General features: G+C 37.8%; 8 protein-coding genes and 1 pseudogene across 11 annotated transcripts; 6 read left to right on the top strand and 3 right to left on the bottom strand.

Annotated features, from left to right (window-relative positions):
- Positions 1-14,295: 14,295 nt before the first annotated feature.
- LOC306851888 (nebulin-related-anchoring protein-like) lies at positions 14,296-31,134 on the bottom strand. The gene is made up of 42 exons (XM_079388377.1): positions 30,919-31,134; positions 30,616-30,710; positions 30,359-30,446; positions 29,022-29,126; positions 28,822-28,926; positions 28,597-28,701; positions 27,783-27,890; positions 27,603-27,707; positions 27,412-27,519; positions 27,222-27,329; positions 27,030-27,137; positions 25,825-25,929; positions 25,604-25,711; positions 25,182-25,295; positions 24,903-25,001; positions 24,700-24,804; positions 24,483-24,590; positions 24,282-24,389; positions 23,962-24,159; positions 23,758-23,862; positions 23,484-23,582; positions 23,299-23,403; positions 23,084-23,191; positions 22,662-22,973; positions 22,441-22,545; positions 21,549-21,647; positions 21,306-21,410; positions 21,086-21,193; positions 20,892-21,005; positions 20,590-20,787; positions 20,381-20,485; positions 19,713-19,811; positions 19,520-19,624; positions 19,239-19,346; positions 18,754-19,065; positions 18,540-18,644; positions 17,982-18,080; positions 17,797-17,901; positions 17,109-17,216; positions 16,691-17,002; positions 16,292-16,444; positions 14,296-15,266 (listed from the first exon to the last, which is right to left on the bottom strand). The coding sequence occupies exons 1-42, from the start codon at positions 30,988-30,990 to the stop codon at positions 14,919-14,921; spliced, it is 5,469 nt and encodes a 1,822-aa protein (XP_079244503.1). The 5' UTR covers positions 30,991-31,134; the 3' UTR covers positions 14,296-14,918.
- A 1,351-nt stretch (positions 31,135-32,485) lies between these two features.
- On the top strand, positions 32,486-40,060 carry LOC306851887 (caspase-7-like). Of its 3 annotated transcripts, none has more exons than XM_079388376.1 (7): positions 32,486-32,624; positions 33,701-33,841; positions 35,212-35,360; positions 35,664-35,792; positions 36,408-36,583; positions 36,787-36,925; positions 38,351-40,059. In XM_079388376.1, the coding sequence occupies exons 2-7, from the start codon at positions 33,720-33,722 to the stop codon at positions 38,575-38,577; spliced, it is 942 nt and encodes a 313-aa protein (XP_079244502.1). In that variant the 5' UTR covers positions 32,486-32,624; positions 33,701-33,719; the 3' UTR covers positions 38,578-40,059. The 3 variants fall into 3 exon arrangements, with proteins under 3 accessions (XP_079244502.1, XP_079244501.1, XP_079244500.1); XM_079388375.1 differs by having other exon boundaries at positions 32,503-32,624; positions 33,719-33,841; positions 38,351-40,060; XM_079388374.1 differs by having other exon boundaries at positions 32,511-32,624; positions 33,651-33,841; positions 38,351-40,060.
- Positions 40,061-40,302: 242 nt separating this feature from the next.
- On the bottom strand, positions 40,303-42,829 carry LOC306852727 (putative E3 ubiquitin-protein ligase TRIML1; annotated as a pseudogene). Its single transcript has 6 exons — positions 42,809-42,829; positions 42,616-42,711; positions 42,273-42,506; positions 41,526-41,545; positions 41,058-41,200; positions 40,303-40,881 (listed from the first exon to the last, which is right to left on the bottom strand). The product of its transcript is annotated as a putative E3 ubiquitin-protein ligase TRIML1 (transcript).
- Positions 42,830-45,836: 3,007 nt separating this feature from the next.
- Positions 45,837-48,781, top strand: LOC306852201 (pleckstrin homology domain-containing family S member 1-like). Its single transcript, XM_079388884.1, has 9 exons — positions 45,837-45,873; positions 46,332-46,381; positions 46,447-46,556; positions 46,642-46,757; positions 46,938-47,072; positions 47,281-47,356; positions 47,475-47,534; positions 47,995-48,088; positions 48,331-48,781. The coding sequence occupies exons 2-9, from the start codon at positions 46,375-46,377 to the stop codon at positions 48,333-48,335; spliced, it is 603 nt and encodes a 200-aa protein (XP_079245010.1). The 5' UTR covers positions 45,837-45,873; positions 46,332-46,374; the 3' UTR covers positions 48,336-48,781.
- An 864-nt stretch (positions 48,782-49,645) lies between these two features.
- LOC306852234 (pleckstrin homology domain-containing family S member 1-like) lies at positions 49,646-56,592 on the top strand. Its single transcript, XM_079388943.1, has 13 exons — positions 49,646-49,750; positions 50,073-50,118; positions 50,234-50,334; positions 50,438-50,541; positions 50,624-50,776; positions 53,555-53,627; positions 53,941-54,114; positions 54,215-54,303; positions 54,430-54,486; positions 55,162-55,233; positions 55,416-55,508; positions 55,632-55,764; positions 55,851-56,592. Exons 2-13 carry the CDS (start codon positions 50,094-50,096, stop codon positions 55,914-55,916), a joined length of 1,140 nt encoding a protein of 379 aa, XP_079245069.1. The 5' UTR covers positions 49,646-49,750; positions 50,073-50,093; the 3' UTR covers positions 55,917-56,592.
- A 13,757-nt stretch (positions 56,593-70,349) lies between these two features.
- On the top strand, positions 70,350-74,719 carry LOC306852636 (uncharacterized protein). Its single transcript, XM_079389633.1, has 12 exons — positions 70,350-70,456; positions 70,775-70,818; positions 70,924-71,024; positions 71,128-71,243; positions 71,321-71,473; positions 71,564-71,654; positions 71,912-72,076; positions 72,159-72,247; positions 72,359-72,415; positions 73,118-73,189; positions 73,697-73,802; positions 73,896-74,719. The coding sequence occupies exons 2-12, from the start codon at positions 70,797-70,799 to the stop codon at positions 74,001-74,003; spliced, it is 1,080 nt and encodes a 359-aa protein (XP_079245759.1). The 5' UTR covers positions 70,350-70,456; positions 70,775-70,796; the 3' UTR covers positions 74,004-74,719.
- Positions 74,720-84,645: 9,926 nt separating this feature from the next.
- Positions 84,646-92,635, top strand: LOC306852635 (pleckstrin homology domain-containing family S member 1-like). The gene is made up of 13 exons (XM_079389632.1): positions 84,646-84,873; positions 85,495-85,532; positions 87,073-87,170; positions 87,257-87,372; positions 87,449-87,601; positions 87,736-87,781; positions 87,992-88,075; positions 88,178-88,294; positions 89,933-90,006; positions 90,362-90,466; positions 91,112-91,201; positions 91,330-91,462; positions 91,555-92,635. The coding sequence occupies exons 2-13, from the start codon at positions 85,511-85,513 to the stop codon at positions 91,612-91,614; spliced, it is 1,098 nt and encodes a 365-aa protein (XP_079245758.1). The 5' UTR covers positions 84,646-84,873; positions 85,495-85,510; the 3' UTR covers positions 91,615-92,635.
- On the bottom strand, positions 92,564-100,916 carry LOC306852634 (DNA cross-link repair 1A protein-like). The gene is made up of 9 exons (XM_079389631.1): positions 100,178-100,916; positions 98,322-99,692; positions 97,975-98,108; positions 97,188-97,306; positions 96,927-97,070; positions 96,104-96,249; positions 95,514-95,668; positions 94,253-94,391; positions 92,564-93,103 (listed from the first exon to the last, which is right to left on the bottom strand). Exons 1-9 carry the CDS (start codon positions 100,566-100,568, stop codon positions 92,892-92,894), a joined length of 2,811 nt encoding a protein of 936 aa, XP_079245757.1. The 5' UTR covers positions 100,569-100,916; the 3' UTR covers positions 92,564-92,891.
- Positions 100,917-101,009: 93 nt separating this feature from the next.
- Positions 101,010-118,807, top strand: LOC306852132 (NHL repeat-containing protein 2-like). The gene is made up of 11 exons (XM_079388791.1): positions 101,010-101,199; positions 101,939-102,091; positions 105,656-106,111; positions 107,130-107,251; positions 107,382-107,511; positions 110,746-110,830; positions 111,317-111,548; positions 112,962-113,084; positions 114,198-114,407; positions 114,491-114,719; positions 116,612-118,807. The coding sequence occupies exons 1-11, from the start codon at positions 101,037-101,039 to the stop codon at positions 116,866-116,868; spliced, it is 2,160 nt and encodes a 719-aa protein (XP_079244917.1). The 5' UTR covers positions 101,010-101,036; the 3' UTR covers positions 116,869-118,807.
- Positions 118,808-124,584: the final 5,777 nt, after the last annotated feature.

Below are 124,584 nucleotides of genomic sequence, written 5' to 3'. Positions count from 1 at the left end.
GCTCACCAGATTTCTGGTTTTTAAATGCACAACTGAATGGAGTACACATCTGTAAGACATTACAGTCTGCGGATATAAACAATAGGAAATGTTATCTTTCTAGTGTCAGTCTTTTAGTGTGGGAGCTTAATACAATAAATAAAAAACCATTAGAGTTGCTTTCCATTCTCCAGGACCTTTGGGTCAGATCATCACACAGGATTGCTACTTATTCTGAACCTGTGAGGTCATCACACAGGACTTTGTTCATCATGCCAAGCTCCTTCCAAGCAGCACAGGAGACAGGCCTTGGGATATCATTAAAACCAAAGTCCTCGGTGGAAGCTGAGAGTTCCAGGAGCAGCCTTGGAAAGTTCCAACATTCCCTTCCCTTTTCTTCAATCACAATGTGATTAGTTGTCAAAGAGAAGTGCCAGGCTGTTGAAAGAACTCAAAATGGTGCACCAATAACATCATCCTCAGGTCGTATTTCATCAAAGAATTCTTAGCTGACTGAACGTGTCCAGAACCAACCAGCAACAGATACACTTTATCTTTGGGGTAGACTACCTTCATATTTTGGTCAAATGGAAAAACTGTTGACAGAAAACGTGTCAGGTTACGTATGTATCCATGGTTCCCTGAAGGGAACGAGACGCTGCGTCGAAACGCATATGGGAACGCCTTCAGCGTGACCAGGCTCTGAATATGATGTGTAATCAGTCAAACAAGGGCGAGGCGTCACGGGCGGGGTGACGTCACGACCAGGAAGCATATAAGCACGTGCGGCGGAGCTGGCTTCAGCTTCAAGTCATGAAGCAAGCGCTGGCAGGGATGCCGGAAGTGTGGCAACGCAACGCAGCGTCTCGTTCCCTTCAGGGAACCATGGTTACATACGTAACCTGAGACGTTCCCTTCCAGGAACTTCGAGCTGCGTCGAAACGCATATGGGAACGAGATACCAACGCCGCCAGACTGACAAGTCCCTGCCTGGTGTCAGGACGAAAGGACAGAGGAGCCGGGAGTGGCTCGGATGTCGAGGTCATAGAACCTAACGAAAGTCAGGGGCGTGGACCACCCAGCTGCGTTGCAGATGTCCTGCATGGAACACCTGCCCAGAAGGCCTTGGAGGCCGCCACACCTCGGGTTGAGTGCGCTCTGACTCCCACCGGCGGGGGGAGCTCAGAGGCCTCGTATGCCAAAGCCATGGCACCCACAATCCACCTACTAAGAGGAGGGCTTCGTAGCAGGAAGACCCCTCTTAGGCGGACCATAGCACACGGGCAGCTGGTCCGCTTTCTCCACAGGGAGGACCTGTGGATGTATGCGTCTCTACTCGGCCCGGCCAGAACGGTGCTACTAACAGTAGACTGACCTCGTCCCGGCGCACTCTCGCCAGAACTCCAGGGAGCAGAGTGATCGGGGGGGAAGGCGTACAGACAGAGCCTCGGCCACGTCTGTACCATAGCGTCCAGTCCCAGAGGAGCTGGAGGGGTCAGCGAGAACCAGAGAGGACATTGTGCTGACTCTTGAGTCGCAAAGAGGTCCACCTGGGCCTGGCCGAAAATACCCCAAATCTGCTTCACCACCTCGGGGTGAAGCCTCCATTCCCCGGGCCTCAGCCCCTGCCTCGACAGGATGTCTGCTCCCACATTGAGATGCCCAGGTATGTGCATAGCTCTCAGAGATAAGAGCTTGCCCTGGGACCACACAAGGATCTGGTGTGCCAGCTTGTACAAGGGGCGCGACCGCAGACCTCCTTGGTGGTTGATGTAAGAGACCACTGCCGTGCTGTCGGTGCGCACCAGCACGTGGTGATCTCTCAGGTCTGGGAGGAAGTGCTTGAGTGCACGGAACACCTCTAACATCTCTAGCCGATTGATATGCCACGTCAGGTGGCAACCTCTCCACAGACCGCGGGCAGGGTGGCCACTCATGACCGCACCCCAACCGGTGAGGGAAGCGTCCGTCGCTAGCGAGACGCGGTGACAAGGAGCTCCCAACACCGGGCCCTGGGAACCAAGGATTCCTCCACATGTCGAAGGCACGGACACAACGGCGTGACACTTTGACAGCGCGGAGTGAGTTTCCCCTCAGGGAGACCCCCTTGGTCTTGAGCCACCACTGTAGGGGTCTCATGTACAGCAGGCCAGAAGGTATCACGCTGGACGCAGCTGCCATGAGCCCCAGCAGTCTTTGAAACTGCTTGACAGTGAGTGACTGGCCTTCTCGCACTCTCCTGACTGTAGTAAGGATCGACTCGATCCGAGCAGGGGACAATCGTGCCTGCATCGTGGTCGAATCCCACACCACGCCTAGATAAGTGATTCTCAGAACCGGAGAAAGCACACTTTTCTTTGCGTTCAGTCTCAACCCCAGTTCTTTCATGTGGGCGAGAACGACATCTCGATGCCGAACCGCCAACCGCTCTGATTGAGCGAGGATCAACCAATCGTCAATATAATTGAGTATGCGGATGCCCTGAAGCCGCAACGGGGCCAGTGCCGCATCCACACACTTGGTGAAAGTGCGGGGTGAAAGTGCTAGGCCGAAGGGAAGAACCCGATATTGGTACGCTTTGCCCCCAAAGGCGAACCTCAGGAACTTCCTGTGAGAAGGAAGGATGGAAACATGGAAATATGCGTCTTTGAGATCTATCGTGACAAACCAGTCCTCGGACCTGATTTGAGTCACGACCTGCTTGATAGTAGGCATCCTGAACTTCAGCTTTCTGACTGAGCGGTTCAGTAGACGCAGATCCAGTATGGGCCTCAGCCCTCCATCCTTCTTCGGAACAATGAAGTACCGGCTGTAGAAACCGGACTGGGTCTCGTGAGGAGGAACCAACTCGATGGCTTCCTTCCTCAGCAGAGTACCAACTTCCTGTTCTAAAACCAGAGCCTGCCCGGGGCGGACCGCAGTCATAACAACCCCGCAGAACGGCGGGGGTGGCCCGCCGAACTGAATACGATAGCCTCTCGCTACGGTCTGCAGGACCCAAGGAGACACATTCGGCAGCCGCTGCCAGGCTGTCAAATACTCTACTAAGGGAGTCAGTCTCTCGAGACTGACCTCTGGTGCAGCCAGACCGCTGTCTCGAAGCGGCGCACCGGAAGGAGGCACGTAGCCTGGCTGCTGGGGCGAGTTTCTCAGCTCCGCGCTGCCGGGCGGACAAACCTGAGAAATATACTCGCTGGGACCGGCTGTGCCCTGGAACAGCGGCAGGGTCAGCAGACAAGTCCCTGGAGGGCACCGAGGGGAGACGGTCACCGTGTGCCCCGGTGTAAGCCGCTCCACCCCAGTAGGGGTCGTCCTCCGTAGTCCTGGGGCTCACCCGTCAGGACCTCTGAACGAACCAGACCCTGCAAGGCAGGACCCAAAGAGACACATTCGGCAGCTCGCTGCCCAATGATCTTCTAAGGGAATCAGTCTCTCGAGACTGACCTCTGGGTTCAGAGAAGCGGCCAGACCGCTGTCTCGATGCGGCGCACCGGAATGAGACGCGTAATCTGGCGGCTGAGGCGAGTTTCTCGGCTCCGCGCTGCCGGGCGGACAAACCTGAGAAATATACTCGCTGGGACCGGCTGTGCCCTTGAACAGAGGCAGGGTCAGCAGACAAGTCCCTGGAGGGCACCGAGGTGAAGTGGTCACCGAGTGCCGCGGTGCAAGCCACTCCACCCCAGTAGGGGTCGCCCTCCACGGTCCTGGGGCTCGCCGTCAGGACCTTTTGCGCGAGGAGCTGGTATGCAGAGGAGGCTGCGCCCGCCCAGCAGCCACCTGAGTTTAGAGAGCGCGCATACCCTCTGCCCACCAAAGATGTTGTAAGCAGAGCAGGAGCCTTCAAAGGCGATGCCGTAGAGGGAGACAGACAGCTGGCAAGCGTCTGTTCAACCTGCGGCATCGCCGCATACCCGCGCTCATTCAGTTACCGTGGGAACGAATGGCCGGGACGAAAAGATTTCACCCGCGATCTCGACACCTCGGTGAGGAGATCGGGGAAAACGGAAGGCTCCTGTGTAGAAGTTGCTCTCTGGGGCGAGAGAGGCGGCGAAACCTCGTCAACGCTCGTCACATCAACCTCCTCGGAGGACGCAGCGTCAAGCCCTCGTCTCGGGGGAAGAGACCGCTTCCGAACCGAGAGACGGGGCGCCAGATCAGGCGCGGGAGGAGATAGGGGCATGCCCGTCTGACTCTCGCCAGCCAGATCAGCCTTTTTCTCTTTTTGTTCTCTCTGCAAGCCCCGCGAGCGCAGCCGCCGCTCTGCCTTTTTTTTCTCTCTGATTTAAAGGCAGAAGCGGGACCGGCTTTATTCATTTTATGCTTGTGCAAACACTGCAGCTTACAAAGCTCATAGTTATATTATATTGGGGTGACAGAGGCGGCGAAACCTCGTGAACGCTCGTCACATCAACCTCCTCAGAGGAAGAGAGACGAAGCCCTCGTCTCGGGGGAAGAGACAGCTTCCACACCGAGAGACGGGGCGCCAGATCTGTCGGATACGGGAGGAGATAAGGACATACCCGTCTCACACTCGCCAGCCAGATCAGCCTGCGAGCCCCACGAGTGCAGCCGCCGCTCTGCCTCGGCAGCAGCGGAACCGGCACCGCGTGGGGAGCTCGCGAAGGCTCCCTTCTCGAAGAGAGCCCTCCGGGTGCGGAGACCGATTTTGCGTGCTCCGCACACAGGCAGACCACGCAAAAATCGTGTGTGTCCTCGCTCGTGATATAGCGAGGGCAAGGATGCACACACGACTCAAAACGTGGTCTGAAAGCTTCACCCCTGAGCTTGCCCTTGGCTTTGGCATGATACTGAATGCTTTCCACTTAAAACTAGGACAAACAACAGTAAATAAGACTGACACACACAGAGCGCTTCGCTGAATGACAAAAAGCTGAAGCCAGCTCCGCCGCACGTGCTTATATGCTTCCTGGTCGTGACGTCACCCCGCCCGTGACGCCTCGCCCTTGTTTGACTGATTACACATCATATTCAGAGCCTGGTCACGCTGAAGGCGTTCCCATATGCGTTTCGACGCAGCTCGAAGTTCCTGGAAGGGAACCTAAAGCTCCATTGATGTTCCTGATTTGTTGTGTCTCTACTGTGTTCTCTCAAGAGAAGGATAAATCTTGATGCTTGGATTATTAGAATTTTAGGAAGCTGGAGGAAAAATACAAGATGTCCCCATCCTGTTCTGCACCTGTGGAAGTGAGAGCTGTACGTCATGTTTTCCAGACAGAAATAAATTAATTTCTCTTTAGCCGACTTTAGATGCTACTTGCCAGGGAAACACACATGCACATAATCACTCACACAACTGTTCTGAAACATTTAGATGGTACAAACCAAATAAACGCCAGGCCATGTTTAAACTAGACAGTCACTTGCTTGAATCTGAAGGAAAAATAAATAAATAAAACACTGTTATGATGACCCAAACATATGTTAAATAAACTATATCACTATGTAAGCATTTCGGAATGCCAAAATGAAAGGTACACTGCAAAAAAAAATTTTCTTAGTTAGATTTTTTTGTCTTGTTTCCAGCCAAAATATCTAATCGTCTAAATTGTCTTGTTTTCAGAAAAAAAGTCAAAATTAAGTGAGTTTTTGCTTGAAACAAGCTAAATAATCTGCCAATGGGGTAAGAAAAATAATCTTATGTCAAACAGAAAACAAGATTATTGTTTTTACCCCATTGGCAGATTATTTTGCTTGTTTCAAGCAAAAACTCACTTAATTTTGACTTGTTTTTTCTGAAAACAAGACAATAAGTTTTACTTGTCTATGAAAATCCTTCTTGATTTAATAATTTTTAGATATTTTGGCTGGAAACAAGACAAAAAATGTAAGTAAGAAAAGCATTTTTTGCAGTGTAGCTACGGCTGTTACTTAAAGAGAAATCAATATGTTATGGGAGCTGAATGAAATCACATTTACTGGCACCAGCACTTCGAGTCTGATTCTGCTGGGCCCTGGAATCATCCAGAGCTGCCATTAACGTTGTTGCTGCCATAAAGTTTTCACTGCGTTCTTCCCTGCTTTCTCCCGGGCCAATGTCTCCCTGTTTGCACACGGGAAGATTTAGAGCTATTTGTTTTGTCCAACATTTTAAGATAAAAACAGCTATATCTCTATCAATCACCACTGCTGCTGTGGAAGAATCCAGATGAGTTTTTTTTTCCGGCTTTACTTTGGGGAGAAGAGAAATTTTCCATATGATATTTGAATAAAGAAAGAAGGGGGGAAAAGGAATGAGGGATACTGGAGTGTGAGAGAAAGGGACAAGGAATCGTTTTTAGCGAGTTCAGACGAAACCAGATGTTTTTTCTACCAGACAGAGCATCACCAGGATCACCACAGGTGTTTTCCATTTTGGCTTCCTTGAATATGGAGTCATCCTAGAGTTGACACTAGGATAACCTATCACAAACATACCGGGACATCCATCTGTCATTGCAAGCTCAGAAACCATAGGAGAAGTGAATATCGCTAACAATAGAGGAGCATTGAAACTAGGTATTATTTGCAATGGTTGTAAATACTCCAGAGCAGACCTTCTTTCCTTACTCTTTCCATCAGTTCTGTCCACACGGTTTGCTTTTGCCTTGTTTAAATATAGTCCATTGGCCATTCTCCGGAATATCCATCCAGTATAGAAGTAGCTGTGAACATCTGTGGTGAGGAAACCTGGGTCTCCACAACTGCTATTTTGAAAGCCATGATATGGAAACAGTGAGCAATAATGATTTTCCTCTAGAGCAATTGTATTGTGAAATATGAAGACAGCTGAAAAGGATTTGGGTCAATAAGAGTTCCCTTGATAACTCCGAATTAGTCTGTCAGTGTCTTGTGGAACTCTCTAGCCTCTCTATGGAAATCTTAGAGATAGTCTTTCTTGGTTTGGCAGTATGCTCGAATAGTAAGATCTAGCCATACACATATATAATTGTCAAAGTCCTCAGATAGCAAATTCAATTCTTCATTTTCCAGTTTTAAGATGGAAGATTGTAAGAGAACAGTGATCATTAACTAAAAATAATGAAAAAAACTCTTAAATAAAAACTCTTAAGATAAACTTTCCAGAGTGTGTAAACATATACATTTGTTCATAGCAAAGATATAAAAACAAATATCCCACATTAGAGGTGGTTGCGGATCTACGCCATCCATACAGCATAAAATATGAAAGATTTGGTTTATCAAACAATAATTAAAAAAAAAAAAAAAAATGCATAAAATCGATTCATAATATCTTTGTTCATTCAGATCATTCAGGCTTTGTTTGTTTTTCTATTTTTGACAAATGCGCCAGTTTTCGCTGAAGTCTTTCTCATTCATCAGCTCTGTGTCTGACAGATATTTGAAACATCAAACCCATTTTAAAAGGCCATTTAAGTGAGCACTTGATTCCATAGTCAGTTTATTACCAGGGCAAATGAAAATGACCTACATATGCTTCAGGACTTTAAAACTTGTATATCAAAGCATTTGATTTGGTTTGGCTCACGCTCACTCTATGAAGGGAATCACATCAGTCCAGAATCTGGGTTTGTAATTATTGTCGTACCATGCATGGCTAAGGTGCTGGCATACCAGCCCTGGCTGAGGAAAAACTCTCTCGGTATCATTAATGAATAAAACAGAGACCGCAGCTCAGAAGAATGAAGAATCGTTACAGCTAAACTGAGCTGAATTCACAGAAACACAAATCCCTTGACTGATAGAATGCATAGAAATCAAACACGCATTGCATGACATATGCCTACACATGCTAAACAGATACCTTTGTCATACTGCATACTTTTATGCTGCTCCAGAAGAACATTTGTAATTCAAATTACTAAATTATCATGTGAAGCATTGTAAGACAATCCATCAAGCGCGATCAGCAGTATTTGCAGAACCACTGCTTCGGGATATTTTTAAGTCTGTTCCATGACCCTCTGTCAGTCTTCTATATCTGCCTCAGTTAGACTACATGAAGTTGCCTGATCTATCCACAGTCTATCTGGAAATAATCAGACTGAGGAAAACAACACTCTCATATAGAACATCAAGCCATCCTTAAATGGCTACAGGCAAACAGGGAAAAACAGGAAATATCATGATTTGAGACTTCTCAGATCAGATTTCCTGTTTGAGTACTGCAACGTGGGCAGTCCTGCAGTAACATATAGCTGCCTCGTGGTGCCAATTTATGGTGTGCAGTCTTTGGGGAAAATATGAGGGGGCTGTCAAAACACTTGAAAGCTTGTAAAAGGTCAAATGCCATTAGTGCTTTCATCCAATAGGAAAAAACCTTCAGATTTAATCAAAGGGTTAAGGCTGTAAAAGTAGCGCGTTGTCTGTAATAATTTACATTATTGCAGTTTATGCATGCGGTATTTCTTCTAGCTTTATTGTTTTTTGCTCACTAGACCACACAAATAATCTGGTCCTACCATTTAAAATTCACTTTCTAAATATACGCGAGATAAACATATGTCTGTGTTTAAAGAAGAACTCATCAGAATAACCCCTTATTGAAAGCGAGGGTGAGCTGGCTAATTGGCATTTTGAAGTTGTGTGTAATAGTAGGGTGAGTTTGGGGCACTGACCACAGCTCTGTTTCAGAGGTACTAATCATAAACTAAGACTGAAGGGGAAAAGTAGAGCACTTTTATTAGCTGTAATAAAATATTTTTCAAACAAATAGCCAAGAGCCACTTTTTCAGCCAAAGGTGTATCAGTTTCATAAGCAAACACGTCGAAACCAATTTTGTCCTCAGAACATTTCGATTAACAGATACTGCAACTTTCATGATACTGCAAAATATGCGCTTAGCATAACATGGTTGATATGTCAAATGTCTATCAAACTGACACGTAAAATGAGCATTTAAACAAATACAAAGGGTTTTGTTCCATTTGAGATGTCTTGATAACATTATGTGCTTGATGTTAAATCATGTTGTCGCTAGCACAGTCCAAATATGAGCATGTTTTGGAGCCTCTTTAAAAAGCACTTGAATTTATCAAAGACACGTGGGGAACACTGTGAGGTATAAAAGATTATGAGATGAGTGAATTGATGCAGTGTGTTCTAAGGTCCTGCTTTTAGGTAATGTGAGTTCAGCTAAGGATGCCGTGTCAGGCTAATGAATATCATTCAGTCGTCTGACAGAGGCTACCGTCCAAGGTGATTCTGCCGAGGAAACATGCAAGGTAGCATGATGTTTCAAATATACTGCCAGTTTTGAAAGAATGCGCTGACACTGCAGTCCAAACCTAAAATCATTTTCCAGTACCATCTGTAGAGAGAGGCCTTCTTCTCTGTAAATGTTTTCCTTTTCATCTCCTCTGGCTCCAGAGCTTATCCCAGGGTTGCGAGTACTAGCACCCAAACAGTCATACATTGTGGTTTACATTCATTTATGCTGTTCTTTTGGCTACTTTCCTGTTCCAGTCTGAATAGACGGTATGTCAGTTTGTAATGTTTTATTTAACATGCATTTTAAACTGATACATTTGTTTTGTTCACCGCAATTACGGTAAATATGGAAACATAATTAATTCTATCTTGCACAGGGAAAATATTTTCCAGTTTAGATAAATTTGTCCAGGAAAATAGATGACTTCTACAGATGGAATTCTGAATTGCTCCTTAAATTTTGTGTTAGAACAAAAAGAAAGCGTTCATGACAGAAAAGATGTCTGAATATTTTGGAGATGTCTGAAACACTAAACATGAATGTATAGACTAGATAAGGTGCTCTGCATAACAAATCATCTGGTTAGATGAGTTCATATTCCATGTATGTATTTGTGAGCTAATCATTTTAATAAGGATACAAATTATGGCCATTTTTTTACCTCAAACTCTTCACTTCGTGAATTTACAGCAGAGGTCTGTTTTACTGCACTGTGAGGAGATCGTAAAATCTAGCCGTTTAACAAAGGTTATGTCAAAAGCTCTCTAGCAAAGTAATTTGGCAAATAATATGCTGGTTTTTAAATTGCCTGGTTAATTATTTGGTCATAAAACAAAGTATGTTCTCAATGAGATCAATTGGAAGCATGACTTTGATTACTCAAAATGTACAAAATACAATTCTTGGACACGTTTTTGTCAAAATAACCCATAAGCCAAGATCACATTAGCTAAAGCTTAGGTAAATTGCAGCCATGTCCTTTTAATATAAATAACCGTTATTACACGGCTCTCTGTAATACTTGTGTCCCGAATCTGGTCTATGAACTTCCGTTTACTCACCACCACAGGTCACTCCTCCATCGCATTGACCTTCACACCACACAGACTGTTACATTTTACCCTGGACTGCATTTCCCATCATTCATTGCACTAAGTACACACACAGCTGTCTCAATCACACACCTGAGAACCGTCTCACAATCACACACCCTTTATAAACCATGGACTTCTTTTCACAGATCACCGTGTATTGTTCTGCGTATAGCACTCACCTAGTGTTAGCTGCCTTACTGAGCCATTCTGTGGTTTCTGTTCAGTTCCTGTATTGTTCTGCATTTATTACTCTCCTAGTTTTAGCTGCGATATGGAACCTGTTTCTTGTTTTCTAGTCTGTGTTTCCTGGATTTACCCTTGTCTCGCCATTTGGGCTCTGTACCTTATCTGGACTATCGCTCATGTTCCTGGATTAGCCCTGTTGTCAAACCCTCTGGATTATGTTCGCCGATCAAAGACCCACGCTTGCCCTTTGGATTATTCTTGTATCTCGTCTGTGCCATACCTGTTTGCCGATGTTTTGAGTTGACCCTGCTTGTGTTTTTTGACCACGTCTTTGTTTAATAAAGCTTGCAAATGGATCCGCACGTCTCGTTCACTCCGTTACAACTTGATTCCGATTGGCCATTTACGCAATCCAGCTCTCTGATATTTCCTTTTAAACTGCAGCCCCATTTTGTGAAGTTTTGGGAAAATTGCACGTTGTAGTGGACTACTTTTTTCTTAGTAGAGGCTTTAATAAACAAATCAATATTTCATGTCAATGCATTAAACTTATTTGGTGTTTAGTCATGTAATAAGCAGGAAAATGTACAGTCAGCATGTCATTATCGCAAAATAAACCCCCTCAGTTCATTATCCCCTACTTAATTAATGTTTGCTGGTGAAGTTATACGTGACTTTATGTAGACCCTTGTACACAGCATTGAACACAGTATGGAAAAACTTACCAGTTTGGGATATCTGTTTTCCGCAGCATTCTCTGCCAAGCCTAATGCTTCTTATTACCTCATGAGAGAATGCAATTCACCAAACCAAGCTATAACTGGACCCCAGGGGGACTCGTAGATTTATTGAAGAAAGGCCTGGTTTTTGAGCCAAGAGAAATATCTCTGCAATTAGGTTCCATTTTTTGGGGATTTTGGGAAGTGACCCCAGTAGGCAATGTGGTGGGAATGAGTGGGATTACCTTGGATTGGTGCAACTTCAATGCACCTCCTGCTTTGCAAGAAGTATAGTCTCTTTAATAGAGCAGCATTAACCAAAGATGAAGTTTATCAGCAAGTTTGCAGTGAAAAATGGCCGATAACTGATAACACTCATGTGACTTGTTTGGTTTTATGGCTCCATGATGCCTGTTTCCCTCTTTGCAGGATTCCACAGTGGTTCTGTGAACCTGCATGTCACAAACAGGGAGATTGGGCATTGCGGTGAGGCAGGAGCGAAAACAGGCAGCCTTCAAATTAGCTTTAAATGTCATGTCATGGAACCATGATGAAAAAGTGAAGTATTTTACACGTTTTATTTATGCACATGATTAACGGCCATTACAAAGGTTGGTTTTCCAATGGAACCGTGTCCAGTAAAAACTCATAAGAAAACCTCACTCTGTTGGGAATCCCAGAGGCCTGTCATAGCAACCGTTCTCGTGCATCCTGTTCTCATTTTCACACTTAGGTCACCCTGCCCTGGCACCCAGAGGCAAATCCCTGGCTCTTCCGTGCTTTTATTTATTCTAACCCTCTTGCCAAAGACCACAGAAAAAAAAATAGAGAGAAAGAGTGATAGAAGAAACGGGAGATCTGTAATGTATTACACATGGCACAATAAAGAAGAGCCAAGCTTGTAAACAGACAAAAGGAAGCACTGGTGGATCAAGTATATAAGTTTAGTTACAACACTTTGTGGTCCTTGACATCTCCCATGACAGTAAATGAGTGGTTTTGACAATGCTTTTGCCATTTTACAGCACCAGAATTATTTAGCATAGAGAACCCATTGACTTCCGTAGTATTTTTTTTTTCCCATACTATGGAAGTCAATGGCTACCAGTGATTGTTTGGATACAAACATTCTTCAAAATATCTCCTTTTTTGTTCAACAGAAGAAACAAACTCATACAGGTTTGGAACAGTGTGGTGAGGTTTGGAACGACATGAGGGTGAGTAAACAGAACTAGTTCAATTCACTGAAATATTGTAGAATTTGACTGGATAAACAAAAGATGGGAAGCGTTTTTCCTCTGTTATTAATGTCTGTTTATTTTGTTAGCCTAACTATGCATGGCTAGCACCCCACAACCCTATCAGAACAGATCTGTGACCCATTTTTGGGTCGCGACCCATTAGTCTTGAAGCCCTTCTGTAAATATCACTGGTGTTGCATTACGGCAGCGAGCATGTGTTCATTTTTCCATCTACGGATCTAATTCTGACAGTTTGTGCTGCAGCACAGAAGACTCAGGAATTTCCTTATTTTCCATGTGGAAAGGCCGACTCATGAAAGCCAATACTCCAGTGGAATACAACTCATTAAGTCGGGCTTTCTTTATACAAGCCATGTGGCACTCTTTAAACAGACAAGGTTCACATCAAACTGGACAGAACTGACCGGCCACCATGTCACGTTTTATGTGTGTCTGCTAGTGCCACACTCACTGGCTTTAGCAAATGCACAGTGTCCAGTATTTTCTTTTCAAAATGAGCTTAAAGGTATACTCAAAATTTACAACATGTGTAAACTATACTCAAAGTTCAATGTTTCCTAAGATCTTTGGAACATTAATGTTCTTTGCAAAAGCAAACTAACAACAGAGCCAAGTGGTTGCACTGGTTATGTTATGAATTTAGCATTTGATCTCCATCACGAACAATCATAAAACTTCTGTTTAAACTTAATCAGATCAAGGTTTTCATTTCAGAGGAACACCAGATACATCAGTGCACATTTGCCTTTTTAAACTGTTCAAGGTAATGCCAACCTTTTTCAATCAGGTTTGCATTAGCAGAATTCAGTCCCGCTCTGTGTACTGGCTCATTCTAATCACACTTGGGCTTTTGTACAGTAGTAAGCAGCAAAAGCAAAACAAATTCACTTTGAAAGGCCCAGTGAGATCCATAAAGAAATTTGAGTGACAATGGGGCTTACGGGACTGAGGCTGGACATCAAATTGAACAAAGGACAAAAATTATGCCTGCACAAACATACAGACAATTTTATTGCCACTTTGACCACAACCCCACTGACTCATAGGCCATTTTTGTCTTTATAGGAAAAATGGTCACATTACTCAAAGTTTTGTCAGGCTCTACTCTTCCTCAGTAGTGAACTTTGACTGAAGGAATGGCTACTTTTACTGTCATTATACTTTTATGTGCATGCAAAATGTGCATTAATAGCAAAAAAGTATTATAATTAGTCATCCTGTGTGTTTATACTATCACCGCTCTTGAAGAATAACTGTTAGAAATGTAATCACTGTAATACAGCTTGAAGGTAAAATAAACATGCATCATGCATTAACCAGAAAACTCTTTTTATTCTATATGCTAATATGCAGTGGAAATAACGAGACCTATTTTTTTCTCTTGAAAAGGTTTTTCCACCTAGATTCCCGTAACCAATTCCAAAAGCCCAGAGCTCAGAACTTAGCAGTAAACTCGCATCAGCCTTCACAAGTGTCCCTATGGGCTGACCATCACCAGTTCCTTCACAACAGTTGTTCAGCACCTCTGCTTTAGGCATTATGGGTCAACACTTGCATTGGAAAATCAAGAAAATAAACATGATTTATTTCTTTAAACTGATTTTCATTATGTTCCAGCAATAGTGAGGCCCCACTGAGCAGTTCTTCCAAACTGCTGGAAGGAATACTGCTTTTTACATCTTTTACAGTCATCCATCCATCCATCCATCCATCTGTCTGTCTGTTTGTCTGTCTGTGTCTGTCTGTCTCTCTGTTTGTTTATTACCAAGTTTATTACAAGAAACTATTGACTTGACACAATAAAACTGTCTGTGACTGCCCTCTAGTGCTCAAGATCAGTGAGATGCGTTAGGGAAGATGTTTTATGAAGGACATAAAATAGCTTTTATTATAATATGTCATAATTCACACATTTACTTACAGTTCAGCTATTAAACTCTGCTAGCAGAGTTGCGGTTCTTTCTCACAAAGTGCAGCTTGATAGGCATACATTACATCCAGTAACTTCAATAAAACAATTTCAGAACCACCAGAGACAACTGTCAAATCCAACAAAAGGAAATGTTATAAATGTTATGAGACATTTTACAATTGATTCTTGCTTATCATATTTCCAGCAAATAAAAAGAAAAAATGTTCCATATCTACTGTAATAATAATAAAATAGCACGTCTTCAAAATCATGCTCATCCCTATTCTTTACATACTCTGTCCATACTTCTAGCTTTGTTTGATATCTTCTCATAACTATAACCACATTAATTCAACCATAATAAAATGAAAACCAAACATCCGTTACTGTCTGAACTTACTTTAACCATCTTCATGTTCACTTTTCACTTATAACCTTCTTCACATTCATTTTTCACATATGTCTTTCATGTAAATATCCTTCATTCATGGATCAATCAAAAACACAGTCAAAGAACACCAGGATCTACATGATCATTAAATAAAAAAAAAGAAAAGGAAGACAGAAATGGCAGATTACATTGTTCCTGACTTTGCAGCAGCTTGATCTGTGATGGCCCGGTTTTCACTCATCTGTCTTGCGGTGGATTCATCAGCATGAGACTGGCTCATAATGGATTGTTTCTTGGTGGACTGGTTGGTGATAGACTGACTTGTGGTTGAGTGGGAAGCAACAGACTGTGACGTGATGGATTTTGTGGTCTTGGCCTGCTTGAATGCGGTGTGAATTGTCTTCTTCCTCTTGACGTGGAGGATCTCCATAGCATCAGGATTGACTCCTGGCTGCTGGAACTCCTTTGTGGTCTCCGTCTGCTCGGTGGTGGATTGCTCTTGGTCCTGGAACTCCTGCTGTCTCTGGAGCATCTGAAACAGAATAAAAATATGAAATGCATTATGGGGAGAGAAACTATAGGCAATTTGGTAATGTGGTAACAATGTAAAAATGTCAAAAGTATGACAGTTGCTCTGTTCCAAAACCTAGGGTACTGCATACTGAGGCAGCATTTGAAGGCACACTCCTGACTTGAAGGCTATAGCCAACTTAATATGCCTTATACGATACCTTGTTTTAGCCAAATTCTGGAGCAACATGGCATTTTCTTAAAGGAAAAGGCAATCAAATAAAACACTGACAAGCTCAGTGAAAAAAAAAAAAAAAAATGAGGATGATTAATGAGGTAAGAGAAATTACATTTAAAATTAAACTTTTAAAGTTGGTGTGGAATGTTGTTCAACCTAAATAGTAATGTTAAAAAAGAAAGAAAAATTACAAACACATAACACAATTACTAAAAATATTCAACTCAAAATATATAAAACTATAGTTTTTACTATAAAATTATAGTATATAAATAATAGTAAAATAACACTGGTTATAGATCGTATTGTGATCAACTAATCCATGTATGTTTAATTTTTTAACCATTTTTACCTCTAAATTAAAATGTTATAATTAGACTTACACTCTGATGTACATCATAACATGGAAAAAAAGATCAGTCGGTAATCAGTTGGTACATTTCATTGCAAATTAAAATTTCATTCAATACTAAAAGTATCAATAAAAATGTGTTCAGTTTAATTAAATGTAATATACAGTATATCTAATATGTTATTTATTTTTATGATTATTATTAATAGAGTATTGTGCTGTTAGTTTAGCTACATACCAACACCAAACTCTACTGAAATCTGTTGTGAGTCACATCAACAGCGCTGTTTGTGTAACTTGTGGAGTTGCTGCCTAAGTAGAGCATTCCAACCCGCTCACTTATGTTCCATGATGGTTAGTTTGCTTTCGGTATGTTAACAAGGTTATGGAACAGAGCAAATAAGTCGTATTTACATATAGCTAATGTATAAGACTGTGATGCAGAGATGTGTCTCACCATTAGCTGCTGATACTTGGCAATAGCCTCGTCAGTGGTTACTCCTTCAGCAAGGCCCAGTTCTGCTGCACGGCGGGCCATTTCTGCCTTAAAAGAGCCTGGTGGGGTCCAGCCCACACCTTTAATCCAGTTCAAATCGGATTTGTAGTTCACCTGCAACCACAGAGGTCAAGACCATTAAACCATGCTACATGAGGAAAACAATAAGTAACAACAAGCAAACAATTCCTTTTTTGGGTGCATGTCACCAAGTGCCACCAAGTCACTGCAATATCATATTTTCACATGCAAATGGCAAAGTATTTGCCACTCATTTGCCATTCATCAGAGACATTAGCATACAACGCTATCATTACAGTTCATCATAAATCGTTGAATAGTCCCAAAAGCAGTTCTCACATCGCTCTGCAGCTGGTAGGCTTGTTTAGCATGTTTGACATTGAGCTGATTAGAATCACAGGTGTAGTCATGAAAACGTTGGCGATAGTTGAGGTTGCTGAGCTGAGCCTGGCTCTTCTTAGCATGTAGGAACTCAGGCTGGTCGCCATGGATCTTAAACTGAGAGCGTGTCTCCTGGGACTGCTTCTTGTACTCGTTGTTGCTCTGGAGCTTCCCTACAGCCAGTGAGTGTCTGATCTTGGGGTCATCCTCAACGCTAAGGAGGCCCACCTGCTGGCCTTTCCCTTTGACAAATTCCTCCTTGTAGCGGAACTGAGAAGAAACGGTACAACATATATTAAATTACAATTCTAAAGCTGGGTTTTATTTAAGAAAATAGTTCACAGTTTGCCAATTAAATATTTTGATTTTGACTTACATCACTAGCAATTTCTCTAGAGGCCTTGGCAGTCTGGAAGGGAATGGCGTCTAACCTGAGGTCGTAACCTGCAGACTTTACCTGCTCACCTGATTTTTTATACACTTTCTGCAAAATGAAAGTAAAAAAGGGACATAGACAATGTTTAAGGATGTACACTACCATTCAAAAGTTTGGAATCTTGAATGGTTTTTCTATGTTTTTGAAAGAAGTCTCTTAAAAATGTTATAAACCTATTTTCTATTTTAATATATTTATAAATGTAATTTATTGCCAAATCTTGGCAAATTCTCAGAAGCCATTTCTCCAGTCTTCAGTGCCACGTGATCCTTCAAAAAGCAGTCTAATATGCTGAGTTAGTCCTCAAATGCTCAAGAAACATTTATTATCATCAATGTTGAAAACAAGTTTTTACTTCATAATATTTTGTTTTGGATTTCTGAAGAATCATGTGACAGGAGTAATAGCTTCTGAAAATTCAGCTTTGCAATCACAAAAAAAAATCATATTTTAAAATATATTAAAATAGAAAACAGTTATTTTAAATTGTAAGAATATTTCACAATATTACTGTTTTTATTTATTTTTATCAAATAAATTTAGCCATTATAAGTAAAGGCTTTATAAGAGACTTCTTTCAGAAACATTAAATACATCTTGCAAGAGTACCAATCGACAGCTGGCTTACATCACTAATTTGCTGAGCGTTGATCTTTGCTCTGATGAAGTCAGGATGATCAGAATGTAATGTGTACTTGTGCATAGAGTCAGAGTCTCCAGATTTATACATTCTCTGAAACAGGATAAATCTTTTGTTATTCACTCACCCAAAACAGCCACCGGCAACACATAAGAATGCTGAATGGAGTTTACCTCACTACACTGCATGTAGCTGTTCTTTGCGTGGATAATATCAGGTGAATCAGCAATTTGAGTGAACTTCAGACTGTCAGGATGTTGACGATACTTCTTCTACAGAAGGTAACGGTGAAGAAAAGCATTCGTTATTAACCATGGTTTTATGTGGTATAATTTTATTACAGCATGCTAGAAAAATTACGACTATAAACATGAGTTTTACTAATTACTAATATGAGTGAAACATGGTATTCAAAAAGAAAAAAGTATGTTATCAATTGGTAATTACTTGGAGTGTAAAAAATAGGCATTCCATGCCAGAATGGATCCAGATCTAAAATAGCTAAATAGCAATTCTGCTTTTTGTTAACATTATCCAAAAGCTTGTGTGTTGTCTAGCCTAACTGATGTCAGCATAAAAGTGAAGTTGGTTGATTTTTGGTTATAGAGGCCTTTTTACATTTCAGAATAATGTGCATGGATGAATCATTCACAATAAGACCATGAGCTTGCATTAACAAGGTAAACAGACTCAATTTTGATTTCATGTTAAATTTACAGTAAGTGACTTACATCACTAATGAGCTCTCCAGCTTTCTTTGCAGACTCCAGCTGGGGCGCACCTATTGAGTCCCAGGCCACTCCCTTCATGAAGTTCAGATCTGATTTGTATACATTCTTTGAAAGATAAAGAAGACAAGATTATAGTGTTTGCCTTGTCACTCTTCTATGAAACCAAAACTCAAGATTAAGATCAACCTTGTTCATCTTTTATTATTTTTCTCACCTGGCTCTGCAGGTCATATGCCTTTTTGGCCCACTGCACCTTTATATCATCAGGTAGGACTGTGTAAGAGTGTATTTGAGTCTTGTAATCCTGGTCGCTGGCTAAAGCCTGGGCTTTCTTGGCATGAACCAGGTTCATCATGTCTAGAGGCAGCTGGTACTGGCCACTAACAGATGCAGCCTCTTTACGATAATGCTGGTCACTCTGCAGGCGTCCCATCTCTAAGCAGTGCATTAAATGCGAGTCTTCAAGAACACTGCGAGCTCCGATGTGCTTGCCTTTCTCCAACACATGGTTGTGCTTGTACTGGACCTACCAGGGCAAAGGAGGTGAACATGTGAACTGGATGTTAGTGCACATGCAGAAACTGTTGGTCACCACAAAGTTAGCAGCATGATTGCTTATGTATATTAATGCATGAGTTTATCACAGCAGTTTTTGACCATAGATGTTTATGTGTGTAAATTTAGAGAGGGTATTTTTACATCACTAGCAATGCTGGTGGAGGCTTTGGCAGCCTGGAAGGGGATATCCTTCATGGTGAGTTTATAACCCTGAGCTCTGAGCGTATGCCATGACTCCTTGTATTTAACCTGAAACAAAACAGAAAATGTTCAAACTTTTTTTCTCTAGCGTCTTGCATGCAGGTTCAGTTTAACAGATTCAGAATATCTGTGAAATGAGCTATCAAGTTTAAAATAGGGGATTTTTTTAGGATGTAGCAATATCTATAAACACTAAAATAGACTTGGAAGGCTCATCTTACATCACTGAAGTTAGCAGCGTTAATCTTGGCCTGGGTGATTTCAGGTCTCTCTGCAGTAATGGTGTAGTTGTGCCTGAAGTTCTCTCCCTTTTCTTTGTACAAGCGCTAAATAGCATCAGACCACAAGACATTATAATCCCTGTTTTGATGGAAATCACAAAACACAGAAACAATATTGGGAATGTTCTCCTACCTCATTAGTGATCTTGTTACTGGTTTTAGCATGCACCATATCTGGAGAATCCGTGACGGATGTGTGTTTGAATGAGTAGGGCTGCTGGCGATACTTTTTCTGTCAGGCAAAAGAAACATATAGTATAATAAATACATATATGAAGCAAATTTAAAATACACAATAACATTCAAAATTTTGGAGTCTGTAAGTCTTTTATGCTCACCAAGCCTGCATTTATTTTATCAAAAGTACTAAACCTGGAATATTGTGAAATACTATTGCAATTTAAAATAACTGTTTTCTATTTTAATATTTTGAAACGTAATTTATTCTTGTGATGGCAAAGCTGAAATTTCAGCAGCCATTACTCAGTGTCACATGATCCTTCAGAAATAATTTGCATATGCTGCTGGTGCTTAAGAAACATTTCTTATTATTATCAATGTTAAAGTAATTCAATAATCAAGTAGTTGTCCTATTTGATATTTTTGTGAAAGCCTTGATACATTTTCTTTCAGTATTCTCTGACTAATAGAAAGAACAGCATTTATTTGAAATAGAAATGTTTTGTAACAATGTAAAAGTCTTTACTCTCATTTATTTAACGAACTTAACGAACCCAAACTTTTGAACTGTAATTCAGATGAAAATGCTAGATCAATGTGTTAATATTTAGACATTCATACCTCGCTAATTAGATCCGTGGCCCGTTTGGATCCCTCAATCTGTAGGGCACCAGTGGCAATCCAGGCCGCACCACGAAGGTAGTTCAGATCAGAGCGGTAGATTTTCTGTTGCATAAATAAAATATGTTCAAGAGAATTCAACTTTCAAGAGGCATTCTGTGAACAATGAGTATTAGTAATATTAGTGCAAGTATTGAATAATCCATTACCTCACTCTGTAGTTCATATGCTCTCTTGGCAGCCTGCACTTTGAGGTCATCAGGTAGGGTTGTATACTTGTGCAATGTAAGCCTATAGTCTTGATCGCTGACCAGAGACTGAGCCTTCTTAGCATGGAGCACATCCAACATATCCATTGGTAGATGGAACTGAGAGTGCGCCTTAGAAGAGTCCTTTTTGTATTTGAGCTAAGGAAATAGAAAGCTGATCAATCACTTGAGCATGACCTCTCAAACTCATATTTGTGGTACTCCAAATGCTGTAGCATTACTCAGTCTTCTGAAATACTCACATTACTCTGTATATCTGTGGCATGAACAGAGTGAGCAATGTTTATGTCATCCTGTAGTCCCTTTAGCCCAATCATCTTTCCTTTTGTCTTCTCAAACTGTGCCTTGTATTTTTGCTGGAGGCAAACATTTATACAGATAAACAGACAGATAACCAAAATAAACTTAGTTCATCTATAGGGTAGAAAATACTCACATTACTAAGGATTTCTGTAGAAGATTTGGCTGCTTGGAATGGAATAGCATCCAAGCGCAACTTGTAGCCACCATCTCTGATCTTTCTCCAGGACTCTTTGTAATGTGTCTGTATAGAAAATAATTATACTTTTAGCAGTTTAATGTGGAAATTCAATTGTTTGTGCATGTGTTAAATAGTTTCTGAAACAGGAACAGCAGTGTTTGTAATGGATTCTCACCTCACTGATGTTCATGGCATTGATTTTAGCCTGCACATGCTCTGGAATATTTCCAGTCAGTGTGTACTTGTGCATTTCATTCTCCCCTTTCTCTCTGTATAATCTCTGTCAACATGAAGATACCTCACATGTTCACAGTCACACACATCTCTTTTACCAGTTGTTCCCAAATTCAATGCATAGATTCATAGAAATCTTTATTATATTATTAATAATTCATGCATGTATCAAATAAAGACGTACATCAAGAACCAGTTTGCTGCTGATTTTGGCCTGGACCATCTCTGGTGTATCCTCCACGCTGGTAAACTTCAGAGCACTTACATCCTGTCTGTATTTTTTCTGGAACAAACACAACACATGGCAAAGATTTATATCAGCTGTCAGTGCTGGGAGATGTAGTGTGTTTTGAATTTACAGAAGTATCTCTTGGGTGTATGGCCCCCAAGGTTTTTCATTTCAAGGATGATATGGTTCAATCATTTCACAATACCTTTAAACAGATGCGTAATTGGAAATGCTAACCTCAGGCATCTGCTTCTATATTTTAGCTGAGTTTAACATCTCTACTCAAAGTGAAGTGTATCTAATAATAGTCATGGCTTCTATTCTAAAAGCAGCACTCGATGTCATAAAGTGTCTCTGTTGTAATTCTTAAAAAATTTAAAACACTCTGTTTATCTCCAAGTTTGCATTTATACAAAAAAACTATTTAGTAAATTAGTATATTAAATAACAAAACTTATGCTTATATTCTTTTAGCCAGGAATGTCAGATTTCTGAAGGCATAATAACCTAAAAATTATTATTAGTTGAAAATGTAATTAAAAAAAATGTTTTCTGATGTTTGCTGAGACAAGGGTTCTTAAAAAACTATAAAAGGTACTGATGAATTGAGGAAATAGTTCTTTCCTATTCCTTCCCCTGCTTAATATAACCTACCACTTCAGCTATTTGCTATGCAAGCATTACATAACTGCTCTTCTAGTGGTTAAGTATGCATTTCATTTTTAGAGGGTCCTGCTGATGACCTAGAAATCTGGTGACTGCTCAAGTTAGTTGATTTTAGAACTTATTAGATGAAAAACTATGACATTAAGTGTGTATGGTTGGTCATGTTCAGGTCGATCTGTACCTCACTGGCTAAATCTGTAGCTTTTCTGGCCTGCTGTACATCAAGGGATCCAGTGGTTTCCCATCCCACCCCTTTCATCCAGTTCAGGTCAGAGCGATACTTTTTCTGTGAAGAAAACAACATTTTGATGCATAATTCCAAACAGTATGCATGTTGTATGCAGCATGCATTTGTGCCTGTTTTGGCTTTACAAGTCATTAAACTGAATGCTGGACTCTTACATCACTATGTAGACCATAGGCTTTCTTGGCCCATTCCACCTTCATATCAGTGGGCAAGATGGTGTACTCGTGTAAGAAGGTTTTGTAGTTTGTCTCAGTGGCCAGTTCCTGGGCTTTCTTGGCATGGGCGAGGTCCATCATATCGAGTGAGGCACTGTATTTGGTCTTGGTATCCTCATACTCTTTCTTGTAATTGAGGTCACTCTGAAGTTTGGTAGCCTTGGCTGAATGGGCCATCTGAGAATCATCTGACACAGTCTTCACGCCAATCATCTTCCCTTTTGTCATCTCATATTCTTGCTTGTACTTCACCTAAATATATGGAATATCAGGAAATTTACATTAGATTATTAGTCACAATACCTGAGCTTCCAGTGTCTATTTGTGATTCATGTGCATCAGTAGGGTGTTTGGTCACTCACATCACTGGCGAGATCTCTTGTTGTTTTGGCGGCAAGAATTGAAACTGAGTCCAAGCCTAGTTCAAAACCCTTCTCCCTCTGCTCATCCCAACTACTCTTATATGTTTTCTGAAAATCACCAGTTTAATGTGTTTAAAACCAGGCAGTGGGTTGTTAGTTCATGTGTAGATTATTGGTGCAACATAAGCAACAGGTTCCAGTGATTCAGTTCATACCTCACTAAGAAGCTCTGCATTAGCTTTGGCTTGCTTGAAGAGAGGCTCATCTTTGCTTATAGTGTACTGGTGCATTGTCTGTTCAGTGTCCGCTTTGTATGCCAGCTGAGTACAAGAAAAGACCAATTAATCCCAGAAATATCCACAGAGGAGAGAAATATATAATCGGATGGATCATGTCTTACCCCACTCTGCAGCTCCTGGCTCTTCTTAGCATGTACGATGGAAGGAGTGTCTGCCACTTGTGTGAATTTCACACTGTCCACCTTCTGGCGGTACTTTTTCTGTATAGAGGTGGAAAAATGCACAGTTAGAGTAAACGTGTGAAGTTCAGCATTGTCTTCCTGGTGAGGACCAAATAAATCTTGGTGGTAAAGCTAGTTAAGAAGCCTATGAAAATGCTGGTGACCAGATATGCGAGTCTAATCAGTAGGGAATCCAAATTTTGTGATGACCAACCTCACTGAATAGTTCTCCTGCTTTCTTGGCTTGTTCTACATCCAGACAGCCATCAGCCTCCCATCCGACTCCTTTCATCCAGGTCAGGTCTGATCGGTACTGGTTCTAAAACAGCCAAATCAATATCCATATAGAATGCATAAATTACAGTATGTGTATCATTTTACTCTGGCCTTGCAAATAGACATGGTTTATTCTTCTTACGTCACTCTGCTGTTGGTAGGCTTTCTTAGCTTGCTGCACTTTCATGTCATCAGGCAGGACGGTATAATCGTGTAACTTCTTCCTGTAGTCCAAATCACTGGCCAGGGCCTGAGCCTTCTTAGCATGATTCAGATTCACCATGTCTAGAGGCAGGTGGCACTTGGATTGAGTCTCCTTAGAATCCTTTTTATAAGCGACCTATAGCAAAGAAATTTGATTGGATTATTTGTTTAGGCTGAAGAATCTGAGATTGCACACTCATATTAATGGGAATATATACTTTTGTTTAATTTAACCTGACTTTGGGTACTCAGGCTTACCTCACTGCTAAGCTTGGCAACCTGAAGGGAGTGCATTGTTTTGGAGTCACTCACGTCCATTCCAATGGCTTTGTCTTTGTTCTTTGCATATGCTTCCTTATACTTGATCTGTACAGCCCAATAAATCAAATTAACCCAAGGAAACAAATTTTAATGACGTTTACATTTTTAATTTAAACATTTCAACATTTTGATTCTTACATCACTAGCCAGGTCTCGAGAGGCTTTGGCAGCTTTGAATGTCAGTGTGTCCAGGCCGATATCACATGCTTTGGATTTGTTCTTCTCCCAGGTCTCTTTGTATTTGATCTGTGAACGTGCGGGGAGACAACACTTAACAACACAATCAACACCTGTGAACTATATATAAGGATGACAAACAATGTGGCAACGCTCTGGAATGTGAGTATAGGCTTACATCACTTGAAAGCTCTGCATTGGCTTTGGCCTTTTTAAGTTCTGGTGTATCTTGAGATAATGTGTACTGCGTCTTTGTCTTCTCATAGTTGGCTTTATAGTTCAGCTTGAATGAGAGGTTATACAGTATTTGAGGCTTATAAAATTAAATTCAATGCATTAAATTCACTTAAACACTCATTGACAAGGACAAATTATGCTTACATTGCTGAGCTGATGGGCATTGATTCTGGCTTGCACAATTTCAGGAGTGTCTGTAACCTGGCTGAATTTCAGCTTGTCGATATGCTGTCTGTAGTTTTTCTGTGTAGGGGAAATAAAAGACATCCATTTAGATTAGCCTGCATGTTTGCAAGCGTTCATTTATAAGGCTGAGGCAGCACTTTACCATCTGTCAGAATGGCACAGTTATTGATAGACAAGTTCTAAGCAGAATAGCCATGAAATGTAAGTTTATGGCCACAACAAAAATGATAGACTTACATCTTTGAGTGGCTCCAGTTTCTTCTGTGACTGATAGGATGGAGTGATGGTGGCTGGATAGTTGTACTCACTCTGAACATGCTTCTCCTGCTCATATTCTGATTTGTAGGCAATCTGAAATCAAATGGTATTAGAGAATATGTTAACACCCTATATATATATATATATATATATATATATATATATATATATATATATATATATATATATATATATATATAAAATTGATTAATGTATCTAAAATATTTTAATATTTACTTATTTACTACAACAGTTTCTTATTTAAAAATTGGACAATGCTCTGTAGTTTACTTTTTTATAATTCTATTGCAGTATGAATTTATACAAATTTAATGCAATTAAAGATGAGCAACAAAACCACATATGAGAGATAATGTGTTCAGAAAATGGCTTTGTCTTACATCACTGGCAAGCTTTCTGACGTTCATGGCATGCATGGTATTCTTATCGATGCCACCGCCCTCATAGTGCCCCTTCATGTGATTGGTGTAATTCTCCTTGTATTTATTCTGCAATCAAAAATGAATGAGCTTGCATATGACTGCACACAAGTGCCGAGCACAGCAACACCTTAAATATAGAATATGCTTCTTTGCAGTCAGATCACTGATGAGGCACTCACATCACTGGTATACTTGGCGATCTTTGACACATTCTTGAACTGTGGCGTCTCGCAGTAGTTGATGCTGTGGCCTTTGGCTTTCTCATGATCCTTCTTGTATTCAACCTGTATAACGGGAAGATATCTGTGTCATGTAGGCAATGAAGTTGTGGAAGTCTCTATCACTTGTGGTGAACTTCATGCACTGCATACAGAAAACCACATGCCCTTTTGACATTTGCTTCTAAATCAGGGTAGGATGAGGATGTGGTATTGTTTATGACATCATTAGGTATACACTGTGGCATGTGAGAGGTGAAAATAGAATGATGATGTGGCCCCTGGGTTTGTCTGTTGTCTTTGTTTATGTCTGTGGGTGGCTGGGCTCATGGGATGTAGAGAATGCAGGTGAGGAGACATTATGTCTGGCTGAGCCGCTGACAGATGTGTTCACTGATCCTCTCTTTCTTTTTTTGCACGTGTGCATCCCAAAATGCACTCAGTAAGCCAAGTTACAAATCTTCAGCTAATTAATCAATGCTGTTTCTAAATATGTTTAACAGGCAAAAGTGAATATGCCATCCATCTATTCTTCTGCACCTGACGTAAATCTCTCACCTCACTCACAAGCTTGTTGATTTTGTGTGCACACTTCAGAGTCAAGTTGTCATCAGTGTTTAGAGTGTGGTATGCAGAGGATCCCTTCATCTTGTTCAAATCCTTTTTATCTAATAATTATAATTTATTTTAATAAATTCAGTTAGCAAATATGCTATTAATAGTTTTATTTTTAGTTGATGGTAATAAGTCTGACAATGTTATTTCGTATCACTGAGATGCTATTGTAGTTTTTGGTAATATTTTGAATTACATTTTATTTTTATAGTTTCTGCTTCCGTGTTAATTTTTATTAAAATTGTTGTAATTTATTTTAGTGTTTTTGCCATTTTTATCAGTTTTTGTGGTCTAAATAAATGTATTTTTTATTAATTTTATTTCAATTTTAGTTATTTTAGTACATCAGGTTAAACTAAATGAAAGTGGAAATGTTGCCTTGTTAACAGTTATTGTATTTCAAGTAACAAAAATGTTTTTTTAGTTTAAGTTTTAGTCAAGTATAATATCCCTGAACCCTGACTGGGACAGAACTGGTGTAATTCCTACTGTGAAAATTAAATATCTAAAATGACAGACGACTTCAGCAATGATAATGCACTGATACTCACATCACTGGCTATATCATGGGCTTTCTTGGCCATCTGGTATCCAGGGGTAATCATAGCAGGGAAGCTGCCCTTGCCCTTTTGCTGTTCATATTCCTCAGTATAGGCATGCTAAAGGAATTAGAGACATGTGAGGATGTAACCACATAGGATGTAAAGCAAAGGCATTGAATGTGAAAAAGAACAGTGTGTCACCTGACTGAAGTGTTCTGCATTCTCTTTGGCCAAAGCAAACTCTGCAGAACCGGCATCAGTGCTGGCCTTGCCCTTAATCTCCTGCTCGTATTTCTGTTGATATTTCACCTGCACAAAAACAACACTAGATTACAATTGGCATGCACATGCAGCTGACATTCACAAGTAATTTACACATTTGGACACTTACTTTGCTGGCCATCTCGCCTGCTTTTTTAGCCACCTGGTATCCGGGAGTGAAGTGGGCAGGAAAACTGCCTTTGCCCCTCTGCTGTTCATAGTCCTCAGTGTAGACATACTGTTTTAATAGAAGGAGATGCCAAATTAAGAAATATGGATATTATTCGGCCACAAACTATTTTCAAGATTCTATTCACTTACATCACTGACAATCTTCCCTTGGTTTTTAGCTAGAAGCACATCAGGAGTATCCGTCACAGCGGTGTATTTTGACACTCGTTCTTCGTGCCCTTTTTTATACTCAACCTGAATAAAAAAAGCAAGGAATAATCAACTTTTTGAGAAGGAAACTGGACTTTTTGCAACCTAAACTTTACTTACATTGCTAGCCAGTGTATTGGCTTTCTTTGCCATTTCATATCCTGGCGTGATCATAGCTGGGAAACTGCCCTTTCCTTTAGACTGCTCATATTCTTCTGTGTATTTCACCTTTGAATCAACATATAACATCACAGATAAGAAACAAATTTGTGCAATGACTAATAACATAAACAGGCATAAGAGGAAGGCCTCCAGATGACTCTGTGACCATACGTCCTGACAGCCCTATAGCTGGGAATTTGTAATTGCCTAAAATGTTCGGGAATTGGCTTTTGTGTGCAAGCAATTGGTTGCTTGCACACTACTGGTCAAACTACTTTTCAGTCATTACTTTCAGCAAGGATGAAAACAATAGGAAAACAAAGCCAAAACCCGGACATTTTAGGCAATTTAGGAATCCCAGGCAGGACATGTCTGGGGAAAAAGAGAAGGTATGGCTTCCGTATTTAGCTTCAGTGGCCAATGTATGAAAATTGTAAGAAAATTAACCGCAAAATCTTGAGGAAGTGTCACACAACAGGACAAAGCGATATTGATACGTTCAGCCTTTACACTAAAGCTTATTACTATAATGTTATGTTTTAAATTAATATAATAAAATATTACATTTACTATACTTCATATATATAACTATACTATAATATAAAATAATTACTTGTGATCAACAGTTATTAAAAATTTGACAGAAAAATTTGCTACTACCACAGTTTTCTATGAAAGATTACAATACCACAAGAAGTATAAAGATTCTTGGCTTTTTAAAACCATGTATGTCATTTCATTTTGAAAGGTCACTTTGGAAATGTATCCTTACATCACTGGCCAATGAGACTCCAGTCTTGGCATGTAACATCTCAGGTGTGTCGGCTACAGAGGTAAACTGCGTCACACGTGCTTCATGTCCTCGTTTATATTCCACCTGCAGACCAAATTACCACTCTTTGTAATACATCATCATAATTTATCCAATTATAGGTGCAGCAAAAAAGCAAGAGCCTCATTTTTCATTTGCCCATTGAGCCTGAATCTGATAACTCACGTCACTAATGGTCTTCTGTGCATGGGTCACACGTACAATTTCCTGGCTGGTAACGCTGCCCGAGTAAAATGACTGTTGGCCCACAAATTCAGTTTGGTAACCTTGCTGCTTTTAGAAAGATTAAAAAATGGTCACATGTTAAAAAACAGCCCACAGCTAAACGTAATGGATTTCTGGTACTATTTCCTTTGGCTACTCACCTGACTGGCAAGCTGGCTGGCCTTACGAGCTTGCTCGATTTCTTTTGATCTCATGTCATAGTGGAAAGTGGACATGAAACGCTCCCCTTCTTCTCTATATTTATTCTAAAAACCAGAGAGATATAAGGAGAGAAATGTTAGCGTGCTTCCTATCAGCAAAATAAATGTGGTAATGATTGATTCTGAAATCCCCTTTCTGTAATTGAATGATGGAATATCACATACTGTAAAAAGTCATATTCAGAGACATGCAACATCAGTGATGCTAGTGAGTGCTGTTTTTCCACACTGTCTTTATGTAATTTTTCAGGAAAGAAATTAAATTATACATGTGAAATATAAGTATGGTGGTCTGCATTCTGTCAGTCTGCATGAAGGCCGCTCTAGAGCCCACTGACAGACAAGAACAGCTGGGATCCCACAGAGACAGATTCAGAGAAGGAGAGAGAGGGAAAGGGAGCAAGAAAGGAAGAGAGGTGCGGGCCATGCTCATGTGGTATAAATTTAAACAGTAAGTACATAAAGAAGGCCAGAGAAGAGTATCATGTCACACCACAGAAATAACTGGAGAGATGCAGTTCTCATTCCAAACCTGTAGAGTCACCGGGGCCCTTGAGCTCTCCTAAAAACAGACCTTTAACCCAGCTCATATAATATAGGGGGTATTACCAGCAAAACAACCCATGTTCAATTCTTTCAATACTTTTGATTGTAAATCAGTTAGAAATATATACCAGACAGTAAATACAGTGAGCACCACTAGTTTAGTAGCAGGCTGCCTAAAAAGTGGTACTGCACAGTTTCCTTGATTCTGGAAGTTTTTTTAAAGAAAAAATTCTGTATAATTTATTTATAAAAACGTTATTTTCTGCATACTTGTGTTTCAAATCAGTTTATGAGCTCTAAATATTTAAACAAAACACTTTTTAAAGTCTCCATGAGTAAACTAACAAGATAAATTAAACTCAGATCTTACTATACTATGTATTCATCTATTTAAAGTGGTGTAATGTACAGTCAGCTGGCCATTATCACAAAAAAGAGTCAATTTGAAGGAGTTTATTTTCCAGTAATGATCAGCTGACTGTACATTACGCCTTACTTAATATTCATTATATTCTATATGAAAACACCTCAGATTAACAGCATTACCTCAGAACTGCACACGTGTAAATACTACATCAAATAATGTTACAGAAAACCAAAATATTTTGACTTGAATTTTCATTCAATTATTGTTTTTCATAGCCTCATCTACAAAAAAAGACGTACTTAGTTCATTTACTATAGTACTTTGTCAGATGTACAGTAAGTCTGAGACGTAAACAAAACCTCACCTCACTGACTGCTTCAGATTGCTTCTTGGCATTGATATTGGCTGGGGTCTCATAAACACTTGTGAAAGTGTTGTTCTTTGGATTATGCCTATTAGATATAAGAGAAATAATTCAATATTTAACACATTAAACTGCGCAGAAAGATCAATTATGTCTTAAGTCATGAAGCAATGGAAAATAATGCTGATTTATTAAAACACAGAGCCTTAATTGTCACTAAAAATGATATTCAAGCAAAAAATGACTCCAAAACTTACACTTGGCAGTAGGGCCTTTTCTGATGGCTGACAAAATTATTGGCAGTCAGAACCATCTTACAGACCTCACAGTGGAAACATGCTTTGTGCCAATTCTGAAAGAGAAAAGAGACAAATACGTGAAGAGTGAGAAAATGAAAATCTACATTTGAAAAATTAAATTGCTTCTTCTGAAATCTGTCTTTATTACATCATAGAAAACATGGTTAGACTAAACCGAAAAATACATTGACGCTTTATGATTATCTATGTACTGTCATGTTAATATGTAAGATCTTTGAGACATATGCCGTAAAGACTTACCTGACCAATAAGATTGATCTTCTCCGCTGGGTACACAACAAACCCACACCTGGCACACTTTTGAACATTCATAGTTTTATCAAATTAAGCCAGCAACTCAAGAGAAAAATAAAAAGAACTTGTACAAATAGTCAGAACTGGAAAGCAAGGCGTCCCAGATGGTCCCTTGTCCCCGCTTGTGTCTCAGTCTCTGTCCTATGTTAAACTTAGATCTGTTCTCTGACTCAGACCCTGTCTAGTACATGTCAGTGGGTGCAGAGTTCCACCTCTCTTTAGCTGTTGCCGGTCAGGTGACTGGTTGACCAGCTGTCAGTTACTTGAAAGGGGAGAGAGATGTCACTGAATTGTGATCACGGTGTTGTTCACTTTGAGTACATTAGTCAGAGCCTTCAGAAGTGCTCTAAATAGGTGAATGCAGTCACGACTGGATCATTGCATTCGTTCTGAAATGCCTTACTTTCTAGTCTATGCGCTGTCATGACTTTCCGTCATTTTCTCAATTAAGATTTTATTGTTCATGCTGTTATATACTACAAGATGTTTAGATATGATCCAGTCATTCTCAAAATATGGTGACAATCATGTCCACTTACATTCAGTCATTAAAATTATTTTAAATGTAACAGAAATCCTGCATAAAAGGCATCCTTCTATAATTTTATGAAATAATATTAAATGTTTGAGTATGTATCATTTTACCTATTTCTTCACAATTATAGTTTTACATTTCGTTTTTAGTTTTTCCTATGTTATGCATTACTGCAAAGAAAAAACCAGTAAATAATTTAAATAAGTATTAAAATAACAAAACCATAATAGTAATGTTTGTTCTTTTATCTCGTCATTGGTGTTATCAATTTTAAAAAAAAATAGTATTCTGAAAATACAAAAACGCTCAAGGTCAAAGGTCAGAGGAAGAAGAAGCTGTTCAAATGGGCACATGGTTATTATTTTTCCATCACATTGGAAAAAAATGACTTAATTTACTTTTCAATTTAATGGCAATAATGTATTGCTAATAATATTTGTTTTAAAATGCATTTTATTCATGTTTTATGGGAATTTGCTGTATTTGTGAAATAAAATAAAATATAAAATAAAACTGTGAAGTTGTCCTGTATGAATATCCTATATCCTATAATAGTCCTATAAAATAATGTCAAGATGTTAAATATTACCCCCTGCTTTTATGGTAAAAAAAAAAAAAAAAAGAAGAAGCCAGTAACGTTATATAATTGTAACACAATATAACAGTAAAAATGATAACATATGCAAACATTGTTGTATTAATCAACAATGTACATAAACACAAATGCACATAATAATAATAACCAAAAAGCCATTCTTCTTCTTCGTCTTAGTAGTAGTAGTAGTAGTAGTAATAGTAGTATGTGAAATCAAATAGCCTACATTTAAATAATACAGATGTATATATAAATAGTGTTATTTCTGACTAATATCACGTTTCATTCTATTCTATTCTATTCTATTCTATTCTATTCTATTCTATTCTATTCTATTCTAGTGTTTGATTAATAAACAGGAAGTTCGCGCAGTAGTTTTCAACACATTTAAATCGACTCTGTTTCTTTAAATACATGAGAGCTCCGGCTGGAGGAAATAGAAGATAAAGAGTTTCATTTTCTCCGTCTGGTAACCTTGGACTTGAAAGAACAGAACAAAACAGAGGCTTATCCCACAGAAATGTAAGTTTCGAGAGTAAACGTATAGTAATGTTGTGAAAACATCTAACATTGCTGAACTGAATCATCTTTGTTTGGCTACTGATTATAAATAACAAACCTTGCTCGAAGCGTTCACGAAATCAATATATTTAGCTACTACTGCAAACTCTAGGTTGGTAAACTAATTTTATCCTATTATTCAAATGTGCTAATTAAGAAAAACATTTAGTACCTTACGAAAATCAACCATGGTTTTATTATAGTAAAGGTGTAATAACCACGCTGCCATTTGTATTCAGTTTTACTACAAATAACATGGTTAAATTACGGTTAGTGTAGCAAAACCATGTTTAATTTGTGGTTACCATGATTTAACTACTGAAACCATGTTTTTGGTTTTATTTGTAGTAAAACCATGATTCATTTTTGAAAAGGGAACCCATTTACACTTCCTCCAAAAACACTTCAGCTGTATGTAAATACCTTAAAATATACTAGCATCTCATTAGCAATTGCTAATGTAATTGTGTATTTACACAACTGGGGTAAGCGGTCAATCTCTCTTTCCTGCTGTGCACTTCATGTCATAAACTGTAGCTTTTCTTCATTAGCTCTAACAGCTTTTCTATCTACATAAATACAGAAATTGTATTTCTCCCCAAGCCATAAGAAAACAAAGTAATTAAATAAACATCCAGCAACATTACAAAGTGAAAGTAAAAGTTAGTTTACAGAGGTACTTTATGCAGATATGAGTAATAACAGTCTGCTGTTTTAAAGGAAATATATGAAATTTACCTCGGAAATAATTACACAGTTATTTTCACTTCCGTAAAATCATAGTGTGGCCATATGGGTTTTCCTACAAACAGTTTAAGAACTTTACTTTCATTTGAATTCCTTATTTTGATGCCAGTAAGAGACATTACCACAGCTTGTGTTTTGGCAGAAACTACATGACAATAGTAAATGTCAGTAAGGAGAGGATGGGGTAACATGTCAAGATAATTATAAGTTAGAAAACAGATTTTATTTCACCCTGTCAAGAATGTCCAGTATGGTTGCTCGGCTTTGTTGGCCTTGCTGAACGGCAACAGCGTTAATTCTTGCTCCAGAATGGATAAAGAAACCCTCACCCCTGAGAGTGAAGAGACGATGGAGGACCAAGAGAACTATGGAGAAGGCGACACAGTAGATGCCAAACCTGACCGCAAAGGGAGATTTATGCTTTTTGGCAGGTGAGACTATTTCTAACTTAATGCATCTATTTATCTATCGGTCTATCCATTCATTCATGATATCAACCACAACTATTGACATAACCTGTTATTCAGTTGAGAATTTGTATTTTTTGTGACAGTAATTCAGTGAATTATTTAGTAGTTTAGTTAATTATTTATAATTTACAGTAGTAAAGTACAGCTTCAGATGTTAAATTCCATGTCATACACTAGGTGGCGCCACAGTCCTCTTTGTAAATGACAAGGCCAACAAACTGTAATGCTTGCATCATATGTAGGTTATTTGAATGTGTTTTGAGATGTCCAGAATAACTTTTCAGATCTTTTAAGTATGAATCCACCTGTATATTTAGAATTATACTAGTTTCTCTACAATAATAAAAAAAAAAACTTTTGTAAAGATATTGTACATTTGGTGATATTGCATTATTTGGCACTTTTAAGTGTACTTGCTCTGTAACAGGCCTAATATGTAAGTATGATAGTGTGTTTGTCAGTAGAGGTGTGCTCTTGTCCTGCGTGACCCTGGATGAGGGTTTTGAATAGGCCTTTGGAAAGCTCTGGGGGGTGGCGTGTGTGCTGACTCAGGTAGCGTGCGCCGCCCCAGCCCAGCGGAGCCACCACTCTGCTCTTTATAGAGTATAGCGCATGCCAGGACCCTAGCACACACAACACCACACCACAAGGAAAAAAAATTCACCCAAAAGAGCCTAAAATCTGGGAAAGATTCAGCAGATCTAGAGGGAAGAGCAACTCGTTTCAATGCAGAGTGGCGTGGCATTTAATGAAGAGCCCAGGTAGGAGAGCACTCTGATGGGATAGGAGGTAGTAGGGGGTATTTGGGGGGGTTGCTGCCCCACATCACATGGGACACCTGTGATTCGCTCCACTGTTCATGTGTGTGAGAGTGTATAGGCAGGAACCCATTGTTGTGGTTGGGTAACGTGATGACTAGGCTCTTCTGGAATACTGGTACATGTTGTACATCCATGTGGCCTACTAATCTGGACGGCTCCTTTGGAAATTTCACAATGGGGATATGAGACGTCTGTGAGAATTTTCCTTCAGGCTTGTGGAATATTATGTTTGGGACACCGTGAAGTTTTAGAGCAACTAATATTATGATTGATTAGGGGATTTAATTGTCTTCATGATGCCGGATATCCCAGTTAGCTGCCATTTTCGATTCTCTGACTGGCATGGGTTGTATTTTATTTGAGGTTTGATTGTTCTTGTACTTACAGATGAGTTTATTTATTATTTTGTCTCTTAGAACACACTATGTTCTTTGAAATATATATTAGGTGATGTACATGATGGATGAAGGACTCTAATAGATTGGTTGACTGTTTGTCTCTGTCTCTCAGTAAGAAGAAGGATGGCAAGTTGCAGGAAAAAGAGCAATCTTCTGAAAGCCATTACAGGATTGTTTCACCAGCATTCCAGTATAAGATGAGCCACCAGCGCGTTGGCAAGTGCATCATCATCAACAACAAGAACTTTGAAGAAAAGACAGGTGAGTCTTCCTCTCTTATGATCTTTATCCAGGATAAAACCAGATTTGCTCATCTATATAAAGATGTAAAAGTAAAAATCAACAACAAAACATATAAAAATGCATTAGTATTCCAAATTGAAGGATCAGAAAAGATATTTAGAACAAAATTAAACCTTTATATCTGTGGCTTACCATAGTTTCACTAATGTGACTGTTGTTAAAAGTTTTATGAAAAATAGAACTTGAATGTTGAGTCATTTAAAGTTACTAGGTTGATGCAATGTTAGACTAATGCTGCTTACTTTATGATCTGTGTTTAAGGGATGAATGTACGCAATGGCACAGATCGTGATGCTGGAGAGCTGTTCAAGTGCTTTAAAACCTTGGGCTTTGATGTTTTTGTCTACAACGACCAGACCTGCAGGAACATGGAGCGGCTACTTAAAGAAGGTGAGTGGCCAAAATATGTATCTGTACCCCAGATCATCAAAATGCCGCATCCGTTTGTAAATTAGGCTTACATAACTCTGCTGGGAAATTTATTGAAACATATGAAATGAAACCCTGAGTGTCATATATCAGTAAGTGCCAGAAAACAAATGTGTCACGGAACTTTTGTGGAATGTGGTTGGGCTGCCTGATTGCTGGAAGATTGCATCATAACATGTTGTTTTGAATGTCGTTCTGTTCTAAAAATGAGTTAACTCCCTAGATGTCCATTGACTATATAGGCATCTGCTTTTTAACGCAATATAACAACTTTGCAGTCTATTTAAGACTCGACTTTTTGCAGTGTAAAGCCTTTTTAATTAAGTTTTTTTTTTGGTCTGGGATATTAAGTAGTTCATCTTAGAACAAGATTTTTTGTTGATTTGTTTATTTTTTTTGTCAAATGTATATATTTTCAGTCTCTCTGCTGCCCTCTACTGTTAGTGGCCCAAATTACTTGTGTGATATTAAAAGTGTTTGCAAACCCAGTTTATCCACACTAAGATAACTAAAATTGGAAGTGTAAAAAAAGTTTTCTTTTCCGTCTCTCACATATTTTGTCTGTGCGTGTTTCAGTCTCAGAAGAGGACCACAGCGACAGCTCCTGCTTCGCCTGCATCTTGCTGAGCCACGGCGATGAGGGCATGATTTACGGCACGGACGGAGCAATGCCCATCAAGAGCATGACCTCGTTCTTCAAAGGAGATGTGTGCAAGAGCCTCGTGGGCAAGCCCAAGCTCTTTTTCATCCAGGTAAGAGGAGCAGGTCCACAGGAGGATTTTGGGAGGAGAGAGGAGGATGAGGAAGAAGTGATGGAGGAGAAAATGGAGCACCTACATACAACGGTGTCTATTGTTTTAATGCTATTTCAGTCGCACCATACCCGGAGTTACCCTACCTTTTTTGAAGTGTACTTTAAGTGGATATTGACATGGTTGTGCGTTTTTACTGGCAGGCTTGTCGGGGTTCAGAGTTTGATGATGGTGTACAAACAGACTCAGGGCCACCCAATGACACAATAGAGACAGATGCCAATTCAAGACACAAAATTCCGGTAGAGGCAGACTTCCTGTTTGCCTATTCAACTGTGCCAGGTATTTTCTAACTCTTAATTACAGAATGTGGAATGCAGGAAATTTAGTCTCAAAGAGTCCCACAGAAAACACATCTTTTCTTGTGTGTATTTTAGTAAACATACTCCATACATTCCTTTATAGTCCAATTCATGAGTACATGACTCAAGTTCTTTTTAACAAGTTTTTTTTTAAGTGAGTCAAAAATATAGCTTGACCAGTTTAGTCTCATTCATGAACAGATGACTTTTATGATTCATTCAAAGAATCACAATGTATATATTACTTAATACATTACAGTTCAAAAGTTTAGGGTTATTAAGCTTTTCTTTTTTAAAGAAATGAATATTTCTATTCAAAAAGAACAGTAAAGTATTGAAGCGTATTTTTGCCACAGACTTTCCTTTTTTTTCTCTTTCTTATCTCTGCGAGTTTATATCTTACAATTCGAAAAATTCTGAGATTACATTTCACAATTCCGTCTTTTCCTCTGAATTCTGAGTTTATATCTCACAGTTCTGTTTTTTTCCCCAGCATGGGATGAATCCTTCTACACACTGCACGATTTTAGCAATCCTATAAGAGCAAATCATACTGTGTGACATGGATCTAATAAACTTGGGTACTACATGTATGCAGACTGTATGATAATGACCCCTAGTGACTCGTAGGCTACGATGCAAGTCACTATTGAAGAATAAAACATGATTAGCATGATGAAGCAGTTTGCCAGTTGTATTGTTTATGTTTGCTGAAAAAAGAGGATCTGTGAAAGAGGAAGTTAAAAGAGATTGAGGTAAACAGTTTTAAGTTTTAGCACCATGTCACATTGATTAACATGACATTTTTAACATGTAGCATTTTTATTGGCTGGTCAGTAAACATAGGTCGTAGCATCAAACGCACTGCGATGATCATGCTGAATTTCTGACACTGTCAGAAAATGAGCGCAGGCTATCTTTGTAATATCGTGACAACGGCCATCTTCGAACCTCTCTCACTGTACAACATAGGACCACCGTTTCCGAAGAAATCGCCATGATTGTTTCACTATGCCAATCTTTCATCTGGGACGGCCGAAAATCGTGCCGTGTGTAGAAGGCTTAAAACAATAAAAAAAATAATTGCCGTTTTACCCCCCAGTTCAGACTTTTTTTGTGTAAATTTTGAATTTATATTGTTATATTGTTGCCCTATTGTTAATTTTTTTAATTAATATTTTTATAATGTACTCACTAGGGGAAAGAGAATGTATATCATATGCAAGCAAAATGAACATTAAAACTGAAATTCCCAGAAGAATCAGATTTGAATCGATTTAAATCAAATCAAGGGGTTGTGAATCAGAAAACCTGTTTAGATATGCAGCCCTGAGTTGAATATTGTGATATCATGTGACACACAGTTGTACAGTAATGAAACATCCTTACACATTTGTCCTCACAGGTTACTACTCGTGGAGGAATCCGGGCCGAGGCTCCTGGTTTGTCCAGGCCCTCTGTAACGTTCTTGATGAGTTTGGCAAACAACTTGAGATCATGCAGATCCTCACACGGGTCAACTACATGGTGGCCACCAACTTCGAGTCCTGGTCAGAGGACCCCCGTTTTAGCGAGAAGAAACAGATACCTTGTGTGGTGTCCATGTTGACTAAAGAGCTCTACTTCAACTGATCTCAGCAGACCATCTTCACATGCTGTGCTCCGCACGCACATTTTCTTGCCAAGGACTTTATAGTAGCACTTTTTTCACTTTTAATTTGTTATCTTTTAACAGTAAATATCAACCAAATTGTTAACCTTTTTGTCATTGATCCGCCATAAGGAGGGAAACCTCAGTCTAATACTTGAGCAGAATATTTTTACATAAATGTAAGCAGCATTTTTAAGCGGTGCACATTTCAGGATGGCAGGCAGGAAAGACTGGTGTACAAAGACTGACCTCTGACTGACTGAACGACTGACTTCACTCGACCAATGTCGACCACAACATTCAGGGATGATCCCAGCTGGAAGTTTGTGTGTGAAAGCAATTTTTTTTTACGATATGCTGGGCATATAGACACCGAAATGGTCTTCCTTTGTGCAACTTCCTGTTCAAATCCACTACTTTTTGAGTGAATGTTCTACTTCAACTTTCTCTGAGTATTCCAGGGAATAGTAATGTCACATATTATTTAATTTTTGTCCACTGGCAGTGTCAAATATCCATGTTGCTTTGCCAACTTTGAAAGTTTTCTGCCACTTTTACTTCACTAGATAAAACCCTTTATTTATCCTAATAAAAAATATTTGTAAAAAAAAACAAAGTGCATGGAAAAGACATCTAATACCACACAAAACCTTTGCTGTTGTTCTGTTTTTATAGTACTAGCAACTCAAGCATTAATTCTAAGCAAATAAATGCCTATTTGTAGCATTTTAGTTTGGTTTGGTTTGGTTATTCCAGAATGCTCTTCAGAGGAGGTCAAAGAAAGGGCATGAATGGAAATAGAGCGGCAAATAGTGAAGTAATGCTGACACCCACACGGTTTTAAAAGCTTTTCATTCATGCCTCAGTGGTTAGTTTGTATTCACTTAAAAACTGAAATCAGATCAGCATTCATTCTGTGTATTTTTGTCTGATGTTTTGTACCAAATCTGTCAATAATCTACAGAGGCAGCTATTGGTTTACTGGTGACCATTTTAACCATTTATCACCCATCTGACCAAATGTGCTGTTTCAAACTTGATGGAAGGTTCTGATGTTTTCAGAGCTTGTTGTCTTTGGTTTTGTCCAACAGTTTTTCATTTCCTTTTTGGTTATTTCTGTATTTATCATTCTCATTGTTAATCCAGATCACACACTGAATCTGCCAGCCTGTGCACCATCTGACCACCACAAATTTAAAGGCCCTCTTTTCTTTATGCATGAAGTGCTCCAACTATACTGTAGGAAGTGCTAGCTCCACTTGTTTTGAAATGGAAAAATATTTATATTTTAAATTTTATAATAATTTTTTTTAAATTTAAATGCTTTATGGTGATAATAGGAATGTTTACATTATGTCAACATTACATTGTATAAAGTGGGGTAGATTTTTGTTTAAATTAATTTAATTTAAATGAATGCCGTTGTAAGCCTTATTTTATTGTATTAAAAGACTTTGAAATCTGTCATTTTTTTATTAATATTTCAAAGTAGTTACACACTACTGTTCAGAAGTTTTAATGTTTTTGAAAACATAGAATTTTAAATAACTGTTTTATATTTAAAAATGTAATTCATCCCTGTGATGGCAAAACTTTAAGCAGCCATTATTCCAGTTATCAATGTCACATGATCCTACAGAAATCATTCTGATATGCTGATTTGATGCTCAAGAATTTCTTATTACCCCAACCCTCATTGGTTTCCATCACAAGATGTGGCCAGATTTTGAGGCATCGCAAATAAGCAGTGGTTTCCTGTTGGTCTCCTGGTTGTCGTGACCAGGACAGACAACCTGGTAAAGTGAGTCTGTGAATTTTCCTGCACAAAAACTGTACAGGGGTGTCATGGTGTCAGCCCCCAAGAAACAAACCAAACCTCCTTCTGAGCTGGAGAAGATGCCAATGCGCTGAAAAGTTCTCCCACCTACATGGGTGAGCTCATGGGGAATACCATTGTGCCAGGCTGTGTAGTTGCCATTGAAATATTCAATGCACCAGGACGTTGGGCCCCGGCCCAACCAGCAGTCCTCTTCTCGGCCCTTCCTAGGGATGTTGGGATATGTGAGTCCTAGTTCCCAGTATGTCTTACCAGTAACCTGCACCTCCCAGTAGTTGCGAACATCCGTGAAGCCCTTCCTGCTAATCACATTCAGGGTGGTGTCAAATCGAGAGGGGTTTTCAGAAACCTCCTGCCAGGTATCGGTGTAAGTGACTTGAGTCGCCCTCAGGGGAAATAATAAGCTTTGGGTGAGCAGAGTCATGATCCAGAACAACTTCTTGGGTGTCTGAGAAATGAAAAGTGCCAAAGGCATCGTAAAATTAGAAACTATATTTAGAAACAAATTCCTTATGAGAGATATGAGGAAAAGACAGCATGTGTTAGGAAATTTTTGAACGTGCTTAGGCTGTACATACTAAAAGCTCTAGAGTAATTTCCACGTAGAAATGTGTAGACCCTCACAGCTTTGGAAGAGTTTCTTGGTGACAGGAACCTGAGAGCATATGAACAGCAGCAGGTTGATGGTTAAGCCGAGCAGCTGTTCATTCTTAAAATCATCCTTCTGTATTAACTCTGGATCTGTCTTCTTCAGAGTCTCTATTATCCTATAAACAAGGAAAAATACAGTATGTGAAGAAAAATGCTAATGCTGCACAAGCAGGAAGGACTGTTGTGCGGAAGCTTCAGCTCGCATGCTTGATTAAATGCTTGGCGCAGTTCACTGAACTATTTTTCCCGTCTCTCCAAATGAAAACATGCATTGTCATAACACGTAAACAACTTAAATGAAAAAAAAAAAAAAAAAAAAACACAACACAGGGTAAAATGTTCCAGAAACTTTGGAGCTTTACATACTTCAAATTTCTGTTCGCACCATACATTTCCGTCATGGACCAGAAACCAAATTCCCAAAACTGCAACACTACTTACCTTTCCTCCATCTCCGACATCTGTGAGTAAAAGAAATGGAGAAATCATGGTTGAAAAAAGTGAGCTATTTGTAGAACATTTCCATACTGCAAATACAATTTCATAAAATTGTGCAGCTGTGTTAAATTTTCTATGCAAGGAATTTTAAAACTGAGGTATGCAAAGAAAATGGAAATAAATAATTTTACAAAATTACTTTTAAGGCTAATATAGTTAACATGCTTAAGGGAATAAATATATTTAACTTTTCTCTTCACTTTACATTTTTATAAAATTTATATTGTTATTCTGCTTTGTAACAGTATGAAAAAATATACAAAGTTTTGTTGGGGGGGGGGGGTCAGTTCATCCTTTGCGTCAATACAATGACAACACTAAAAGCTAATTATTTAACTATATATTCAATATCATACTTAATATTTAATTAAACCATATAAATGGGTTTTACATCCGAAAATTATTTACAGTACACTGCCATCCAAAAGTTTGGGGTCTCTCTGTGCTCACCAAGGCTGCATTGTAAGTGTTCACTGTCACTTTTGGTCAATTTAATGCATGATTGCTGAATAAAAGTATTCATTTATTTTTAAAAACAAAACAAAACAAGACAAAAAAGCTCTAAACTTTTGGTTTGGTGCTCTTGAAGACAAAATGGTTCAAACCTTCAAGCATTCTATTACTACCTCAGCTATACAGTATTAGCATCTGAAAACGACTACAGGACGCTGTTCTGGTCTAAAAATGCACCTTCTCTTGAACCTGATATTGATCTTTCTCCATCTGTGCAGACAGTTCAGTGAGCTGCTGATCGATTTCTTGTGTGAGGTGGTAGCACTTCTCAATACTGTCCTCAACAGTTCTCTCCATGGCTTCTGTCTCAATATCCAACTGGCTCAGTGTAATTCTCAGATCCTCATCCAAAACCCTCTTCATGTCATCATATTTTTTCTTAATCTTTTCTTTTTGAGCTGCAGCCTTGCTCTGTGGAATAATAAAGCACACTTAATCAGATACATCAGAGTCAACTGCCATATTTTAAGAATCGCATTTATTGTATTTTCAGACATTAATGCCAGTTTCACCAGCTTACATTGAAGTCAGTTTGTTTTGATGCCAGCTTCTTCATTCGGAAAGCCAGAATGTCTCTTTGTCTCTTCAGGTGCTCCTGATGTTTTGTTGGGGTGTCCTTGAGTGCGATATTTCAAAGGTCAAAATCAAGTCAAAAATACCTTTATCTGTCGCAAATGTCCATTATAACAAATAGAAATTCACTGAATCGTTACCTGAGTTTGTGTCTTCTTCATGGACTCAACTCTAGTACCAATTCTTCACTTAATTTGATTGGTTTGGTTTTCTTCTCTTGTTCTTCCAGTCTTATTCTCCACTAGCAAATGACTAGCCTAAGCCCAAACTTTGAGCTATATACTGTACGGTTAAGATGTCAAGGATGGAGGGGTGACAGTCCATCTGTTGTTCCTGTGCCCTGGGAAGTATTCGAGTTGTACAACTAGGGTTCTGTAAATCTGGCTGAAGGACTGAAGGTGCTGTACTGGGCCTGCTGTGGTCAGAGTACATTGTGCCCAAAAAAGAGAGAGGAAGCAGCACTTGAAGCCAAAGAAAGCCTCTATTTATATCACACTCTCACATGGAAGACTTTTAAAAGCTTTGTGTTGCAACACCTAATATTTAGATTTTTAAATCAAAGTGACCAGTTGAATGTTTGAGGAAACATTTGACAGGGTTTTCATATAGACCTGTTTGCATGTGCCGCAACTGGGATGAATTCCAAATAGTTCAGAAACACTTATGGAGCAGGTAGCACCAATTATAGGCTTTAGCCATGACCCTGTTAGCCCTTGTAATGACTGATACAAATTCTATGAATGGCGTGCGAGTGGGAATGCTTGGATTGAGGCCTGTGCCAAACCGCCTGCAGCTGCCGCCTGTCTTTCTATAGCCCTACCCAACTATCCCAACACATCACGGGCAATTTCCCATCACAATGCCACTGAGCAACAATTATTCAGCCTCGAGCCATTTGATGAGCAGGCGTGCGTAGGAACTCACGCAAGCCAGTGATGTCTCGTTGATTGATACAGTGCATTTTAGACATGGCTGAAATTGGGGCAGAGGTTTTCACACAAGCAGGTGGAAGGTTACCGCCTAGTTTCTTTGAAGCCGACTTGGGGAATGTAGCAGATTTGGTTTTCATTCTTGCATACATAATGCAAATGAAACTGACACTTCTGTTCATAGATGTGTGAAACTGTTTATAAACTGACATCTTGATTATAACATGCATGTCATGCTGTCATTAAGCTAAAACCTTACAATGACTTTACTATTTTTTTTACATGTGTGAACACTTGCAGAAAACTTGCAGAAAGTGAAGAACACACATGCGAAATGTGCAAATGCAAACACCTCTATGGTGTGTTTTGAACATTTTAGACAAGCATATTTGCTTTTTTTTCCATCTGCTATATGTCTCGCATTTTCAAAGGCAAAAACTTTTCTCACAATTCGCAGATTTCTGGTGTGCATGTGAATGCAAATTGAGGAAATATATATAAAAAAATATTTTCGATGGGATATTTCTCTCTCTCTCTCTCTCTCGCTCTCTTTTTTATGTTAAACCAAATCAGAATATGTCATTTTTTACTTTTTAGTTTTCTTCAATCCAAGTCCAAGGACTTGTACTTTTATATGGAGTAATTTGGAAAGTGTATATCTTCAATAAGACTTTATTTCAGTTCAATATTTATTAACATGTTTATTTCCCCAAAAAGTGAAATCCACCTCTATCCACCTTATTTTTCAATGCAGAAGTAAGCAGTTTTCTGTGAACGTGCAAGACTTCTGGTTCATTCATTAATAACCAGAAGAATAACAATGTGCAGTAAACTGTAAAACTGTTTGGGTCTCACTTTATATTAGGTGGCCTTAACTACTATGTACTTCCATTTAAATTAATCATTTGATACAATGCACTTATTGTGTACATACATGCTTTTACATTGTACTTATCTTTTCAAAAATACCATTATGTAGTTACATCTGTAATTCATTTCTGTAATTACATTTATAATTAAACTGTTGACCCATCCTTTACACCTTAACCCCCCCTTAAACCTACCCATACCACCAAACCTGTCCCTAACCTTACCCGTATCCCACCTCAATAGCAGCAAAAGTGTTTTGAAATACAATATGAACACAATAAGTACATTGTACTTATTTTTTGATGCAAGTACATGGTAGTTAAGGCCACCTAATATAAAGTGTGACCACTGTTTGTACTACAAACCAGCGTGTTCATAATTAAAATAATGCATTGCCATAACATGTGACCCTGGACCACAAAACCAGTCTCAAGTGTCAATTTTTTGAAATTGTGATTTATACATCACCTGAAAGCTGAATAAATAAGCTTTTCCGACAATATTTGGCCGAGATACAACTATTTGAAAATCTGGAATCCGAGGGTGCAAAAAAAATCTAAATATTGCAAAAATCGCCTTTAAAGTTGTCCAAATGAAGTCCTTAGCAATGCATATTACTAAACAAAACTGAAGTTTCAATAAATTTGTGGTAGGAAATTTACAAAATATCTTCATGGAACATGATCTTTACTTAATAGCCTAATGATTTTTGGCATAAAAGAAAAATCGATAATTTTGACCCATATAATGTATTTTTGGCTATTGCTACAAATATACCCGTGCTACTTAAGACTGGTTTTGTGGTCCAGAGTCACATATGGTAAGACACAGCAATTTGCAATATCAAGCAGCAAAACAAGCTGTTTTGTACAGCTAAAAATAGCTGGAAGCGTAAAAACACCAGAAGCCAGCATAAAATTTACAAATGGCCACGCCAACTCTTACGGGAAAAATAAGGTGGACAGCTCTATCAAAACATTGCACTGTTTGTTTGAGATTCCCGACCAGCTCCACACATCAGCTTTGGCTCAACCAATGGGGTGAATTCAGGGCGTGGCTTTCTGTTTTTATAACCAATGGCAGATGGGAGGAGTTCAGTTCAGTGGTGGCAGAAATGATTTTACGTTCAATGTCAGACTACTGTATAAGTCTGGAACTATGTGTAACAATGCATGTTGTATTACAGAGATAATATAGTCTCAAATTATTATTATTTGAATAGTGAGTACACAAAGTAGGTTTAAACTTAAGTACTTCTTGACAGGTTTTTCTTGCTCAAGTACATATGTCTCAAATCACCGCCTTCCTTGTGACATCACATCTAAGGTTTTTCACCTATGGTGTAAACTTCCTCATAAATTTTAACCACATTTTGTGTTCTTACAGACAGGGAGCATCTATATCAGGTACAGAAACCATATTTTTCAGTCAGAAAAATAATATTACAATTATACTTTTTTAATTAAAACAGCATACTTTATTTGTATAATTTTAAATGCTGTATCAGAAAGGTAAAATTAAAGAAATTGTGTGGCCAAATTTACATTATGTATGACAGCGTCAATGATAGCAAGTTACATCTTAAGTCACCATTTAGTATATATTTATTAATATACCATTTAAGCAAATATTTCAAACACAACTAGGTTAGTTGTCAATGTGAGGAACTGTTTTATTTTGCTTACAATACTATCTATTATTAAATGAACAGACAAGTATATTTCTGATGAATGCAAATTCTTTACTAATGTGATCATACTAATGTGCACCCAGTGTAATTGTACCATTTAAGAACACCTTGATTTTCAAGACGTTGGAACTTCATTCATTATGCTGAAGTAACCACAGCTTATTCTGTTCTCAGGCTCACACTGACAGCATCCCATTACTCACCACTACTGAAAAAAATGGCAGGTGTGTTCTTTTAAAGCTCTTTGATCTGTATTAATACAACTAACATGTTGCTTTGTTTTAAACAGATTTCATCTCTGCAGATAAAAATTATGTATTTTACATACATGGAGCCGAGGAACAAATGTGTTCTGGATACCTTTACAAATCTCCCCCGGGAAATCAGTTCAAGTCTCAGGTATGTGTCTCTGGAAGAGAAGAACACTTGGTGAGAATCACTTTGCTAATTTGTCTCATTCTGTATTTGTTTCCCTAATTTCCAGAAATCATGGAAAAGGAGGTTTTTTGTTCTTCTAAAGTACAGAGACAATATATGCCAACTTAAGTACTACAAAAATGAAGAGAAGAACAAACCACTGGGAGACATTGATTTGTCTAAGTATGTCCAATATTTGCACTCTGCACTGTTTATAAGTAATTGGACTTCCTGTCTGTCAACTGCCCAACAACCTCCTACAGTACCTTATCAACAGATTCAGCATCATAGTTTGTCTTGCACAATTTGTATTGCAGAGTGAGACTACAGAAGAAATCATTTGTTTTTCTGTCTGTCCTTTAGGGTCACATACATGTTCTTGTACCCGGAGATGCATGCAATGTGGAAATGGATTCATAACAATTTCAGATGTTCTTCTTCGTGTGTAATGTTTATTAGAGTACCAGAGAGAGACTACTTCCTTATAGGAGAAAACAGGTTTGTCCTGAATGTTTTTGCTTTCTTTACAGCAGTGATTTATTGTTCTTTATAAACTGAGTGGAGGTGTTTTATAAATATGCATATAAAAAATTAATTAGAAATGAATTACAGAAATGTATTACATTTTGTAATTTCAAGTAAAATCAAGTCAAGATATGACTTCAGAATATTTAAATAGTCTGTGTAATATAACATATTTGTGCAGTTGGGAGATGGACAAATGGTTCACTGCTTTATTTGACATCTTAAACAATCGTCCACACAGACTGTTGGATCCCAAGGTAATGTTTTGACATTTCTGACATGAAACTGTCTCTCATGAATTTTGTACACGTGTGTGCATGGCTTACAAAATATTTCTTAAAGCTGAATCACCTGTATTAAACATTTGTCAAACAGACATTTGGGTCAAAGAGACACATCAGTGAATCTCCGCAATCAGAAAATGACAATAAGCAGGTATGTTTGCACATGGAACGGGCTGCTAAAAGTAGGTCTGGTTGCCAGCTGGTGTTACATCTTTATTCTATTTATTGCCCAATGCAAAGTTTCCCAACTATTGTTGAGAATCTTTTTTTTTTTTTTTTTTTAATCATCTGAGGAGACTGACAGTTTAGTCCCAATTAAATGTGATTTAAAACAATAATCAGCTCTTATAAATGCTCCATTAAACATTTTTGCAACCCATACTGATCATATCAAACATACTAAAACAATCTGCCTGTTGTCTGGAGAGAGAGAAAAAAACATGTTTGCTAATTTTAGAAACATTGCTTGTTGTTTTTGTTATGGTTAACATTTGTTGTCAAAAATAAATCCCTTTGACATATTCTGGCTATATTTGGATTTCATTTGTAGCTGTGCATTAATGTAATAAGACAAGAATATAATATCATCATCAATATTGTGCCAATAACAGAAAACTGAGTGGGGTCAAGCCAAATATGTTACACATGAGCTGCCATCATCTGTGATCCATGACCCCATCTATGTTTCTCAGATAAAACTGAAGAGTAATAAGGTAGATATACCTTAGAGATACTTGCAACCAACACAAGAGGAAGTACACTGTAAATATTCCAGTTGTCCCTTAAATTAATATTGAGTGACTTAAAATTTCAAGTTGACTAAACTAAAAATTTTAAATCAGCGGGGGTAACAAATTATTTTAAGTTGAAACAACAATTTTTTTTTTACAGTGTACAAACTTATACACAATTTACTAATATTTTCACTCTCTTTTTGCTCATGGGAGACTAAACTAACAACAGACATAAATCATGCAGATGACGACACAGATGACCTTTCAGAATGAATAACAACTCAGGCTTCATCCTCAACTCCAGCTACTACTGTCACAACAGACCAACAGCCTGGAAACAAGGCTGAATGTATTTGTTTTGTTTTGTTGTTTTATTTTTAAAGTCCAAGTGATATGTTTAAATAATTTCCAAATATATGTAAAATGATTCTTTATATGCTAATCATACATTTTAGTGTCACTGATTTAAGCACTAATGCAAAGCACTAATGTGTAGAGTCCCTAAAACTAACCGAAATCTTATATATCTTTATATCATAAAATGACTGTTTTAATTTTTTCTTTATTCCACAAACAAATTAAGTACATTCCTTTCTTTGTGTATTTTATATAGTATGTAGCATTTTGATTATAAAGGTTTCTTATGATTAAAAACTTTGCTTTCAATTTGTATTCCAATTTGTCCTCAAAATAAGTTCTTCTATAAAATGTTTCTGTATCTGTGCATTCGGAACAAAGTACAGATTAGATCAATCAGTGCTTGGTCGGAAGTTTGCATTTATTTTTAGGCCAGGAAAACATTCACACCCATTATGTACACTGTCACAATGGTTTTAGCAGAGAGTTTATCACACTGTTCACAACACCTAAATAACACTATTTAGCAGGGAAGTTCAATATTACATGCTCAGGAACCCTAACCCAGACTCCTACTAAAAATCTAGATTTCTTTTTATGTTTTACTTTCATTAAAAGCATTATCTTATTATTGCACATATACCTATAATAAATGTTAGATCATTAGTTAATGTTCATTCAAATTCCCTTGGAGATAAATAAATGCCATCAGTGATAAAATCACATAATCACACACAACCCCAACTCAACCTGCCAAGAGCATATTACAAACCATCAAGGGTGGAGAAAAGACAATTATCATTAGAGTATTAACTGAAATCCATCAGTCAGAATTTCCCCCTATAATCCCCAGCAGCACAGAGAGAAAGAATTATGTTTTGGCACGGTCACCTCTTGCATTCCTAGGGGACCAAGAGCTTCTAACTGCATAAATAACTAGAATCCAATAAATGGTAAAGTGCAAGCTTGTGTATAAGACTATATGAGTGTATATGTTTACATATTTCAGTCTCAGCTTACTGTATGTGCTTCAGTCACATTTCTTTTTGTAGTACAATGTTTTTCACAATACCATATTGCCATGAACACGTTTGTCTGGTAAGTTCCACAAACAAATGACAAAGTAAAAGGGGAGGATTCCTACACCTATGCTCATATATAACCAGAAACTCCTTTTACCAGCATAACACTCTGGAAGAGACAAAGGAGCTTTAGTTTCACATGTTGTGAGAACTGAATAACTTTTAAGAGGACACTAATTTTACGGTGACACAAGGTAAGGCAATAATACTATAGAATATTGCTACTGATATGATGATCCTGCTTGTAAAAAGGAATAATGCTGATATTCTCCGAATTGGAATGAGAGTTTAAAACATTGATAAAGACATCATGCAATGTTATTATGTAACATATTATTATATATTTTAAATATGGTGGAGGGTTCATTTCCATTGCATTTTAATTAGTCTTGTGCTGACATTGCATTTTTATATATATATATATATATATATATATATATATATATATATATATATATATATATATAAATAACTGTTGTTTATCAGAACTGAAATAACATTTCACATCTATTTTAGCATTAAAGCAACAACATCAGGATGTCCAACAACAAAAGGAAATCAGGTAAGTCTAAAAATCTCTTGAGAAGAATGGAATAAACACAGGATACACTTTATAAACTTAAATTAAACCGAGTGGCATCAATGTGTTTAATGTTGTTTTAATAATGCTTCTGCAGCAGCAACTTCAATATTTTACGGTGAACCAGCGACGGTGGAGGTATTGTACACTGGATACCTGATCAAGTCCCCCCCTCAAACAGCCCTGACTAAAAACACTGTACGTCTCATATTGCAGTTCAACCTGAAATCAAAATATCTGCTCTCTGTCAAAGACAATTCCTCTGTTTGTGAAACTTAGTAGTTTTATATATCTGTTACAGAAATCATGGAAGCGTCGATACTTTGTGCTCTCCAAAACGGGCGAGGATGCCTACCAGCTGACATACGATGCAAACAACGAAAGAAAAGAGATAGACCTTTCTAAGTATGGAAAAGATTGTATTTTGTATATAAATGTATATAAAAGTATTTTCACACTATAATGAGGGTGTCTTTCTGTTTTAAAGGATCAGCCTGCTGTTTATTGGACCCGAGGCACATCAGAAGTGGGACTGGATCCAAAAAAACTTCAAATGTCCTCCATCCTCTGTGCTCTTCTTGAAGGTGGAAGACGTCACACCAAAACACTCAAGAGACTATTTCCTCATTGGAGAAAACAGGTTTGCCACAATAATTTTGACCAGACTTCTCATTTCCTTTTCCCAACATAGCTCCATAAAAGTCAGCATGATGCAGGCAAAACAAACAAACAAACAGTAATAATATTTAAAGCCTCCATGAAATCAATATGAAAGTTTTTTTGGCTTTTAGTACATGTCTATTAGTTCTGAAGCCATCTATATTTCAGTAGAGTATCATGTAGTAAATATAGAAATTTAACTTGAACTTTTTCGGCATGACTAAGCATTTAGTATATTTCCAAAGCATATATAATATTAAAATATTAAAACAGCAATACAGAAAATAAATGTGACGTGATACCAAGGCCGTAACCAGGGTTTGAAAATTAGTGAGGTCCGAAGTAAGGTGTTAAGAATTGTGCTATAATAACACCCACAAATGTACTACATATAGCCTAAACTTCAAAATAGACAGACATGTAGATGATTGTGAAATATTTTTTATTCAATATAATGTTTTACATGTTACAAACTATTTACAGGCTATTTGCTATAGTGTTTCTCTGTGTGTGTGTGTGTGCGCGTGTTTGTGTGTGTGTGTGTCTTTCAATTTAGGCTTTTTTTTAAGAAATACATCTAATGTATTTTGCCGGAACCTTTTTGCCATTCTACACTCTCTCTGTTCTGTCTGTTTTGGAGGATAAACATTGTTAAATTAGACCTTCTTTATTGCATCACAATGGGCTATGTAACAATACTGATTACTGTAATAGATTTCCATAATAAACATTGCTATATGGATAAGTAATAATAACTTTGGCTGTGCTCTAATGCAGTGGTTGTCAACTGGTTAGGCCATTGAACCCACATTTTACCATGGACATTAAGCTGCGACCCTTTTTTTTTTGGAAATTGACATACATATATATATATATATATATATATATATATATATATATATATATATATATATATATATACATACATATATATATATATATATATATATATATATATATATATATATATATATATATATATATATATATGCCGTCTGAAAATTTCTTCTAGAATGATAATTTTTATCAAGCTCGTATATTTAAGTTCAGTAATTTCACTTAAATGACAATTAAAATGACCTATTAATTGTCATTTAAGTGAAATTACTGAACTTAAATATACGAGCTTGATAAAAATGACCATTCTAGAAGAAATTTTCAGATGGCACTTAGAGGCTTTTGCATATATATATATATATATATATATATATATATATACACACACACACACTGTATATAAGAAAATGCACATACTGATGAGAATGAGGTATAAGGTAACAGGTAAAGGTAAGGTAGCAATTCCAAAACAGTTTTTGTTAATAAGTTGGTATGTGATGAGACCACAGTCATTTAGAAATACATTACAAAAAAACACAGTGAAAATAAAGTGGCATTTTGAGGGTTAAGGTCTGTTACCATGGTAAATTTGCAGTGTAATTGAAGAGTTCGCGCAACCAGCACAGTATGACTGACAGGACTGGAAAGTTTTTTTTTTTTTTTAGGTGAGGGAATTTTTATTTTATAACAAGTTATAAAAATAACGTTAGAATAATGACACCGACATAAAACTTGACAACATCTCATTTGACCGTAGATACTGAATGAGGAAAAAGCGTTTTTCTCAGGTAACGTTAGGCCTACTGATAGAAGAGTCAACCGCTTTCACGCACGTCTTTCAAAATAATAGTCTAGCGTCAGAAAAAACAGAATTACGTTTGTTGTTTCTTTGACTGCACACTCCGCGACCCACTCAAAACGTTTTTGCGACCCACCAGTTGAGAAACACTGCTTTAATTAATGTTTTTTGATGACTTAAGGTTAACTAAAGAGCATGAGACGTCTGCTGGCCAGTAACGTTAACGTTATTTGGCATAGTAAGTTAGCCTATTTCATTCTGTAACAAACAGATTTGTATTATGCTATTGTTTTTGATAGTGTTATACATTTCTTTTAGATATTAACGATGATCACTGCGTTTGTCTTACCGATTGTGGTATCTTCCTGTCAGCAATTAAGTTACAGATTGTCTATAAGCTTTTTTTATGAATGTACAATGTTGCCAGATATTGCTACGAAAAACAAGCAATTACAAAAAGAAAGAAAAAGATATCCGAAATAAGTTCAAAGCTTGTGTTTTGTAAATAAGAATATATCACTAACACTAACGTTGAACTTTCCACTTTATAAACGTCCCAAAGTGTCACAATAAATTGGAAAAACGAGTCAAAAACACGTATAATAGGTGGATCTGGCAACAAACGGAGACTGCACCCGCGCTCTCACTCAACGCGCTCTCAAGCGCCGTTCACTGCGCTAGCTTCTCGCAGCAACATGAATTGCAAACACTCATGTGATATGAGGTGGTTTAAACGGCTAAATAATCATTCAGAGAGCTTGAGATTTTATTTTTGAATATAAAAAAATGACCGAGGTCCGGACCTCGGTGACCTCATAGCTGGCTACGGCCGTGCGTGATACATCAGATCAAATTAACGTTTGTGGTTCATCTCATCACATTTATTTAGAAATTAATTTCAAATATTCACTGAGCTGCAAATGAAATCAAATATTCAATTAAAATTCTGATTTCATTTTTTCTTTGACTTTCATTTTTTGAGTCTTTAAGCAGCAGCTTAATAATTCTGCTTTTAAAGTTAGTTATATATCAAGAAAATATAATTATAGAAATCTTCTAATTTAAACTTTTAATTTTCATTTTAAAACAAGTGATGCAGTTTTTTTTTTCTGGTGTTTTCAGTGATGATGTGGATGGTTGGTTTAATGCCTTAGTCAAGGTAATGAAGACCCAGAAATCACGATATGACCTTCAGGTAAACATTAAAATATCTCTCTTCACATGTATGCTTATATAAGGTTTGGACACACCTACTGTTTATATATATATATATATATATATATATATATATATATATATATATATATATATATATATTACCATTTCCTGAATAATGAATAACAAAAGGAAATATTGCAATGCAGTGATAAAAATGGCTAAAAATATATATTATTATTATTTTATCTTTTTTTTTGTTTTGTGTAGAAATTTACATGTTGACTATTTATATTTATCTACAACTTATTACAAGCATTTAGGCATGCTCACATGCTTTACTTTTCCCACAGGACAACAGGTTTAGATCAGCATCTGAACCTTTAAAGAGGTCAGAAGCAAAGGTTGAGGATAAGCCTGATGACAGATGGTCAGCACCTGCATTAATGCTAACTTACCCATCACTGTACAGCCATTATGACTATCCTCGCAACCTCAGCGAACCTCCAATACCAGTAGCGCTCAAGGTTTTACACAATTACACACACACAGTTTCTTCAATATACAACATTGTGTGATAAATGCTCTTCCTATTGAACAAATGAAACTCAGACCTCTATCTGGCAGAATCCAGTTACTGAGGATGAAGATGAGAAGGGCGAGATGAAGGATGAATCTGCAGAGGACAGCAGTGAATACATGCCCATGGCGTCATTGTATGTGTTTGAGAGCTTTTTCCCCTTAACTGGCCTAGTGGAATGTAAAATGTAATCTGTTAGTAAAATACAATTTTTTAAGAGACATTTTAATTGATTTATTTTCCTGTCGTCTTCTCTGATTAGGCAAAGAGGTTTGAAAGAAGACCTACAGGAGGAGGAAAATGCATGCATGCAGAAAAAGTAATTTTGAATTCCTGATTCATTGTTATGTACCTCTATTGTGTCAGTGGTGTGAGATACGATAAACTGTTGCCGTTTGACACAATGTAATGTGTTTACTAAGTTCATTCCCCTCTGTCCCTCAGATGCTACAGATAGATTTGATTCTTTGTTTATTTAAAGAATACAAAATAATTCTTACTTTGGAGTTGCTGAACAGGTCTGGTCACGGATGAATGTTATGATTAAAGCAAACGTCTGTCATGGTTTTAACACCTTCAAATCATCTCTGACAAGAAAAATTCACCTCTATTGTTCCTCTGCAAGATTCTGAGGGAAATCCAGTCATTTCAATAGAATTTTCATGAGTTCCCCACCCAGATTTGTCTCATGTTCAAGCAAATGTACTGCACTAACCAACAGAAAACTGCTTGGTTTGAAAATGACTTCTGTGTAAGCAGTAATTCATCCATTGCTACATTATTGACAATGGACCTTTTTAGTAAAATTTTTGCCAAAAAAAGTGACATTTTGCTAAAATATCACTAATGTAACCATACCTATAGCAAGCATCATTCAGAGGTTTTCTAAGGTGGTTTTAGCCTTATTCAACACTAAAATTATCTTGATTATTAATGCCTTTTGTTTATAAAATATATAGTAGAGTTAATCTTATTTTTTTGTTGTCTTTTTCAGCACTTCCATTAATGGTCAAGAGTCCCTGTGCAATGGTGCAGTCAACCAGCATGAGGATGATAAAAATAAATGGTAAATTTTGACTTGAATGCATCTTTTGAAAAAGCTATAACACTGCATTTTTCTGCTGAATGCACCTGAATGACGTCATCTCTTTTTAACTTTCTTATTAGTGTTTTATGCATAAAAGAGCTATAATTAGCATGAAAAATGTGGCATCTGTTTGAATTGCATTGCATATTTCTATTCTGCAGTGAAACGCGCACACATGTTGAGAAGGAGATCTGCGTTAGTCAAAATGATCTTAAAAACAGTCTGATCTTGACACAGGAAGAAGGCAAACCATGGTATAACTCTCATTGACAAATAATTACAGATTAAAATGTATTCTATCCTGATCCAACATTAACATGAGTACAAATGAACAACTTACATTGTGTTTCTCATTGTTGTGCGTTCATCCTCTCCAGTGTCTCTGACTGTCGGAAGTTTCAGGACTCGTGTCTTTTCCATAAGGGGGATCAGATCCTGGCCTTCAATGACCTGCTTATTGACACAGTAGAAGAGATTCAGACATACGTAAGAAGACTAAGCAAGGATGAAGTAAGATAATGATTCACAGTAAAATAATAATTTTTTTCTCACTACATTCAGAGAGCTATAATTAATGCATCTGAAATTACCTGCAGGTAAAACTCACTATTCGGCGGCTCATAGGATCCCAGCCTCTGCACTCTGAACCCTGTCCATCATAATGAGGACAAGTAACAAATCTCATGTGAATTCATCAACATCAAGATATTAGAAATGTGTCTGTGGGACATTAAAGCTCATTCATTTGAGTCGAATCATTCAGGTGTTAAACAAGGTGTAAATGAAGAATGTAAGAGGCAGTCAGGTTATCTACAGTAACTTGTCCTCTTTTGACTGTACATGTAAATATTTAAAACAATGTGAAAGTTCGGTTCATTGATCTTAAAGTGTTACTACATGTGAAAGAAATTATTAACATTTAGACTGTATGTATGTACATGAAACTATGTAAGTGGTAGTGGGTTTATTAGTTCACATCTAATAGTCAAGTATTACTTTATAATAAGTATGAAGGTAAATTCACATTGAAAAATGCTAATTTAAATTTTTCACATATTTTACTTTTTCACAATCCTAACTGTATGAGGTACTTTATATACTGTGTATATACACGTTTTTTGTGATTGTGTATTTTGTTTTGCAAAGTATTTAACCAACGGCGTATTACTCCTAGTCATTATGCATTGATTCAAATGCTTCAGTCACTATTTAGACTGATGATTACTGAATAAGATGTAGCCTGCGTAATATATATGCATGCATTATGCTGTAGAAAAGCATGTATTTGTACATTGTTACAATGTAAAGTATTATTAAACTTTTGAAACTATTGAACTTACTTTTGAAATTATATCATAAATATTTTATAAATATGCATACTGTATATTTTAAATAGAATTAGATATTAATTTTACAGAAATGTATTCAATTTTGTCATTTCTTTAGCATTTGTTTCAAAAAATAGTCAAATAGTCTATGAAATAGTCTCTGAAAGATGCAATATAATATATTTGTGCAGTTAGGTGTAAACGTAATACATAATATTAATATGTAATTTAAAGAAATAGTTTAATTTAGCTCAAAGGGAATAATTTATGATTTTATAGGGATTTGAACAGAATCAGTGTTACGGCGATTCACTGAACGAGCTGTATAACAAACTCTGTACTGGATATTAAAATCCAAAATATAGTGAAAACACTATTAAACAGCACAGTAACTAGATCGGCAGATTAAGACATTAACTTGTGAGCAGAAAACACAAGATACTTCTCTTTCAATATAAATCAGATTTTATTTATATAAACCTAAGACATAAACTAATCTAACACATGAACACAAGCATTCACACATTCACACGTTGCAGAAAGAGAGAAAGTAAGGAAAGGATGAGTTTAAGAGAATGGAAATGTGAAATCCCAAGTTTACAGCAATATGTTCAATTGCATAGACCTGAACAACCATCAATCACTTATTTAACCCTCGCTTTGGGTTTCTCAATGAGGCTAAAATTTATATTAACTGCACCTGATTCAGTTAGAACCTAGAGGTGTACTTGCTTGCTTTGCCTGTGTAACGGGGTTGTGTCCTCGTTGCAGAAAGGGGTTTCCCCGAAGTGTCTGATTGGTTGAGAGTTCAGTAGTCTTTGAAGTGAGGTCTTGGGCGTTGGCTGAGGATGCGGAGTTGGTCTGGTTGAAGTTTGAAGCGAGTGCAGTCGGAGCTGGACTTTGTAGCAAACTTACATTAGAACACGAAACTCCACGGAAAGAAAAGAAACTAAAGTAAAAGAATAAAAGGATGTAACGATATAACGAGACTAAGTTGTTTTCCTTCTCATTATGGCACGTGGGCCAGAAAAGAAGAAGAGAGAGAGAGTGAGAGAGTGTAAGGCAAGGGTAAGAGAGCGCAGCAAGAGAGCGTAAAGAGAGCGCGGCAAGAGAGAGAGGAGAAGGAGGGACAAGAGTTTTAAACTCGGCTTCTGGACACATCCCCTCTGGTGTCTTGACCAATTAGATAGGCTATTATCTTAGCTAGGGGTGTTCTTTACATCATAAATCAGCTTGTTATCAGTCACATGGTCCGAATTTTACAGGCCCTTGCAAAGTATACTTTCGTCCATGATTTCTAATCACAAGACTATGATGCATTTGACAAAGAATTGATTGGAAGAAACATTTAAAGCATGAATTTTCAAACTCATACATACTAAACATGCATTTGAATCCTTCAGCTATTCAATAATGATTAAAATACATACATATGATTTGATTAAAACATGATATGTGGTTTATAAACATAATATGGGGTTCTGCATAAAAATGTCCTTTTAGGATGATTTTATGTGCATATGGAAAATAAAGTCTTTGTGTAGTTCTAAGTAGAACAAAGACATGTTCTTTAGACAAAGGAATTTTGGTTTGGTCTGTCTTCTATGTGTGGAGACCCGTCCAAGAGAGAGTTACCGTCTATCACAGGCTTACATGTGACCATCAGTCTTGATTACTTGCAACAAATTTGACAGTCTCCTTCTTGAATTGGAATTATCAATAAGTGTTCTTTTGTCTCAGTGTTGCAAGCTGTTTGATGAAAGAGGCTTGCTAATTAGATTGCTTGCTTCAAACTAGATTTATGACGTCCTGTTTCCTTAAAGGATTAGTTCACTTTTAAAAAAACTTTTGCTGATAATTTACTCACCCCCATGTCATCCAAGATGTCCATGTCTTTCTTTCTTCAGTCGAAAAGAAATTAAGGTTTTTGATGAAAACATTTCTCCATAAAATGGACTTCATTGGGACCCAAACGGTTCAAGGTCCAAATGACAGTTTCAGTGCAGCTTCAAAGGGCTTTAAACGATACCAGACGATGAATAAGGGTCTTATCTAGCGAAACGATCGGTCATTTAAAAAATAAATAAAAAAGTTGAAGTTTTATAAGCACAAATGCTCGCCTTGCTCTGTTCTGTGATGCGCGTTCATGACGTCACGTAATACGCAATGACGTAGAAATGGTCACGGTTGAGGTAGGCAGAAGTACTCAAGTACCTCGGTACTTCCGCCTAAGTCAACCGTGACCTTTTCAACGTCATTGCGTATTACGTGATGTCATGAACGCGCATCACAGAACAGAGCAAGGCGAGCATTTGTGCTTATAAAACTTAAACTTTTTTATTTATTTTTGAAATGACCGATCGTTTCGTTTGAAGTCCGTTTTATGGAGAAATGTTTTCATCAAAAACCTTAATTTCTTTTCGACTGAAGAAAGAAAGACATGGACATCTTGGATGACATGGGGGTGAGTAAATTATCAGCAAAAGTTTTTTTAAAAGTGAACTAATCCTTTAAGGCCTCTCTGCATTCCAGCTCCTCAGGTTTCAATGTTCTGATGCATCTTAAAATTGTCTGATTCAGTCTCTGATATCCTACATAGGAGATGGAGGATTTGACATATACAGACGGTTAGATCCCATAGAAAATGTTTTGACATTTCTGTTTTGTCTCATGTATATCGTTCAAAAGTGTGCATGGTATACAATTAATTTCAAGCTGATCTAAATTACTCATCTGTCATGTCACAGACATTTGGGTCAAAGAGACACACTTGTGAACCTCCAGGTATTAACCTCCAGCAGCTGGCACATGACCTTTAAGAAAAAAAGAGGTTTGTTAATTTTAGAAATATTTCTTGTTATTGTAAAGGGATTTATTTAACCCTTTGCTGCCAGAGATACAGTTGAGAAACAGAACAGAAATAAATAATGGGGATGATGACAGTTGAATTGTCAGGCTTCATCGGTTTTTTTAATGATTATTAATTATGTTCAATTAATTTCCAAAAATGAATGTAAATTCAAAGATATTTTATATACCAATAATACATTTTGTTTCACTGACTTTCACTAAACCAAAGCAAAATGAATGTTTTTACAATGGCACTGCATTGGACACCTCAGTTGAAAGTGATAATGACATGAACTGCAAAAGTTGTATTAAATGGTCCCATATGGCATGCATCTCAAACAGCCTCTGACAACCAAGTCCAGCTCCTGGCCTGCTCGTGTGGCTTAAGGCCCGGGTATACTCAACCGTGGATGAGTGCGGACAGACGAGCTCAACACATATGCAGTACCACCTACTTGACTTGCGCTCTCTCAACATTCACCTCGCGCATGCGCTGTTGTACGCGCACCGTCCGCGCGGTCTCAAAAAATTGCCTGCACACGGATGGGGTGCACAGCTATCAGCGAGCCCTCCTGATGACGAAAATGACGTAATCATTGAATCGTCGACATCGACATCTTTCCAGCAGCTAATGCAGCCAAACTGGATCCAAATGTAATGCTCTGCGTTCCTTTGGATTAAGTCAGTGCGGCCGAGAGGGGGGACCCTGTTGAATGGGCAGCACAAGGTCTTCATGTACTTTGCCCAGGCTTGCGCCCTGGAGAGGACACTCCGGTCTCACCGTCCGGCAAGAGCACAACACGGAGGACAGCAGTTTATGAATTATAAGTCAATTGGCGTAAAGTCGGACGCTACAGGTTGTCCTCGACGGAGGGAGGGACCATTGCAATCCCACTGGTCAGCTATTGCCTGCCTCAAGCTGGGCAGCCCCCAGCCAGTAAGGTGCTGACCCGCACAGTCTGCCTGCTTCAGTGGGTGCCTGGAGCTTAGAGTCCCATAACTCAACAAGCAGATCGTCAACTACGCACCAGGCAAGCAACAAAAGAAGAAAACCAAGTCACCAGCCCTCCAGATGGGAAGCTGGAACATACAGACCATGCTGAGAATGCTGAGGACAAATGGAACTCTGTCCGCAGTACCATTTACAGTGCGGCCATGCTGACCTATGGCAAGAAGGAGTGCAAAAATGGTGACTAGTATGAGGTTAACATCGCTGAAATGGAGCCTGTCATTAACACCAAACGCAGTGCAGTGACCGAGTACAAATGTGATCGAAGTCAGAGAAATCGGCAAGTGTTGAAGGCTGCACGATGAAAGGTCAGGCAACATCCAACAAGTCTCAGACACCGGCGACATCAGACACATGTACAAGGGCATCAAGCAAGCAACAGGAAAACCGGTGAAGAAGAGCACGCCCCTGAAATCCAAGACAGGAGAGACCATCACAGACAAGGACAAGCAGCTAGCGAGATGGGTTGAACACTACCACGACCTGTACTCTAGAGAAAATTCTGTCTCCCAGGAAGCACTTGACGCAATCGAGGACCTGCCTGTTCTAAAGGAGCTGGATGTAGAGCCCACCCTGGAGGAACTCAACAAAGCCATCGATGCCTTATTATGTGGCAAAGCCCCAGGTGAAGATGGAATATCTCCTGAAATCATCAAGTATGGAACGCTAGCCCTGCTTGAGCCACTTCACAAACTCCTGTGTCAGTGTTGGAGAGAAGGTAAGGTGTCCCGGGACATGCGCGATGCCAAGATCGTCACGCTGTACAAGAACAAGGGCGACCGAAGCGATTACTGTGGTATCTCTCTTCTGAAAGTCTTCAAAGTCTTCACAGGCATGGTCCTTGCTCGCCTACAGGTCCTCACTGACCACATCCAGAGTCCAGTGTGGGTTCAGGACAGAGAGAGCCACTGTAGACATGATTTTCTCAGTGCGTCAGCTCCAGGACAAATGCTGAGAGCAACGAATGCCACTTTACACCACCTTCATTGACCTTATCAAGGCGTTTGACCTTGTAAGCAGAAGAGGCCTGTTCCAGCTGCTGAAGAAGATTGGCTGCCCCCTACAGTTGCTCAGCATCACTGCCTCCTTCCACGACGATATGAAGGGCACTATCAACTTCGATGGCGCGTCATCTGAACCCTTCACCATCAGAAGCAGTGTAAAACAAGTCTGTGTCCTTGCGCCAACATTGTTCGGTATCTTCTTCTTGCTGCTGCTGAACTTTGCCTTCAAGGACTCGGAAGAAGGTGTTCACCAGCACACCAGAAGCGATGGGAAGTTGTTTAACCTGTCCTGCCTGAAGGCCAAGACCAAGGTCCTCACAGTGCTCATCAGGGAGATGCTGTTCGCAGATGATGCCGCTCTGACATCGCACTCCGAAGAAGATCTTCAAAGTCTGTTGGACCGGTTCGCTCATGCCTGCAGGGAGTTCGGCCTGATTATCAGCATCAAAAGCTGATAACGCGCGAGCCTAAAATATAGGCCCTAGCCCAGCCCTGGCCCAAGACGCTCAGGCCCTAGCCCGGCCCGTGTCCGACAGCTTATCAGAATTACCGGCCCAAGTCCGTCTTTTTTTCCCCCTTCTCCCAAAACAGCTTATACCGTTTCAGCTATTAAAATACTTCAGTTTAGTATGAAATGGCAAAGTGATTGTATGTCGTTTCGTTATTTTATTAAGTTAATTTAGAAAAATGTTTGGAGCATTTTTTTTTTTTGTTAAATGTAAGTTTTTTGTTTTTTTTAAAGTAAGGACCAAGTGGCCAGCGGCAGACAGTTGATCATAGCCTATGTTTGATATATTTAGCCTTCTCAAATTATCACGACTTGTCTAAAATTAAATTTATAGTTATAAAACAGCTCCACGATGTTAGTTTAAAGGCTTAACCTAGGTTAATGTGCACTGATGCTTATCCAGTCGTTTGTGTGGAGAGTGCAAGCTGAAGCGCGCCTTACAGGACATGGATGCGCCAGAGCGATCACTTGCATTGGAAACATTTCAAATACGCTGTCATTTTTGCTCATAAAGGTAAGAGGCTTCATTGTTCGGAACTGTAAAGGGCCTACTTTCATTTGTGTGCACTCAAAATATCAACAAAGCATGCAATAAAGACATTAAATAAAGGGGGGAAAAATAGCAGTTTCGGTTTTGAGCAGGAGCGCTTCTGAAAAACTCATGAAAATCCATGAGGAGACGGCGAGTCAGGATCATCATCAAATGCATGGATGATCCAAAATGCAGCTTTTCCCGAAGCATTGGGAACTTTTATTAGTAACCACGCTCCAAATTCTCCCTGATGCTCTGCATGGTCAACTGTCACCTGTAGGCTAATGCGTGCGAATATGCGTTGCTTATTGCGTAGGCGATTTGTAATATTTATAATATAATCAGTATTTCATACAGTTGCCATGTGTGCTCTGCGCATAATATGGGCACAATCAAAGGAGAGAAGATAAATGAGCCCGAGTCTGACCTGTAAAAAAAAAATAAAAAATGGCCCGAGACCGGCCCGAATGGACTCCGCGTGTCGGGCCCCGTCGAGTCCCGACGGGCTTGCAGACCTCTACGAGATCTCCAAACGCATCACCAAAGCCGCCGCCATCATGGCAAAGCTGAACAAGAGAGTGCGGGGCAACAACCAGCTGATGGTGAACACTAAGCTCAAGGTGTACCAGGCATGCGTCCTTAGTACCTTATTGCACGGCAGTGAGACCTGGTCCACATACATCAGACAGGAGAACCGCCTGGAGAGCTTCCACCTTCACTGTCTTCTCGCGATCTTAAGCATCACATGGCGGGACAAGGTCACCAACACATCAGATGCTGCTCTCAACAAGACTGAACAAACCAGACAGGGCGTTACCATAGTCTTCCGAGACAGATGGATGCCAGAAATATGTAGCTTTTTTTATTATAAAGATTTACTCTTGGTTTATTACAAATGTTGGAGTTCCTAAATTGTCCTCAAATACAGTTTAATTGTACAATTTATCTATATGCTTAAATAATTATATGAATGTTTGCATTCTGTACAGAGTGCCGGGTGAAAAAAACAAAAAACAGGTCAGAAGTTTGCATGTATTTTTAGGTCTGGAACAAACAAAGTGCAACAGAGAAACATTCCCATTTACAGTACCATCTACAGTGCACTTACACACCCTTCATGTACACTAATCGGTTTATCACACTAAAAATCTATAATATAGTTTATCACTATAAAATCTTTTTTTTTTCCTTTTATAGGCTTATAATGCATATTAATTAGTTAATGTACATTCAAGTAGTTAAAAATGTTGTAACATTCTGATTCTATGACATTTATTTGTCATGACAATTATTTGTTATATACTGTGTAGAATACCACACATTAATTTAACCCTTGGAGACACAAAATCAAATGCCGTCAATGATAAAACCACCTAATCACTCCCAACCCCAACTCAACCTGCCAAGAGCATGTTACACTTGGAAAAAAACTAGGAAAAACGGAGGAGGAAAGACAATCACAGTATCGTTAGAGTATTTACTGAAATCCATCAGTCAAGATTTCCCCCTAAAATCCCCAACAGCATACAGAGAAAGAATTAATAATTTTTTGGCTTGGTAACTTATTAAGCTATACCTCTTGCATTCCTAAGGGACCAAGAGCTTCTAATAAATAACTATAACCAAATAAACGGTAAAGTGCCAGCTTGTGTATAAGACTATGAGTGTATATGTGTACATATTTAAGTCGCAGCTTACTGCATGTGCTTTAGAAGCTAAATTTCTCTTTGTGGTATCGAGTTTACCACAACACCACAATGCCAAGAACACGTTTGTCTGGTAGTTTCCACAAACAAATAACAGACAAAGTCAAAGGAGAGGGATTCCTACACCTGAGCTCACATATAACCAGAAACTCCTCCTTTCACCAGCATAACACTTTGGAAGAAGCAAAAGGCCTCTAGCTTCCTCCTAAACTGCCATCATAACATACACGTTGTGAGAGCTGAATAACTTTTTACGGTGACACAAGGTATGGCAATACTATTATAGATTATGGCTACTGATATGATGATTCTGCTTGATGCTTGTAACATGCAATGAAATAACGCTGATACTATTCATTTGAATTTAAAACTTTCATAAAGATATTTTAATTTAATACAATTAATTTCCATTGCATTTGAATTGTTCTTGTGATGACATTGCATTTTTTTATTTTTTACAAAATCATAAATCACTGTTGTTTACATCTGTTTATCAGATATATCAGTGGCTTACAGCAAAACAAACATTTCACATCTATTTTACAATTTAATCACCAACATCAGGATGTCCAACAACAAAAAGAAACCAAGTAAGTCAAAAAATCTCTTTGGAAACTTGAGATAATCAAGACAACCTGTAAAACTCAAATTAAACTGAGGCATTAATTAAACATTAATGAGGCATTAATGTGTTTAATGTTGTTTTAATTGTTCTGCAGCAGCAACTTCAATATTTTACAGTGAACCAGCGATGGTGGAGGAATTGTACACTGGATACCTGATCAAGTCTCCCCCTCTAACAACCCTAACTAAAAACACTGTATGTCTCATATTGCAGTTCAAACTGAAATCGAAATATCTGCTGTCTGTCAAAGACAGTTCCTCTGTTCGTGAAACTTAGCAGTTTTATCTGTTATAGAAGAAATCATGGAAGCGTCGTGTCTTTGTGCTCTCCAAGATGGGTGAAGACCCCCACCAGCTGACATATCACGCAAACAACGAAAGGAGAGACAAGCCTTTGGGAGAGATATACCTTTCTAAGTATAGAAAAGACTGTCAAAGTCATAAATAAATAAATGAAGTATTTTCACACTATAATGAGGGTGTCTTTCTGTTTTAAAGGATCAGCCTGCTGTTTATTGGACCCGAGGCACATCAGAAGTGGGACTGGATCCAAAAAAACTTCAAGTGTTCTCCATCCTCTGTGCTCTTCTTGAAGGTGGAAGACGACACACCAAAACACTCAAGAGACTATTTCCTCATTGGAGAAAACTGGTTTTTACCATCATTTAGATCATATTTCACATTGCTGGCTTTCATAGAACTGTGTAGTGAGGCAATGTGAAATATGATCTAAATGATGGTGAATGAATGAATGAATATGATCCCACTTCTGATGTGCCTCGGGTCCAATAAACAGCAGGCTGATCCTTTAAAACAGAAAGACACCCTCATTATAGTGAAACTCAGACCTCTATCTAGCAGAATCCAGTTACTGAGGATGAAGATGAGAAGGGCGAGATGAAAGATGAATCTGCAGAGGACAGCGGTGAATACATGCCCATGGCGTCACTGTATGTGTTTGAGAGCTTTTTCCCCTTAACTGGCCTAGTGGAATGTAAAATGTACTCTGTTAATAAAATACAATTTGTCTGTTGTCGTTTCTGATTAGGCAAAGAGCTTTGGAATTTGACCAACAGGAGACGGACACTACATGCATGCAGAAAAAGTAATTTTGAAGTCTTGATTCACTGTTATGTACCTCATGCACTATTGTGCCAGTAGTGTAAGATATGATTTACTCAGTGTCTGTTGCCATTTCATACGTTGTAATGCGTTCACTAAGTTTAATGTTTGATTATTTTTTGTTTGTCTTTTTCAGCACTTCCATTAATGGTCAAGAGTCCTCTGTGCAATGGTGCAGTCAATCAGGATGAGGACGATGAAAATAAATGGTAAATTTTGCCTTGAATGCATCTTTTGACAAAGCTAGAACTGCGTTTTTCTGCTAAATGCACCTGAATGAGGTCACCTCTTTTTAACTTTCTTATTAGTGTATTATGCATACAGCAATATTTAGCATGAAAATGTGACATCTGTTTGAATTTTATCAATGCATATTTATATTCTGCAGTGAAACACACACACATGTTCAGAAGGAGATCTGCGTTAGTCAAAATGATCTGAAAAACAGTGATTTTGACTCAGGCAGAGGGCAAACCATGGTACAACTCTCAATGATAATTACAGTTACTACAGTTTAAAATGTACCCTATCCTGATAGAGAAAAAAAATTAACATGAGTACAAATGAACAACTTACATTGTGTTTCTCATTGTTGTGCGTTCATCCTCTCCAGTGTCTCTGACTGTCGGAAGATTCAGGACTCGTGTCTCTTCCATAAGGGGGATCAGATCCTGGCCTTCAATGACCTGCTTATTGACACAGTAGAAGAGATTCAGACATTTTCCTTACACGATGCTCCAGCAAAACCAACAGCATCGTGAAGGACTCCACCCATCCCTCCCACAGTCTCTTCCAGCTCCTACCATCAGGAAGATGGTACCGGAGCATCAGAGCCCGCTCCGCCAGACTGCTCAACAGCTTTTTCCCCCAGGCTGTGAGAGCCCTGAACTCAAACCACCCCGCCCCCCTCTGAAACCCCATGCAAACCCCTACCTCCTGAACATGGACCACCCCCCACCCCAAACCTTACCACACCGAAGAAAATCTGTATGGAACTTTAATTTTTTTATTTTTTTTTCCTTACACTATGGACACTCTCCTCTATGTGCACTATGGACACTTTACACTATGGACACTCACACTTTACACTATGTGCACTATGGACACTTACACTTTACACTATGTGCACTATGGACACTCACGCTTTACACTATGTGCACTATGGACACTCACACTTTACACTATGTGCACTATGGACACTTACACTTTACACTATGTGCACTATGGACACTCACACTTTACACTATGTGCACTATGGACACTTATACTTTACACTATGTGCACTATGGACACTCACACTTTACACTATGTGCACTATGGACACTTATACTTTACACTATGTGCACTATGGACACTTACACACACTGCTGCGTGTGCACAATCTCACAAAAGACTCAGCAATATATGTATGTTTACATGCTCATGCACTACAAATCATCCTGCACTGTTCCCCAACCAGCTGCTGACTCAAATGTCTCTCTTTGCACATGTACAGTATTTATGAAGCATTCGTATAGTCTGTATTTTTTTATCTTCTATTTTTTTGTTTGTATAGGGTAATATTTATGTGAAGCATTCGTATAGTTGTATTTTTTATCCTTTATTCTTTTAGTTTGTATAGGGTAAATACTTATATATAGTATACTTATAGTTAAATCTGTCAGTAGGTTAGTTGTGTATAGGTTTATAGTGTTTTTTTTACTTCACTGTTGTATGTCTGTATTTATGTAGCACCGTGGTCCTGCGAGACACGACATTTCGTTCCACTGTATGTCCCCACATGTAGCGGAATGACAATAAAGCTCAACTTGAACTTGAACTTGAACATACGTGAGAAGACTAAGCAAGGATGAAGTAAGATGATGATTCACAGTAAAATAATGCTTTTTTTTCCTCACTACATTCAGAGAGCTATAATTAATGCATCTGAAATTACCTGCAGGTAAAACTCACTATTCGGCAGCTCATAGGATCCCAGCCTCTGCACTCTGAACCCTGTCCATCATAATGAGGACAAGAAACAAATCTCATGTGAATTCATCAACATCAAGATATTAGAAATGTGTCTGTGGGACATTAAAGCTCATTCAATCATACAGGTGGAAAACAAGGTGTAAATGAAGAACAGAAGAGCAGTCTGGTTATCTAAAGTAACTTGTCCTCTTTTGACTGTACATTAACCATGTTTAAATGTGTAAAACAATGTGAATGTTACGATTCTCTGACCTTGAAATGCCACTGGGTGAAATAAATCAGTAACATCTAGACTGTATTTGTACATGAAACTATGTGACTGGTAGTTGGTTTATTAGTTCACATTTGTTAATGTGAAGAACAAGATTCAAGCATTACTTTATAACAAGTATGAAGGTTAATTCACATTGAAAAATTCACAGTTCAAAACTGTTCATGTATTTTAACCTCTGTAAAGATGCACTTTTTTTTACAAATCATAACTGTATGAGGTACTTTATATACTGCTTTTTTTAATAACCCTAACAGTATGAGGTACGTTATACACTGTGTATATACAGGTTTTCTGTGATTGTGTATTTTGTTTTTCAAAGCATTTAACCAATGATGTATTACTCCTAGTCATTATGCATTGATTCAAATGCTTCAGTCACTCTTTAGATAGATGATTACTGAATAACATGTAGCCTACGTAATATATACATGAATTATGCTGTACTTAATAAGTAAAGTAGTGAGTGTACATCTTGCATAACAGTGTAAATTTGCTGTCCCCTTAAAATAACTCAACACACAGCCATTAATGTCTAAATCACTGGCCAAAAAAGTGAGTACACCTCTAAATGAAAATGTCCAAATTGGGCCCAAAGTGTCAATATTTTGTGTGGCCACCATTATTTTCCAGCACTGCCTTAACCCTCTTGAGCATGGAGTTCACCAGAGCTTCACAGGTTGCCACTGGAGTCATCTTCCACTCCTCCATGACGACATCACAGAGCTGGTGGATGTTAGAGACCTTGCGCTCCTCCACCTTCCGTTTGAGGATGCCCCACAGATGCTCAATAGGGTTTAGGTCTGGAGACATCCTTGGCCAGTCCATCACCTTTACCCTCAGCTTCTTTAGCAAGGCAGTGGTCGTCTTGGAGGTGTGTTTGGGGTCGTTATCACGTTGGAATACTGTCCTGCGGCCCAGTCTCTGCTTCAGTATGTCACAGTACATGTTGGCATTCAAGGTTCCCTCAATGAACTGTAGCTCCCCAGTGCTGGCAGCACTCATGCAGCCCCAGACCATGACACTCCCACCACCATACATGACTGTAGGCAAGACACACTTGTCTTTGTACTCCTTATCCAGTTGCCGCCACACATGCTTGACACCATCTGAACCAAATAAGTTGATCTTGGTCTCATCAGACCACAGAACATGGTTCCAGTAATCCATGTCCTTAGTCTGCTTGTCTTCAGCAAACTGTTTGCGGGCTTTCTTGTGCATCATCTTTAGAAGAGGCTTCCTTCTGGGACGACAGCCATGCAAACCAATTTGATGCAATGTGCGGCGTATGGTCTGAGCATTGACAGGCTGACCCCTCACCCCTTCAACCTCTGCAGCAATGCTGGCAACACTCATACATCTATTTCCCAAACACAACCTCTGGATATGACGCTGAGCACGTGCACTCAACTTCTTTGGTCGACCATGGCGAGGCCTGTTCTGAGTGGAACCTGTCTTGTTAAACCGCTGTATGATCTTCGCCACTGTGCTGCAGCTCAGTTTCAGTGTCTTGACAATCTTCTTATAGCCTACGCCATCTTTATGTAGAGCAACAATTCGGTTTTTTTTCAGATCCTCAGAGAGTTATTTGCCATGAGGTGCCATGTTGAACTTCCAGTGACCAGTATGAGAAAGTGAGAGCGATAACACCACATTTAACACACCTGCTCCCCATTCACACCTGAGACCTTGTAACACTAACGAGTCACATGGAGAGAAAATGGCTAATTGGGCCCAATTTGGACATTTTCACTTGGTGGTGTACTCACTTTTGTGGCCAGCGGTTTAGACATTAATGGCTGTGTGTTGAGTTATTTTGAGGGGACAGCAAATTTACACTGTTATACAAGTTGTACACTCACTATTTCACATTGTAGCAAAGTGTAATTTCTTCAGTGTTGTCACATGAAAAGATATAATAAAATATTAACAAAAATGTGAGGGGTGTACTCACTTCTGTGAGATACTGTATATGTGTACATAATTCAGTCATAGCTCACAGTATGTGCTTCAGAAGCTACATTTCTTTTTGTAGCATGATGTTTTCCACAATAACACAATGACATGAACACGTTTGTCTGGTAAGTCCTTCAAAGGAATGACAAAGTCAAAGGGGAGGAACTTAAACGTGAGCTCACATATAACCTGAAACAACACCTTTTACCAGCAACACTCTGGAAGAAACAAAGGACCTTTAGTTTCCTCCTAAACTACCATCATAACATACACGTTGAGAGAACTTTTCAGTGGACACTGATTTTACCGTGACACAAGGTAAACTAATAATAATATAGAATATGGCTACCGATATGATGATTCTGCTTTGTGATGCTTGTAACATGTAGAAAAATAATGCTGATACTATTCATCTGAGAAAAGAAAATTGAGTTTAAAAGACATGTAATATTATTATATAACATATTATACATTTGAAATATGGTGGAGGGTTCATTTCCATTGCACTGTAATTAGTCTTACTGTGCTGCTGACAGCGGAAATCATACATTGCTGTTGTTTACTTCTGTTTATCAAATATAAATCAGTGGCTTACAGTAAAAAAAAAAAAACATAAACATTTCACATCTATTTTAGAACTAAAGCAAACAACATCAGGATGTCCAACAACAAGATATCTTGTAAGTCTAAAATCTCCTAGGAAAAATGGTATAATCAAGGAGCTTAAACACTAAATGGAATTGTGCAGCATTTAATGCTGATCAGATATAATTATGTTTCTGCAGCAGCAACTGCAAAATTTTCCAGTGAACCAGCGACGGAGGAGGAATTGTACACTGGATACCTGGTCAAGTCCCCCCCTCTAAAAGCCCTAACTAAAAACACTGTATGTCTCATATTGCAATTCAACCTGAAACTGAAATATCTGCAGTCTGTAAAAGACAGTTCCTCTGTTTAAGAAACTTAGCAGTTTTATATATCTCTTACAGAAATCATGGAAGCGTCGTTTCTTTGTGCTCTCCAAAACGAATGGGGAATCCTACCAGCTAACATACCATGTAAATGAAAGGAGAGAAAAGCCTTTGGGAGTGATAGACCTTTCTAAGTAAGGAAAAGACTGTCTCACAAATAAATACATGAAGTATTTTCATACTACAATGAGAGCGTCTTTCTGTTTTACAGGATCAGCTTGCTGTTCACAAGCCCTGAGACACATCAGAAGTGGGACTGGGTCAAGAAACAATCCAAGGGCTCTCCATCCTCTGTGCTGTTCTTGAAGGTGGAAGACGACATACTAAAACACTCTAGAGAATATTTCCTTATTGGAAAAAACAGGTTTGCCACCATTATTTTAACCATATCTCTAATTTCCATCTCAACATAGGTCCATGAAAGTAGTGTTAAATGATTTCTGGTGTTTTTTAGTACTGATGTGGATGGTTGGCTCAATGCATTACTCGAGGCAATGAAGACCCAGAAATCACAAAATAAACCACGACAAACAGATGATATTCAGGTAAACAAACCTTGTCTCTCCCTCTCTGTCTTTACATAGATGCTTAAACTATCAGTCATATGTTAGCACACTTACTGATACTTACTACCATTTCCTATATTTGAGAATAATAAAAAAAACACATAAGGAAATATGGCAATTATCCAGTAACCAAAAACAATAATTATTTTGATCAGAAGGTTTTAACATCATAAGAAACAAAAAGATCAGTTTTTTGAGAGGTTGTGAATGCTCACATGCTTTAACTTTTTCCACAGGACAAGAGATCTAGATCAACATCTGTACCTGTGAACTGTTCAGAACCAAACGGTGAAGATCAGTCTGATGACAGATGGTCAGCATTTGAATTAAAATCTACGCCACAATATCATTATGACTATCCTCGCAAGCTCAGCGAACCTCCGATACCAGTAACACGCAAGGTTTTACACAATTAAACAGTTTCTTTCACAAATGCATGCATATGACAAAATACACAAACAAACTCTAACCTCGATCTGGCAGATTCCAGTTATTGAGAAAAAAGATGAGAAAGACGGAAAGCAGGATGTACGTCCAGAGGACAGCAGTGAATACATGTCCATGGGATCAGTGTAAGTATTTGAGAGCACTTTTGCCATTGGCCTCCTGGAATGCACTCTGTCGATAAAACACAATTTTCAGAGACAGTTTACTATTATTATTCTTTGACCTATTCTGATTAGGCATATGGTGTTGGAAGATGACCAACAGGAGGACGACACCGCATGCAAACATAAAAAGTAATTTTCTGAGTTATTTACCTCATGAGATTGCACAATTGTGTCAGTTATGCAAGATACGATAAATATATGAATTATCAGTGTGTTACTGTTTTTTACCACATTTTAATGTGTTCTGCTTCATGCCCCAGATGCAACATATGTGTGATTTTCTTATATTTGAACACTACCAAAGAGCACTGTTTCGTTTCATGTCGTTCCATGACTCATACTCATAAGACCTCCGTTCATCTTCGGAACACAAATTAAGATATTTTTGATGCAATCTGAGAGCTCTCAGACACTCCATAGACAACAAGGGTCCTTATAAGATCAAGGTCCAGAAACATAGCAATGAAATCAGTAAAATAATCCATGTGACATCAGGGGTACAACCGTAATTTTACAAAGCTACGAGAATACTTTTTGTGCGCAAAAGAAAAAAAAATTATTCTTTATTCAAATTCTTCTCCTCCACCTCACCCTAGCGCCATTTTGGAAAATATCCACTGAACGCAAACAGCGTATGCTCTTCTGTGTCAGCTGCGCCACAAAATAAAAAATCAAATGAAATGATAAAAATTTTAGCAACAATTCTCTGTATTCATAAGTCAGTTTTACCAAGATCACAGCAGTTGTGGAAAAGCTACTAGAATGTTCTTATGCTGAATACACTAGGACTGACAACATCTCTGTTTTTCTGATGTGATTTTTTTCCCCCAGTGATGATCACAATCGTTCTAAGCAATCAATCAGCTTCAGTGGAAACTGTGCCTCTACTGAGTTGGACAACAGGTGATTTTTACCGTTTCAAACAGGGCTGTAGCATCATATTCAGACTCGTACAGGTTTTTAGTGGCTGATTATTATTAGTGGTCCACACTAATCCTAATTCTGTGGATACATCCTTAATTGTATACTGGAAATACTATTAGACGGGTGCTTCTGCTTTAGAGAAAACAACTACAGTATTGAGTGTGTGTGTGTCAGTTGTTGAGTAAAATTCTATCCTTTCCGAATTAAAATCATCAGATACTGTATATTTAGCACTGTGGTTATGATAAATGTGGCATTTGTATTTTTCTGCTTTGTAATGAAACGCACACACATGTTAAGAAGGAGACCTGCGTTAGTCAAAATGATCTGAAAAACAGTCTGATCTTGACACAAGAAGGCAGCAAACCATGGTACAACTCTACAATAGATAATTAATGACACAAGCTGTTCTAGAATCAATGGTAATATGAGTAGAAATTAACTACTAATTTATTATATTTCATCTCTCATCGCCATCTTCTCCAGTGTGTCTGAGTGTCATCAAATTCAGGACTCAAGGGGGGATCAGACCCTGCCTCCAGACACAGTACAAGAGATTAAGAAATACATAAAAAGTCTAAGCAAGGATGAGGTAAGATGATAATTCACAGTAAAGGAACTGTCTTTTTTAAAATAAATATAAATAAACTTTTTTATAAATAAAAGTTACTGAAATTATCTGCAGGTAAAACTCCTAATTGACCGGCATCCAGGTCTCACTCTGAACCCTGCCCATCACACTGAGGACACAAAACAAAGTCCAATGCGAAATCTCTCATCACCATCGAAATAATAGAAATGTTGTACACATCTCTAATTTAAAGGTCAGATGGTCTATGGGACATTAAAGCTAATTCATTTACTCATACAGGTGGAAAATAAGGTGTTACTGAGTAACAGACGAGGTAATCTGCTTATCTAAAGTTCCTTATCCTCTTTTGCCTGTACATTAATCATGTAAATATGAAAAATAAAAATGTACATGAAATTATGAGTTCCCTAGTAAAAAAAAAAAAAGTAATATATTTAAAATGTATTTATTTAATTCTAAGTATAGTTCAAATCTATTAACATATTTACTGACATATCGCTCGAGACTTACTGATATAAAAATGATAATTAAACTTTATTTGGAGTACTACTTGTGCACAATGCACATTTCTTAATATGTCAAGTATTACTTCAAAATTAGTATGAGAGTTAATTCACAGTGAAAAACTTACAGTTCTACATTGTTCATATATTTTAAAGCAGCACCACTTTTTATGTACTATGTACTGTATATAAAACCTTTTTTGTCATTATGTATTCTTTATTTGTTTTGCAATGTATGTAACCAGTGACACGTTGCTCCCAATCATTATGCATTGCTTTAAATGTTTGTCTGATGATTACTGAATAACAGTAAATAGCCTACTTAATATATAGATTAATTATATGCTTTAGAAAAGCATATATCTTGCACATTGTTACACTGTGAAGTGACATTAAACTTACCATTTGACAGTTTCTGCCTTTTTTTCTATTTTGCTGTGTGTGTGCGATAACAAATATGTGTATAAAAATTATATTAGTAGTTAATTTCTTAACAAGCACAACAAACTAATCATTCAAATTCATTGGTTATACCTAATAACTCCCTCTATTGTTTAAACGGACTGTGTACAACCAAATTCATATCACAAACTCGTGATGAATAGATTAACACATTGTTCTCTGAAAGATGTTGTTGTTCTCTGTCTCAAGTTTAATAAGTTTAATAACCTCTGCATCTAACCAGAAACTCCACCTACCCCTTCTATCACAGCCAAGAACAAAGAACTGTAGCTTCCTCCAAACAACCACACTGGCTCTGAATGAAACCAGTTTTTCCACATTCTGTAAAAACCACAAGACTAATTTTTCACAAGTGCATTTTAAAGCGCTGAAATGCAATATGAACAATAAGATGTCTAAACAATAGAGTTTAGTTCCATTTCTAATCAAACACAAGACTTGGGTTAGATTATTTTAGTTGAATCCAAATGTTCGCCTATTAATCATCAATCTCATATATGGATTTTCATTTAAAATTTAAATATGTATTTAGCAACCGCTCGCTCTAATGTTAACCTAAATAAATTTGCACTATCAGTCGCATATCCAAGTGTCTGTGCAGAGTGTGGAAGTAATTAGCAACCTTACTGCATAACACGAAGATGCTGGTGAGATCACTGCCATTTTTTCCCTGATAACAGTGGAAACAACTTAGGTGGCGAGTCACCATTATCAACTTTGTCTTTGCAGCAGACACTGACTCAGAAAACACTAGTTTATTAACAGATCATTTAAATATCTCCGGTGTTTTGCTGCAAGCTTTATGTGTGCACTTGAGTGCAGAATAGGCTGTTGAAGGCTCTTTATGGCTTAGTTGCTCCCTCAAAATATATGCAAGTAATTACATTAATATAAAAGTGTGATTAGTTGACTATAATGGCTCAAATGAAAGACTGTTAGTAGACAAGAAAAATCTTTAGTCTCTGAATACTGAATATGAACACATATTTAGCCTCCTAGGTGAACTATGGTATAGGAAAACAAATAGGGCTGTTGTTAGAAACCAATTAATATTGGGTTTGACACTGAAATGTGACTGAACAGGATGGAAGCAGTCCAGAAACACTGTATTTTTAAGAACTCAAAGTCTTGCTCAATATCTGTGAAAGGTATCATAGTATCAAGGTATTCATAGTGTGTGATGGACCCAAATAATACCCTATAAGAGCAGAAACAAACACATATGAAACAGTTACATGAACTGTTAACAAAGTGTTAGTGGTTTTTTTTATTAAGGAAATGTCACTGACATTCAGTAAGACAACACTTGCATTTCATATACACTTTAGCAAAGGAGCAACAGCATCCAAACTAACAGCAAACATGATTCAGAGGTGTCTAGAATCTATTGAGATTAACTTATAATGCACTTATCTCTACGTATCTGTATCTTTTTATTCAGGACATCAGATGCATTTAACAGACATGTATAAATGTCTAATTTTGAGGAAATGTTAAGTTGTACCATTTATTCATCTAAGATATTTCTTAGATGAAACTTGCCTTGATTTGTATCTGACATGGTAATGGTCTGCAGAAAACTTTTCTATCGCAGTGGATGACAGGTTACTTCCTTGTTGTAGACGGCAGGTTAGACAGGTTTTTTTTTTTTATTCCATCCAAGAAAATTTACTGAAAGGCAAAATAGAAAAAAAAATGGTGCAATCCGAGCATCCTTGCACGAACCTTCGTACATCCTGAGCCATGTTGGACCACCAGAAACTATCTTTTAGCAACGAGAGGATTGCATTGGCCCCTGGGTGGCCAGTGCCCAAAAATGTGTGAGCTGAGTGAATGAGGGGAGTGCGCTGTATCTTAGCAACATACTGTCGTCCTGGTGGACAGTCCAGCGGATCGTTAATGGAGACGTTGGAGGAGGGTATGGAACTCTGTGACCATTGGATGGGACTCACGATCATCTCCTGTGGTAAGATGGGCTCTGGTTGGTCATTGCTATCATCAGGAGAGTGGAGACGGGATAAGGCATCTGCTTTGATGTTCTTTGATCCTGGTCGGTAAGAGATGGAGAAATTGAAGCGGGTAAAAAATAGAGCCCACCTGGCCTGATGTGGATTGAGTCTTTTGGCCTCCCGGAGGTACTCCAATTTCTTATAGTCCGTGAGGACTGTAAAGGGATGTTGGGCACCCTCCAACCAGTGTCTCCTCTCTTCAAGAGCTAATTTTATGGCGAGTAGCTCTCGATTACCAATGTCGTAATTTCTTTCCACCGGGCTGAGTTTGCGGGAGAAGAAGGCACATGGATGGATTCTGGCTGGAGTCCCCTGCTGCTGAGATAGGATAGCTCCCACTCCAGTAGTAGAAGCATCGACTTCGACGATGAATGGCTTGTTGGGGTCGGGATGCACGAGGATCGGAGCACTGATGAAGGCGTCTTTGAGTTTGTGGAAGGCTTCAGTGGCAGATGGTGTCCAGGACAGTGATTTGGGCTTGTTCTTCAGAAGATTCGTAAGGGGGCTGGCTATGGTGCTGTAACCACAGATGAATCGTCTGTAAAAGTTGGAGAAACCTAGGAAGCATTGGAGTTCTTCAATTGTGGTAGAAATGGGTCAGTTCTTAATGGCTGCCAGTTTCCCCTTGTCCATATGGATACCATCTTCTCAGCTTTGAGGAAAAGGTGGTACTCCCTCAGGCATTTCAGGACCTCCGCAACGTGGTGGCGATGTTCGGCCATGCTCCGGGAGTAAACAAGGATATCATCAATATAGACGAGCACAAACTTATGGAGAAACTCCCGGAGTACCTTGTGCATGAAGTTCTGGAAATACGGAGGGGGCGTTGACTAAACCATACGGCATCACGCAGTACTCATAGTGGCCAGTAGGTGTTACGAAGGCAGTCTTCCACTCGTCCCCCTCACGTATTCGGATGAGGTTGTAAGCGCTGTGGAGGTCCAACTTGCTGAAAACTTTGGCTCTGCGGAGATGTTCCAATGCTGCTGGGACGAGGGGAATTGGATACCGGAATTTGATGGTTATTTTATTTAAAGCCCTGTAATCTATACAAGGCCGCAAACCACCGTCCTTCTTAGCCACAAAGAAAAAAATGGAAGCAGCAGGGGACGTCGAAGGGCGGATGTAACCTTGTTGGAGAGCTTCTTCGATATACTCCTCCATGGCTTTCTGTTCAGGGATGGAAAGTGGGTATATTTTCCCACGAGGCACTGACTCACCCGGAAGCAGATCAATGGCGCAGTCCCATGGCCTGTGTGGAGGCAGCTTAGAAGCTCTTTTCGGGCAGAATACGTCGCTGAAGAGGGCGTAACAGGAGGGTATATTGACGGACCGTTTTTCAATGGGGCTCTCAATGGAGGTTGAACATAACTGGATATGTTTAGGAGTATGCTTAGGTGGATGAGGTTTCTGAGGAAAGTAGTCAGGAAAACAACTCTTGCCCCACTTCAGGATTTCTCCAGACTTCCAAGAGAGGATAGGGTTATGCTGCACAAACCACGGGCGCCCTAGGATGATATCCGCAGTGGAGTCCTCCAGAACCAGAAGATGGATGGCTTCTTCATGTAAAAGGCCGACTTTAAGTCGGAGGGGTCCAACACTATGGCGAACATTCTTACGGCAGAGGGGCCTTCCGGTTATGGAGATTACTTGGTATAATGTCTTGGTGGAAGAGGTTGGGAGGTTGAATTGGCGACTGAGTGTACCGGAGATGAAGTTCCCTGCCGAGCCGGAGTCGAGAATATTCTTGAGCATAGCCCAAGTTTCAGACGTCTCTGTCTTTCACTTAGTGAGAGTCTGGTGGTGTCCATAGGCATGGCTTCATGAAGTGGTTCTGGAGGACTGATATTCTCTGGTCGGCGGAGGAGAGATGGAAAATTCTTATGACCTGGTTGGTCTTCCATACATGAGTGTAGACGATTGGCTACTCGAATGGATAGTTGGATGAATTGCTCGAGCCCAATGTTATCATCTTACGCTGCGGGATGCAACCGCAGATTCGGCTCTAAACCTTGCCGGAAAGTAGTCAGAAGTGACTGTTCGTTCCATCCACTGACGGCAGCTAGTGTTCTAAATCTTAAGGTGTAGTCATTAATGGACATAGCACCTTGTTGAAGACAATAGATTTGCTCACCTACGGAGGAATTTCCTGCGGGAGTTCTGAATACCTCCTGGAAATGGGCGATAAAATTATTGAGGGTTTGAGTGACACTGCATCTCCAAAGCCAGCAAACACTGCAACAGGAAGCCATTGCATTCCTCCGCCAGACCAGAGTAGGGCGCCGGTTTGGCCATGGGACTGGCAATCACTGGTGATGGTTGTGTAGAAGGAGTGGTGGTGATGGTGACGGAAGTGGCAGCGGTAACAGTGGTGGTGGAAGTTAGAACCCGGCGGAGATTGTCCACGATCTCCTGGAATGGATCTGGGTTACTCATACTGCTGGCGCTCCTCTTCATTTATTGGGTCCGGCCTTCTGTTACGGAAGTATGCAAGAACACAGAGAAGACGGTTAGATGGTTTATTAATAACACACAGCAGTATGAGCAGGAGAATCGGGTTAGTAACCAGAGCAATGATCACTGGGTTTTTAGATGTGGTAATAGAGGTTATGGCTTGTCTTACAGGAGATCTTGATCGTGGATTAGGATGAGAGCAAACCAGTGTCCGGATCGGGGATGAGGATGACCAGAAGATGGAGGAAGACGAAGACGAGGAGGACACTTTGGAGGAAACACAGGAGGTAAGTACAGGATACATAATCTAGGTAAATAGCTTGGAAGAATCAACTTGCGTCAGGTAGGAGTCCACTACGTGTAAACGAGACCTGACACTGGATTCTGGCCAGTGACACATAAACATTCTAAATTCTAAAGACCAAATGAACAGTAGACACTGAAAACTAATAATCAGGCAAATTATAAAATATCACAAAAGTTTAGGTTTAGTAAGATTTGTTTAAAACAAAATGAATAGTGTTATTCAGCAAGGATGATCATTTTTTATATATCAAAGAATCATGAAAATATATTCCACAAATATATTAAGCACCAAATCAGAATATCAGAAGGATTTCTGAAGGTTCATGGGACACTTAAAGGGGTCATCGGATGCAAAATTAATTTTTACATGTTGTTTGAACATAAATGTGTGTTGGCAGTGTGTGTACCCAATCACTCTATAATGATAAAAATCCACCAAGTGTTTTTTATTTAGGCAGCAGCTATTTGCACTGTGTAAATAGCGATAGATGGTATTTACACTAAGTGCAAATAGCAATGGATTCTATTTACACCAAGTGAAAATAGTATTTTTTAATGATATGCTATTTACTCTAAGTGTAAATAGCTATAGATTCTATTTACACTATGTTAAAATATCAAGATTTTCTGCTATTTATACTACTTATTGCAAATAGTGGCAATTATCTGCACCTCAGTATTGTAGTACATTATAAAACAGTACGCAATAATAACGTATTGAGTGTAAATTATAGTTTTAATTCAAATTACACCTACCCTAACCCTACCCGATACCTTTATTTTCAACTTTTTTATTATTTCCTTCATTTTTATTGAAAATAAATGCCTTTCTGATGCGACATGAGATTTGAAAAGGGAGAAAAAAGTTCGGCAAAAGGCAGGCTTGAACTCGGGTCAATCGTGTCAAAAAGCATGCGCATTACCATCTACTACGCCATTGAAGCTGTTGTTAAATTGGTGTCTTTTTTTAGTGTTGACTAACCCAATCACACGTTAGTGGGCGGAGTTTGTGTAAACAGCCTTTACCAACAAGGTGAACTATTTGCATTTAGGGTAAATAGACACTCCGTTTTATTTAATCCCTAAAAATAATATTCCCCTTTTCAAATCAGGCCATTCTCAGCTTCTTGTCTGTGTGATGTCACACAGACCAACGCCGATCCCACCAAGGCCGTCTTCCCTTAGACCTGCCCTGAGTGAGCTGTCATCAGTCCGCCATTGTTTCTTCGCCATGGGACGTAGACAAGAATGCTTCCATAGAGCAGTCGTCATTTACTACAGACATCTTATCCACTGAAGACGCAGTGGAGTGTGTTTGTTTTTGAAGGGAATGCGCCCCCGATCTACCTAAATGCATCTATGTTCGCACAAATCATTCGTGATCCAGCTTCACCTCAAGAAGAAGTGAGTATAAAGGGTTTTTCATGCATCTTTGCAAATCGCCTTTCCTAATAATGTGCTAGTTAGCAAGTTTTGCGGCTAAATGCGGCTAAAGTCTCATGAGAACGGCTCGTCACCCCACAGAAGAGAGTGGCGGGGTAAGCAAAGCTCATTAGCATTTAAAGGAACATGCAACAGAGCAGGTTGCTGTGAACAGAGCTGATTTTGACAAGGTAAAAAGAGTGTTTTTTACACTACCATTAAGAAATTTTAACCAAAGCATGTTGTAGACTTTAATTAAGACCCTAAAGAATCATAACAACTTGTGGAAATTGGGCATCCGATGGACCCTTTAAGACTAGACTGAAAATGCAGTTTTGCCATCACAGGAATAATCACATTTAATAAAAAATTATAATAATGAAACAGAAAACAGTTATTTTAAATTGTAGTAATATTCTACAATATTATTGTTTTTACTCAGTTTCAACCAAAAAAATGCAGTCTTAGTGAGCATAAGAGACTTCTTTCAAAAGCATTTAAAATCATACCAGTCATAAACTTTTGAATAGTGTATGTAACTCTGGGTTGATGAAAAATGCACATGCTTAGATGAATGAAAAAATTTGTTTCCTCATTCTCAGGCATTGCTCCCGTCAGTGATGTCAGAATGTTTTTGGAAATCACCCCTTGATCTAAGATACCAACTGTCCACTAGCATGTGAAATATTTATCAGTCTCACTATTACCAGTAATTTCTTCCACATATTTTCCTCCTGCATATTTTAATTTACAGTATATCATAATTATATATATATATATATATACATATATATATATATACATACATACATACATACAGTAATTAATTATAATTAGACTTACATTGTCAAAAAATGTCATGTATATATATATATATATATATATACAGGTATATATATATATATATATACACACACACACACACACACACACACATATATATATATATATATATATACACACACATGACATTTTTGACATATATATACACATGCATACACACTAATTGACTATAATTAGACTTACATTGTCAAAAATGTACACTTACACTGTTTTTTTTTGTTTGTTTTATTTGTGATCACCTTATCACCCATTCAAGCTGCATTGTTAGTCGAGTCATGCCTGGCTAGTCTTGACTGATTGAGCTGATCAGTTATTTTAAATTGTAGGAATATTATACAATATTACTGTTTACTCTATTTTGACCAAATAAATGCAGTCTTAGTGAGCACAAGAGACTTCTTTCAAAAGGATTAAAAATCATACCAGTCATAAACTTTTGAACAGTGTATGTAACTCTGGGTTGATTAACATGCTTAGATGAATGAAAAAAGGTGTTTCTTCATTGACTTGGCTAGTCTAAAACCTTCCACTTCTAGCCCCTGACGAACTCCTTTGTTGTTTTGGCAGTGTGTTTTGGGTCATTATCCTGCTGTATGGTGAAGGATCTCCCAATAAGTTTGGTTGCATCTTTCTTTAAATTGGCAGACAAAATGTTTCTGTAGACTTCTGAGTTCATTTTGCTGCTGCCATCATGTGTTACATCATCAATGAAGATTAATGAGCCCGTCCCAAAAGAAGCCATGCAAGCCCAAGCCACGACATTACCTCCAATGTTTCACAGATGAGCTTGTATGTTTGGGATCATGAGCAGATCCTTTATTTCTCCAAACTTTAGCCTTTCCGTCACTTTGGTAAAGGTTAATTTTGTCTCATCAGTCCATAAAACTTTGTCCCAGAATTATTGAGGCTCATCTCTGTACTTTATGGCAAATTCCAACCTGGCCTTCCTATTTTTCTTGCTAATGAGTGGTTTGCATCTTCTGGTGTAGCCTCTGTACTTGTGATCAGGAAGTCTTCTGCGAACAGTAGATTGTGATACCTTCACTCCTGCCCTCTGGAGGTTGTTGCTGATCTCACTTACAGTTGTTTTAGGGTCTTTCCTGACAGCTCTCACAATGTTTCTGTCATCAACTGCAGTTGTTTTCCTTGGTCTACCTGTTCGATGTCTGTTACTTAGTACACCAGTGGCTTCATTCTTCTTCAGGACATTCCAAATGGTTGAAATGGCTATGGCCAATGTGTGTGCAATGGCTCTGATTGATTTTCCTTCTCTCAGCTTCACAATTGCTTGTTTTTCACCCATAGACAGCTCTCTGGTTTTCATGTTGGTTACACCTCTTAACTAGAAATGCAGTTTGAACAGGCAAAACCCAAATCTGAAACTGAGCGTAGACATTCAGTGCTAATTATTGTTTGATAATCATTGTGACACACCTGGGCAACAAAATACACCTGTCAGTCACATGTACCAATACTTTTGTGCACATGAAAAATGGGAAAAACAAAAGGTGATATCTTTTAAGTTGTGATATCTTCTAAGTGTCAGATCCAGATGTAAATACCTGTAAATAAAAGCCGGCATGTAAATCTCTCGTCTGATATTTATATTTTGATGTCAAACCCAAATGTTTTCAGTCTAGAGCAAAAGTAAAGGAATTGGCATCACTGTCACAATACTTTTGGAGGGGAGTGTATATATACATATATATATATATATATATATATATATACTAAACTATAAGAAGACTTACTTTGTCAAAAATGTCATGTCTACCCTGTTTTTTTGTTGTTGTTGTTTGTTGTTGTTATTGTTAGTTAGTTAGTTTTTTTGATCACCTTATCACCCATCAAAGCTGCATTGTCAGTCACGTTATGCCTGGCTAGTCTTGACTGATTTAGCTGATCACTCTTGCCTAACAGTATGGACTTTGCATATTTAGCTTTTCAGCATAGCAGAGGAGTGCTGTCATGTTTTGCTCCATTACTGATCTCTAGTGTTTGTTTGATTTCTTTTATGGAGAAAAGTTAACAGAGAGCTCACATCGGGTGTTGTAGGCCTCCATGTGTCTACAGTGAATAGGTCTCTCTAGTGGTGATTTATAAAACTGCACTGAGTTACTTGAGAGGAAACGAGTGGTAATGAATTACCTTATTTTGCTGTCAGTAAAGAAATGTGTATTTCAAATAGAATAATTCAATATTTATTAGAAGATTTGTCATACAGCTAACATTTCTTATCTCATTAAGAGTACATGTATACACTGTTGTGTGACAACACTATTGTCACTTTTGCAAATGCACCGCAGGAATGGATTGGCATTTTTAGATCTTAGTTCCTCATGTTAAACACATTCCCAGAAAAACCCACTCAACTAAAACAAACATGCGATCGACTGGTGCACACTTTACCTTTTAGGTAGAGTGATCAATTAATCTTTGATTTATTGTCCTAGTGCAAGGACAAGTGTTTGTTATGGTTTACTTATAAGATGGGGAATCAATGCATTTATATCACTCATCTAAGACCCTTAATGAATCTCAATGTCTCAATAATCTAATGTCTATGAGGATAGTATTATGGACTATTGCTTAAACTTTTAAACATATTTATATGTCTCATATGTAAAAGATTAATTGGCCTTAAAATGTACTAAAAAGTTACAGAGGGCCAAAATTACTTTATCCAGAGAAATTGTTCAATTATATATGATATTATCAGAAATTACGAAACAGGTCATACATGCACTTTTCACACGGAAGTTCAAATGTGGTGGAATCTTACTAGGATCTAAATTTGCAAGGAATTTGTGTAAATAACATCTAAGACATCAAGGAAATCAAGGGTTTTATCATGTTTTTAAGTCATTGCTAGTAAGGAACTGGTAGTTTCTGTGACCAAATGTTCCATAAATCTAAAATATGTTTTCAACTAAGGAAGGATACATAATGAGAAACTCCACCTTCTTCAGTGACAATAGAAGCCTTCCTTCAAAATCATGACATGCATATTTGTGAAAACAGGACAGCAGTACAGAGGACACTGTTTTTACTGCGACACAAACAATAGTTAAGGTAATCCATTTATGATGTATTGCAGGTCTACTGATTCAATGACTAAATTGATCTGATTTAGTTGAGCACATTAAGAAATTATGGCTACACTACTGCTTATTATATTTTGGCAATATGCATCTTTCTTGCAGTTTAAAAAATTAAACTGAAAAGCACCAAATTCAAGCTTTTTATTGAAAAGCTTTGCTTTTTCCAAATATCAATATTCCTAGACAGAATCATAATAATGAGCTGACTCATGCAGAATTGTACATTTAAAGAGATAAATCAAATAAAAATGTGTCATTATCCGTGTCATTTCAAAACTTTTTTCTTCTGCGGAACACAAAAGAAGATATTTTGAATGTTTTTGTTCATATAATGAAAATCAATGGGGTTCAAACCAATGTTGCAAAAAAACACTGAAAATATCTTTTGTGTTCCAAAAAATATAACACAAGTTTGGAATGACACGAGGTGAGTAAATGTAAATCAAAAAATGTTTGTTTTGGGTGAACTCATAGTTTGTTTTAACTTATAATAAATACATTTTTGTAAAATACAGCGATTTGGCATTTTCTATGTTGTATATTCTCAAGCACCAATCATTGCTTAAATATTATCTGATGTGTGTGATAACAGATTCAGCATTATCCAAATGAACAGCAGACGCAAGTCAGGTATGTCTGAAATCGATTTTAAACAATACAGACTGGCTGGGACCAGAATAGACAGAAATGAAATTTTATAATATATATTTATATATATATATATATATATGTATGTATGTGTATATTGTGGCCTCGGAGAGGCGTTTATTAAACAGAAAGAATAAAATAAAGTGTCAAAAGGGGATAAACAGGGGAAATAAACAGGGGATCTGGTGTCCTCGTCGTGCTGCGGAGTTTGTGAAGGAGGGCGGTGTTCTCAAAGGAAGGGTCCAGGTAAGGGGCGGAGTCCGGCGGTCGCACGCGCTACCCTCTCGAGTCCGGGGCGCGAGGGACGGTGGCTTCTCCAGCAGCTTCGTCTACCTCTAGGTCCACGGCGCTCGACGGGACTAGTCGACCCGGCATCCTGGCCCGACGGCCGTATCACGGATGCGGTTTCGTCCGGACTGTATGGAAAGCCAAAGTGCTCATAAACGCCTGCTCGGGCGTCTGATTGCACACTGACACGTCAAAAGCGTGCGATTTGACAGCAAACGCGCGTCGTGGACGCGCGTTTTGCCATGAAAACGCGCGTTCTTAGCGCGCTTTGGGATTATGGCAAACGATATTGAATTGAATAACAATTGAACGATATACGAATTGAATAACATTGAATAGAAAAATAAATTATATATATCAATTTTCTTATGAAATATTATATGAACATCTGGCCAATTATTACTACCATTATGACAATTCTTTTTTCAACATGCTGTCCCAACAGCAACACATTAATATGCAAATTAGATACAGTATAGATACACTGTGTTTAATGGGAAAACCAGTTTATGGAAATTTTTACACACATACTGCATAAAACAAAATGGTATATCAAATCATTTTGTTATATATTTTATAACAAAGTTGAGAATCATCCTTAAACAAAGTTTAGAAGAAAAAAATCCTGAAACCTAAAAATATATTGGTGATTTAAAAAAAAAATCCCATTGTTTTTGCCTTTTTGATGTCTATTCATGCCATTTTATTTTTAGGAAAAAAATATGAATAAAATATATTTTTTCAAAAATGTTAATTTTCCATTTTTTTCTAATGCTCTAAACAATGTAATGACATGAAAAAATGCTAAATTCACAAAGCTCAGGAGGATATAGCGGACACATGACAGAATCAGGCAATGAAGAACACTACATTTTGAAACACTTTTTCACACAGGGCCATGTGGGTTTGGATTTTGTTTTCCCTTCATAAAAAAAACCTTCATTTAAAAACTGCATGTTGTGTTTACTTGTGTTATCTTTGATTAATATTTAAATTTGTTAGATGATCTGAAACATTAAAGTGTGACAAACATGCAAAAAAATAACAAATCAGGAAGGGGGCCAACACTTTTCACACCACTGTATATATATATATATATATATATATATATATATATATATATATATATATATATATATAATCATCTGTCTCATTAAAATTTTATTGAGAGAACTATTACAGATAGTGACGAGTAGTTAAATTCTGGTTAATCGTACATACTCTTCTCCAACAGATTTCAATGCTTCATGTAACAATGAAGCAGTTGAGGTGGAGGAAGTGTGCACAGGTTTTCTATTAAAGTCTCCTCCTCCTAGACAGATAAAAAATACGGTATAAAATTTCCTAAACAGAAATATCAGCAGTTCATAAGTATCATCTATGTATCTCATCTAAGACATTTATTTTTTTTATTGCAGAAATCATGGAAGCGCCGCTTCTTTGTGCTTTCAAAGACAAATGACAGCAGCCATGAACTAAAATACTACAAATCTTCTGAGAGAGACAAACCTATAAAATCTATACAAGCTTCCACGTAAGGCGAAAGCTGCTGATTACTTTTCACATTAAAAAAAAGTATATACAGTAATATAATAATTGTTTCTATGTAGCATCACAATGCTGCAAGTGTATCCTCAAGCAAATCCAGTTTTTGAATGGATTTGTAAAGCCTTCAAGTGCTCTCCGTCCTCTGTGCTCTATATGAAAGCAGAAAATCCAGCAGACAATGTCCCAAGAGAATTTTTCTTCATTGGAGACAACAGGTTTGCTATGATTACCATTGCTGTAACATAATTCCCATACTTAGCAAAAAGTTGCATTAAAAAATGCAAATAATGGACAAAATAAACTAAGGTTAGCCCTTTTAGTGCTAATATATGGGATCTGTTGTTTTCAGGGGTGATGTGGATAAATGGTTCAATGCTTTATTCGGGGCTATAAAGGTGAGATTCTACTTTTTGCCTATGAGCTTAATAACTTTAATTCAGTCATTCAGTAAACAATTAATTTTAGTTTTTTAATATATTCAATTGATATATTAAATTATATATTAAATATATATTACAAGATCATTTTAGTAATTTTTAACAAATAATTATTAATCAATGCAATTTCATGGGTCTTAAACAGTTCATTTTTCAAACTGTTTACAGAATAACAAAATTGAGCCACAAACTGAACGTCAGAGCACAACAGAATCCAATTCCAATGACCAAAGCCCCTCTGACACTGAAGAGGTAATTCACTAACAATGCTTTTACAAGCTTGTTTGTGATTTTGACTCAGTTCTCATAACTTTGCTTGAATTATTTCTGAGTTGTACCTCTCATTAACTGCAGACTGAAGTTGATAGTAAACCTCCACTGCCTCCAAGGAAGAAATCAGCATCTGAAGATGTTTCCACCCAGGACGGTCAATGTAGCCAATCACCCAGAAGCAGCCCATCTGCAACACCGGTATGGAATAGTTAAACCCACAAACATACACTTTCACTTATAAAACCAAACACTTGTATCATACAACCCGAATTCCGGAAATGTTGGGACATTTTAATATAAATTAAAATTAAATTAAAAGTAAAAGAATTTCATATCACATGAGCCAATATTTTATTCACAATAGAACATAGATAACATAACATAAATGTTTAAACTGAGAAATTGTACAATTTTATGTACAAAATGAGCTCATTTCAAATTTGATGCCTGCTACAGGTCTCAAAATAGTTGGGACGGGGGCATGTTTACCATGGTGTAGCATCTCCTCTTCTTTTCAAAACAGTTTGAAGACGTCTGGACATCGAGGTTATGAGTTTCTGGAGTTTTGTTGTTGGAATTTGGTCCCAGTCTTGCCTGATATAGGTTTCCAGCTCCTGAAGAGTTTGTGGTCGTCTTTGACGTATTGTTCGTTTAATGATGCACCAAATGTTCTCTATAGGTGAAAGATCTGGACTGCAGGCAGGCTAATTCAGCACCCGGACTCTTCTACTACGAAGCCATGCTGTTGTAATAGCTGCAGTATGTGGTTTTGCATTGTCCTGCTGAAATACACAAGGCCTTCCCTGAAATAGACGTAATCTGGAGGGGAGCATATGTTGCTCTAAAACCTTTATATATATTTCAGCATTCATAGTGCCTTCCAAACCATGCAAGCTGCCCATACCGTATGCACTTATGCACCCCCATACCATCAGAGATGCTGGCTTTTGAACTCAACGTTAACACGCTGGAAGGTCTCCCTCCTCTTTAGCCCGGAGGACACGGGGTCCGTGATTTCCAACAAGAATGTGAAATTTGGACTGGTCTGACCATAGAACACTTTTCCACTTTGAAACAGTCCATTTAAATGAGCCTTGGCCCACAGGACATGATGGCGCTTCTGGACCATGTTCACATATGGCTTCCTTTTTGCATGATAGAGCTTTAGTTGGCATCTGCAGGTGGCACGGCAAATTGTGTTTACCGACAGTGGTTTCTGGAAGTATTACTGGGCCCATATAGTAATGTCAATGACAGAATCATGCCGATGAGTGATGCAGTGCGTCTGAAGGCCCAAAGACCACAGGCATCAACAATGGTCTTCGGCCTTGTCCCTTACGCACAGAGATTTCTCCAGTCTCTCTGAATCTTTTGATGATGTTATGCACTGTAGATTATGAGATTTGCAAAGCCTTTGCAATTTGACGTTGAGGAACGTTGTTTTTAAAGTATTCCACCATCTTTTTATGCACTCTTTCACAGATTGGAAAGCCCCTGTCCATTTTTACTTCTGAGAGACTCTGCCTCTCTTAAGACATCCCTTTTATAGCTAATCATGTTACAGACCTGATGTCAGTTAACTTAATTAGTTGCTAGATGTCGTCCCAGCGAAATCTTTTAAAAATGTCTTGCTTTTTCAGCCCTTTGTTGCCCCCGTGCCAACTTTTTTTAAACCTATAGCAGGCATGTTATGTTCTCAATGTTGTTTTGTGAATAAAATATTGTCTCATGTGATTTGAAAGTCTTTTAGTTTTCATTTTATTCAAATTTAAAAAACGTCCCAACATTTACGGAATTTGAATTGTAATTCAATATAACCATATACCTTTGTTTCAGGTGTATGAAAATCTGAAAGAAGAGGAGTGGCTTGATGAGACTGCAATGGAAAGTAATGAGGACATATCATCAGGGTATGACAAACTTTCTTTATGTATTTAAATCTACTTTACCTCAATTGAACCTGTTAGTGCTTATTTACCCTTAAAAAATGCAAAATAATTTTTTATAACAGACCAATTTGTATAACAGACCAATTTGTTTTTAGATTTTGACCTCATTTTTTGATATCATTTGCAATTTAATGTTGCAATGTTCAAAATCTTATTTACAGTCAAGTATCAAGTATCATTTTGCAGAGTCATTTACAAATGTACTTTGTGTTCACATGAGTTTACCTATTGTTAGAGGCTTGATTTTTTTAGACTCTCAGGCTTTGAGCAAATGATAATTATTTGTAAAATAATAATTATTTGCTTTTCTTTTCAGGGAGAGTGTGACTGGTACATCTGAAGACAGTCTGTTGGATTGTGTCACAAAAGCCTTCAATGATATGAAGACACCACAAACATCCACTGAGTCAGATGGACAAAGGTAAAACAACTGACAAATTAAATTACAACAGATTATCGCTTATTTCTGCATAATGCTATTCGTCACATTATGAACAATATCTCAGTTTCCCTAGCCTAGAGAATAAAAAGCTTTGTGTAGAACCTTAAGGGATTTTTTTACCTTAGCTGTCACAAATCATCATGCATTACACTTTTCAAAAGTATCCAGCAGTGATCTTGCCCAAATAGTTATTACTCATATTACAACGGCGAATCAGAACAAATTTTGCAACCTGATACTGAGACTTACATCATCATTTTAAACTGTTTTGTAGTACCTTAAACAGTTAAAATCTTACCTTAAAAAATCAGCACCACCATAATGGGTCGTCCCTCATTGTCATTCATAGGGATTTATGGAATACAAGAAACCAGTACTAATAATAAAAACACTAAAAACTCTTGCTTTGACTTCAATGGAATCTGTGCCTCCACTAAGTTGAGCAGGTCAGTTCCAGGCAAGAGGTGATTAGTACATCTGTAGAAGATCAATTCAATAGAAAACAATATCCTAAACTGCAGAATTTAGTTGTCAAACAACTGGGGTTATGAAATTGTTGTTTTGGAATCTAGTTACATTTAGAGTTGTAATGTGTAACTATGTAACATGTTTTCCATTCCTCAGTGAAACACACACCCTCATTGAGAAGGAAATCTGCATAAGTCATCATGATGCAAACAGCTTGGTTATTTCAGAGGAGGAGGGAAAACCATGGTGCGATTCTCACAGATAAATAAAAAATTTACTGGAAAAGTTGGGCTGAACCCAGAAGTATCATGTCCTTATGCTCTCTGGTTCATAAGTTTGTTTGGATTCGTTTTTATTTTTATTTTCCTCTCTAGTGTATCTAAATGTGGTGAGATTGAGGCTTCATCTCTTTTCCACAAGGGAGATCAGATCCTGGCTGTCAATTACCTGTTGACAGATACAGTGGAGGAGGTACAAACATACCTAAAAAGACTCAGCAAGAGCGAGGTAGTCATACATCAGAGCACAAGAATGATTTAGTAAATGTAATCAGAGCTAAGTGGCTATAGTTGAACTTACACTTTTTGCTCTCTCGCCAGGTAAAACTCACCATTCGAAGGCTCCCGGGCTCCATTCCTTTGGATTCTGTACCCTGCTGAAGACACAAACAAAATCTCATGCTGTGCTATGGTGCTATTTGGCTTTTTTAGGCCTTTCAATTCTCTCTTAAAATCAATGTGTTTTTTTTTTCTCTATGGGGAACAGTACTGTGCTGGCAATCAGTAGTCAAACAGAATGAGTTAAAAGTGCTGTAATGTAGTATGACTTCTAGTCGCTTTGGTGATTTCTGAAACTCTGACATTTATGATTTGTACAAGCTGAAAGTTTAGCTTTTCACACAGCCCTAAAGGGCATACAGGTTGTCAACAGTAAAACAAGTAGCTCTTGTTTTCTTGTGTGCACAGAGACTTGCTGAGCTTTTGTCATTCCAAAAATATTAATCACAGGAATGAATTGTTATACTTGTCATTTTGCACTATTCTATACATCAGCAAGTTTGAGGCAATATAAACTTTAAAACAAGATATAACAGAACTTTCTTCTAGCAGTAAATGAATGTTAGATAGCGTTAAGATAGGTCGAACAGTATTTTTCTGAACATCTTAAAATACCTATGAATCTTTGTACAGAAATTGCATTTAACTGCAGTATATTTTGTAGCCACATGGTGGCAGACAAACACAAACTGAATTATATTCAAACTTAATCTTATATTCTTATAACCTGAATTCTGACTTCTGTTCAGCATATAAATTCATATCCAAATATCTTTTATTATATTACTTTGGCAAAGAATGTGTTTTTATAAACTGACAGCTGCATTACTGTAGTTGCATTGAAACCTGTCATGTTGGATGATAAGTATTTTTATTTCTTCAAATTGAAATGAGGTTAAGATAGTATAATGTAATAAATACATGTAAAAAAAATACTAAAGAACACTGTTCAGCATGTAAATGATTTTTCTTATGAAAAAACTATCTTGCACATGCACAAATATGAAATAAAATGTGATTTAGAGAATAAGATCATTAATGAAACAAGCGTAGAGTGGATTGAATTTATTTCCTTTAAAAACACTTTTTTAATATAAAACAGAGTAAAAAAAACCCTGCTAAAATAAGAGGGCATATGTGGTCCATTCCTGCATTAACCACCAGCAAGAGGAGCCATTCATAAAAGGCAACACTATTAACCATCACACAACCAGCACTTAAAAAGGCCAGCTGGAAGAAAACCTTTTTTTTTTTTCAAATATGGGAAGGCAGTCCAAAACACTCTCATTTGAAATGGTCCACTGAGTAATACTGGTCCAGTCAGTAAAGGCACTGTTTGACTATTTGGCCAAAGGTTTGATTGTGGATGTCAGTTTACTTTATTGCCTTGTTCCACAGCTTGAGTTTCTCAGGGTACATGATGTTGATCTGAGGTTTCTGGGTTCAGTCTGCCACTCACGGAAGAAGCCCTCCATGGCTTTCCTGCTCCTCCAGCTGCCCAAATTCACCGTGGGAATGATCTTTTTCGGCTGCAGCCACTGCACAAAACGCTTCAGCTCAAGAAAACTGCTGTGTTCACTGTAGGGAATACCTGGAACAGATAAGTATAGAGTAGGAAAGTATCTCTCAAAATCTTTGAGAAGCTGGGAAAACCTATTTATGTTCTGATCTTCTTGCTCAAAAGACCAACCATGATTTCAGCTGCTTAAGCAGAGTCACACTCTAGCGTTCTGTATAATTATTTCACAGATGATATAGTATGTTTGTGTAAAGTAAGAAGTAAAAATTTCCATTAATTCCCATGTTGGATGTCTCAGAGTAGCTTGAGGCAGCACCTGGTTGGGCTGCCAACCACTGATATTATGAAATTAAAACCCTGGGCTTGCAAAATCTGACATCTTGAATTTTCTCTGGGTCAAATTGCATCTGCTGATTCTGTTAATACAGGGCATGCTGTTCTTAGCCAGAAACGACGTTCAGCATTTCTAACAACTGCAGGAATGTAGAAAAATCAATATAATGTAATTACATTCCACATACGAAGCCATTAGGTATAATCTTGTCAGTTAGTGGAACAGAATGACAAGGCTGTGTCGTCTCTACACTGAAAATCAGTTCAATGGAAAGCAATCCTCTTTAAGATCTTATTAAGGAAGGGGTGGTGTGACAGATATCAATAAAAAATTGCATGTTTTCTGCATTTTTGTTTTATTGGTATAGACCTACCATTAAGCAAAATGTAGAAAACCTATTAAAGCGCCATAAAACTGTCCATCCTATATGCAAGCAAATGGAGCAACATGATAAGGTGTATTTTATTCGCTTTTTCAAATGTCTTATTTCCATTTTGATTTAAAAAGGATGACAAAAATACAAACTCATTTTGCTCAGGGCTCTTAAAGTCGCCAGACAAAATAGAGGGTATTTTTCCCTCTTATAAAATCAAAATGCAAATACAACATTGGAGAAACAACACAATTTGGTGTACATCTACTTCCCTTGATTAGGGTTTGTTTGGACTTGCAATTTAAGTTTCAAGTGAAGCAACCCAATTTTCTAAAAATATTAGAAGTAAATGTAGCCCTACATGTGTGCTACTGGGTGATTTTGCCGAAAACCTTTCTTGTTAATGTCAGCATCCCAGACAGTCTCAGATATTTCAATTGTATTGAACACATGAAATAGCGAATTAAACAAGTAAAATCATTATATTTAATCCTTTATAAATCTAGACACATACCATAGATACTGATGTTCTCTTGAGACTGAGGCTGGATGTCTTCCACCCTTACAGTTTGGTTGAAGGTCCAGCCTGTGGGCTTGAACGCCACTAGCTGGTCATACTGCCTGGAGAACTTATTCAAGTGTGTCCGCAGGTTCTGTACAGTTAAGAAAAAAAACACCTAAATCCTTCTGGTCATAAATATTTATGCCGATTAGCTTGAGCTGTTGCTCATTATTAGTTATTTTGAATAAACCTGTCTGCAAATGTAAATAAGTGTAAATACGAATACACTCTTATTCGGTATTTATTTTTATTTTTTACTTTTATTTAAGAAATTAATACCTTTTTTTTCCTAGAAAGAATGCATTAAACTGATCAAAAGTGACAGCAAAGAAGGCAAATAAAGGCTGTTCATTTGAACTTTCTATTCAAAGTATCCCAGTATCCACAAAAACATTAAGCAGTATTGTATTAAACATAGATAAGATATCAAAAAAGTTATTTTAAATTGTAATAATATTACTGTTTTCGTGCATTTTTTTATTAAATATATACAGCCTTAGTGTACATAAGAGACTTTCAAAAGAAACACGAAAAAAAATCTTACTGACCCCAAACTTTTGAATGGTAGTAGTATGTGTGACAAAAAGGGTAATTCAAGTCAAATGATGCCACGTTGCAATCAGCTTCTTTCTTTCAATTTGCATAATGACTTTTCAATGTGGCTGCAAAAGAGAATGTGGTGCAATCTACAATCAACCTTGCCCTGCAATTTTTCCTTCTTCCTGTCAGAGCCATTTAAACTCATTTCTCATTGGGAACAACTCTGAAATTTCTTTGAATCAACATCTACATTGGCATGGGTGAGAAAAGTTGCTTATAATGGTTCAGGGCACATCATATAACTAATCTTTATTATCTGCAACTGTCTCATTAGAATTTACTTTCAGTCAGACTCTATCAGTGCTACCGCTGCCAGAACTGCTGCGCTGGCACTTGGTCTCTGTAATTAGAATCTTAATTTTTTTCCTCCTGCATTACCATAAACGCGCTGTCAAGGAAAATTAAAGTTTACACTGAACGCTGCATGAATTTTAAACTACAAATTGAATAAGTAAACATAGCCTCATTGATTGTGTTTAGAATAATCAGATCTTTTTATACACTTACAAACTCAAAAAGCAAAAATTGCAGATGATAAAAAATGCATTTCATAATTTATTACTTACAGATATGACAAACATGCCACAAAAGTTTTAAGTGTAGTTCAACTTACTTTGAAATTGAGCTGCATCATGGGAAGTACATGCACCTGGGCCACCCGCCAGTCTGTAGTAATGCGCTGGCCAATCTCCTCCGACTCCAGGCAGCACATGGTGTTATACTTATCCTTGGACAAACACACCTTAGAGCCCAACACTTCCGATACAGCTAGAGGAACAGGTAAAAATGTTTATATCCATATATAGACAAGGAGGAGCGAATGAAAATTATTCTATTGGAATTTGGAAAGAAGTTGCAATCCAGTGAGACAATCAAGAGATTTCATTTTAGCAAAACAGTCCACAGCGGGACACTAATAGCTTTAAAAGTAAATGGGTGCAGGACATTAATCATGGATGCATTTTTTTAAAACGAACAGGAAGCCAGTCAGACAAACTGTGGAACAGGAACATAATTTCAAAGTCAAGTTAGGACAGCATCTGCAAACCTCTTTTTAAACAGTTTTATTTTATACAAGCCTCATTCACGAGTATGACGGTCACGGATAATAGAAAAGCAAACAATATACCCTTTCAAGAGCAGATGAAGTAGCACAAGGTCTACAAGAGGTCTGGACAAAGCAGGACAACATTGCTCACTGACCTAGAAAAACCTTCTCTTTCCCAACTGCGTAGGTGCCACAAACAACAAGTGTACGAGGGTTAAGTGTGACCTGTTCAAAAGCTGTGTTTACGGCAAAGGTGATGACTTCCTGTTGAGTGGGAAATGTATACTCAGGACTGCAATACCTATGGAGAGACAAAAAAAAAAAAATGTTTTATATGAAGGTAAAATGCCGTCAAAAAGATTTGCATGCGCAGGGTAAGATTTGTGAAAGTGTACATAAGATAGCAAGCGTAAATTAATTTTGTATGCGCAAGAAAATATTTGTAAAAGTGTAAATTGCGTTTCAAGCATAAGAAAAAAAGTGTATTGTACTACAAAAAAGTTGTACGCGGTCAATCCGTATTGCAGCTCTTGATACGGTTGTTTTCGCTTGCAAAATGCTGCGCACAGGCTTGCAATACTTTTGGCTGTATTTGGGCGAAACAACAGTGCCAAAAGTGTAAGCGTGGAAAAATGGAAGTCAGAAGAATACAGATCATATTTATTTTGCCTTAGCATGAAGTTGCAGTTTCACAATACATGAATTACGCTTACAAAAATCAGTAAAAGGCTACAAATCTTTTTTTCTTACGGAATTTACACTTTTACAAATCTTTTCTTGCGCATGCTAAATTAATTTACGCTTGCTATCTTACGTACACTTTCACAAATCTTACCCTGCGCATGCAAATGTTTTTGACGTAATTTTACCTTCATAGTTTTATTTACTTTTTAATCTCAACCCTATAACCCATCTCAGTTGAAGCAATGAATCAAAAGTGGGCAACATATAAAATAGCTTTGTTAGTGGGGAACTCACGTTGTGTCCAGATAGAGGGTCTGTATCCTGAGACCCTGCAGCTCTGGGTAGCGCTCCATGGACGGATCAGCCCGGAAGTCACCTGTGTGGAGTACCATCTGGCCATCTGGCAGAACAAATAGCAATATGGCTGCCCCAGGACAGCTGAGGGGGAAAAACAGTTATGGTAATTAAGGTCTTGTCATTATGTATGAGAATAGGAACCTGTGATAAAGAAATAAAACTGGCTTCAAATGTTCATTAGTTAGAGGATACACTCACTGATTAGCATCCAGGAGAGTGACCTTCACTCCTTGCACCATACACTCTGTGTTCATTGGGAGAACGTGAACATACTGCTCAGCCACCTTCAGCTTGCTCTTCACCAGGTTACCAGTTATCTGCCATGATTAACACCAGTTAGTCATGAAATCCAAGATTCAGACAAGAGCAAATCCTCCCTGACACCATCATTAAAAAAAGAAAACATTTTCTTTTCTTCATTGGGTTTTGCTTTCCCCATTTGTTTTTCCATTCTTCACCTTCATCTTGATTAATGTAAATTTGTGATGTTTCATGTCAATATGTTGCTATTTCTGATTGCATAACCATGACACGTTTTTTGAAGTTTAAAGTGTTTGGTTTAAATTTCAACCAAAAATGAAAATTGTTTCATGATTTACTCGCTCCAAACATGATTTACAACTCCATGTTCCTCCAAAACAGCATGACTTGCTATCTTGTGTGGAATATAAAAGAAAACACTGAGATGTGCTTGTGTTTTTTGTGTGTATACAATAGAAGCCAATGGTCTTCAAAGCTGTGTGGCTCCCAATGTTCTTTTGTATTTCAAAAAAGAAAGAAATTAATAAAGGTTTGGAAGAACATGAAGGTGAATAAATAATGACAATTTTTATTTTTTTGGGTTAACCATCCCTTTAGTTTCTTTGAAGGGAACTGTGAATGTTAGAGAACTTCTATATAGTAAATTGAACACTTCAGTTTTCTAAAGAGCAAGAAAAATCCTGCTTTCTTTATTTTTAGAGTGCAATGAGGTTGAGATACATACTTTGTTACAGTAGATGGGTAAAACAGAGTCTTTTTTCAAGCCAATGTAGTGGTCCGAGTGGAAGTGAGTGAGAAAGTAGGCTGTGACACCTTCAACAACCCCATACTGAAAAGCATCCACAGCAAAACCAGTTCCTAAACAGAGAAAAAGCATATTATATTCTCCAAAGTACATTAGACCAAAACAAGCTAAACAATAATTATTATGAGAGTAAAAGAATAAATACAAGTAGTCTAGTACATTAAAGTTCTGGCACAGCTATTAAGACTGAAAGTGTAAATGCTTATGCAATCTCAACAAGTGATATTAAGTAAGTCAAAACAAAGGAATTAAAGCGGTTCACAAACCAGGAATTTTCTTGTAGAATGGACACCGCTTGGGCTCCTTGGGATCTCCATCTGTCGCTCTTCCTCTGTTCCATCTTTTCTGCCTCTCTGCCCTCCCTCCTCGTTTTCCTTCTGTTTGCGTGGGCCGAGTCGTACCATCTTCTGCAACAGGCGAGACACTGGACACATCAGATGGAGCTTTGCTCTTCCTACGCCGTCTACCCTGGAGCTTAGCGTCTTTCCCCTGAGCTTCTGAAATCCTCGCTCTCCTAGACCCTTGCTGATCAGCCTCTCCAACCGTTGCCTTCACTTCCTCCTCAGCCTTTTTTTCATTCAATGGCTTCAAGCCAAAAAACACCCCAATGTCTGTTTGCTTTAATCCAGAGGGACCTGCCTTGGTCTGAGTTCTACTAGGAGCCATAAATGGTGTTTTCTGAGTTAGGGCTTTTTGGGTGAAAGACAACTCTTGATTTATGTAACTGTTGGCATGTACAGGATTAGATATGCACTCCCGAAGATGCTCTAACACCAAACTTTGAGGTGACTGTAGCTGGGAGATTGGATCTTCAGGATTTGTTGTGGATTTTTTTCCTATTGTTTGAGGTCCATGCTGAAATGTTCCATCAGAAACACCTGTGGAGCTGGAAGTAGTCAGGTGATCATCAGGTGCTAATGATGCCTGCAGTTTCTCACAGGTATCTAATGAGATTTTGTCTGGTCCATTTTCCATGTTTCCTGTCTCATATTGGTTCAGCAAATTATCGAATAGATCATCATCTTCATCGCTGAACAGTATAAGAGAATCATCAAACTCATTTTCATCTTCCTGCAGTGCAGTACTACGAATCGCTGTATTAGTTTTTTGAGTTCTGTGCTCCTTATCCACATCTGGAAGTTCAGAGAGTGGGGAGTAGGAGATATAATCATCATCATTACATTCAAAGAGCTCAGCTTTAACCTCATTGGTCTGTGTCTGAACAGCATTGTCAACACTATGTGCTTTAACTGGAGTTGAAGTCTTCATTTTTGCTTCCTGTGAAGAATTCTGAGATTGAGATCTTTTGACAGCAGGAGACCAACCTTTCTTTTTCTTGATATCTTCAGTATTAGGGGAGCGCAAAAGCAGCAGAGCGTTACTCTGAGTGGGAGTTCCCTTTGGTCCATCACCAGGAGATGAACTTTGGCTGGATGAAGCAGATACATTCACAGCGCTGTCCACAGAGCTCTCCGTACCAGATGCAGGTGCAACATTATTAACTGACTTCAAGCTGAAGTCTGAGATGGCTTGGGTCCTGCAGTCATTCAGCGCTCGACTCTGAGCGAGTAGAGAGTGGCTGTATCTCTTGTAGTGATTGGGAATGGACACCATACAATGAAGACCATCTGGACATTCTGTAACATTACAGATAAAGGTGTGTGTGTTTTTTTTTTTCTGAAATATTATACAATAATATTCTTGGAAATATTCCACATTAAAGTGATAAGAGTATGTTACTAATGATGGGCTCCTCAAACCTTATAATCAATTAATTTTCTAGTTGTAGGCCTACATATAGTAAATATTGAAGTAAAAAACAATCGATCAACCATTATTCATCTTTTCTTTTTTTATAATTTCATAACTGATTGTGTTCAAGAATAGCATTCTCTAGCTGTCTATATTTTAGAGGGGCGTATAATTAAAAAAAATAATGCACATGTGAATTAAATGTATAGTAAATGTGCATGACTTTTATTGTTATTTTATGTAAATAACAATAAAAAATCCCTGATTTCCATATATGTGGGAACCCTGTAATGAACTGATGAGTTGAATCTGGTACGTTAGACAACAGAATGACTGTTGACTTTACATATGCATTAATGAAAAACATTACCTTTACAGTTGTCACCAGGGTTTTCTAAGCATTCTGCAACATGCCATTGTTGAGACTGAACCACCAAGAGGGAAAATGGCATTTGACAGACAGGACAGTAGCCTCCTGACTGAGGGTCTCTATCCTGGACATCCTGAGAAAGTGTCCCATGATTCACGTCCAGGGGTCCTGAGTTCACAGTGTTAACAGGAACATTACTGCCATTCTGGTCTAAACCAGTGTGTATTTCAGCAATGTTGACACTTGTTTTTTGCACTGATGTCCCAGGATTGCCATCCTTTCTCCTCTTTGTCCTATCTTCTCTTGTTATCTGTGATTTGCAGCTTCGTTTTTTGGTCTTCTTAAGAGGTTTATAATCCCAGATTTCACTCTCAGAGCCGTTCTGTGACATTTGTAAACATGTAAGTTACAGATTCTACTGGTTTGTTCTGAACGAAGCTGTTTTGTATCACATTCATGTTCTCTTAAGACAAAAAAACGCGACCAGAGCACAAATAAGACCGTATCATTCAGAAATTCATCCCGAAAGCAAAAAAAAAAAAAAACTTAAAGACGCATTCTGTAAAAGTATTTTAACAAAAACCGTTCATATTAGATAACGTTAACCCCGTCGCGTATCTTTCGCAACGCTTACCGCCAATGTTGATCGCACATTGATGTTCGCATTTTCCATAATGCAAAGAATCATTAGTCCAAGTACGTTTATTTACAGATTTAATACAAACAACATTTTTAAAAAATATGACGAATATGTTAACTACTCTCAAAGCGAGTTTGTTTTGTCTTGGATGCGGTTGCAATTTGTCTGTCGAAAGTGCCGAGCGTAAATGTTAGTCGCTAATCTGTTGTTGTGGGAGTCATGGCGTCTTACAGTAAACTGTCAGATCTTTTCCCCATTCAGAGCCAGCTAGACTATGCTTTAGAGGACGCGACGACTCAAGAAGAGAAGGAAAACCTCGTACATCAGTATTTGCACAAAATAGACGAAAAAGACGATTTAATTATACCGGATTTTGAAGAAGGTAAGAGTGTAAATGAACTCAGTGGGTGAGAGAATGTATACAGTAGCCTATTGGTATCTCATGGGAGTGGCTTTGAAACTTCAGATCAATCATAAACTGATTCGTGGTTTAGATAAACGACTAACATTATGGAACGTGACAAGCCAATTACAAATTTCTGTCTGCCTGCTATTTACTGCTTTATAATGTTGTACTGAATCAACAGTGAGTGTTATGGAAGGTCGTGTGTGTGTGTGTGTGTGTGTGTGTGCATGTTTATGTGGTTTATGAGGACACAAATTTGTATAATGACATGGGTATGACAGAGGTATTACAATATGAAGGTGGTTTATGAGGACACTGCCTATGTCCCCAAAATTCAAAAGGCTTAAAAAACATACTAAATTGTGTTTTTTTTTTTAATCTAAAAATGCACAAAGTCTCCTGTGAGGGCTAAGTTTAGGTGTAGGGTTGGTGTAGGGCAATAGCACACACAGTTTGTTCAAAAAACCATTATAAAAACCATTACGCCTATGGAGAGTCCCCATAAACCACAAAAACCAACGTGTGTGTGTGTGTGTGTTCAGATTTGTATCTGCTTTGCCAATTTTTGATAAGGCACCACCACAAAAAATGCTGATTCATTTGCAGCAACATATTGTATATGCATCAACAGAATATATTTATTTGTTTTTCATTTAATGTAAATTTTCATTTTAAAAATATTAGTTAAACGCTAAATTCCATTGTTGTTTTGCAGGACTGGAATGGTTGAACACAGACGGCCCATTGTCACTCAGGAAGGAACTGTTGGGCAAAGTGGTGGTGCTTGACTTCTTCACCTACTGCTGCATAAACTGCATGCACCTACTTCCAGATCTACACCAGTTGGAGCAAAGTTACACCATAGAAGGTATGAGTGATACATGTTTAGACAGAGACTATTTGTGGACCAGTAAAAGTGTAAAATTATACCATTATTTATATATATATATATATATATATATATATATATATATATATATATATGGCATCTACCTTGCATCTTACATCTATCTTACAGTATGTAGTCACACTCAATAGGCAATCCAGATAAAAGTTTCTTGACTGTGTTGATTAGAACTTTAGAAATATCCTATAGTAAATCATTCCCAGGGTTCACTGGGGCAGAAGTGAGAGCCGTTTGAGCTTGATAACTTCTTCTGGTCCAGCAACACATTCTGATTATCTCTTAACTGTATTGGATAGGAGACTTTAAATATCCACAGAGACCATGTGGAGGGCAGAGAGTTTCACATAGATACACCATTATACTGGTCTGTGGCTTATTATAGCGACTCTGCATACAGTGTTATCAGCTCCAGCTGTCAGTAGCCCATCGGTGGCCACTTCTGTGGGATCATCCGGGGCAACTGGCCAGGCAGCCGTCAGCCTACTTGCTGGCATATCTTACACATACCTCATCTCTGGCACTTCTTTTGGTACATTCTGTTATCACTGTTCTGTTACAGAAGCAGAACATGCTTTCCCACCCCTCTTCCCGCTGGCTCATTAATTATTAGGGTTTACTGTTGATTATATCACAGAAGAGGCCTTTTATAATTACACAGAAACTGTTTTTACTCCTGCCATTCAAGTCACATGCTCTCTTGGTTCTGGGAGGTTATCATAGGAAAAACATTTGGTTAAAAAAAAAAAAAAAACTTCAGATTTGCTCTTGCCCAGCCAGTATTTTCAGTGGCACCACCACAAAAATGCAGATTTATTTTCTGCAACATAGTTCATGTGTGTCAAGAGAATATATTTATATTTTTCATTGAATTTAAAGTTTCTTTTGCTATTTTTTTTAGCTGGAAGGTAAATACAGTTTACATTTGTTGTAAACATTGTTCACTTGTTTGATGCTTCTAGCACTATATCACTACTTTTCACTAGCAAATATATTTTTAAAAAATCGTATTAATAAAGTAATTACATATTATTTTTTGTATTTTGTAAAAATCGTACAGACAACATAGCTCTAGTTTGATGGGGCAAGTGACAGTCTGAACTGAGCTCACTCATATTGAAACTGAAATCCTTGTTGCTGAGACCTGCATTATAGTTTACACTCATACTTCACTCTTATACACTCTCATTTAGTAGAAGTGCTGGTTCTACCATGCGTTTACTCCCCTGAGGGGAAATCAGCTGGGGAGACATGAGGAAAAGTACAGAAAAACATTGATCACATTTTGATTATGCCAGGTGTATTTCAAATGCATTTATAGGCAGAGGGGAAGCAGGCTAAAAGCATACTGAAATGGGACACTGGTCCCCTGTGCGTGTGCTTCTCATCTCCGCTGCTGAGCCTATGAATTTTAATCTTATGATGGACTTCTGAAACCTGGAATTTAAAAACCACCTTCCGTCTGCTTCAATCATCAGTGGCTGTGTCGCTTACCCCAGGGACATGTCCTAACATGGACATGGAGGAATGTCACTTCCAGTGACAAGGCGGAGAGGTTTTGCTGACATTTTTGTTAAATTAGACAAAGTCAAGCGGAGTGAACGCAGACTGTAGCACAGTGCAGGAGACTGGAACAAAAATAGAAACGCAGCACATTGGTTATAATGGGATGCCTGGGGGCTGCATGAGCTCTCAATCAGGCCCCCCGTGTTTTCCTTGATTGGTTTTGACAGTCTGCATGCAGTAGCCCATGTTAGGATGTGTACCTCTGGGATTCTTATTTCTTTAAAGCCTATATTTTCTATACTTGTTTTGTAGCATTTCGTTTTTTGTATATTTATTCTAATCAAGGATTCTTTCATGAAAAACAGTTGATTCAGTTAACTTTAACCAGTTTTCACACCCCTCTGACCCTTAAGGTCCATTTACAATGAAAATAACTATAAATATAACTAAATTTGCGTCCACACAAATGTAAGATAATGTTCTGTTTATTGTAAGCATATGCTGCAGTTGTCATCGGTTGCTTTTAAATGATGGAGAGCTTTATGTCAGGTGGATTCTCTTGGGCTGTCAAATGTTTGTATTGTTCATCAGCTGGAAACAATTCTGAAAGTGAATCCAACCAAATTGTTCCTCTTCGATGTGGGCTACCCTATTCTTATAGAATTAGAATAAATTGTGAACAGCCTTTACACCGTGTCCTATCCAGATGCTACATAAAGTGTAGCAATAAAATCTAATCAAATTTTTGTGACCTTGATAAGCAATGAGTGACAGGACATTGTCAATCGCTTAGTTTTCCATTTGAGGGTTGTGTTGGCCTACCCACTGTAAATCCCATTGGCCTAAAAATCCACTCAACATAACTGTATATTAAACATCATAGATTGATACGGCTAATTTTATGTTGTACCTCCTTCATTGTGGACAGACAAATTACTTATCAATGGAAATGTATCCAGTTCCATCTATTAGGACACAATGTTGAACAGCAGGTTTTTGCTACTTTACCTTTTAAGGCTTCTATATAAATGACCTGTGTTATGACTGGCTAACCTCTTTGCATGTCTACTCAGTAACAAAACCCCTCCTAAACTGTTTTGTCAATTTTAGATGGTTTGTGTTTAGAATCCGTTGGATGTTGGATTTTCACAATGTGATTGTTACAGTATGTCTAGTACATCGAAGTCTTTTATAGCAAGTAAAATGCTGTTTTTCATGTCATTTTTGTTCCCGATAGACTTTGTTGTTCTTTTATTGAACGTTTTTAAAAAGGAAGGAACTGTGACTCATGAAGAGTGAGGTTTAGTACTGTTGAAAACATTCAAGGCGCTGACACACAGACAAAAGATGGTTCTTTGGGATTTTCAGTATTCAAGGACTTGGATAAAGCATTTCAGAAGCATACACCAACGCAACATGCTTCCACGCATTGTTAGAGGAGATAGGAATGAACAGCTTTGTGTAACCTGAATAGATTTTCTTTGAATGAACAAAAAAAGCTTCCACGAAAACCAAAAAATAAATTAAAATAATTAAATTAAAGCCACTTTCCTTTTATCATTAGCTTTTGATTTAGGTTCAGACCTTGACTGATTATTTCATAAACGTTCTTTTATAAAGCACCTTTTAGAATAACTTTGAAACCTAAATGTACCGCAGGGCATTTTAATAAAAGTTCTACTAAGGCCAGCAGGGTTTGATGGGTAAAAACTTTCTTTTTCATCCCCATTACGGATGGTGATCAAAGAGAGTATCAAGTGCTAGCTGATAAATAGTCCTTTTATTTGTTTTTATTTTAATTTCTTCATTTCAGCTATAATTGGTCTTTCTAGTAATCTTAGTCTAAAAAAAAGTCTAAAACAGGATAAGATTATTTTAAGATTGTCAGGTGGTAGTGTATGTGCAACAAACAATTTGAGATGCAGATTAAAGCCTGGCTACTTGTTTTCCCGTCCCATACCTCCTCTTCAGTGTCAAATCCTCTATATATCTTGCATTTCTCTACTTTTTTCATCTTTCCAGATGGTCTGGTTGTCGTAGGTGTGCACTCGGCTAAATTCCCCAATGAGAAAGTCCTACAGAACGTACGCAGTGCAGTGTTGAGATATGACATCGCCCATCCCGTAGTGAACGACAGCGATGCCCGTCTGTGGCAGGAGCTGGAGGTGTCCTGCTGGCCCACGCTAGTGGCGCTGGGACCCAGGGGAAATCTGCTTTTCTCCCTGGTGGGTGAAGGCCATCGAGAACAACTCTTCCTTTTCACTGCTGCCGCCCTCAAGCACTACAGAGAACAAGGGCTGCTCAAGGGCCATGATGTGGGAATCAAACTGTATAGAGACTCCCTGCCCCCCACCATCCTCTCTTTCCCCGGGAAAATAGCCATGGACCCCAGCAGCAAGCAGTTGGCTGTTGCCGACACAGGACACCACAGGATACTGGTGGTCTCCAATACTGGGCAGCTGCTGCACTCAGTAGGGGGTAAGACCTGTTAATACACACTTTTTAAGTAGAGGGGATGCTGAATTTTACTATTGTTTTGTCTTTATTTAATTTTTTCTTAATATAATTTGACATGTTGAGATTGAATCTTCAATTAATTATTATTCAAATTTATGCACATATTACCATTCAAAGGTTTTGGGTCAGTAAGGTTTGTTAACATTCATTATTAAGCAAAGATTTATTATTAAACAAAGATGCATTAAATTAATCAAAAGTGACTAAATATTTTTTAATTGTTACAAAAATGTAAAATAAATAAATAGTATCATGGTTCCCACAAAATATTAAACAGCACAACAGTTTCAATATTTGCTAATAATAAGAAATGTTTCTTGAGCAATAAATCAGCACAATGATTTCTGAAGGATCATGTGACACTGAAGGCTGGAGTAATGGCTGCTGAAAATTCATCTTGATATATTTTAAAATAGAAAACTATTATTTTAAATTGCAGTAATATTGTTTTTAACGGTATTTTTAATCTAAAAAATGCAGCCATGGTAAGCATAAGATACTTAAATCATTAAAAATATATATTTATATGGTATTGTTATTGCTCTTTTAATGTATACATTTGATTTATTTGCACTATAAATTAATTTAGAAAAATTGTAATTTTATTTAATTAAGGTTACATTTATGTAATTTATTAATTACTAAACAAAACTGCAAGCATAAATACAGAAAATGTATATCTATTTTTATTTTTTTATGAAACCTAATTCTGAAAGCAAAACTATGCAAGAGTGCATTTCTTTGCTGGAAAAAAGCATGTTCTCTGTAGCTGTTTGGGTGTTACAACCTGAAATGAAGGGCAAATTGCATCCGTCCTTGAAATGCAGTTCTCTTCCCTTAAATGCAGAATGGTTCCAAAAAATTAGGGTTGGCAACTGCCCCATATTTTAAGTATAGAAAGGCTGCTAATTTTCTTTTTGGTGAATGTTTTGAGGCTATTTTAGTCTACTTTTAGACAAGTTTATCTTTGCCTTCATAGGTCCCTCAAGTGGGAGACGAGATGGAAATTTGTCTGAGGCGCAGTTCAGCTCCCCACAAGGGGTGTTCATAAAGGGAGACACGGTCTTTGTGGCTGACACTGAGAACCACCTTGTTAGAAAGGTAAATCAGCAGAATCAGGTCAAGCTTGTTCTCCTGCTGGCAAATCTAACCCAAATTCACTCTGATTGGTGCTTGAAAACCCGCTGTCTGTCCTCAATAGAATCTGATGGGGTTTTTTTTTCTTCTCAAGATCAACCTTTCAGAAGGAAAAGTTTCGACCTTAGCTGGCATTGGCGTTCAAGGCACAGATAAAGAAGGCGGAGCACCAGGACCACAACAGCCAATCAGCTCTCCTTGGGACGTTGCCCTTGGCAACGCAGGTACTTTTACTGGTCATCCTCCTCCAGTATACTCTGCTCCGTCTTTTTTTCTACCTTGGTCATAAAATTTAATATCTTGTGAATCTGCATTTCATTATTCTGCTGGGAGCGTTTTATAAATCCCTTTTTCTGGCTCTCACATCTTCTCTCTATCTGTCTTGTCCATCTTGGAATCTTTAATCAGGTTGTTCTCAGAAGTCTTCGCTTTGTAGATACCACACTCGCCTTTGATTTTCACAAGTGTGTACGGTGAGGGGTGCAAAAAGATCTTTGTTCTGCTAAAATGGCCTCTTGTTGTTTGGAAGCAGCCCTGGAGTAAATTGCACGGTCTGTCAGTTGCTAACCAGAGACACAGAGCTGAATGTTGTGGTGTTGCCTGAGTTAAACCCACAACGCCAAAGACAAAGAAGGTGATATGATCAGAACGCACTCATGTGGCTGTGGTTTCTGATAAATGGTGCCTCTAACAAACAGTTTTTTTGTTTCGCAGTAATATCTTTATACACCGCAGCCTTGGACAAGATGTCCCACAGGTCTAAGAAAATGTAATTTAACATGCTTCTAAATCATAATTAAAATTCCTACTTTATATTTTAAGGCATTATTAAATCAGTGTGCATTATTCAGTCATATTGTTCCATTAAACAGCTGAAGAAATTGACGTGGCCAGCATTAGTCAAGAGAGTGTTGTTTAAAGTGGTCTGGGTGTTGTGTGTCTGATTTACTCAGCGTGTGTTTGGAGCACATTCGATGATTGTCCCCGCTGTGCATTAGGTCTGTTCCCTGAAGAGTCGGTTGCTTTCTTGCAGGTTGTCCTATGAAGAAAATAAGATATCGCTGTTTCCTGTTCCTTTATGCAACTGCTGTTGTCCCTGATGCCGTTTTACTTTTCTTATTCCATTCAGTTTCCCTTTCTTTCCTTCTTCCTTTCCTTTTATTTTTCTTCCTTTCTTGTATCGTTTAATGCAACAGTCTTTTTGAATGTTTGATTGAAAGTGGTCATAAAATCAGAATTTTCTCTTCTGAAATAAAAAGCTTCCTCCAGTTCAAAAGACCGTTTATTAACTAAGCCACAGAAGCTGCTCGTTCATTTGATTTCTGAAGTCAGATAGTTGAATTAATTAACAGGTTGAATTAATTAATTAAGGTCATCTACACATTAACAATGCCTATTATATGTTCAGAAATGATAAAAAGGGTTAGGATGTATAAATTAAATTTCTTACTATTTTTGCAAGAATTGTTTTATACCATAGTGTTTATAGATAGGATAAGGAGGAATATATATATATATATATATATATATATATATATATATATATATATATATATATATATACCGTGCCCTCCAAAAGTATTGGAACAGTAAAGACAAGTCATATACAAATATGAATAAAAGATGAATATGAGACAAAACGACAGAATTACATTTTATTATTGGGTGATTCAACACATAGATGTTTTACCAGCTAAGAAGTTCAGCACTTTTAGAGTTTCATCCCTCTATCTGATGTGAGCATAAGTATTGGAACAGTTGCCTCACAGATCTTTCTAAGTGATCAGCTGTGTCCTGTTGCATTAAGTCTTCAGATATTAAAAGCAGGGAATGTGTCGTATCAGTTATATCCATTACTTCTGTATTCTGAATCTTGCATGACACACACAAACCAGGATGAAGATGAGGGAGCTAACTTTGAGAGAAAAGCAAGAAATATGGATGCTAAAAGAAAAGAGGAAGTCAGTTAGAGCTGTAGCAAAAACAAAGGGCCTGGAGAAATCAAGAGTTTGGAAACCACCAGTGACACCAGCAACCAACAACTACCTGATCGGCTGAGAAAACAACAGTAGTTGATGACAGACAAACCATAAAAGCTGTGAAAATGAACCCTAAAAGACGTGTCTGTAAAATCACCAACAACTTCCAGAAAGCTGGGGTGATGCTCTGACAATATACTGTCCTCAGGAGACTTTGACACAGAATTACAGATGCTACACAGTCTGCACAATTAATTTATTAATTTCTAATCGCGATTACGATTATGGATGCCACAGTTACATAATCGTTCAAAGCCACGATTAAAAAAATAAATAAACAATTAAAAATGCCCACTTGCATTATTCTGTGTGCTTAAGAGGTGTTTGCAGCTCGGGGTTTAACAAACTCAAACTGGATAAAAGACGTTTTGTCTAACTGATAGTCGTTGTCACTCTGTTGTGCATGATAGATATGTTAAACGCCAAACGTGTCAAAAGCAGAACAAAATAGCGCTACTCGTTTGAACTGCGCCACACTGACCTTTTATCCACTCGCCTCAAAAGAAAACACTAATTTTCCACCTTGAAGTTTAATTGTAATGTGGAAATCCTGCTGCATGTCTTTGTCATTTATCAGATTTAATCTACTTTGGCTCGTTTGCCTTCCATCCATCTCAGATCCCTTTGAAAACCTGTGTGAGGAGTTTTGCTTCTCTCCTTTCCAGAAATGGTCAGTGAAAAGAGGCAAATCTAAACCAATGGAAACATTAGAAAGTCAAACTAAATTTTATAAAATATATTTTAGGAACAAAAAAAATCACCATTATTTATTTGTTATTACATACTTATGAAATATTATAAACAATATACAAAAGTTAATACATATATTACATAATATTTAGATTAATTAATTAGTCCTGTAATCAACTTCAGGCTCCTTTACTACATATTTAGGGTGAAATATTGAGGTAAAAAACATTATTTTTACCCACAGACCAATAGTTGATAATAGTCTATATAGTATAATATAGAATTTTTGCTTTTTTTGTTGTAATGGGTCGCATTTGTGGGGCAGAAGGTAGTTCACCCAAAAATGAAAATGATTTTATTAATTACTCACCCTCATATCATTCCAAACCCCGTAAGACATGAGGGTGAGTAATTAATGACAGAATTTTCATTTTTGGGAGAACTATCCCTTTAAGTCAGACGCGTACATCAGATACCATATGTTACTTTATATGAACATAAGCAGTCTCATTTACAATGTGGAATGACCATGCATGCATTGATGAGATCTAGGAAAGTGATCATTATGCAGCCCGAAAGGATAAAATGTGATATGAAGGTTATGCAAATTTATTAATTTGTGTACGTGACTAAGCATTAGTTCTTATTTTTAGCAAGATAATCAACATCAATATGTTGTAAACACGTAAGCTGTTTACTATTTGATAGCGTGTGTTTGTGTTTATGCAGGTGGTGATATATTGTGGATAGCCATGGCAGGAACGCATCAGATCTGGGCTCTCTTCCTAGAGGATGGGAAGCTTCCCAAAGGGAGGTGAGCTCTTCTCCCTGTGTTCTCCTCATGTTAGTTCTGTACAGTCAAGGCAGCGTTCAAATAAAGAGGCCACGGGACTGCCCAAGTGATGTAATTTTCTGGGCAGCCACACAGTTCACTGTTGGCGGAAATCGTTCTGATCGTCCTGATACAAAATGAACACTTAACTTGGTGTGTTGTTCGCAAATGTAACATTTCTCTTGATGTTTTTAGAGCCATAGCAAGCACTGATAACAGCTTTAATATCTCAGATAAAGAACATGCGGGGGGGAAATACTTTATTAAATATAATAATCTCAAGACTTTCTGGCACCATGTGCCAGAGACTTTTTTTTTTTTTTGCTCTTACATGCTATTAGATCCTAATTGCAGTTATTTTGTCACAATTCCGGCTTTTGTTTTAGAGTCAGGCAAATTAAGAGCAGTAACTTTTCCATATAATCATTCTAATCAGACTTAACCGTCTTTATCTAATGCCTTTTCCAGCGACAGCAAAAAAGGAACATGTGTGCGCTTTGCGGGCAGTGGGAATGAGGAGAACAGAAATAATGCGTACCCTCATAAGGCAGGTCTGGCCCAGCCATCAGGCCTGGCTCTTGCCCCGACTGAGCCGTGGGAGTGTCTCTTTATTGCTGACAGTGAGAGCAGCACCATTCGTAGCCTTTCGCTGAAGGATGGAGCAGTCAAACATGTGGTTGGGGGAGAGAGAGACCCTCTGGTAAGCCCTACCTGCCATGTTTGCTGGTCTGAACAGTTTAACACAGGGGTCACCAAACTTGGTCCTGGAGGGCCGGTGTCCTGCAGAGTTTAGCTGCAGCCCTTATCAAACACACCTGGACCAGCTAAGCAAGGTTTTGCTAGGTTATCCACCTTATTCCTAAACTTGGGAAGTAAGCCTATGGGCGAGAGTCTTTTGAATTAGCTTTTATTTTTTTATTTTTTTATATAGTTTTTATTTTAATTGTAGGTTTTCTAGTGATTTTTTTAATATGCTTATGGCAGTGTTTTTAGAATAGAATTGTAGCTTTTGTAACTTTAGTTACAAAAGTTTGTAACTTTAACATATTTTATATCAATGAGCTGCCAAGGCAAAATTTCTTATTTTTATCTACTATTTCATTTTTAATATTTAGTTTTTTATTCTAATATTTATATTTTATTTTATCAGTCTTAGTTTTATTTCTGGTATAATTTTCATTAATATTATAAAAGTCACTTTTAACCCCCCAAAAAACAGCAACACTATGGGTGAAAAGCTCACTGTGTAGCACAAGTTTATAAAAGTTATCATTTTAAACAGGCTGTTTATAAGTAAATTAAAGCTTATAAACCTGTATAAAGAGTCTAATTTATATACAAGTTAAAAGTTTTTTATACATTATTAGCCGGGTTAATGCAATGAATTATAAGCCGGTCAGATACCAAGAAAGAAGTTTAAAGGTGTTAAAATTCTCTTCTTGGGAGGACTCTGCTCTTTGGTCAAGCAGACCTTTATTTCTTCTGATCAGTATCAGATCATTTCTCTCCCTACTGAGCACTTTGGCTTCCCTGCACATGCTTTATAAGGGAAGGAGTGTGTTGTTGCCCAGTTCACGTAAAAAAAAACATCACATGGAGAGATTTGAATTGTTATGGGGTCATAAATTATCACAGTTGATTACATGCCACATTTGCATGCAGTGTAAAGCAAAGTTTGTTTGGCACTACAAGATCCCAACGCTTACTATAATACAAGGAGACATTTAATAAATGAAGTCATGGAGCAATTTTTATCACTTAATGAACCTAGGCGTTTTGAATGAGAAACTATTTTTCTCCATTCCTTGGAGCATTCGAGACATTTTTCAGATCTGCTAGATTTGCTTTGAGTAGACTGTTTTCTTCTGGCAGAGAATGAGAATGGATTGGGTTTCACCATATTTGGTCACTGGGATTAATGAGCTTTTTTCTCTTCCCTTGTGATGTTCAGTGACTTATTTTTGTACATTAGACCACCGCAGCACTGTGATTGAATAAATATACAGAAAAGGCTCATTTATACATTCTCAAAACTAACGTTGTTCGTATGGGTAAGCGGTCAACAAATCATGCATGGACTTTAAAAAATTATGTTTTCTCTTCGCTTGAGCAGAACCTTTTTGCGTTTGGAGACGTTGATGGTAAAGGCATAGATGCAAAACTGCAGCATCCATTAGGAGTGTCCTGGGATGAGGGCAGCAGCTGCCTCTATGTAGCCGATTCTTACAATCACAAGGTCAGTCTTTCTGCACTAGACACAAACAATGCATATACATACATACATACATACATACATACATATATATATATATATCTAGGTCTAGTTATATAGTTGCATAAAAATATAAAAAAATAATTGCTGATTTCTTTTCATTTATAGGTTATAGCCTCCAGGATTTATTAGAATTCAGGATTTATTTGCAAAAATTAATCAAATTGTGGCCCCAGTATATATTTTGACACTGAAGCAGCATTAAAAAAAAAAACGTATTAGATAAAATCAGACTAAGGGTAATTTTGTTAGTTTTTTTTAAAGAAAGCTTAATACACTTTTTAAAGAAAACATTATTTTTGTGAGCATTAACCCTATTTTATTATTATTATTTAATATTTTTTTCAAATTCTCACACTTATTTACTGAATTTTCTTCCACCTCAGGCCATCAAAGATATATTTGAGTTTTTTCTTTTTCCATTACAACAGATTTGGAGAAATTTAGAATTACATCACTTGCTCACCAATGGATCATCTGCAGTGAATGGGTGCCGTCAGAATGAGACAATCTATAGTGCTGCTTTCTCCAGTAGAAAAGTTGTCTCGTCTGAATCATGAGAGAAATATGCACAGATGAAGCACCAAAAATGCTTCTAAACAAATATGTTGGTGGATTTTAAGGTGTAAGGATAACAGGGGATGTACTTTTTCACTGGAGGAAGCATTATTATGTAATATGGACTTTTTTGTATTTTATATTTTGGCCATAAGCGATAAGTATTACTTCACAAAATGTTAACTGATGGACTGTAGTTGTGTGGATCACTTGTGGACTATTGTGATGTATTTAATTAGCTGTTTGAACTCTCATTCTGATGGCACCTATTCACTGCAGAGGATCCTTTGGTGAGGAAGTGATATACTGTGATGCTAAATTTCTCAAAATCTTTTCCGATGAACAAGCTCTACATCTTGGATGGCCTGAGGGGGAATACATTTTAATTTTTTAGTCTCTATGTATTTTTGTGTCTATGTATTCATTTAACCACAAAAAGTGGTGCAAGTTTTTGAATTGCCAAGCACTATCAATGGTCAATGACTCCATGGTCCTGAAAGAGCTTCTTCTCTGTTGCAGATCAAAGTGGTGGATCCAAAGACTAAGCAGTGTAGGGTGCTTGCAGGCACAGGGAAGGCTGGGAACGGACTTGGCCCAAGCTTTCTGGAGTCCAGCTTCAACGAACCCGGAGGCCTGTGTCTGGGTGAAGGAGGAAAGCTGCTGTATGTGGCGGACACCAACAACCATTGCATCAAAGTCGTGGACCTGGAGACCAAAACGGTCTCTTTGGTGAGTCCCCATTTGTGGGTTGTCATTTATCAGTTATCATTCTTAACGATTGTCTTATTGTTTTCTCTCTCTTTTTGCACCAGTTTCCCATTGTAGTTCAGCAAGAGGTTGATTCTGTCCTCACAACCGCCACTAGCAGCACACCTGCGGTCAGAAAGCTTCCCAAGCTTCCCAAATCAGCCCCAGTCCTTACAATGCCATCAATCACAGTTTCTTCAGGGCAGTCAGTCACTCTTTTGCTGAAATTGGCACTACCGACTGGGACCAAGCTGACCGAAGAAGCCCCTAGTTTCTGGAGCTTATCTGCAGAAGGTACGAAATCAAATGTATCCAATAAGAGCATCTTCACTAGCTCTCAGTGCCAATTATGTAAAACGTGTTTATTTACATGCGGTTTTTCGCACCTTGTACACTATTTCTCTGGGGCTCCTCCTTGGGGTGAACTATAGTTTTCTGTTTGCTGGATTGCTGTGTTCACACATTTTCAGCAGGCTTCAGAGACCAGCTGGCCATACTGGGAGATGATCCAAGGATAAATAAACAATTCCTCTATGCATCCCAACACACGGTCAACCCTTCATTCTATCTTAGCCTTCCTATCTCGCTCTCTTTTTTTAGCATCATCATTTCTGCCTCACCCTCCGTCCGTCTGCTGCAACATTTGCCTTTCCTGTTGTCTTTTCTCTCAGTTCTTCTGCACAAAAACGTCAATCCCGCCCGAAAGCACGTCTTCCATGATTGATAATCAGCCCAGTCACCAGAGACGACTTCTGCTCATCACACTGATTGTTTGTCTATGCTCCGCACCAGAACATTTTACCATCCAATAAACAAGCACCTAATTAGTTTACGAAATTGGTCGTAGTTGAAGTGACAAAAAGTCCCGGGGGGCTACTCTACATAATTAGAACAAAGACACCCACTAGGACCAGAAAAGCCTGACCAGCTGTGGGCATTAAATTCTCAGAAACGGCAACTACTAGTTCTGTCTGACTTTGATTGATTGACTGTAATTGTGCACCAAATTACCATGAGTACTTGTTTGTGGGTGGCTTCGCGTGTGTAGTAGTTACTAGTGTAAATGATTTGTGTGTTATATGTAAATACAAGTGTGAGACTGAATTCCTGTATTTTGACCCCCTGGAAAATTATCATTATGTAAATGGTTATATCAGCAAGCAGGGTCAGAAATTAATGGAGACTTGGGGAAAGTGCCATCAAAAGAGACAAAAAAATATATTTTTTTTATGATTTTATATTCACTACCATTCAAAACTTTGTGGTCAGTAAGTTTTTGTCTTGATTTTTTTTTTTTTTTTTTGAAAAAAATTTAATTGTTCAGCAAGAATGCATTAAATTGATCAAAAAAGATTCTTATTGTTACAAAAGATTTCTATAACAGATAAATGTCTTACAGTTTCCACAAAAACATTTCAAACACTGATAATAATATGAAATGCTACTTGATCAGCAAATCATCATATTAGAATGAATTCTGAAGGATCATGCTGAATGTCTTCTGAATTAATTATATATTCTAAAATAGAAAACTCAAAATTTGTGAAAACATAAATTCTTGTAATATTGCTGTATTATTATTGTAATAATTTTTATGTTATTTAAATATAATGTATTTGATTTTATATTATTAATAGATGTAGGCTTATTTATCTAGTTGCATAAACAGATTTTATTTAACAAAAACAGCCTTTAGGTATTTAGAATTTATTTGCATATTTCTTCTTTTTTTGTGTGTGATATATTTATTAAAATATTCTGCATAATTTTATTAAACTGTAATGCAATTGCCCTAGTTAAGTATTTGTACATTTAATCAACATTTAAAAACTAATGTTATATGATTAGATAACAAAATATCAAACATGGTGTCTTGTCTTAGTAGCCTGCCCTTGATTCAAGGCCAGTGACACACCTGGTACACACTGCATTGCAGAACCATTAACAAAAGGCGTTTCCTTTCACTGCTAACGCACATGATTCCCTACTGAAATTGTGTTTGTATGCATACTGAAACTCCCCATCAACTCCCAGAGAAATATTTCATTGTGTTGGCAGATGTATTACACCCAAACACATGGTGCTTCAGGAACCAGTGCCTTCCAAACAAACATCAGCCAGAAATATCAAATGTTACAGGAATCGTCCATCGACCGCACACTAAGCCGTGTTGTTTTTCTCGGCAGGTAATGAGTGGTTACTGGAAGGTCGAGCTGTGACGGGGAGCATCAGTAATGTCTCTGAACCTATCTCGATCGTCTCATCCATCCCAGCGGCCCCTGCGTCCCCAGACCCCACACTGACGCTCGACGCCTGGGTCTACTGCTGCCTTTCTGAGGGCGGGGCTTGTATGATGAAGGCAGTGTCCTTTAAACAGCCTCTTCTGATTGGTTCCACATCCCAGGAAGGCTCTGTTGCTGTGACGCTTGAGCATGCCTTTTAAAATAAGTGTCCACCAAAGGATCTTGGAGCACATTTAAAGGGACACTTTACCAAAAATGAAAATTCTGTCATCGTTTACTCATCCTAATGTCATTCCAAAACTGCCTGAATTTCTCAGTGAAACACAGTTTTGGTTCATATTGACTTTGCAATGGAAGTCAGTGGGAATCAAAACTGTTTGGTTACCAACCTTATTGGGAATATTTTTCTCTATGTTCCTCAGAAGAAATAAAGTCATAGAGGTTTGAGGGTGAGTAAATGATGACAGAATTTTCATTTTTGGGTAATCCAAAAATGCTCATTTGCATTTACTCACCCTCATGTCGTTCCAAACTTGTATGACTTTCTTCTGTGAAACACAAAAAAAGTAGAACAATTACTTTTTTTCATACCGTTAATAAAAACTTTAGCGGGATTCATTGAGGTTGTTTTGTATAGAAACCTGTTTCTGCCATGATATAGAAAATAAAGGTAATTGTGACTCAAAATTAAGAATTTTTTTCTTACAATTCTGAGAAAAAGAATTCTGAAAACATTGGAATTGTGAGATACAAGCTCCGAATTCTGAATTTATTCTTGTAATTCCATGTTTATACCTCGCAATTACATTTTTTCTCACATCATGGAATAAAAAAGTTTATTGCAACTTTTTATCTTCCAGTTTTTAAACCTCAACTTTTTCTCACAAACTGTGTTTTTCTTGCAAATCTAAGGGAAAAAAGCCAGAATTCTGAGAAAAGTTCAAATTGTGAGATATAACTTCAGTTGCAAGGGGGGAAAGAAAGAATTGTAAAATTGTGAAAAAAATCACAATTACTTTTTTATTTTTGTGTCCTGCGGTGGAAACAAGCTAATTTTGGCCCCCATTCACTTTCATTATATGGAAAAAATATATATATATTTCCTCCTTTTGTGTTCATAGAAGAAAAACAGAACGACATGAGAGTGAGCAAATGATTTTTTTTAATAGGTGAACATCCTATTAACATTCAAATCACATCCTGCGGTTAACACATACTGTAGTAATCAGACACTTCACATGCTCGTCATCAGGCTAATCAGAAAGATTGCAAGTACTAATTGTAGAGACAGGATCTGACTGTTAAAGCTTGACAAATATTGAACAAAGTGCCTCATTCTCATCAGCAGTCATTTTTTGTGGTTCTGCTAGGGGTGTTTCACATGATTAAGCTTGTGTAATGCCTTTGACAAATAGCCTGATATCATTATCAGGCATCTTCATTCAGTCACTCATGCTCTCACACAATAATATTTGAAATAATGCAATGTAGTGTAAAAATGTAGCCAGTGTCAGCTGCTCTGACAGCCCTTCGTGGTTGGGTTGGCTGATATTATTATTATTTCTATTTACTGCACTTTTTTTTTTTTTTCTGAACCATATGATACCGTAAGCCAGTCTTGTAAATGAGCAGTCAGACTTGATGCTATTTAATTGGCATTATTTATTATTGTTTACCAGGCTTAAGTGCCTTTTCAATGAGCAATACACTTAATATGAATGAGTTATGTGTTGGAAATCAAGCGGTGACGTTCATTTCAGTGTTCAGTCTTATGTGGAATGGAATCATGAGCCATTTACATCTACATATTCATGTTTTCTGAAATAATAGCCTCTCAGTGCTGTTAAGCATTAACAATGGAACTACAATGTATTCCTGATAAATCATAGATCACGTGCTTGCAGATTATGCACTTCAGACTAGGTGATTCTTCTAGACACTGTGTAGAAATGGCCTCTAAAATTGTTCTGTTGCTGTTTTTGCTTGCTTTTCCTGTGGCAGTTCTAGCCCATGAACTATTTAATAAAAACAACATTTATCTCTCACTCTTTTGAGGGCAGCTCTTTTATACAGCCTCCAAATTCTGCACTTTAACAGATTCATTGGATGCAGTGGTCTAATAAAGTTTATTTTCCCAGCATTTATGTGTTCAGCGTTTTCATACCCTCTTCACTACACACAAGGACCAATGCACTCATTGTAAATGACAAAAGATCATCTGTTCCAGCAGAGATGCTTCATGGTGAGAAATGGGTTTTTTTTCAGGGATACGTTAGAATAGGTTTCATTTGTTAACAAAGCATTAGGTATCATGGACATTTACTGATCTAGGTTAATTTAGAAATATACCATTGGTCGTTATTAATTCATGTTTGTTCATAATACATTTACTCAAAGTAATTCATACAACTTTGAATTTGAAATACTGAAAATGTATTGTAAAAATGATATAAATGATTCATAAATTTAATGTTAAAGTCTCTCTCATGCTCACCAAGGCTGCGTTGATTTGACCACAAATACAGTAAAAACAGTATTATTGTGAAATATTATTCCAATTTAAAATAACTGTTTGAATTACATTATATTATTTTAAATAAAACCTGCTATGCTACACTTCTTTTTTTTTTTTACATTATAAATGTCTTTACTGTCTCTTTCAATAAATGTAATGCATTCATGCTGGGAAAAAAAAGTTTGAATTAATATTTTTTAAAAATCAAAAAGTTTTGATTTGTAGTGTACCTATTTAATTAACTAATGTTAATGATTGATTATCCTATTTATAAAGTTGTTATTACAGTGAAGCTACACACACACCAGATGACCATGTGCTCCACTCACTAAAGTGTTTGGCTGTCTAAAAAACTGGTATTGCCACCACGCTCCATTTCCTTGGCTTAATGTTCTCAGCAATTCCAAATAAAGCTGAGCTGTGAAAATATATGCTTTGTGCTGCTGAATGTGATCCTCATAATCTCTCAGCAAACACCGAATGCCATCAGAATGTTCATTTCCACTCACAAGAATCCCCCAGAGAAGCCACGGTGCCCATACAGCGCAACAGGCTAATATTTAACCAGAAAGCAAATTACCAATCAGAGCCCGAGTCCATATATGCTGTATTATCAGAAGTGTAAATAAGAAATAGAACATTAAGTCAATCAGACAGCTGCTTTTTGACACACATCTGCATTCATCACAACAGCAGCAGCAGTGAAAGAGCATTTGCACTTGAGATGATTACACACTTGCAAATATCATTGTGCAAATGTATGAATTTAGCAAAGATGTTCCTGCAATTTTGGGTTGGAGGGGAAAAACACTCAGGTTCTCTTTGCCAGAATCACCCATAATTTTTCAAGAGCACTGAAATAATCTGAAGAATGCCATGGGTGACTGAGAGAGGCAACAACATGAATTCAAGGCCTTAGTGTTTAGATCTGGTGATACTGTGAGTCTTGGTTGACAGAAACAGTAGCCTGTAAAACCCCCAAATTAGTCTTTCAGGTTCAGTTATGATTCCATGACAGGACTATTAACCCTGTGCGAGTCTTGCTTCTTTCTTCAGTCACTTTCACTTTCACAGTTGACAGCACTCCAGTCAGGCTATACTTAGCCATTTAAAATAAGCCTCAGTCTCAATCTTACTGTGCTTATTTCTGCTATCTTGTTTAGACTTTTCTAAGTGATCAGATTTATAATTTGGAAACAGAAAACAATAAAATATGTGAAAGAAAAGGTTAATCCTAATCCATGTACTTCATGGCTAGGCAACTTTGCTGAAGAGTTTAGCTTTAACCCATACACTGTAAAAAAATAAATAAAAATCGTCCCCAGCTATATCATAACTAGTGGATATAGCTGGGGACTACTTTCAGGTGCTGCGTAATATCATTGCGCCTGCTGCACCCATGGTACGGCAGCAAAGTTCCTTGATTATTACGCCGGAATGAGAGTATAGTTCCTAGCCATATCGGCCTAGAAAATCGCAACTTTTCATTTTCCGTCAGTCTTAGTACACAACGTAACTACAGAAGAGTCAAGTTTTAAATAGGAAAAATATTGAGACTGTTTGGTCATTTTTGAGTGAGATGCTAATTAACGGTCTAATCAGATTCAATTATCTATGCTAAGCTAAGCTAAAAGTGCTACCGCCAGACCCGGAGATCGGCTAAATGGTTTCGAAAACGGTAAAACCCAACTGTTTAACTCTAGGGGAGTTGGAAAATGAGCCTATTTTTTTTTTTAAAAAGTGGAATGTTCCTTTAAGGGATACAGGATCTACAAGAAAATACAGCAAAACAGAGCGAGAGAGCTTTGGTGATAAAAAAGCTAATATTTAATAGCATACAATACTAATTTCTTACTATAAATTAAATCAAAAGTGTAAAGAGTTGATCAAACATACATTTCCACACAAACTGACCAACTGACAGCAACTTTCAGATGCTATTTTTTATATTTTAGCTCATCTGATCATATGAAGGTATCTTAGATAGGATGTGACCCTTATCTTTGGATTCGGCCATGCCTTGTTTTGCATTACTTACCTCAAAACCGCATTTTTCAGTTTTCGTAATTAACCTTGCAGAACTAAACTGCAGGAAAGTGAATCTCAAGAACCTGGCGTACTTATTCACTATTCTATTTTATATTATTTTATAGTATAATAGTGTCATCTTCAAACCGAAAATTCCAACAAGAAGTACACTGTAAATACCACTTATTCAATGGAAACAACAAAGTGTGGAATGTTGGACACCATGCATTCATGGGTCAAAGCTTTCCATATGTAGTGGAGGGACTTCCAGACTCTGAAGTTAGATTACAAAATAACCTTATACTATTCACACCCTAGACTTTGAGTACTTTGAGTGAATAGTATAAGTGCATAATGTACAGCAGTGGTTCCCAATCCTGGTCCTGGAGAACCCAAAACACTGCATATTTTTTATGTCTCTCTTATCTGACACACAGATTTTGGATAAAAATTTGCATTAAAATGTGCGGTAACACTTTATTTTAAGGTGTCATAATACAGAGTAATTACCTAATTAAGTACTTAGAAGTAGCCGTTGTACTTACATGGTAAAAAATGTACTTACCATGTAACTAAGTTATGTAATTACAGTTTGTAATTATGTATAGGCAGCTACTGTTACACATATGTGACGGGCCGAGTCTGTTACACAGCTTGTACACTTAAGTACAATCTTCATACACTTTATTTTAAGTAGCTTATGCCTGTGTATTATTTTGTAATTTTAATGTAATTAGAAAGGTATTACATGAATTTAAACTGTGTACTAGTGGGTTAAACTAAGGTGCAGCTGGATAAGGTGTGCAGTATAGATACATGTGAAGTACAATCTTGATACACTTTATTTTAAGTAGCTTATGTCTGTGTACTTACATTTATAATTACGTTGTATAAAATCTGCAACACATATGTAACAATCTTTTGGTTACATAAGTAGCTGTGTAACAGACTCAGTCTGTTACATATGTGTATCAGTAGCTGCCTATTACATCTACATAATTACAAACTGTAAGTACAGGCTGTTTCATAACTTACATGGTAAGTACATTTTGTTTCATGTAAATACAAGTGATACTACTAAGTACTTAACTAGGTAATTACTCTGTATTATGGACACCTTAAAATAAGTTGGGGGTTGGGGGATAGTTGGGGGTTCTCCTGGACTAGGTTTGGGAACCACTGCTGGGGACCCCACTCATTTGGGACACAACCGTACTAAAAGAAATTTACTGAAGAAAATAGCCACTCTACATACATGTCAGAAACACCAATAATTATACTCTAACAGAGGACACTAATTACGTCAATACATAGGGTAGAAAGATTCTGATTGGTCTAAAACCTAGATTAAAAAAAATTATTTCCACATAATTCTGGAGGGTCAGCAGCACCTAGAAACCATAGTAATGCACTACAAATCACTCTAAACACCTTATATAGTAACCATGTCATAACCACCCAAGACCTGCTTAGTCATGCATGACGAAGCACCACTCTTATTAGTGTTTAATGTACTGTATAGCTCAAATTAACCATTAAAGAAGAGTCAGTATTAAGTTGTATGATGGAGTTTGCGGAATGACATTGAAGATCATGTCAAATGTGTTGACTGAAGCACATTCAAAACTTGCATCATGGTTAAAGGGATAGTTCACCATAAATTGAAAATAATTTACTCACCCTTATGCAGTTCCAAACTTATATGACTTTCTTTCTCCTGGGGAACACAAGAGAAGATTTTTATAGAATGTTTTACAGTTTTCATCGGTACAATCCAAGTCAATGGGGTCCAAAACAACACTGAACCCCAATTACTTTCATTACCCACTCTTAAATCCAAAAGGATTTTTTTCTAATCTAAAGAATTTTTTAAACTATAAAAAAAAACCTTCTGAACAATGAAAAGTTTCCATGGATGTTAAAGGTACTTTTTGGAGCCATTATTTTTAATAAGTCTAGCTACTCTCATCAGTATTCTCACATTAAGGTTAGCTGATATCATTATAATCCCACCAGCTGCTGAGTTATTGGCAACTGAAATGCTATTAAATGCTAGTTTAAAAGTTAATGGACATCTGTCTCTGTGGGGTAAAATACTGTATACACACTTCCAAAGCTCCAACTATTCAATAACGCACCTCGAAGGGAATACAATGAACTTTCAGCTGCAGTCATGTTTATGTTTGCATATGTGAAGCTCATAGAATGAACAACATGTTTTCAGAGGTTAACAGCCAAGGCTGAGATCAGAGCGTGCTGTTTGTCAGATAATGACCCTTTGAACCTTCCTTCCATTAGGAAAAGGAGAAGACAGATGCTGTTTTTGATCTGTGACATTTGCCAGAAGTGTTAATGTATGGAATGTATGAAACATATGGAGTGTGAAGCATAGACTGACAGACAGATGTGGGGCGTATCTGGGCTCCCTCAAGAGTTTACGACTGTCTGGAACAAGTATTTCAATCAAAATTCATATTTTAACAGATGCATAATACATAATGAAACCTTTACATTTTACTTTTCGCTTCCTAAGCATTATATTACTTATTAATTTCTTACTGTTTCTCCTCAAAGCCACAACAGATCTCCTTCTGAAGTTCAGAAAATGAAAGCTTATTATTGTGTTTGGGTAAATGTGGTGTTTGGGTAAATATGAGGGGAACTTTATAATTTAATATTATCCAGTATTAATATTCTGAAGACATTTACCATTACTTGAAAACTGCGCTGTGTGAATTTTAATAAAACGGCATGAAACTAAAGATAATTAGACTGCTGTGAATAGAAATATGAAAAGTTACCTGGGTTTCGCTTACATAATTGTCACAGTACTTTACATAAGACTGTGTGGTTTTAATCCTTTCATTTTGATAATACTGATAAGAATGCTCATTTTCCATGCTGTATTTAGCACTGGCCTTGCATGGGCTCATTTAAATCCAGAATATGTTTTATTAGCTGCTCTGTGGTTATGGCTTAAAAATTGTCAATGCAGAAAGCCGTTGTGATTAAATTGGTATAAACTGTTAGTTTGCTGCTCAAATCCTTATTTGCTCTATAAGAAGACTGTGACTATAGGAAGAAAAGGAGGGAAAGGGGTAGATTTAGAGTATTCTCATTATTTCCCAACATCTTTAACAGTACTTTAACTAGAAGTTGTCACTTTGAATCAGTCTGACGAATCCTTACGATGATTAAATGAGTTCATTAAATGAACTAAAAAAATCCAGACACTTAATTTTACACTTCACAATCATGTCTTTGTTCATGGTTTTACTCATTTTAAAGTTAAAATGGTAACATTTACTGTTAGTTAAAACGCCTTGATGGATTTGTTTCTTAAAAACATGCAGCTTTTCGCTTCACAAGACAT

The sequence above is a fragment of the Barbus barbus genome (assembly GCF_936440315.1).
Source record: "Barbus barbus genome assembly, chromosome: 32".
NCBI classification, from domain to species: Eukaryota; Metazoa; Chordata; class Actinopteri; order Cypriniformes; family Cyprinidae; genus Barbus; species Barbus barbus.
Note: the sequence above shows the minus strand (reverse complement) of the source record. Positions and strands in the feature narration are given on the sequence as shown.

What these genes read in the sequence shown, in the direction of transcription:
- LOC306851888 (XM_079388377.1), bottom strand. Translation starts at nt 30,990, where the DNA reads ATGAATGTTCAAAAGTGTGCCAGGTGTGGGTTTGTTGTGTACCCAGCG. An exon ending in AAAAGGCCCTACTGCCAAGT is followed by an intron (nt 30,447 to 30,615) that starts GTAAGTTTTGGA and finishes TATATCTAATAG; the next exon opens with GCATAATCCAAAGAACAACA. An exon ending in CCACGGATCTAATTAGCGAG is followed by an intron (nt 19,812 to 20,380) that starts GTATGAATGTCT and finishes TTTGCCTGACAG; the next exon opens with AAAAAGTATCGCCAGCAGCC.
- LOC306851887 (XM_079388375.1), top strand. Translation starts at nt 33,720, where the DNA reads ATGGATAAAGAAACCCTCACCCCTGAGAGTGAAGAGACGATGGAGGAC. An exon ending in GGAGCGGCTACTTAAAGAAG is followed by an intron (nt 35,793 to 36,407) that starts GTGAGTGGCCAA and finishes TGCGTGTTTCAG; the next exon opens with TCTCAGAAGAGGACCACAGC. An exon ending in TGCCTATTCAACTGTGCCAG is followed by an intron (nt 36,926 to 38,350) that starts GTATTTTCTAAC and finishes TTGTCCTCACAG; the next exon opens with GTTACTACTCGTGGAGGAAT.
- LOC306852201 (XM_079388884.1), top strand. An exon ending in GAAATCAGTTCAAGTCTCAG is followed by an intron (nt 46,557 to 46,641) that starts GTATGTGTCTCT and finishes CCTAATTTCCAG; the next exon opens with AAATCATGGAAAAGGAGGTT. An exon ending in GGAGACATTGATTTGTCTAA is followed by an intron (nt 46,758 to 46,937) that starts GTATGTCCAATA and finishes TCTGTCCTTTAG; the next exon opens with GGTCACATACATGTTCTTGT.
- LOC306852234 (XM_079388943.1), top strand. Translation starts at nt 50,094, where the DNA reads ATGTCCAACAACAAAAGGAAATCAG. An exon ending in CAGCCCTGACTAAAAACACT is followed by an intron (nt 50,335 to 50,437) that starts GTACGTCTCATA and finishes TATCTGTTACAG; the next exon opens with AAATCATGGAAGCGTCGATA. An exon ending in GAGGATGATAAAAATAAATG is followed by an intron (nt 55,234 to 55,415) that starts GTAAATTTTGAC and finishes TCTATTCTGCAG; the next exon opens with TGAAACGCGCACACATGTTG.
- LOC306852636 (XM_079389633.1), top strand. Translation starts at nt 70,797, where the DNA reads ATGTCCAACAACAAGATATCTT. An exon ending in GTCCAACAACAAGATATCTT is followed by an intron (nt 70,819 to 70,923) that starts GTAAGTCTAAAA and finishes ATGTTTCTGCAG; the next exon opens with CAGCAACTGCAAAATTTTCC. An exon ending in TACATGTCCATGGGATCAGT is followed by an intron (nt 72,248 to 72,358) that starts GTAAGTATTTGA and finishes TATTCTGATTAG; the next exon opens with GCATATGGTGTTGGAAGATG.
- LOC306852635 (XM_079389632.1), top strand. Translation starts at nt 85,511, where the DNA reads ATGAACAGCAGACGCAAGTCAG. An exon ending in GAACAGCAGACGCAAGTCAG is followed by an intron (nt 85,533 to 87,072) that starts GTATGTCTGAAA and finishes CTTCTCCAACAG; the next exon opens with ATTTCAATGCTTCATGTAAC. An exon ending in AATGAGGACATATCATCAGG is followed by an intron (nt 90,007 to 90,361) that starts GTATGACAAACT and finishes TTTTCTTTTCAG; the next exon opens with GGAGAGTGTGACTGGTACAT.
- LOC306852634 (XM_079389631.1), bottom strand. Translation starts at nt 100,568, where the DNA reads ATGTCACAGAACGGCTCTGAGAGTGAAATCTGGGATTATAAACCTCTT. An exon ending in ACTCTCCTGGATGCTAATCA is followed by an intron (nt 97,071 to 97,187) that starts GTGAGTGTATCC and finishes TTTCCCCCTCAG; the next exon opens with CTGTCCTGGGGCAGCCATAT. An exon ending in TGATGCAGCTCAATTTCAAA is followed by an intron (nt 94,392 to 95,513) that starts GTAAGTTGAACT and finishes TTAACTGTACAG; the next exon opens with AACCTGCGGACACACTTGAA.
- LOC306852132 (XM_079388791.1), top strand. Translation starts at nt 101,037, where the DNA reads ATGGCGTCTTACAGTAAACTGTCAGATCTTTTCCCCATTCAGAGCCAG. An exon ending in GCTGCTGCACTCAGTAGGGG is followed by an intron (nt 106,112 to 107,129) that starts GTAAGACCTGTT and finishes TTGCCTTCATAG; the next exon opens with GTCCCTCAAGTGGGAGACGA. An exon ending in CGTTGCCCTTGGCAACGCAG is followed by an intron (nt 107,512 to 110,745) that starts GTACTTTTACTG and finishes GTGTTTATGCAG; the next exon opens with GTGGTGATATATTGTGGATA.